Here is a 121154-nt window from a genome sequence, read left to right on the forward strand (position 1 = left end):
ACATGAGTCAGAAATCTGATTGAAAAAAGTTACCGTCCCAAGGATGAATCAGTCTCTAAGGCTGCTCTGAAGAAGTGCAACTATCTCACATGTTCACCTCAGCCATGACATGAAATAAATGTTTCTTATTTCCAGAGAGGCAGCTTGATAAGCAGGCCAGATTTGTTACACAAATGCTTTATAAAAACACAATTTCATGATTAAAAAAGGGAGCACTCTCACAAAGATCCAGTCGGAGCAAACAGAAGAAGCTCCAGTATTTTTTTTTTGTTACAAGGAGGAGCTACTTGCTGAGGACAAACCTTACGCATGCTTAACATGCTTATAGATACCGGTAGGAGAAACAGCTACTGCAGAGTGAAACACACTGATGATCAACCCAGTCAGATGTGGAGTGAAATCATTCATCACTGAAAATTGAAAGGCATTTCATCCCCTGTTTTGGTAAAGGATGTGATTCACTTAAGGAAGCATCAGTGATAAACCACGACCTGACCTATAATTCATTCTGGTGCGATGCCACATACAGAGACTCAGATTCACACAAGTGAAAGGGAAAAGTGAAAAGGTGAAAGGGAGATTTGAACTCTTTGATCATAATAGAGAAATGTGGCTTATGTGCAAATGCAGTGGTACAAAGAAAGGTGAAGAACGTGGAACTGAAACAAATATCTTTGTAAACGTGTGTCTGAGTCATCAGGGCAGTGACAAGAAAAAAAAAAAAAGAACATCCAAAATGCAACATTATCTCTGAACACCCGAGTTTCTCTGGAACCATTTAGAAACTATTAATCCTTCAAGGGAGACCCACTTTAAAACAGAAAGGGTAGAGTGTCTTCACAAGCATTCATGGTATAAAGATATAAGGGGCTTTAAAATACAGTTAATGATACTTGGCAAGTAGCAGAGAGCATTCTGTCTATTTGGAGGCACTGTCCCTTCTCTCGGGCAGGCAGTGTGGAGGAGAGACTGGAAACGAGGGCAGTAAGCCAAGACGTGGCTGAAATAACTCATCCACTTACACCCTATGTGTCAGTGTTTGTGTTTTATATGTATATAAAGCACTGCATGCGAGTGTTTTGTGTACAACATAAAGAAAAGAAAATCCACTTCATACAACTGGGTCGATGTTCTTTCAATGAGAACATGAATCCCATTAAAGCAAAAAGATTGTAAATTTATGCAGTGCATGTGTGCAGTGTTGGTCTCTCTCCAGAGCGGAGACGTGTGTGTTGACATCCTGGCTCCGTCAGAAGCTATGACTCCCCTGTTATATAACTCTACATGTGGCTTCGCCTCTGGAAAAGGAAGGGATGTGGTGGGGTTGGGGGGGGAGGGTGGGTGGGGTGGGGAATCTTCCCCGAAGCCAGAGCCTCCTCTGAACTGCATCATGTGAACACAGTGACTAAAACCGGCAAGAGTGAACACATGCACTTGTAACTTAGTGAGTGAGAGATGCTTTCAGGCGGTGGAGAGTGGCTGTTTGCGTTTGCCCATGTGAGAGGATGCTCTACGTGCTGAACATGAGTGTGAAGGTCTCTCTCAGAGGTACAATGTGACAAACTTAACTGTGCACGACGTACGTGTGTGTGTGTGTGTGTGTGTGTGTGTGTGTGTGTGTGTGTGTGTGTGTGTGTGTGTGCGTGTGTGTGTGTGGACCCAGCGCTATAGTGTTTAAAAAGCTAGTGTCTGTCTTTGTGGTCACAGGGCGATGCTGTTGGTCCTGTGTTCGGGAAAGCAGAACAGTGAGTTTGAAGGGTCATCACAGTCGTCGGGCAGCCCTGTGTCTGCTGCCGCCAGTGGATTCCTGCTAATGACCAAGTCCAGGCTGTCTCCAGCCTCCATAATTAGGGGCACAGTTAGACAACAGTCCAAGTCCCTGGTCCTCACACGGTTCACCTGGAGGATTTGAAGCAATGAAAACACATCATAGTTGCTTATTGCTCTATTGGCAAGAGTTTCATTTTATTTTTTAGCAGGAATAACAGCAGAGCAATGAATGTGCCAGATTATTTCTTGGCCATCTGCTGTTTGCCTGACATCACCACAATAATCTCACAATAATTCTTTATGTTGAGATAGCATACATGCTACTTCTTAGCCGTTTCTAAGGCTGTAGCCTTGTATTTACAATATAGACATGATTAGCTAATTGGTGAGCTTTAGAAGTGCACAGAGCCAGGCTAGCCATTTCAGTCTTTATGCTAAACTGAGATAACCATGATGTCATGATGTGAGTGGTATTGATCTTTGGAATGAAAGCAAATAAAAGTATTTCCCAAAATATTCCTATAAAGGAACTATTCCTTTGAAGATGGGAGTTATAAACATAAACAGTACCTGAAGAATGCGGTCGAAAGGCTTTAAACCCGCCAGGTCGGCAGGTCCATCCGGACGGATCATGTTGACATAAACCCCTTTCTCCAGGAGCCCATCAGACACACTGAAACCAAAGTCATGGCTCTCAAGGTCTTTCCTCATTGTCACCTACAAACACAGGGCACAGATCAGAGATTGTAGAACACAGCACATTATCATAAATATCTTCTACACAGATTAGAGACATTGTGACCTTTAGTCCATATAAGTAAAAGAAAAACAATTGGATCTTACTGAAACATGTAACAATGAAAATCAATGGTGTCTTTCATTAGTTCCTGCTACCTCCTAAATGGCTGCAACTTTCAAACTGCATCTAATTTCTAAATAAGCTTTATAGTAAAAATGTTAAGTTCTGTTGTATTGCATGTATTTTAAAGAACAGTTTGGGGAAATATGCTGACATGCTTTCTTGCTGAAAGCTAAATGTCTGTACATTAAATACAAAGATACAGACATGATATGGATAGCTTAGCATAAAAGGCAGGTCAGCTAGCCCAGCTCCATCCAAAAGAAACAAAATTTAACTACTGGTACCTCTAAAGCTCAATAACAAGTTGTAGTTTGTTGTCTTTCTTGTGTGCAGTGACTTCCTACAGCGGATTGAGCTACAGTGGACAGAGCCAGGTCGGCCATTTCAACCCTGTTTCCAGTCTTTATGCTAAGATAAGCCAACCAGCTACTGGCCACAGCTTCATATTGAACAAACAGATATAATAATGGTATCGATCTTCTCATCTTACCTTTTGCAAGAGAGTGTATTTCCCAAAATGTTTAAAATTTGAAAACACAAGGTGCACATAAAATAAAATGTATGGCATATCAGGTTTTTTATATGAGCCCACAAACATTCACATACAAGTTTTTACTTCAGTTGTAGTAATTGTCACACAGATGTTGTATTTCCTTGCAATGTACAGGTTCCTTTATTGTCCACCTCCTGTATATACTAAATAGTTACAGTATCCACAGCCACATGCCTTGTATTATTTGTTTCAGTTTGGATTTGGAGCTCCACATTAACAAGGTCAGCAGTTTAACCATAACCAAACAAGAAACAGCTTTGACGACACTGCACGTCAAGCTCCGATGACTTTCCATGATGATATAAAAGATGTGTCAACTGAAAATATTTCTAATTTCCACACTGCAGGACTGTGAGCTGCTCTGTTATTACTGGCCCAGTGTCAGCCCAGTCAGTCAGTCACCACCAAACAGTACACTGACGCAGTCTGGGTTCACAGCATGTGCACCTGGCTCAGGTAATGTTGTATAATGAGTGTTGTTGTGTTTTTGTCATCACACGGTGCAAGTCCTGACTGGCCAGGTATCCACTGGGTCCAGTTATACTGTACTGACAGGTGCGGTGAGTTAAGTGGAGGATGCACGCAGGTATAAACTTCATAATGGGGAAGTTCCCTCATGACACTATTGTTTGTACCTTGTTCACCAAGCAGTGAGTGCAGCTGACTGATCAGTCAATAATAATATAGATGATTCAGTAACGCTTCGGATTACAGCTTGCTAATTACAGTGGAATATATAATACATATGAGGTATGTATAAAATACTTATTGGGTAGCTTCAAGGTAAGTAGAATAGTGGTTAGATTTTGAAAAGAGTAAAAACTTTGTGTTGAAGAGGGACTTAATACATTACACTGTTTGCAAGTATTTTTTTAGATTACTGCGTACCAACTCAATTACAGGTTACAGTAATATTGTTACCAGGTGAAACAGGGAGGGAAAATGGGAAAAGGGTATAAATCATAAACCAGGTAAAAAAAATTTTAAATATGGAATGCTTTTATAGTTTTAATTTACACTATCATCGTCCTGGGGATCAAAACATTAGAATAAATCTGGGAAGACGGGTGCACCCTTTATATAGTGGAGAATACAAATGTAGTTTTGGGATTCAATGTAATGTAATCTACTTTTGCTATGTTGTGCATTTGTAGCAGTTTTTTTACCAAGTGAAACCAGATACAAACAAACAGTATATGGATCCTATGAAATTAGCTGAATTGATTATATTAGTGTTAACACTGGATTTTATTTTTGATGTAACAGCCATCAGCTTATTTACATGTGTGTTGGTCTTGGGGGAGACATTGTTGGCGTCTGACTAACGATTCCAAGTTGGAGGCTGATGTCAACGTTTTCTTCCCACTGGGTTGCTTGTAATTACAGTTTAAAATCATTTGATATGAATGTGGCATAAACCTGTTGGTCCCCTGTCTGTACCCTGTAATTCCCAACAATTTTTGTTGTATATTTTTAAACTCATTATTCTGACGAGAAATGTCCACTCCCTAACTGTACTACCTTGTGCAGTGCCAGAGTTGTAGGGGACAAAATATCGCAGGGGTCGTCTTTGCCCCTGGCTGATATGTCTCTGGCTCCAGTCGACATGTTGAGGTTGCTTTTGTTCTCAGACTCGGGATGGATTCCCTCCCTCTTAATGGGACTAATTTCAGACTGAAACATCACATCTTCATCAGTCTTGGTCTCCTCTAGGTACAGACTAAGTGCACTACCTGTCATGGATGCCTGAAAGAGCACAAAATGAAAAGGGATTATTAGAGCGTCATGTATTAAAAAGAAAAAAAAAAAAAGAAGACATTATTTGGACAAGCAAAAGCACACACATATACATGTATAATCTCTCCTGCAGAAAAAACTGCCTGATTAGGGACAGAGGCATTGTGCAAATGCCTTCCTCGGTCAGTATGGCAGCAGGTGCCCAGCCTGTCTTGTCAGATTTAATAACAGATTACACACTCTAACGATTATCATAATGCTTCATCTGGCATGATCATTTAGGCAGACACTGGTCTATGAATACATGAGTAGGACAAAGCAGATGGAGGAGGAGAGGAAACCGGAAAAGGAGGGGTCGCCCTACCTCCAGCTCCCTGAGAATCTCTGACTGGCCACAGGTCTTGAGGTCCTGCAGAGCCTGGGACCAGAAGCTGTCGTCCTGGTTCAGGGTGCCATGGCAACGAGGGGGGCTGATGAATCTATGACAATGCAGGAACCAGAACATGAGAGCAGCCCTGCAGTCTGGAGGCCGGTACTGCGTACAAAGGCAGCATGGGAAATGCAGTTTTTGGGCTGCACGCTGGAGAGTCCCTTTGAAAATCTCTCAGGACCTCAGTGAGGTTTTATTGTAAATTCTCTCACTTGTGGCAGCTCAAACGCTGAGGAGTCCGCTAGATTAGATAAAGCCTTTAAAAGAGTTCAAGTTTACAAAAGTAACGTCACCCCCACAAAAAAAAGCAGAAAATTGAAAGCATGTGACACAAAAGTTCAGGGGAAAAAAAGTCAAGTGTGAAGAGACAGATAAGGCTGATGTATCCTTGGGCGCTTTAGTTGCTTTTTCTGAGGAAACGTTTTTGGTGTGGACAAGGGGCGACAGAAAAAGATGTATCTATGTGAAACACCAAAGAGCTCGTGGGCAGTTAGTAAAGCAGATGAGAGAGAGAATACCTGAGAAAGAAGAGAAAAGGACAGTTTGGAAAAGCACAAAATGTGAAAGCATACAACACAAAATGAAGAGAAAATAACTCAGAGACAACAGTTTGACTTTGTCAATGAATTCAAAAAGGGCCAAAGAAAGAAGCTTTTACTTCTACACAGTGGTGGAAAAAGTACTCAGATCCTTTACTGCAGTAAAAGTTTCAATTAAAAGTAAAAGTCATGTATTCAAACAACTTAATTAAAGGCTCAGAGGTTTTATGAGCTATATACATTTGAATTTTCAAAAGTAGAAGTACTCATTCTGCAGAAAAATGTCCCCCGACATTATTAGATTTTTAATACTGATGCAACAATATATAAGCAGCCTTTTACTGTTGATGCTGTTTGAGGTCGAGTTAGCATCCCCCCCCCCCTAATCTCTTTGGGCCTCAAACCAGTATTTAAATGAAACTATCTGAGATATTTAGACAATAAGTTTTTTGTGAGAGATCACAAGCCAAAAAAGTTGGATTTAATCTTAAACATTATGTTGTATCTTATAAAATTATTACATTTTAATGTAAAATCTTAATCTGAAAAATAACTACTAAGTATGGCTATCAGATAAATAGAGTAGAGTAAATAGAGTATAGTACAATATTTCCCACTGAAACATAGTGGAGTAGAAGTATAAAGTAGCATAAAATGGACAAACTTAAGGAAAATCTTAGAAAAGTACATAAGTCCTTGAGTTAATAACTTTCCACCAATGTGATATGATATAAATTAAATTAAATTAAATATGTTCTCTGCTGTGAAATCAAAAACACTTAAAGCTGCACTGACATAAAACAAGATGTTGACACATGGGAAAACTGCACTTACCCTGGTATCTTGTCCCACTCATCCTCAGTGAATCTCCCATCATACAGCACTGTGTGGTGGACTAAACCTGCCGAGCTCGAACTGGTTTGGCTCCTGTGCTTTGAGCGCCTCCACTCATTTGGATTGAGCAATATATCAGATGCCTTGTGAAGATATGTCCCTGGAAAATAAAAAAACAAAACAAAACAAGAAAAGCCACTGATTTCATTAGATGCGAGAAAGGAAATGGGTCATTTTTATGCAGCAAGCATCCAGTGGGCTTCACCTTGGCTACTGTAGCCTGCGTCGAACCCTGAGCTATCCCAGGAGCTCATGGCAGAGTCTATACTGGGAACAGTGGCAGAGTAGACCTCTGAGTGTTTACTGGTCTTCTGGGAGCCTGTCAGTTCGTCCTCCGTGTCACTTAGAAACCCGGCTTCTCTGTCTGGATGATGGCGGCCATCAGACTCTGGGAACGAACACTGACTCAAGTGAGTATTAAACTAGGAAGAAATACACTTTCTGACATTTCTAAAACAATAAAAACACTTCCACTGCCTATACGTGTATTAGACGCTAAATCAAAGCACTGTTTTAAAAAACAAAACTTTTCTTTTTCTATTTTACAACCTAATTTTTTCCAATTTGCATTTGTTTCTTTATATTTCGTCTATTTTTCTCCCTCCTTCTCTTTTCCTCCTCCTTTGTAAGTGAAAGTGTAAGGTAAAGGAAGATTACTTTTGTGCTATGAGATCAAGAGGAGAACAATGTATGGTAAAAGATTGGCAAAGAATAAAGGGAATATATAACTGTACACTGTTCAGTGGGGATGTTCTGTCTTCAGGAGAATTAATTAAATTAAATTAAAATTAATGAAAAATGGCAGAATAGTGAATGTTAGTGTTGCGTCACAATGTAACTTATGAATCCATCTGCCCTTATCTACTCTGTCTCTTATTTAAATGAAATTCTCCTTTTTGCTTTCTTTGTCTTTTTCTTGTTTTTATTTTAACTCATTGCTGGAACTACATTTGCAAGATCATTTTTTTCACACTGCTATGAGAAATTAAAAATAAATAGATAAGTTAAAAAACCCAAAACCATACGGTCGGCTTGTTTCTTGATCTTAAGGGTGACGGACTCCCCGGCCATCTGCAGGAGGTGGATGGCCTCGCTCAGCGGTTTTCCTTTTAAACTGACACCATTGATGGCCAGGACTCTGTCCCCTATATGGATGGCCCCGGTCCTGCAGGGTGAGGAGAGCAGAGGAGACAGAGATACCAGAGTATACCAGACAGTACCGACAGGCGGGCCAGGAAACCTGTCAGGCTGCCAGTGTGCTGACTGAGACAGAGACAAAGAGGCTTCTTGTTATAGGAAAAGACGAGACAGCCATTGTTTACTGTCTTGTTTATTTCAAAAATACCGTATTCAAAAGGGGGCCACTACAGATTTGACTTGCCAAAGTGTCACCATGTCAAATGTCACCATCTTCTCAAATAACGACCTTGACCCCCAGCCTGTCATTCCTCCACCCATCCTCCTCTCACCTCTCCCCCCGCCCTTCCCTCACCTCTCTGCCAGGCCTTTCTTGGTGAGGCCAGAAATGACGATGGGATCAAAGGGCTCCTCTGTGCCAGAAATCGTGATGCCCAGTGGGCCGTTGTATCTCTTCAGCTCAACTGTGTAGATTATGGAGCCTGACATCTCCAACTCATCTACAGCACATGGAAATAACAGTAGATACCATCCATAAGATTCAAGATTACATAAGATGTAATGAACCCTGTGAAGACAAAGCAATTCAGGAGAAAATTATTCGTGCAAATGAACAAGTGCAGAAGCTATTTAAGTCCAGGGAGATTTGTTTCGTTTTATATAGAACGGTGGAGGAAGTATTTAGATCCTTTACTTAAGTAAAAGCACCAATACAACAATTTAAAAAAGTACAGATTATGCATCAATATATAAACAGCATTTTACTGTTATTAGTCAAGGTGTAGCTAGTTATAACTACTTTATGTATAGTTCCGTTATTTAGTCCAGTGTAAAACGGAAACCTTTAATCAATTAATTCATTAGTGAAATGACAGAATAATAGCCCGTTTTATAATACTGATAATTGTATTATACTGACAATCGATTCATTGTTTAAATAATTTTTTAAGCAAAAATGTCAGAATTTCACTGGCTCCAGCTTCTGGGATGTGAATATTTGTTTCTTAATTTTATATGATAATGATCTTGGGCTCTGGGAGCTTGTGATAAACATTTGTCACCATTTTCTGATATTTAAATGGACCTAACAAATCAATGAGGATTATTTGAGAAACTAATCATCAGATTATTAACGTCAGACAGTATCTGGATAACTTTACCTCTTTGGGCTGTGAACAGTTATTTGAACTGAACCATCTGACAAGTTTAAACTTATAAACTATTAAATTACGCTACAGTACTTGAATACATGCGCTTGATCACTTTGCACCTCTGCTCATGTACTGGATTGATGTTATGTGAATAATTAAAGTGATTAATGTACCAATGTTGTCCTCATCCTTCTGGATTCGCAGTTTGACCATGTCCTCGGCCTGCTGCAGGACGTGCATGGCGTCCTCCATGGTGCAGTTCTCCAGACGCACACTGTCGATGGCCAGCAGCCTGTCTCCAGGCTCCAGAGTGCCTGTTCTACCGGACACAAGAGCAAGAGGATCACAGCTATTAATTGGGACCAGAGAGCTGCTGCTCCTGACTCACTATCAGAATCCTATTAGCCCGGTGTTCTCAGTGGGATCCTTGGGGGTGACCGTAACCTCACCCTCAACCTAATCAACACTGAGCCCTTCTGAAATGCAGCTGCTCTGCCCTACTGATCCAGTTTTGATAGCTCAATCCAATTAGGCTTGTATTACACAGTGGATTCACAAAACAATTTTATTTTGTTCATGAATAATCCCACATGAGCCTGGAAAGACTGAGTTCACCCTGAGCTGTGAAATGTTCAGAAATATTGTCATTGTGTCATTGCCACAGGTCCTTTTTTGTATTTACAAGAAAATGTATATGACTTAGTGCTGTGAGAGCTGGAGCAACGAAACATTCAGCAGTAACATTATTAACTCTGTGTGATGACAGGACATACCTGTGTGCTATGCTTCCTTTTCGGATGTCAGAGATGATGAGGGGCTTGCCAGGTTTTTTACTTGCTGATGAAACAGAAGAGAAATTGACAAAAAGAAGAGTTTTTATGTCAGGATAAAAAACCATGTTAGCTGTGACTCTAAATATTTCAAATTAGTCAAGCTTCTGTTCTTTTTGTTGCACTTGTCACAGTTGGCTTCCTGTTTGCATTTTTTTTCTCAGCTAGTTAGAGCAGAAAGGGTAATGATGAATGCCAGTACAGGCCAGCATTATTCAGAGGTAATGAGGTATGTGCCCTCATGCTTTTGCAAGCCCGGGTTTTATGGATCAGAGAACATTGATTCAAAAGGAGACTAACAGTAAGCAGGTCTGTGGGGTATTATTGAGCAACACTGCCCCCTGCTGTATGTTTGGTTGCCAAAAAAAACTCACCACTGATGGTGATGCCCAGCTCCACGCCTCTCCTCTTGGGCAGTTTAACATGGAAGGTGCCACTGCTGGGAACCACTGACTCTGAGTGAGATTTAAAGGAAAGGTTTGAGTAGAAACACCATCTCAAAGCAAGAAATATTTTATATTTGCAATTTTAAGTGCGGTACATGTGCTATATGGTACCTGCGACATCAAACTCAATCTCTACTGTGACCTTATTGGACAGAGCGGAGTCTCTGAGCAGCTGATGGGCTTCCTCCAAAGTGCCCTCTTCAGTCGGGATCCCATTAATGGACAACAGTCTGTCTCCAACCTGCAGCAGCCCACACCTTTACACAGAAAAATACAGCCCAGTCTGAAAAATGTCAAAGAGCCCGAGGTCCGAATGAGTAAATTAGTTTAGCTTTATATGTTTATGTTTATCCATTATCTGTATTTATTCAGGAGCTCAAGAGACATGAAAACAAAACATATGGCCAGCTGTCAGTTTATCAGGTACATTTAGCTGAAACTAATGCAGTTTAATTAGAAATTCTGCCATAAATCCCAACACGATGAAGGTTATAATGTGCCGTTTTTATTTAAACTACGTTAGAGAGGTGTCAAGTCAACTTTATGATCATTTTGGAGGCTGTAGTTTGTGGGGCTATTCAATTGTATTGTGTTAAGCAGAGAGGTATTTCTCTTATTTGGCCTACCCTCACTGACATAAATGGGTTGGGTGAATAAAATAAAACACATCTTGGTATAAAAAAGGTTGTCACACAAAGCAGAGATCACGCACACTCATGCACCAGTTAAAACAGTTACAAATATAATCTAAAATATCAGCAAGTAGAACTTCAGTAGAACTTCCTCTCTGAGGAAAAAGTATGTCACTTGTTTTTTATCCCTGTTTTGTTTCATTAAAAACCCAAAGATAGTGAATTAAAAATTCTATAATACCACAACACATCAACCACCCATATTCAAGAGGGTGGAAGCAGCAAACATTGTAAAATTTGATCCATAAAAGGACTACAAAAATAGTAGGAGATTAATCTTATGTCAGTTAATTAACTTATTGATGGAGTAGTGGTTTCGGTGTGCTAGCCTCAGCAAGGTTTTGAATGTAGACTTCTAGTGAAATGGTTCAGCGTCATTAACTTTAACAACATGTCACATAAGCTGAATGTTTAAAATGTCATATATAAATAAAAACATATGTATACATAGCCTCTGGGCTTGACATGAACACATTAAAAACTGACCTTATTTGAACCTGAACATTACCTCAGCAAGCAAATTCACACATAGGAGAAAAATAAAAAAAAAAGAAAATCACACACATCACACATTTTTTCAGACGCCTAATTGCGAGGGCATACACTGAAGCACTGTCAACTGCTGTTAATTCACTAACGGCCGCTGCTCATTAACCTTGTGTAGAGGCTGAGACACCAACATCACAGTTGGATGCTGTACTTGAGTCACTCCTGTCCAACTGCTCCTGGACTAATCGTGTTACAAGACCCAGGGGAGATGGCCCTGCGCTGTCGGCACAGACACCGTCATTAATCTTGCGAGACAAGGACAGATACTGCGCACTGGCCTGATCAGAGCTGTGTGTTAATTGGACTGTAACATGTAGCCTTAATCAATATGATACATAGGAATATTGGGGAACAGGTTTAATCATTATAAAAAAAACATCAATGGACCATGAATAATGTGTGATAAATCTACTACTGGTAGTAGAGTGGTGCTTGAGTAAAGTCACCAAAGTCAGTATAGGTTCCTTCCTCTGGGGACCATGAATGTCTTGTATAAACTTTCATGGCAATATATACACTAGTTGTTGAGATATTTAATTCTGGACAAAAGTGGTGTACCCACGGACCGACCGACTGACAGACCCACAGTGCTCTCCCTAGGGCTGGCATGGCTAAAAAAACAAAAAAACAAAAACAAAGTTTAGATGAAAAAAATAAAAATAACTTTGCATAACAGCATGTTTTTCAGCTTTTAATCATCTTGTGACTCCTCAAATATGATTCGTGACCCACTCTGTGAGTTCAGACCCCCTGTTTGGGAACCACTGCTGCATTAGACAAATGCAGCTCTCCCGCCCCGAGATGAAATACTCATTGAGACACCAGGCTAAAATTAGCCTTTTTTCACATGTGGCGTTTCATTGCCAGGCTGAATGATTAGCGCTAAGGCCGTCTAAGTTCAAGGTGACTTTCTATATGACATTTGTTTACTCGTTAGGTGTCTCAGCCCGTTACCTTTCAGCTGGGCTGTCGGGCTCAATAAAGCGGATGACTGGGGGAGCGGACAGGGTTTCTGTGGCAAAGACACCCCCCTGCAGCTGGATCCCAAAACCTGTGAGCGGATCTCCCCTCAGGACGACCTCGCTTGTTTCCACATGAAAAATCTGCCCCCCTGGGCCAACAGAGCTGGACGCCAGAGATACTGTGGGTGAGAGGGGAGGGGACACATCAAAGAGAGATATTAGTGGAGAAGTGGCAGATAAATGGAGCAAGAGAGGGATTATGGGGGACAAAAAAAGCAGGAGGGTAAGGGGAAGAGACATGCACCCACAGAGACAACATGGGAATGGAAAGGGAATGAGTCACTTATCAGAGTTTACGTCAGTCACGTTTACGTCAGTGATCAGTCAAATCTGTTCACACAGTGAGGGGGCGAAAAGGGAGGGAAAGGTGTTCTAACACTCTGCAGCGACATTTTAAAGGGTCAGCTCGCTCAAAATTAAAGCAAAAACCATTTTCTCAAAAAAAAAAAAAGCTTTAAAATATCTAAAACACAGCAGGTGGTTAGCTGTGATGTTACGTGCACGCTATTTAAAGTAAATGGGCTAAAATACCACTGTTATGCTCTTTCAAATTGCTGTGAATAAAAGAAAGAATTGAGCAGCTTAAATCTCTGTGATGTGAGGTCATTAAATTTAAACCTAAAATAAAGGCTCAAATACCAGGCTTTACAATAGTGCTTTAAGCTAGATGCTAACACCAGCATGCTAACATATGTTAATCAACTCTAAACACAAACTAGTTATTAGATTTAGTTTTCATTAGAGATTAGTTTTGAACCCAACATACTGAACAAATTAAAACTTAAGCCCACTAATGATGCTGGACGACTTGTGTTTTCAATAAAACGTCTCTCTACTGAGCAGCCTCTGTTAAGTCTGACAGTGAAGGTGGATTATCTCACTTTAACAGTTACATTCATCATCATATTTCATTTTTCATTAATTTGTCTACTGATATACAGTACATATATATATATATATATATATATATATATATATATGCAACATATATATACACACACACATATATCTACATACACACACACACACACATACATATATATGTGTATATATACACACCTGAGAGTCTCTACGTTTCTATGTTTAAATAAATGTACTGTATCAAAATGCCAAAAAGTAATTAAAAAGTGTTTGTTTGGTTTCCAGAGATATATACAAAGACATGTTCAGTACTCACAAACAAATCCCTTTCATCTCCATTGTATTAAATTGGGGGCAGAAATCCTGTTAACATACGCACATTTGACAATTTATTACGAACACCTAGCTAAAACTAATTCAACAGTCCTGCAGAAAATGCTCCGTTTCTGTTGAAAGAGAGGATTGATTCAACTTTATCATCATTTTAGAGATTTTGGTGTGTGGTGTAAACAGTATTGTGTTATACAGAGAGACATTTCTGATATTACGATACACTGATTGATATAAAACAGGTGGGCAAAATAACAGAAGCACCATCAAAGAAATTCATTGAACAAAACAACTTAATGGAACCAAAAACACTAGTTTTGGTTGGGTGTACCCTTATAAACTGGCAACTGAGTAAATATGTCCAAAACCAAAACTATGTGCACCGCATACTAATGAGGAATATGCTTGAACTGACCCTTTAATGTGGGTGGAAAAAAAAGAAGAAGAAGAAGAAGTATAAGGTTTATCATACACGAGCTTTTGTGGTCCTTCTTCCTGTTCCTCCTCTTGCCGGTGGAGCTGCGGGGGCTGGTGGGAGCGATCGGAGGGATGGGGCAGGGCAGCGTGTTGCTACCCTGGCTGCTGAAGCCTGAGGTGGCTGTGGAGGAAGGGGAGAAGCCACCACTCACCAGAGCTGAAAAGAGACATAGCACCACATGTATCAAAAGGTTGGTACAATAAGAGTAACATCACCGTGACTGTTTATTCACATCCATCCATCCACAGCAGCAGCAGCAGCATACACTCATGGGAACAAAAGAAAGAAATGTGGAAACAGTGTTGGAGTAAACCTCTTGGAAAAAGATTTAACAAACGTGCAGAAGAAAAGGCTCCTGCTATGGTGTCTTGCCAGCAGCAGTGCTGTCACTAGTGATAACTTACATTTGCAGTGGTCCTGCTGGTTGTGTGGGTGGCTTGGGCTGCTCCATGTCTTGCTGTGGCTGGCATGTGGGGGATGGCAGTAGTTGCTGCTTTGGTCCCAGTGATGATGGTTGCTCTTCTGCACTTTTACTGCATCAGCAAGGAGGCAAACACATCCATTAAGTCAAGCAGATCCACTCCTCTAGATCTGTTGTCAGTTTTCTAAATTCTACCCATGAAATCACGCTTTCACTCCCGTATCTAAATCTGTACCACACCACACAGTGCCTGGAGGATAATTCAGAGCATAGTAATTGATATTTAATGTTTTTGTCATGGTACACCAGATTAAATCCTGTGGTTTAATGTATTTTGATGAGCATCTGAGACTCAGTTAGACACAGGGAGCTGAATGGGAAGTGGTGCAGGGTCTAAAAAAAAAAAAAAAAAAAAAAAAAATCTTACTTTTACTAGCAAGCTTCCAAAAAGCTGAGTGCAAATTTGAGATCATTTTTATAATTTCACTTTCAAAAGGGCCCAAATGTGCAAAACCAGTCTGAGTAAGTTGACCGCTGGGCATCATGAGGAAAAGATACTGGCTGTTTGGAGGCATGTGGCTTAACCTTGATTGGGCACAGCTGAGTGCTTGATTGTTGATGATGCAGGATGTCTGTCTCTGCATCTGATTGGACAACAGTTTGGCCTAAATGTGCTTTAATTTGATTTAATTTATTTCATATTCTTTTGTTTTTTTTTTTTTTTTGCGATTCTGTTGACTTTTCCTGCTTTGAACCAAAAGGAGAGCAGCGATTGTTGTTAATTCTGAAAGGCGTTTTATCCCTCTTCTCAAAGCCTGTGTAACAAAGTACATTCAGTCAAACCGTATTTATGAAGCACGCAAAGGGAAACAGCTGACCTTCTGCATGACACACACCTCAATAATTAACTTTCCTTTACAGATTCATGCAGCTAAATTTGTCACTGAATGTTACATGTGACAGTAATCCTTGCTGCTTCATTTGCAGGGGTCTAATCTTTGACAACTTGCTCACATGGATGGAGGATTTGCTGGAAACATGGACGACTACAGTGGTGCATGGGGTGTTTGCCGCACATTCAGGGGACCTGGTTAAATCCAACTGCACATAATCAAAATACATGCAGGAGAACCTACGGCCCTTTTCATAGAACCAGTTTCTTTCTGACTCAATCAAACCTGTAAAGCTCTCTGCCGGCTTACGTTAAGCCCACCTAGGGGAAGCTCTCCAAGAAATGGTGTTTTCAATCTATGCCGGTAGAAGGAAACATTAACTCCTAATCTCTTAGTGGCCATATCAGTCTTATTAAATCCCCAGAGGAGATTAGACAAATTGCATCTTATAATTGTACCTTATCCTGGGGGGAAAGAAGCCGTGAAAATATCGTCTTATCATAACGTCACAACGCCTTTTTCAAGAACTGAATCATTATTGAATTGAGGTTTTAGAAGATACATGCCTGTAATTTTATAGACAAGTGATGCCTGTGCTGCACTTTTGAGACATTATTGAGACAGTTCAATAGTGAACTAATAATGAACCAAGGCAGTTCAAAAATTTTGCTGAGCAGCTTTGGAGAGTATTTCTATATGTGAGGAATGTAACTAATCAAGAACTGTACTTAAGCACAAATTTGAGATACTTGTCTTTTCTTTTTCTTTATACTACTACTCCACTTACAGTTCAGAGGGACATGTTGTACGTCTTACTGAAGTTCAGTCATTTGACAGTTTTAGTTACTTCATGAATAAAACATACGAAAAGCTTATAAAAAATGATGCTTTGTGATAAACAATGTGAATGAAATTCTAAATACATCCACAATCACAGCGTTGTCTTTAACTCATGTGTTTGGTGATTTTATCAGACGCCGTTATAAAATCAGGATTTTAGCAGCAGCTTGGAAGTGACTGCTGGTTAACATGTAGTCTTAATGGGCCGTGTTTCAGTCACTATTGCATTGCCTCTGTCTGACAACAGAAAGAGAAAAAGATGCAGATGAGAACAGCTTTATTGAAAATTTCGGCTGGATTAAAATACTGTATATGTGAGCACAGAGAGTGGGAGAAAGGGAACAGATAAGGAGCTGAAACCAGCCGACACTCGGCAGAACGTATATACAGTGCAGTCCCGTATGGCCTCGTATACGACCCTATATAAAAGGTTTTATGGTTCCAGCTTCCCAGATGTGAGGATTTGCTGCCTTTCCTTTTAATTATTGAAATAATTTTAATATATTTATTTCAGAATTTTGAGCTTTTGACTGTATGGCTTAGACAAAACAAACATTGTTAAGATGTCACTTTGGGCTCTGGGTAATGTTACCAGCATTTACTGTATTACTACTGTCTGAATTTTCACAACTCAAACAATCAATTGATTAATTGAGAAATAATAAATAATCAGCAGAGTAATGCCTGATGAACATAATCATTAGTTGCAGGCCTATACAAAAATATTACTATTACTAAATACTACTATTTAAATACTCCAATACTGGTCTCTAAAGGATTTAACTAGACAGGTGGCAGTTTGGCAAATGAAAGTTTAGCTTGCAGACTGGAACAGGCAAATTAATGAACAAAGGGCAAATAAAAAAAAAAAAAAAAAAAAAAAAATAGAAGAATGGATTCAGTGATCCCAGAAAACACTGAACTCCGGCTTTGTCATGTTGTATGATGCTTCCCGTGCTCACATGTTATGTCGTCCCTGCAGCTGCTGACCCAGAAATAAGTCTGCAGATCATGGCACGAACATGATCTCTGACAGAGAAAGTGTGTGTGTGCGTGTGTGTATCTGTATCTATTTGTGTGTAGCTCGTTGGTATGCATAAGAGGCCAAGTGTGAAGGCAGAGGGATTTCGGCCGGCAGCGTGCACACACATACACTCATACAAGCACAAACACGTCACACACAGAGGCTGATTCACAGCACATGGAAGAGGGCAGCTGGGAGGCAGACAAGCTCTTTACAGCTGTAGGTAAAATAGCTAAGAGCAGAACAGTCACAATACATATGGTGAGGACATCATGCTGGAGCTCTTCTGTATATTCTCTACACACAGAACCACTTCAAAAGATTTATATGATGTAGTGTTAAAACAATGAGTCACTTAGTCAACATTTTCCCCCGTAAATCCTTTGCTTTGTCCTGCACATTTGCATATTTACACCCAAGCGTGTACAAAATTTCAATGTATAGTTTGCCTTGTAATTGTCATATTGTTCCATTTTTTTTATATGAAAAACTTCAGCGGACCTATATACACATATTTTGATATTACAGTGGGAGAGGTACACAGATCCCTTACTTGAGTAAAAATACTCCATTACAAGTAAAAGTCCTGCATTCAAAAATCCTGCTGACAGCAAGTAAAAGAACAGATACATGATCATCAAAATGAACTTAAATGCTCGTTCTGCAGTAAAATGTTCCCTGTGATTGATATATGACTTTTTTTTATTTCTAATACTGATGCAATGTGTAAGCAGAATTATACTGTTGTAGCTGCTCAACATAAAGCTAGTTTTAACTATTTCATGTACAGCTTGGAAGTTTAGACCAGTGTTTTCCAACCTGGGGATTGAGCCCCTCCCAAAGAATCTCAATATAAATCGGGGGTTCATGAGAACAAATTATCTTTTTTTTTTTTTCTTTATTCTTTAATTGTCTCTTTTTGTGAAATGTTGGGTAATTCAGGCTGTTTTAGCTTTAAACTGGAAACTGGAAACTTGTGATGGACAATTTTATACAACAAAAGATCAACTGAATGGTCAAAACAATAAATAACAAATGAATCAATAATAAAAAATAAATAGTTGTACACATTTTTATCCATTCATTCATTTTCTACCGCTTATCCTCTAGTAGGGTCGCGGGGGGGCTGGAGCCTATCCCAGCATCCTTTCGGGCGAGAGGCGGGGTACACCCTGGACAGGTCGCCAGTCCATCGCAGGGCACACAGAGACAAACAACCATTCACTCTCACATTCATACCTATGGTCAATTTGGAGTAACCAATCAGCCTAGTCCCCATTTGCATGTCTTTGGACTGTGGGAGGAAGCCGGAGTACCCGGAGAGAACCCACACAAGCACGGGGAGAACATGCAAACTCCACACAGAAAGACCCCGTGTCCGAGCCGGGACTCGAACCCGGCACCTTCTTGCTGTGAGGTGACAGCGCTAACCACTACACCACCGTGCCGCCCCCCATTTTTATCCAATATATCAATTATGCTTCGTCTCAAATGATGTCCCCATTCACTGCAGAGTCTTATATCTCTGTCTCACATAGACTTGCTGTGTTTTTTGTGTCACCTGCAGGACATACCTGTGTCTTGTGGCCTGGCAGGAAGTCTGCTCTGACTGGCTGGAAGTATCTCTAGTTTGACAACATCTGAGGTGCTGGCTAGTAGCTGCGTGGCCTCCATCAGGGAGCAGTGCTCGGTGCTGGTCCCATCTATGGACAGGAGGATGTCACCTGCGTGCAGCGCTCCACACCTGAGAGAGTGAGATATAGTCAGACTGTGCCAGGAAAAGTTTCTCTTAGGAAACTATCTGAGGAGCAGTGAAATATAAGAGGTTGGTTTCACCTCTCCACCACGCTAGCTGCCTTTATCTTGTCAATAATAATGACTTGTTTGCTTCTGTATATTGTTGTGGTGAGGCTGATCCCCAGGCTGGCAGAGGGACTCTTCACTATCTCCACCAGCAGAGGGCCCGAGGCTTGCTGCACTGCCTCTGAAACAGATAATACACACAGAGATGATAGAGGCCAACAAGTTCACTGGATGCATCTATAGCCAGGAACACAATATAATCTTTACAATTGTTACAATCTTAACCAACAATGGAAAAAAAACCCACAACACAGGTGAGCACACTGTGTTCAGATTTACATTGTTACAGTTTTTCTCTGTTGCTGTGGCACAATTTTCAAATGAAAGTAATTCAATACAATTCTCAAATCCACAGTTAATTCTCTCACTATATGCATTTGTTGTTGCTTGATCCAGTGATGTGCTGACTTTGCCTCGATGACCGAGGTGGACTACATTGCTTTTCAAATGATTTGTATCACTCAAGCATATTTTTCAACATGCTCATTGTGTAAATTCTCACATTCGGAGAGGTGTAAATCAACTACTAAGAGCTGCAAGACAACCAGAACAAGATGCAAAGCAGCCAAAAGTAAATGCAAAACTACTAAATATGGATTAAAAAAAAAAAAAAAAAAACAACAGGAAGAAACACAAACTAACTGCAAACATCTGAGTGTTTGTTCCTCTTTCAGTCTGGGTGTCTTGCTCCTATGTAGGAGGGTTGGGGGGGCATTAACGTCAGTGCCCAGGAGCCTGTTTTACTCATAATCCATCCCTCTAACAAGTGAGCCTTCAGATTCAATCAGTAACATGTTCATCCTCAGTGTTTAGTGCAACTTATCACATGCTGTAAAATGTAGTTTCCATGTGCAACATCTAGACTGTCATGTCTCAGAGACATTTACACCAATTGTTTTTACTTCCTGCAGGTGTCACAATTACTCAGTACGGACCAGACAGACAGACAGACAGACAGACAGACGGACAACAGGATGCTCATACAGAAGAGAAGATGCAAAATGTGTTGGTTTGGTCAGAGGAGGACGTGGACACAGAGGAAGGGACAGTGAGGACATGTAGGGGAAAGTCACACCATGCCTAATTATTTCAGTGTACTATTATTTCTCCAGATTTCAGTTCTAAAGTACATTTTTCTTATAACTGTGAACCCTCTGACTGGTTCAGGCTGAAGGCAGGAGGTCTGAATCCTAAATTCCCACATACAGAGAGATAATGTGTGTCAACTGTCCTCGGTGACCTGCCCTACTTCGCACAGACCAGTGTGCAATCCTGAGAATTACTCACTATGACCAAATGGAGGTAATAATCATTTAGTGAGCTCCTGCGTTTAGTGGCATATTTTACTCCTTTTGGACCAAAGGTTGAGGATATTGTGATTTGATTCACTCTGTATTTCCACAGTCAGATTGGCTCTGCATTGTTTTTTTTTAATTTGATTACAGTTATTAAAAAGTTTAGAGCGTTGTCTTTTCTCTATCTATCACCCAGTTGGCTTCAGAATGCTTTATTGTTGATGCAGGAAGTGGAGATTGGACTTTCAATTATTGAAATAAATTTGTCTTTGAAACAAATTGTTTTAGTTTGTATGACTGCACATTCTTTCTTAGGCTATAATTATGATTATCAAAATAGCTTCTCCTTTCCACTGCAGCTGCTTGTTAATTAATTGCCTTTGTGGGTGTTCTCTCTCTGTAAGGGTCTATTCGGGTCAGGTCTGGCTGTGACCGGGTCTCCCTTGGATCAGGTCTTTCTTTTTTGAAAATTAATTTACGTACAACAAAAAGGTTTGGGGAGATTTTCCACAGACCTGTTTGGATTGAGTGAAGACCTCTAATGACTACTAAAGGCTGTGAAAACAGTTGTATAATGTCTTTTCATGTTTGAGAAAGTGACCCTGATGATGTCATAGTGATGTCATCAGGGTTATCCTGGGCTGGACATGAGGACTACACATTTAAAACAGAAAGCCTATGTTACATACTGGGGATGTGGAAGGATGTGGGAGTTTACCTTGTTAATGTAAAACATGCCATCAAACTGCATTATGGGAACTGTAGGATCCAGTATTTTTGTAGCTTTACTCAACCTAGAAACTAAAAATAAGGATATCTCAGCCTGTGCTGCTTAGATTATAATCATTGTTTTATGAATCTGTATCTTGTTGAATCCCCCAACTTTACAGGAGTGCAATACAATAATATAAAATGTCTGTTGCTCATTTCCAACCTTGTTTTATTGAGGTTATGTTAAAAAAAATCCTTAACGTTGACTGTTCCTGAAAGTTGTCCTGCGTGACATACTCTGCCTGAAAGATAAAGTCAAGTACTACAAGGACTCTGGCATACAAAAAAACAACTGAAATTAAACTTGCTTTGATTTAGGAGAGGAGAGAGAGCCACACGTTATGACAAAACACTGAATATCATCTACCCTTTCCCTGTTGAAGTGTGCTCTCGGGCCCGAGTGACTCCCCTGGTGGCGTCTCTAGCACCGACACTCATTCACATCCAGCCAAACGGCCACATTATTTACCCTCAGAGCAACGCTGCCCTACCATGCCTCCACATATTCCCTGTGTGTGTGTGCTCACCCATGACAGAGACGTCATACTCAATCAGGAACAGAGCTTCCTGGCCGCTCTGCATCAGCATGGTCAAAGCGTCAGCGTGCTTCTCTCTGTTTAAAGGCATCCCGTCTATGCTCAATACTCGGTCTCCGGCCTTCAAAGTGCCCTCTCTGGAGACACACAGAAGGAGGAAGAGAAAAAAAATGAAACATGGGCGACCAGAACAAGATGCTCATACAAGCGTCTAAGCACCAGTCACAGTAAATCATTAAACAGTTCCACATGAGTGTTCCCTCCCAGGTGAGATGAAGGATAAACGAGATAAACGGCCGTAAAAGTCTTTGATGGTGAATTATGTTTGCTCCAGTGTTTTGGTACTCGCAGTTTTCATGGGGAAGAGTGCAGTGCTGCATTAGCCTCAGGATGAGCAGTGCCCTTTCAGCTTTGAAGATAACATACTCTATATGTGTCGAAGCCACAGTTTCATGCACGGCCCTCAACATACACTAATGCAAAAGACATAATAGTGTGCACATACAAATATTGCAGATTTGAAATCCTTTTGATGCATTATTCTTTATATATTATATTTATCTATATTTTCATTGCGGACTAAGATAAGGCAATTAGTAAAACACATACCCATTAGTCTAGCCATCCAAATACACACGCATGCATGCACACTTACAATAATCTGAATAGGCTCATTCGTGCATGATCAAATCATAAAATGTATACAAGCCATTGACTTAAATGGGAAAGTGGTCTCAGACCTTTGGACTGTACTGTATATATGCAAACACTGAGTCATCTGTCCATGTCCTCACCTGTCAGCAGGACCCCCGGGTCTGACGTAAGTAACCACCAGAGGACGAGACCTGCGCCAGTCTTCATGGAAGCCGCCTAAAAAACAATCCACAGAGATAAAAAAAGTGCAAAGAGCTAGAACTTTTAATTTTTATTTTTACAGAATGGTTTAGAAAGAAATATCCCCATCAACTCCATCCACCTACCTCTCATGACAAACCCAAAGCTGTTTCCCTCCTTGTGTAAACACACCTCTATGGTTTTTGTTATGACTCCTGAGGGGGTCTGGACTAAGAGTAAGGAGAAAATGGCAAATTGTTATATATTATATATATGAAGTATTAGAAATGTAAAAAGTTATCTTTGTCTTGTAAGCGTTGAATCATGACAGTGAACACAACACTGTGAAATGTGTAATTAACCTCAGTGGAGAAATTTATTCTCCGTATTTAACCCATGTTAACCATTTAAGATTTGGTGATTAAAAGTGAGCTAAATATAGTTTACAATTTTAAAGATGTCTAGTTTTAACTGTGGTTTTAACGCAACTGAAATGAATTTTTTTCAGTGTGGAGCAGATGTGCTTCACAAATATATAAATGACAATGAAATAACTGTTTGATGTAACAGCAATGTCTAAAAAAAATTCTCAATCAAATTTAAACATGTAGAAATAAAGACATTTTGTGTTTTGATCTGGAAATGACAGGAGTAATTCTTACACCTTAATACAACAGTCACCATGAAGCCATGACTGCTCACATCTTGTTTTCATTATTTCTTTGTTCTCTGTGCAATTATTGTATTTATTTTTTTATTAATCAAAAATCATTGATTCTTACACTTTTATTAATTTACTTAATGATGTTAAAAAGTATGTCTGTATTTCTAATGAACTGTAATTTTCATGTCTGTAATGCACTTTGGTCAACATTTGTTGTTTTTAAATGTGCTCTATAAATAAATTGCCTTTTTGACTTTTTGGTGTGGGAAGATATTAAAGCAGCTGAAAAACACATTAACACACAGAGAAAAATGCAAACATGTAGAAAAGTCACAGTAGTTGAGTGTAAATCTGAGATGAGATGAGCTGTCAGACTTTAGAGTCTTTCTGAGCTGCAGTGGCTTCAACATGACTTGCATCATATGGATGTCCAGGTCTGAAGCCACAGTGCGTTTTGTTTACAGTCTGGAGCCTCAGCTAATAATCTTGTTGATTACAAACCAATTTCTTGTTTTCCTGTATTTGGAAATACAAAGCATTTGTTTCAGAAGCAGTGTAAATTTGTCTAAATATCTGCAAATTTTCTTCACAGGGCTTTCTCAATCTGCAGAGACTTTCAGGCCGTGTATTCATCTCGCACACTTCACCTACCGAATGGAGGCAGCTCGTACTCCACCTCCAGCACCACCCGCTCCCCGATGTTCTTCAGCAGGCTGATAATCTCATCATGGCGAAGCTTTGACAGGTTGATGCCATTCACTGACTTGATGTAGTCTCCTACATTCAGCTGGTCGCTCCTGTGGAAAGTGACGGACACTCTCACAGATTCACTGCGTGTCAACTGGTTTTTGGAATTGCAATGCTGTTAGTAATGTTGCAAATTTGCGTTATTAAAGTGCAATATCAACTATCAGCTCATTTCTGAATTATTACCTGAGTTTGTGGTCATTTCTTACTGTGGGGGCAGGTTTCAACACCTTAAAACTGCAAACATCTGTAATCTGACAGATGTGGCTTGTAATGATGAACCCACTGATAATTATCAACAACTTTTAGCTGTTCAGTTAGGAACACAGGTGAAGCAATTGACCATTTATAACAAACAGTTATACAGTTGAATTTATCAGAAAAGGCTCTGTAGTTTGAGGGGGCTCTCAATGAATCTGAGCAGCAAGGAGGATTGTGCTGAGAGAGCTAATCGGCCTGAATATTAATAAACACCTACATGAACATGAATCTTAGTTAAATCAACAATACAAAATACCACATAAGGAGGAGGTTGGGGTGGTGGAGGAAGCATGAGCATAGTTATCTGAGTAACAGTGATAAGTGTCAGGTCGCACACCTGCATGATTTTAATTGGATGTGACTTCCCACAGAGCTGTGAATGAGCCAGTCATCGTGAAGCATAGAGACTGCCAGTCGTCCTATACAGACACGACTTCAGTGTTCTGCCTCAATTTATCAATTCTCAGCTCAATGTTTTGGTTTTAGGAGCCACGACTTTCGCTCGCATCGTTTTGAAGTAGCTATTTGTGAGGTTCGTTATCACTAGGATTAATAACGAGTGAAGCATCAAACTTCATTCTTTTCTGCGCCAAGAGCTGTCTCCATTGGCCTTTATATTTCTACCACTTCTTTTCTTCTACTGACGTTAGCATGCTAACCAGCTAGCTCTGGCGTGGTCAGTTCGTCTCCTCACTGCAGTGTCCAGTCTGCCCTGAGGAAGTAGCACCTCTCAGACTGTGTATTATAACCTCTTGTCCTGTAAGTGTAACGATGACTGAATCTCTTGGCAAGACTGGTAAGTAAACAGCTGTTGATGCTAACTAGGGGTTGCACAATTAAACGAAATATAATGGAAACTGCAATATGTCCAAGTGCAATATCCAAATCACATGAGCTGCAAGGAGTCGCAGGAGCTGCAGTGTTTTTGATAAAGGGTAAAATGTGTCACAACATTGTTGTTCATTGTTGCGTTGTGGCGCTACAGAGACGTCCCGGCCTACAAATCATATTCTCCAGACTTAAAGGAACATGTTTGTTTGGTATGAGACCCAACAAAAATCACATTATCATCATTTAAAAAAGATTTCAGTGAAAGTGAAATGAAAAAAGACCATTTCAACTGAAATGGCATATCACAATCGCAATATCTGCCAAAATAATCGCAATATGATTATTTTTTTTGCATATTGTGCAGCCCTAATGCTAACGTTGTCTATGTCGCAGAAGCTACAAAGGCCTTTTAAACTCTGTAAGCCAACTGTTTGTTACAGTTAGGCCCAACAACAGGGGCCCAACAGCATATTTTGGCCTGAAGCCCCCTCAAACAAGTTGATCTGATCATGATCAAAATGAGATGCAACCATCTAATGTGAATAAATGTTGCAGCTGATTTTTTTACTGCATGATCGTGTGGTGTAAAAGAGGCAGAACTGATGCAGTGATAGAACCATGCATTGGATATTTACAAAGGTTTTCATGACTGGCTTTTAGTCATTTGTGTTCAGACGTTGTGGTAGTGTAATTATAACTCCCTTTGCTGTATGCAGACTAACATACAGAGGCAGCTGTGTAGATCAGTGCGAGTGTACGTCGGAGGGGGATGGCTGAAAGCCTCTCCTCCTCAGACACTGACAGAGATGACTGGACACGGTGCCTCACATATGACATTCTGAGTCAACACGCTGCTCATTGGATAACTAATTAATTAAATAGATGTTTTGCCCTGATCGTCCCTCTCACCTTTGGGCTACTGCCATTCAGCACTGACAGCAGACAGACAGACAGACGTCTTAACCAGCAGAGCTGACCGGCCTGTCATCTGGTCCAGTCTCATCACAGTGTCTCTGCCCATCTCTCCTGTCTGCCTGTGTGTCTCTCCACCCAGTAAATTAGCTAGCACTTCCACACAAGCATGAAGTCAGCTGTGGGAAGACAAGCTGCTTGGAAGAATTAGCACAGTGTCTGTCTTTAAACCTCCTTGGACTTGACAAGTGATGGCATATTGGGCCAAGACATTTTCAGAGGGGCTGTGTCATTCTTACAAAACTGTGTGTGTGTGTGTGTGTGTGTGTGTGTGTGTGTGTGTGTGTGTGTGTGTGTGTGTGTGTTAGTCTTCAGTCACACGCTGCTTAATCATCATGAAACGTGAGTCTTCTGCTGCATTTTTTCATGAGGTTGGTGTTGAGGAAAATTTTAATGCCGTTAACTTTGGGGAAAATCAGTTTAATTGAGTTGTAATTAAGCCATCTTTGAATGTAAAAAAAACAACCTCACAAATGAGTTATATTGAATAATTACCACCATGCAGTGAATTAAGCATGAAGTGACAAAAAACATCTAAAATTTAATTTATGGACAAATCCTCTATGGTTTCTTGGGGATTTTAATTTAACACAAGCCCTGTAAGGGTATTAGTCTGTGGGATGGAATCAAGCTGATATAACACAACGCCTACAGTCCTGCCGTTAAGGTGAGCTGGTGTAACTTTGCAACACGTGCACATTTGTGGGGGCAGAATAACATGTCCGGACAGCTCGGTGTGGTTGCCAAGTTTTAACCGCATCACAGAGCAGAGATCTCACCTGGCAGCTAGCCCACCTGGCCGTAGGTTTGACACTCTGGGCTTGCCGTCCTTGTCAGACCCTCCGGAGATGGTGAGGCCAAGGCTGCTGCCTTCCCTTTTCATCAGGTCCACTGTGGTCACTCCTCGGTACTCTTCTGCTGACAGATGCAGAGAAAGGCACAGATCCACAGTCAGCATTAGCGACTGCTTGACAGAATCACCCTGTCTGAGAGGCAACGAAAGACCCTTCTTCATTTTTCTTTCCTGAATCTCTCACTGAAATGCTCTCTGACACGCAACCACATACTTTATTTTCTCACTTTCGTGTCTTTTCCTTGTTCCTTCAAATCTCTCGGTCTGAGTGAATCTTTGTGACGGCTTCAGAAGAACGAGGAGGAGGATGAGTCTTAGTGTGGTGTTTTATTTAAACCATTATCTGGTAATGGAAAGGAAGGCAATGCATTATTACAAGAAACACACTAATTGAAAATTACAGCAGACTCATCAGGCCATAAATTGAAATCAAGTTGTATTCTTACGTGAATGAAAATTAGTTTGACATTAACTCTGATGGATATGTGGTTATATAGTGTCATCAGAGGACTCATTCTGTCTTGTGGTCCCCATTGTGCTGCGCTGTTAAATCCCGCTAAGTGAAGTCTACCGTGGGTGGTTTACTACCAATGACAGGTATGCCACACAAGCGTTTTTTTTCACCTTATCTAAGCATTCAAAACAGTGCAACATCCAGCAAAATACAGCAGACACGTGACTCTACATGCACACGGACAAAAATCTCAGTCAAATACGACATGACTCCCTCTTCTTCTTTTTGAGGACACAGGTGAATTAGGTGCAGTAGCATGAATCAGACAACAGAAACAGAAAACTAAATGATGTAAAGTCAGGTTTGACTGTATTGTACCTGAAAGGCTGCGCCTCCTGGATGAATGTGATTGGTCAGCTCCCCCGGACTCCTTGCTCCCCTTTGAGTATGGTCCTTCATCTGAGGAGACAGCAGGGAGGTATGAAACACTGTAGTTACATGTAGGGAAACTCTGCAGCAGAAGGCTAAATGAACGCGGCCATCCATCGCACATCGTGACAGCTGCCCACACTTTAATGCCTTGAACTGCACCCTGGGTAACATGGGGGCTCTGGGAGGGACACATCACTACGCCAACAGTCACATCCATCCATCAGGCATTAGCTGAAACAAAGTGATCAGCCTGGACTCAGGAACCTGGAAGGTCACTCCACTTTGTTTCCACGACAATCCTATAAAAGGGTCAGGGGTTTAAAATAGCTCCTCTCTGTCTGCAGCAAAGACCCTTGAAAACCATTAATTTAACACAAGAATACATTTGCGGCGAGCTTGATGTATGCGACCACTAAAGCATGGGAATTTTCCTGAAGGAACAGCATGCGGTTAATGGACTGTTCGGGCACGGAGAGAAAATCATCATTTTCATGTCATTTACAGCAGCTGCTACAGAAAACTGGGAAATGTTCAATCTGCACTGCAGGGCAAATGTGTTTTTAAATTTTTTTTTTTTTTTACCCACTCTGGGACCCATTTCTGACACAGCACTGGGCTGGCCTCAGATTAGCAGAGCCACTGCCCGGCCATCTGAACCTGAATGCAGCCATACAAGCATGTCAGCAGTCACGGCGATGAGGAAACTGACTTGGCACTTCTCTAATCCTGTCCACTGTGGATTACCTTTTCAGCCGTCCAGCACAGCGATTGAACATCATATTATAAACTTAAAGAAGAGCTGTGCCAAGTCCTCTTTTTCAGAGTGGAGGGGGCATGTTTGTGCCTATAGCACCACAGGCATCAAACTTAAGTCATCACAAACTAAAATCTCCAATGACTGAGGTTAATACGGCACAGTACAGACACTGATTAAAATCTTATTTTTCTAACACCCGTTAGTCAAAAACTGTATAACTTATAAACCAGAGGTTTTGAAACTTGTAGTTGGCCAATTGATTTGGTCTGTTCAACACAGGCAGTGCTTACAGGCAGCAGCAGTGGCTGTGACACACAACTCCTAGAGGCAACTGAGGTACTTCAAAACCCTTAGCGCCCAATTACTGCAGTTTGCATCAAATATCCTACTCCTTCTAAGAGTCATAACTCTGTCAAATTTGAACACACAGAGATGATACACATATTATTAGACTCAGTGTTACTTACTCTTTCCAAGGATATCATTAACTCCTGCTCCTCCCAGAGAATCATTGCATTTTTACGTTTCTTCCATGTCAAAGTAATCCAATACAACAGTTGTTTGTACATCCATGGAAACATTGCGAACATGAATTGCTAATAGTGATAGTAATCGTATTGCTCTATACCTATAGACCTATGGGAGGTCTGTCATTTAAAAGGTAACATCTTGACATGAAAGGTGACATTTCAGTTACTCTGACATGTCTTTCTGTTTTAGCTGTGCTGATTTGTAGAGACGTAACTGGGGGAGGCAAGTGCTGGGAGGGCATCCAACCTACTGCCTTCTCTCTGGCCACATCAAGTCTCCACATGTGCCAAACTGAAGCTGAAGCCTTCAAACAGCTGAGAGGCATGGATCCTTTGTCAAAACGTCTCTGACCTGAAACCTTTGGGCAAGCCCAGGATACGAGGAGTCCAAGAAGAAGATTCATCCTTCTTGAGCATGCACGGCTGCATGAGTCAGACCTGAGCTACAGAAATATCTCTCATGGACTTTGTGATGTATAGAACATACAGTGCATACGTATAATATGGTATTTCACACTAATTTACACACATCCCTGCACAAACATCCTGTCCAGTTGCTGTGAGGCACAAACACACATACACAAAGTGAGTGACACATCACAAACACATTAGGCTTGGCAAAAGCCTCGTAACCACGCCGGCTCCTGAGGGCCCCTGACAGTCCAGCAGCTGTCATTGCAGTCAAAAGGCAACATTAGCTCTGGGTTACACAGACCCAACTGCACTGCACGTGACTGAACGCTACTGTACCGTCAAACCATCCCCCAGTCATCCTCCACAAGCTTACAATAACCATCACTCACCCTAACGGCCAGAATTAGGATCAGGACGGAGCTGATTAATTAAACAGCCCCAACAATGAACCAACTACTGATTAAAAAAAAAGGGTTATCTCATCTCTGATGTCTTTGTAGAGTAAGAAGTTAGTTACTGTCTCAAGGATATGATTTACCATAGACACTGAATCTAAAGGAGCTTGGAGCATTGCACTGACTAAAATAAAATTCTGCATATAAATATGTGTTGAGTTAATTAACTCCTGATGTAATTCAGGGCACTGTACGCCATCCTTCCCATATCCAATCAGGATGTAGGTTAAATATGGGGGCAGCACTGACAATGACAATGAAATCATAATGCTATTTTAAGAAGTAAAACTTTATTTATACACTGGGCCCTGCCAGACCCAGTTTACGTTGCTATATCTGCCCCAAATACACATGGCAGGATGGTATGAAGAGCTGGTGGTCGAGTCCAATGACATTTAAATCTCTTGCAGTCTATCACTGCCATAATGCATGCACTGTAATAACTCCACAGTGTAATGCACTGCACGCAAAAATGCTCTACTTCAAAATATACTGAATAAGAATGAATCAACATATTTGCATTTAGATTAAATGGGTTATAAACTTGTTGAAGCTGCCCCTCAGATGAATACATTTAAGACATAAGCAGCTCTTTACATGTTAGTAAATAATCCAAGGGCTCACTCACCCCCCTCCTGCCCTAAAATCCTCTACTACAACACACAAGCAGACCCCCCCCACACACACACACACACAAACACACACAATATCAGTGTGGTGCTCTTACCAACGCTGTTCTTGGCGTCTCTCCTCAGACCACACAGCATGGCTGTAGTTTAGTCAGCGCAGCCACCCTCAGGAAGTCACCCTGCTGATCTTTAGTTGCGGGCAGAGAACTGAGGTTCCCCCTGAGGGTAAGAGCAGGCGACCCGAGAGACAGAGTCTCAGCCGCTCAGATAAAACAGAAACACCATCTTCGTTTCGTCATTCCTTTTCTCTCCAGTCAAACATTTGCTTAACCCGTGTCCCTGTTTTTAAAACCCAGTGAAGTCTGGAGCTCCAGAGGGCAAATTCTGATCCTCAGATGATCTCTAGTTTCCTCCTCTATTTAAACTTGGTGACAAAAAGATGTCAGCGTTAAATTATTCTCCTTAATCCTCAAAAATATGCATCTGCTAAACTCTGTCTTTCTATAAAATCCAAAGCAGGGAGAGAAATGGTCCACGTCCTTTCCTTGTCATCTTGCTGTGGTTCTGCTTTTCAGCTACTCTTACTAATCGTTCGTCCTTTTTCCAGAGGATTTATCATCCCTTGTTCATACACTCACATGAGCTCACACATAACATTTCTCTCTCTCATACAGAGCTAGAGTGAGTGTGTTTGCTCGCTCTCTCTCTCTCTCTCTCCCTCCACCAGAGGGGTTCAGTGAGGCAGGCACACACGATAGTCACTCCCTCCCCCAGCTCTCTCTCTCACACACACACACACACACACACACACACACACACACACACACACACACACACTCACACACTCACACACACACACACACACACTTTATCCATTTCCCACCTAGTCAAACACATCCTCAAACCCACCCACACACGCACACACACACAGTGAGATTAGACATGACAAAACTGCACACTCCCCACACATTCAACTCTAGGCACAATTAACACCACCTGCACATTCATTGTCAGACTGAGCCTTGCACAGTGTCACGTTTTCCTCTCTTTCACACACACGCACATGGGCACACACACACACACACACACACACACACACACACACACACACACACACACACACACACACACACACACACAGCAAAAGAAAATTCCTGTGCAGCTGCCTATATGAGAACATGTCTAACAGCTGAAGTTCATTCAAAATATTGTGCAGTTGTTGAGCATAGGACAAGTTCAGATTGTGAACATGTGAAAATAAATGAATGATCTGCAACTAGAAGAAAAAAAAAGGGACACTTAAAATCTGGGCACTTGTGTGAAAATGACATGCATGCACAGAGGGACTAACGTGTCTGCTGGCTGACCTGTCGCCACACCTGTCCGACCATTTGTCAAGCACACAAGCCTCGGCGCCTGCCACTTCCTGACCCCCACTGCAACCAATACCACCAACATCAAAATGCCTTCCTCCTACCTCACTGGCAACCCGTCTGATCCCTGTCTGCATTGTTTGTATTGGTCACTGCGAATCCTAGTTGTCATCACTGAGACTTTGGAAGCAGTAGATTAAAAAAAAACAACTTACAAAACAAACAAAAAAAAAAAAACAAAAAAAAAAAAAACTTACAAAACAAACAAAAAAAAAACAAAAACAAAACAAGGGCAAAAGCACACGGCACACTAAAATACCACAAAATTCTCAATGTGAAACCGCTCTCTATTCTACAACAGCCAATTTTACAGGTGTGTAAAGTGATTACAAACAAACATTTCCATTTTTCAGCCCGCTGTTGCATGAAGCCTAATTAGTCAGCTGTACCAGTGGACACAATACTCTTCAGTGTAGATAATTTCCTCTGAGAATTTTGTCCTTAATACCCCATTTACAATGTGAGCAAGCGTAGTCTTTCAGAGCGAGACTAATTAATTTCCAGCAGAATAAAGAGAATCAGGAGACGGAGCAGTGTGCTGGACTGATAAAAACCTCTGGGAACAGGGTGGCAAACGTTGGGTTATAATAAAAATTGACTCTCCTGCACTTCCTCTAGACTAGAAATCAACATTATTGATGCAGAAGGAGGGATAATGTAATGATTAGATTAGGGAAGAAGAAGGAAACAAAGAGTAGCAGAATTTGAAAAGGTTATAAAGGTGTAGGACTCAAGAAAAGATAGGTGTGTGGCTTTTTTCAGTATTTGGTGGTGCTTTTGTAAATTATTCATCTACATCATTTAAAAAAATCTTCTTGAATACATCCTGTTTTTCACCACATAGACAGAGTGGGTGTTCTGAAACGCGACCTCCTCATCGATCAAACTGACCACACTGCCATCTTATGGTGATCGGCTCCAGTTGCATGTGAAAATCTGAAAAGAAAAAATTACTAATTCACTTGACACCCAGCACGGATCAGTGTGCGACATGAACAAGAGCCCGTGGATAAGAATGTGTCAGACATACTCATGTTTTAGTATTCACCTTAAAGCACGTTCACAAGTCCAAGGGAACGCTCTGTTTAACAGGCCTGCTGCAAACTGCACACTTTTTTACTCTCTTTTTAAATTGACTGCAGATGATGAATGTCATTTGGTGACTCTTTGGGGATTCATTTACAGACAAACTTGTTAGAGTCATGTAATTTTGTATGGGCAACAAAACTCTCCTTGGTAACACTTTAATATTCCCCCTTTTTAGCATTTATAAGCTGTATACAAACATTTAATAAATTGCTCATAACATAGTATAATGCAGTTGTACACAGGTGTTTAGACATTTTACAGTATTCGTCAACAATTACAAACTTTGCATATGAAGACAAATTTCATATTATTATAACTGTGTTTTTACTGTATTGCCATTCATGAGATGTTTATACAGCAGCCTCCACTTATGGGGGTCCACAGGAGGAGGTGCTGTTGACAAATGCATTAATAAACACTTATATTTGCTTGTAACTACATTGAAGTGTGTTATAAACATTTTAAACATGTTTATATACTGCTTATGAATGTTTAATAAGGGGAGTAAAGTAAAGTGTTGCCCTCTTGTTTTCTAAATTTACATAAATTACATCACATGATAACAAAATATTTCACATTTTACATATCTGGCTTTACAATATTAAAGGCATGAATGTATTTCCATTTACCAAAACATGAGATTTCCAGTGGGTTTTACCTTTGGTTCTCCCTCTGATGATGCCCAGGCGACATCGGAGCGAAAAAGAGAACATCCTCCTCTTTCCCCCTGATGACCGGCCACCTTTCCTCAGAGAATCTGTCTGAGGGAAGGCGAAGGAGAGCTGCTGGGGAGTGAGGCGCCCCTTTCCAAACACTACCCTCGCCGACATGTTCATTTTCTGACCAGTGACAAGGTAAAAATGGATTCTGTCCTCTCCCTGACACTCTCACCGTCGCTCAGACATTGCAGTCTCTGCCTGTCCTGCTGTTCTCATGTTCTCCTCCCTCTCTGGAGAACGTCCAGTCCTCTCAGGTGAGTCTTCCGAGCCCTCTCCAGAAACAGGTGCAGGTTTTAAAAAAGAGGAAAGACTCAGGTCCAACACTGTGCCTCTTTTTTTTCCAACCACCATTGGTAACTTCCACATCCATACAGCCCACAAGCTGACTGGCTAAATAAATGTTATGTTTTAGCATCTCTGGCAATGTCAGTTTTACAGGAACAGATGGCGGAGGGCTCAGGGCTGTGGGGCACAGCGTGCCTGCCAGAATGCAATGGAAACTTTCTCTGCAGGGATCCGGCTCTGAACATCACAACACAATGTATATTCAGGGCAGGCCATTTCAAAGCAATCACTTTTGATAATATTCTATTTAATTTATTGATTAAGCAATTAGATTAAGCAATTGATTAAGCAAATAGACATGGATTTGTTGGAGCATGCTCATACAAGGTGCCAAACTGACTCCTTGCCATGAGTCTAAAACCTTAGGAGACTGTGAGCTGGCGTCTTCACAGTTGCCAAGGACTCCCAGTACGAATCCATTCTTGGCTTACTCCATTTTAACCTTATACATGTAGTGTATGTAGACTCTTACGATCCAGGAGATCCAGTGGGTTAGTAGTGGAACCCAGGTGAGGTATAGTCTCATGGAGACGCAGGGAAATTTGGTTCAACACCCATTTCTTCAATGTTTCAGTGTCTAATAAATTTGTAGTAGTTTTGTAAAGTCTCATGTCAATCTCTTAAAATGTTATTTGGCGCGTTTCAGTGTTTTCTTAACTGTGGGTATTTTAGGAGAAGCTGAGAAAAATAACCTTAATAACCAGAATAAATTAAATTGCCTAAACTGAACAGACGATCTGAGAATCACAGGGCTGAAAGTGTTTTCCGTTGAGGTATGTCATGAAATGCTGGTATCGTTAGTGACTTGTAAGCCTGGAGCTGTTCCTGGAGGACACACACACCTATGGCTGCCTGGGCTGTGTGGACCTACTTAGGCTAGTGTTTTTTTTTTTTTTGGATTAATTAAATGTGACGAAATTAAAGCCAGAAGAAATTATATAATGTAGTAATTCACAGTTTGCATGTTGAAACTGGCCCCTTGAGTTTGAAGAACACTGACATCTACTAGTCAGGGATGTCATGAAGCTGCATTGTGGGGAATGTAGGATCCAGAGTTTTTGGTGCTTGATTCATACTATGGGCTAGAGGTCAGCATACTGTATATATCCACTTCAACTTCATTAGTTTTGACCATTCACTTTCTGTTTGTTGCAACATAATGGAGGAGAAATACCAAATCTCCAGAGTGTCCCTTTAAAACTGCTTCACTTGCAGGATATGCTCCTGGCTAAACTTTCCATTACACTATAATACTATTTGTTCTTTAAATGAATCACATTTGAATATTTATACTGTATCAAGATATTTCAATTTTTAACTTGTTTTTCAATCCTTTTTATTTTTCTGAGAGACTTGGAGTAAATTCAGTTTAAGTTAAATAAAAAAATAAAACTGAATTGAGTCCAGAACGTTCTTTGACAGCAAAAAGCTTTACAAACTGTAAAAGCATGTACTCTTTCATAAGCTACCCTGGATCACATCTTGGAGGCAAAACTGTTTACACAAAGTTATGAAGGCTCTTCCATTTATAATATGGGTCAACACTGTTCTTCGGGCATCTTACCCCTTTTGTTCTGTTCCAGCATCCAGTCATCTGGAAGGAGGTGAGGAATAACCCCGTCTACCCCAGGGGGAAAACAACCAGCTCTGTAGCCAGCCAACTCGTGTGAACATTTCCTTACCATTTTGACGCCTGTGTAACGTACGAAAATAGCTCATCTGTTAAGTATCATACCACAAATGAACTACCTTTTTATAACTCCCTGGTGACTCCAACACCTGTTGATAAGACATTTTGCTTTTTGAAATTTGTTTTCAGCCCACCAATGACACCAGTTTATATCAGAAGAAACTTGTTTTGATGTTGTAAAAAACTGAACTGGAACACCACTATTACTTAACAGTAACTTGGGGCAATAGAACATTGCTTTAATGTGGAGATAAACCTCATCCATTAAATTATCAATTATGAAATGTAATTTTCATACTTGGGAATTTAGTCGAGTTTCATACATTTTCCAGACCTGTGCAACAACCCTGCCATCAAAAACAATCAACAGGCCAGTTTCAATTTTTAAGCGTTTATTGTTATTAACCAGTTTATTCGTTCTCCTCGCTCCTGAGCCTGGCGTTGGGGTTGGTGATCTTGATGGCCAGCTGAGCTGCCCTCTCCACGATCAGCTTCCTGTTCTTGGAGGAGACGTTGTGGGCGATCTCAGCACAGTGAGTCCTACAGGAGGTGAAGACAAGGGGCTATTAGGTCCTGACAAGACATTAAAAGTAACACTGTCAAAGTGACAGTTTAGGCTGTGATTGTGCTGAGGGGGTCAGGTCCACATTGTTAAAACAATCTTATGTCAATTAAAAATACAGGACAAGAATACCAGAACCAAAAATAAAATCACTTCTAATACAATAAAGCTAAATTAAATGACTGTGTGGCTTTGAATGATTTAACAAAAAGTCACCTTGAAAAAACAGGTTTGGTCTTAAGTTGCCCAATATTTGATCATTTCTTGCAGCAGTGGGGGGCCATGTTTTATTCTAAGACAAATCACTCCCGTGTTGCAGAAAAAATTCAGGAATGTTTTTGTGCTACATTTACATATTAAGATAAATGAAAAAAATGCCATAATTGCAGTTTTCCTCTAAAGGATAAACACAGCCACTTAAATGTTCAGTGTTTCTAAAACATGTTTAGCCAAAGGTCATGACAGCATCACTAAAGTCAAGACTGACATGACTGTCACTAAAGCTAACCCAAGTAATGAAAGCATTGGTAAATAATGATAATGATGAATTACAGTGGCCACTAAATGCAACTGAAACTACAGAAAGATGGGAAATGTTCCAGAGCTGATCCATGTGTTTTTGGCTTTATGCTTTTAGGGTAACTAATGTCACAATTGAAATAATGCTGTTTTTACCACTAACAATCTGTTGAACTTTCCTAAAGGATCAATATCTCCCAATAAAGGGAGAAAAACAGACAACCACCAACGCTTAACATGCTCTCTGAACTATTGATTCAACAGTTATCATTTTTGAAAATAAGATGTACTTGTCTCAAGAAAAATCAATGTCACCAAATCTGGATTCATAGATCATGTTCATAAAACAGCTTAGTGAGCTAAATTTCAGCTTAGCCGTGGCTTTTCTTTAACTGGGGCTGAATAGATTGTACTTGTTATGAAACATATCCTCATTGACAAAACCAGCATTTCCATTTTGTCAAATTGTGAAACAGACGAGCAAATTTGTCTCAGGAGACTACAGAGCAACAGTTCATTTCACTTTGAAAGTTTGTCTTTGTGATTTCACAAATTGTTTGCGATATAGAAGACAGTGTCAGCATTTTGCTAGTCAGTCAAACTGGACTATTTCCAAGATTATTAAAGTGGGATCAATGATCAATATACGATCACAATTTTGTACCTTCTTTGCTGAATTTACCATGATGTGACAGTGGCATTACACAGAGCTATGCTTTGAACTGTGGTCAAGGTAGCTACTACCTGCTCGCCCAACATCAGCTCCATTGCTATTTATGTTTTAATTGGTTTTAAAAAACAAATCCAGACTCTAAGCTTTCAACCCTTCAAGTACCGAAGTGGTGTGGGTAACACTACATTTATGGTTTTCTGTAGTGTACAGTGCACAAAAGACAGCAAGACAGGCTATTCTATTTCTTCCAGAGCAGAAGATTAATCCAATACATTTGTGCACCAGATTGTGTGTCTGTCACTGAAGCCCTTAGTAAAATGAGGCAGAGTTTGACAACAGCTCCAATGTAATGCTGCATAAGTTTAAAAAATATATATATATATCCCATGTGTTTATGGGACAGTCAGTCATTTTGATCCAAGTGCTTGGCTATTACAAAACTCCCTCTTTAATGCTTTGACCTGGACATGGGAACTCTGTTTCACAAAATTAGGTTGACCTTCCTCTTTTAATTCCTTTTTAAGAAGTCCAAATATTTGTCAAATGAAGCACAGTACGCATTCCAGTTGTGATTATTTCAGCAGATGCCAAATTCTGAACAGTAACAGTCAAGCCATATGGCTTGTTGTTGTTGTGGATGTTTCTGTGTGCTTACTGCTCACAGCCTGCAGTATTAATTATGTGACTCAGTCTCTAAAATCTAAGTTGACTTTGTCACATAGTTATATCAAAGAATGTACCAGTTCAAACCTTGCTGTCATTCAGTGGTCAGCTCGCACACTTTGCCCTTGGGGTGTCTAAACATGTTGTCTTATTTGCTTTGGTTTTAAAGATTTGTCACACAGACTTCTGCTGCCACCCCAACAGAAACACTGGGGTAAAAGGATTTTTTTCATAATGCTCAAGAGACTGAAAACTCAATATCAAGCAACAATATTAAAAATGTCCCAATTAGACAAAGGTTGAATATGTCCAAGACATTCTTGTATAAACAAAACAGTGAGTCTGTTCGCTGAATGTTGTCAAATCTTGGTTGATACAAGACTGCAAAATCAGTTTTGGAAAGAATATTGGAGGAGAGGAAACCATGTGCAACTCTGGTACCGATAGGCTGATGTGTAACCTACATTATTTTTAAAAGTATGTTCATGTACAACTTACTTGTTACTCATCATCAGAACCTCGAGTTCCTTGACATTATGTACCAGGAACTTCTTGAAGCCAGTTGGCAGCATGTACTTGGTCTTCTTGTTGCTACCATAACCGATGTTGGGCATCAACATCTGACCCTTGAACCGCCTGCGGACCCTGTTGTCAATACCTCTGGGCTTACGCCAGTTTTTCTGTAGATGAAAGAAAAAAAAGATGTGGGGGATTAATTGCTTGCAGGTCCTTCCTAGAAAATAAAAGGAGTGGTCCAACCCTGATGAGCATCTTGTTTATGGGTGAGGACTTACCGCAATCTTAACATATCTGTCAGACTGATGGCGTATGAACTTCTTGGTGCGCTTTTTGACAATCTTGGGTTTTGTGAGGGGCCTGAGGGCTGCCATGGTGACTGAGGACAGAAAACATTGAAAAATTAGGATTACAACCAATGTAGTGCATTATTCAGCTTCAGCGTTGCAGCATTTACACCACAACGTGCTCCTTACAGCAATGACTAAATTGGTAGTTTTCTAAATGAGCAAACGCAGGAATTATTGGCAGCTACAAACGTTTAAACAAGGTGTGGAGAATGTTGCCGATAACTCATTGCCACATTCATAAACTTCAGATCTCGGTGTGTGCGAGTAACAGCAATAAACCAAGAGTCCGTCCACTTTTCTGTAGTAAGCCTCAAGATAAACGTGTTGACTAGCTATCGACCTCCGTGCACTCAGTGTTTAGCTAGCTTGCTAACTAGCCATGCTACTTCAAGAAGCAAACGCTTCAACGCTATAGTTAATCAACGGTACAACAGTTTGGCCTAAACAAAAATTAAAAATATCATGTGCCAATGTTGTTAACTGCTAGCTGTTATTTCACAGTGCTTGTCTGGCAGCGTTTACTGAATACGAGAACCCGAGAGCAGCAGGAGCCTCTTCGGCTCGGTGGACCAGGACGAGCTTAAGATTATATAAAACGATAAAATGGTCAATATTATCCAACATATGTAGATTTAATGTTTAAGATTGACAACCCACACATTGATGGTCAAATAGTGCCCTAAATCGCGTGGATTATCATAGATTGCATTGACTCACCCGCCGATGTAAATCCAAAAGGGACTTCTACGACGGCGGAAGGAAAGAAAAAGGACTTCCGTGAGTATTGCAAGGGCTTATGGGTAGTGTAGTTTATCAGACCTACATGCGTCTTACGGCGCTTGCGCTCTACTGCAATTTACACTGTTCTCCTCAAAACGTATTAAATGAAACAATATGAATCTCGTTGTACTTATTGGTATTAACCAAATGTTATATTATAATGTCCGGAACACATGTCTCTACGCCCACCTTTCATATTTGTTTACTTCATATTTGCTCATGAAACGACTGGTGCGCACTTCCTGAACAGATGAGGCTTTTTTGTGGGGGCAGCAGAGTGGACTTGTATAAACTTAGAGAACGGATGATGATACGAAAGACTGGTTAAGCACATGCTGAAATCAAGACCACAAAAAGTGAAGTTTTGTTCCTCATTAACTTTCAGAATAGAGGAAGAGTCAGCTGACTGACAGTTGGAGGAAACGGGGGTGGGGTGTGATAAAAGGTAAATGATCAGTTTTTTTTTTTGTCACATGATACTTAGTGATACACTGCATGTGTGTGATTAGTGCATGTATGAAGATTTAGTTCTGTTTTATTTTGTCGTTTAGTTTTTTTCCGTCGCGTTGGGATGGAACATCAGCCTATTATGAAGTGAGTCTGACCTATTGTTCAGTGTTTTATTGCAAACTAAACGTAGCTCGCAGTATTTTCCACCTCACTAGCTTAACTTTCGTTTTCCCGTTACTTTCAGCAATCAAGGCAGAAACTACGGGATAGCCAATCCCGGTTATATCCCAGCAGCACAGGGGGGACCCGGTAAGATCCGTGGACGTGTATTATGCTTTTGTACTGAATGTAAAGCCATTAATTATGACATGGATATAAAGTCATTTAATAGTGTTATAATTAGGCTACACAATTCAGTGGTGCCGAACGGTGCACACCTAGGCATGACGTCATTCTCGACCTGCAGGTTTATTTAAGGTTGGTAGCACCCTAGTAGCTGAAGGACTCACACGTTCTGCGGTTGGGAGGTTTTAGGGACCATATAACAGGAGTTACAGGGTTTGTGAAGGGGCCAAACCATGTGTGTGAGTGTTTAGTGTAGCTGCATAACCTCTCAGAATGGAAACTACCACGGGTAAGTCGCGTACTCACGTCTTTGTCTTATGGTGTTGTCACACAGAAACATGTTACAGCTTGGAAGCTAAAGAATTTAGCTGGAATTTCTGAAAAGTCTTGAGTGAAGTCTCACAAGGATTTACATGTTTATGTGATGCATAACTCTACTAGAATCAAAAATGTACTTTATAACATTTGAAAGCCGACATTATTGGAAATGATTGAACTGGTTCTTCTGGTTTGTTTCAGCAATGTTTGCCCCACCCGCAGCTGACGGGCCCAGCGCTCCTCCGGCCAGCATGTTTGACAGCATGCCTGGCTATGAAGGAACAGTGGCAGGCGGAGGAGGTACAGAATGCTGCATGTGCTTCTTTGTTGTCCCCTTTTTTCCCTATTGACTGTGATGAAACATTACAGTCAGACACACCCCGGCCACTTTATTAGTTACACATGCAATATTGTGCATAAGTGTACTAAAGGTAAAGTTAGGATATGCAGTTTTTCAAGGTAGGTTGTTCTAAGCATCTTGGAGAAATTGCCACAGTTTTTTTTGCTGTATGTTTGGGATTGCTCTGATGCTGCAGAATGAATTCGTTTGTGCTACATAAGTAAGCGCAACATTAGAAACACCTCTCAATATAATTCAGTCCAGTTCAACACCACTGCAAACTGCAACTTAAGTAATAAACATGAAGTTAAATGAATACGGTGGGCTGTTGCGTTTGATTTTACAGGTATCCCTTGTAAAGTAGTCAGTAAGTGTATACTGTATATACAAAAGCACTTTGAATTATTGCTGCTAGTTTAAAGCAATGAAACAACACAAAATTTTTTTTCAATATCTGCTGTAGGTGGATATCTGCCCCCTCCTATGCCTGCTTACCCAGTTCCTCAGCCTGAGCCTGGACCTGAACAACCACATTGGAAGTAAGGCTCAAACTATTCCCTTTCTTTCAACATGACAGCTAAGGGGATTTGAAAACATTATGGCATTATTATGTGGTTTAAGAATTAAAGGAGGGAAGTCTCACTTCCTCTTAAAATATTATACTTCATGACATACTGTATGTCATTCTTTCACTGCTGGCAGTATCCCATCTATAACTGAAGACACTGCTCGGGAGGCGTTGGTCCTGTTTGCCTCCAGCAAGTGCTGCTACAGTTCAGCGCCAGCAAAGGATGGTGTGATCACCAACATGGAGGCATTCAATACATATAGGGTAAGAGGAGGTCTGTTCGTGTGTGTGTGTGTGTGTGTGTGTGTGTGTGTGTGCGTGTGCACGCGTGTTTGGAAAAACCCAATAGAATGATAATCAATAAGTGATAGTTCATATGGTTGTTTTGGCTGTTCAATGCATGACTAAGCAAAGAAATACCAGTAGACAGTTTAATCAAGTTTAATGATTGTTTTCTCCACCCCTGCTTTGTTTTAGTACCGCCTGGAAACCTTTACTGAAACAAGATCTACAGAGTGGAGTCATGAGCCATATAATGGTACAGTGCTTTTACTTTGTGCATCTTTTGCCCAGGATCTGTCCCCAAAGGATCATTTTTTATTTTAGAGTAACCTGCCAATTTTCTTTTTGATTACTTGCTGAGATGATGAAATGTCTCAAAAAATTGAAAAATGCTCATCTGAGTTTCCCTGAGCCCACGGTGACATATTCAAATTGCATTTTTGGCCAGACCAACAGTTGAAAACACAAAGATAATCAATTTGCAATTATACAAAATAGAGAAAAGTGTCCAAATCCTCACATTTGAGAAGCTGGAACCACAGAATATTGTAAAAAAATAAAAACAATACATAATCAAAATTGTTGGTGATTAATTTTCTGTTGATCGAATTATCAATGAAATGTTTCAGTACTACTTCAGCTGTCAGTCAGCTATTCAGTGTGACCCCTCAGTGACAGTCTAATATGTTGTTTTATTTGGATCAGGCCAGCCAGTGGATGCCTTTTCCCAACCACCTCCAGGGCCTTGGGATATTCCGGCTAAAACCCCCAGTTTTTTTCTGGATTCCAAACAGACTATCAAGGTTCCTTACACGTCATCTGTGAAGGTAAATTTTAAGAATGTTGAAAAAGATCCCGTTATTGCCTTTCGAGATTTTTCCTGATGAGAAACATTTCATCTGCAGAGCTGCCACGTTTGTTTGGGAATGGGACGAAAACCTTGCAAAGACTGTGCCGGTGCTGGTAATGTAAGTCACTTCCACAGACCTCACTGAAAATATTACTTGAAGACATTTAGTGAGATAAAATGATCATCTGATTTCCTTTCTTGCTCCTGTCAGAAAGTTTGTTGGGTGTGCAATGGATCTGGTTACCGCCATGGAAATGATCGATGCCACCACTGCAATGGAAGAGGAAGGGACAAGTAAGTGCTACCTATAGATTTCTAATTAAGTGACAGCCTCAGTAAGTGCAGTTACAAACAGTACAGTTTGTATTTTTCTTCTAAAACATACTGTTATTACGCATTATTCTGTTACAGCTGCAGCCACTGTCATGGGCAAGGATCAAGGCAATGTGACACATGTCATGGCAAACAACAGCTTCTGGTCTACATCAACCTCACTGTGAAATGGTGCTGTCTACTTATTGCGGTTTATCTGCCAAGAAGGCCATACTTAACTAGGTCATCCACATTTATGGTTACTTTATACTGTTTAATATTTCTAAAATTAAACTGGATATCTTTTTTTTATGTTTACGCTTTCAGGACCAACAACTCTGACAGCTATGTGGTAGAACAGTTGAGTGGACTGCAGGTGGACAACCTTAGCAAAGTGTCTGGCAAGGAGCTTTTCAGAGATTCTCAGTACATGGTAAAAGATTGCTTCATACTTTCTCAGGAGGTACAAAATATAAGTGGGAGACCACATGCACAAAGAACAAACCCTGACTTACTGAACTCTGGGATAACCATGCATGCTTATTAGTGGAACGGTGGTCACCCATTTACCTACACAGGACCACAAAAAAGTACCGTGGCTGAACACATCCTGTGTGACACTGATGAGGACTGAAGCTGCTGCTTCTTACATGCTTCATTCCCTATGCAGCCTGTGTACTCTACTGGTGTTAGGCTTATTACTGATCCTTTATTCAAAGGGTCATATCTGTATGTCATGGCACTCCTCACAGTAAATTAAACACTAAAACATTTGTTACCAGGCTTGATCCATCAGCCAATGAATGAATGTAATTTTAACAGTGATGGTGATTCAGCACATGTCCATATTTTTCTGATTACCCTGTACAGGTATACCCAGTGATGGGCTTCCCAGACCCTGCAGTGGTGAGTGCTGCACAGCGCTTTGTTAATGAACACCAGGGCAAATTCTCCCAGACGTCACGTATTCTACAGCAGGTATTTATAATATTCTAATATAATAAAAATATTTTATTTGGACTGGATCTTGTGTTTGTGTAACATGCTGATATTTGCTTTCTCTGTCTGCAGCGTCAAACCATTGAGCTGATCCCTGTCACAAAGGTGACCTACTTGTGGAAAACCAAATCACACATTTACTTTGTTTACGGGAATGAGTTCAAGGTTAATGCAGATAACTATCCTGCTACCTGTTGTTGCTGTACTGTAATGTGATTGCAGTGATTCTGTATGAAGGTGTTTACTTTACAAACCAGTGGATATCTAATTATGTCAGTTTTACTTACGAGTCACTTCTACTGATTAACGGAGCATTCCCTGACATGTGGGCAGTTATGACTTGTTAAAGGTTGCCATTCAACAGAGTTTAAACAGAGACATTTAACTTCTGAGCTCCCACAACTCATCTAGTCTCTTGAATACGCAGTCTTCAAGGCTACACAAAAAGTTAATTTATCTTTGACTAAATATTTTCTACAACATAATTAATGTAAAGAAAGTGCTATTTGTATGCTTGCACCACAGAAAAAAAAATGGTTAATGACACAATATAAGCCATAATCATACTAGATTCTCTGAATTATGAACACTATTGCTTTAATCTGTCAGCAGTTATTTTCATAACCAGTAAAGCAGCTGTTTCGTACACAATATTATTTTTTAATAGCAGTACAATTTTTTTATGTTACTAAAATGCATGTCATTTGTTTGCTGTCATGGTAACAATCTCTGTTGTTTTATATGAATGTTTATCTTTTATTGAATTTGTATCATTTTGCAAGACAAAACATCTGTAATACTTGCTCTGCAATAATTCTGCCATTTGAATAAATGTCATCTCGCAATGTTTTGCTCTTGAATCATTTCGTCATTAAAAGTCGACTGTCGCTCCTGAAATGACGTGGAGAACGTGTTCGCCATAATGATAATAAACCGTGAATACAAAGCTACAATAAAGCAAATTAATCTTTGGCTGTGAAACGGGGATAGATACGTAGGCACCCAGGAGCTTGGACTAATATCTGTGGACGCAAGCCTCGGCAAATTTGGTGAAACCGAAGAAGAGCTGAGCGGAGCAAAGAGGTGAAGTTAGCATGCTAGCTAAATGTAGCCAGGTTTACTTGTAATGCTGCTAGCTAACACTTTAGTGCCAGGTACCATGTACAGGGAGGTTTCATTTGGTTCAACTATGTTTTGAATCTCACACAATAAACTGTGCATGTCCGGGCAGTTTAGGCTTAGTGTAAACTATAGCAGTGAAATCCAAAATCGGGTACTTTGAGAGTGTCGCTGGCGAGCTAAGTATATTAGCTTCCTTATTTAGCTACAGTCTGGCTAGCCAAACATCGCAACAGGCAGTGTGTGAGTTGTCTGCTGCCTGGGGCAGTAAGTATCGGCTGTAAGTGAATGTAGAGAAACATGCCAAGTGTTGGAGCTGAGATTGTAGTTCCAGACATATTACAAAAGGCGACAAAGAATTTTAATCAACGTGCTGATTTGTAGAGTGACAGTGTTGGTTTGACAGTTGCAGTCCCTGGAGGGCTGCTGCACCTGCACACTGTGATGTTTGTGAAGCAATGGAGCAAATCCGCCTCTTCGCTCTTTGTTCTCTGGATCTCAGTGAAATATATCCTCTGACTGTGTCATCCGGCTGAAATTCAGTCGTACTTCCCTGTGTTTGATGTCTAGGTTGTGTTTGTGTTGACTTGTTTACGACTATGAGTCACGTGTACATGTACAGTGTAATTAAAATAGTTTCATTATCATAAAACCACAATACGCTACAGATATGCAAGTAGAATAAAATACTATACTGATATGCATTGAGTTAAATATTGCACATTTTACCCCACTATAAATTATTAACAGTTAAGTTGCTAGTTACTTTACAAATTAAGATTTTAACATACAAAACATATGAAGAGCTTTTAAAAGATGATGATTTTTTATAACTTATACTACTCAACAGTACATACAAGTACAGCTGAATGATGATGAGTGAATTAATCGATTAGCTGAAAATTAAATGGTAATGGTCATTTAAAAATGCCACACATGTCATGGTTCCTGCTTCTCCGATGTGATGATGTGCTTCTTTTCCTTTTAATCATTTGTATAATTTTGATTTGTTTTTAATAAGTGTGATGTTTGAACTGTTAGTTGGACAAAATGAACATTGTAAAGTTATCACTTTGTCCATGTATTACAAACAAAGAATACATTGAACAATCAATCATATATTAAGTGGATTCTATCCTGACAGGCAACGCTATGGCGTCGGCGTCTGCCAGTGTGGACTCCAAGGCAGAGCTGACTGCTCTACTGGAACAGTGGGAGAGAGATCAACAAGGCAGCACGCAGGAGCTGGTTAACATCCTCACAAAGTAAGTAGTTCTGCTTCTTGTTAATGTGGTGTCATTAGGATGAGTTGAGGGTGACTTGAAGAGAGTTAAATATATTGATGTGCCGTAACTTTCAGAATCTCTGAGCTTGTTGAGAAGGAGACAGAGGAGTATCACAAAGCAGATCCAGACCCTTTTGATGATCGACATCCTGGTATGAAAAAGAAAACGAAACACATAATAGCAAGATTACTGGAGATTTAAGTTGTGCATGTTTTTAACATTTCCCTCTTGGCCACTAGGGAGAGCTGATCCAGAATGCGTGTTAGGGCACCTGCTCAAGATCCTGTTCAAGAATGATGACTTCATGAACGCAGTAAGAATATAATGAGACTTGTTGTACAAAATAAAGGGCCATTTTAAGCATCTGAGTCAGAAGGTAACTTTTAAGTGGTTTTGATTTCATCCCTTTGTAGCTGGTGAATAGCTATGTGATGACCAGCAGAGAATTTTCCCTCAATGCAGCAGCTTGTCGGCTGCTTCAGAACATCATGCCTGGATTGGAGACAGCGGTGGTCTTTCAAGAAAAGGTACCTTAATCCTGACTTGATTATGCGAGAAGAGCATTTATTTTTTTCCCAAACATTGTGTTTTCTTAATTTCAGCTGTTATAGTAGCCTGTAATATTCTTGTAGTTTTGCAGATTCATATCCAAATTGCCATGTTCAGTGTTTAAGGGTATAGTAAGTAATACATGTAATTACATGCCCTCTACTGAAGACATTAGACATTCATGTTTAGCAAGCTGATATAAATGATAACATCAAATATCACCACAACAACAAAGAGGAAGCTGCGAAAAAGAGAAGTGGTCTCATTTTGATTTCTGCTGTCCTAGATATTAAAGCAGTTTAACATAGCGTAGGGGGAGATGGTAAAGGCAGAGATGCTCAGGTAGTTATTACTGAAAAACAGTCGTGAGACGAAGTAAACATCTGAACAGAGTCATTGGAACTGACCAGCAAACCCATCAAATTTAGTTTAGATAACCAGAGACAGGGACAGATGGTCACAGTCCAGCCTGCAAACCCTTGTTCTGTCAGTGGATCCTTTTATTTTGAACCATGCTTGTGAAATTGTAATAAAAGCCATCATACTGGGGAAAATACAGTACTCAAAAAATTTCTGTGTTTTATCTTAGTAGGAATCTGTTCACATTCCGTTCACATTCTTGTTTTATATGTATTTCACCTTGCTTCTGTGTTTGTGTTTCTCAGGAGGGTATAGTTGAAAGGCTGTTTAAGTGGGCTCAGGAGGCCGAGCAGCCCCTCAGAATCTATGCTACAGGCTTGTTGGCTGGTGCCATGGAGAACCAGGACATTGCAGCCAACTACAGAGAGGAGAACTCTGTTTTGGTCAGTATGGGATGTTGCTGTATCAAATGTCAGTTTTATCTTAATGAATAATGTGTACATAGAAATGGACAAGGTGTTACAACAGCTGATAAAGCTGTGTTATCCTGCCAAGCATCAGGACAATCTGCTCATCATCACTAGCTGGTATAAAGTAGCAACTGTCCATTAACCTTTTTTTTCTTGCTTTACTTTGACAGGTGCCTTTGATGCTGCATCGGTTACGTGAGCTTCAGGATAAGGATGCTGAGAACAAAAGGGAAATCAAACGACCCAGCCCCAGGAAGACTTTGAGTGAGCCCTTGTTACCTTTGGATGAGGAGACTGTTGATGGAGGCTTTGAAGAGAAGTCCTTCACACCGGGCAGAAATGGAGCTGAAAGGGAGGGGACGGGGCCAGAGGGGGATGGCGAAATTCCCTTTTCAACCATTGAGCCCGAAAACGAGGTTTCGTTCCGTCTCAACTCTCCTCATAAGACCAGCAGCCGTGCCAACTCTGCTGTTAAAACCATGATGAAGCCCATGTCTGCCCCGAGTTCACTGATACACCAAGGCATGTCTGATGGCAGCAGTTACCTAAAAAGGAAGCTAGAGAGAGAGAGTGGCAGGACCTCAAAACAGAAGCTAAATTTCTCTTTGCCAGAGCCAGAGAGGAACTTCAACGAGCTTTCCAACAGCAGCTGGTCTGAGATGAGCCCCTGGGTGATTGGCAACAACTATCATCTGTACCCTCTAACCCCAGAGATCGAGCAGAGGCTCATCCTGCAGTATCTCACTCCTCTGGGGGAGTATCAGGAGGTTGGTCCATTACCATCAGCCTCTGCAGTGTATAGTAGAATGTAGAGCTGCAATAATTAGTCAATTTATCAATTAATTAACATTGATCTGCGACTATTTTGATAAGCAATTAATCAATTTTGTAAATTTTTTCAAGCTACATTTTAAGCTAAAAGTATACCACTATTTTTTTATATTTCATATAAAAACATGATGAATCAAGAAGATAATTAGCAGATTGATTAATAATGAAAATAATCTTTCGCTGCAGTCCTTGTAAAATGGCATTTTGCAGCATATGTTATCATTTTAGGCTGTGTATGTGTTTCCCTTGTCTTGTCACAGACTTACCAGTAGATGTCAGTCTTCCTCAAGTATCATGAAAGAAAATATTCTGTTGAGACATTATAAAAAGTATGGTTCTAAGGGTAACCTCATGCTCATTTTTATACAGGAAATATTAGTAGCAGGCTTTTCGTTGAACCATATATTCTGGTAACTAGCTATTTAGGTGGTTTCATATTAAAGCAAATTGACATATGTTCTCTTGATGCCCATTCCTCCTCCTTCTACCTGTAGCTGCTGGCAGTGTTCATGCAGATGGGAGCTCGTGAGCTACTCATGCATTATATGGATCTAAAGCAGACCAATGATGTGCAGCTAACCTTTGAAGCTCTCAAGGTAAACGCTCTCTCATGTGGTTGACCCTCCACGGTGCCAAAACACAAGGTCAAGCTCTTTAGACTTATGTCTCAACCTATTTTCCCCTATCTCAGTACCTGGCATCTCTGCTGCTGCACAAGAAGTTTGCTGCAGAGTTTGTGGCTCATGGAGGAGTTCAGAAGTTGCTGGAAATCCCCAGGCCATCTATGGCTGCCACTGGAGTGTCTCTGTGCCTCTACTATCTTGCCTATAACCAAGATGCCATGGAGAGGGTACAACAGACACACACCACACAAATACACTGTGAAATATTGGTAAAGTTGGCATAAATGTGCCAACCAAGTTTTTATGTGAATGTGCCAAAGACAAGATGACAGAGTATTAAGTGTTTGTAGCAGTTAAAGCTTGGCAATATATACTTTTATATATTTGTGTTGTAATGAGATGTCATCTGAAATACTGATTATGGGAATATTGTTGTAATTCATGGAACGTAAAGGCTGCTTTACTATTTAGTGATTAAAAAATATGAATTTAACAGCAGTTGTACAGAACAAAATAACATAATATATTCATTCACAAAATCCTCTAGGCATTAATCCTGAGGTATTTGATGAAAAACGATACTTGATTTTATCACTGCCACCTAGGTCTACCAGCAGTTCACATTTGTATTCATTGCCATGTCTTCTCCTCTGAAGGTGTGCATGTTGCCCCACTCCATCCTGTCAGATGTGGTTGGTTACACGCTGTGGCTGCTCGAATGCTCACATGCGTCCGGCTGCTGCCACGCCACCATGTTCTTTTCCATCTCCTTTTCTTTCCGTGCCGTCCTGGAGCTTTTTGACAAGCAGGACGGTCTCCGGCGCCTTGTCAATCTGGTAGGACAAAACCAGCAGCCCGCTGCATGTGATCCTCACTGTAACCATGTAAAGCTAACCATCTGTAAAATTCATAGAAAATACTGTATAGTTCAAGAACTGATACACTGAGCAGTCAGTGTGATATCAAAACATGTAACATATCAGATGCTGATTGTGTACTAATGCGTAATATGAACTGACTGCTTCCAGATTAGCACACTGGAGATTCTGAACCCTGAGGACCAGGGAGCGCTGCTGAGTGATGATGAGATTTTCTCCAGCAGGCAGACTGCCAAGCACACCTGCATGGCCCTGCGCAGGTACTTTGAGGCCCATCTGGCAATCAAGGTGGAGCAGGTGAAGCAATCCCTGCAGCGCACAGAGGGGGGTGCCCCCATTCACTCTCAGCCGTACTACAAGGTACACAGAGGACAAAGGATAACTGTGATTAACATTAGTGGACACTTGATTTATTGATGTAAACATAATACATTAATGGATTATACCGTTTTTATGTGAAGTTGGTCTGTTTATGTTTTAATTGTCATAAAAGAAATGCAGGAGTTTGTGTTCCTGTAGTGATCATTTGTGCTCTTGTCTTGTTTCCCAGGCAGTCAGCTATAGCCGTGAGCAGGTGGTGGAAATGATGGAGTTTCTGATAGAATATGGACCACTCCGGCTTTATTGGGAGCCAGCAGAGGTCTTCCACAAGCTGTCTTGTGTCCAGCTTCTCCTGCAACTTATTTCCATTGCCTGTGACTGGAGGACCTACTATGGCAGGTATTGACAAGGCTGTTTTTTATTCTATTATTTGTTATTACCTTTTTTCCTTTTCACATGTTTTAACAGTGTCCACTTCCAAGCTGAGATTTAGTGATTTATGATATTGTGCAACAGTGACCATAATTTTTCTTTCCATGTAGAAGTGATACAGTGCGTTACGCCCTCGACATCCTGAGTATCCTCACAGTTGTTCCAAAGACCCAGCTTTTGTTGTCTGAGGCTGTTGTTGTGCTTGATGAGGGAGGATCCACTGTTTCCACTGTTGGTAGGTGTTGTCAGCTAACATCCATCTGTGAAAACTTTCTAACTAAAAGTTAAGTTGTTATCAGGCACTCTTAAAAGGCTCAGCTTAGAACATGAAGTGTTTTCCATTTTATCTGAAGAAGTGTTAAACTGCTTGTATACAGCCATTAACACATTCAAGCAGCATGATGTATTTTACCAGCAGTTTTTGTAAATGTGTCTGTAGTGCATTGGTTCATTATGCTATTAGAAGATTTTTGGCATGGTGTGAACATAAAGTTGAGTATTTGTCAGCTTTTTGGGAATGTAGCACAATAAAATTAAAATTCTTATTACCATCGTCAGAATGTAATAAAATGCAGTAGCCTTGCACTTTCATTTTTGTTTATTTCATAAAACCTGTGCCCAGTTCTGCCGAGAGGTGGCACGACTCCAGGTTTTATTTTCTCTGCAAGGTTTTTCATTTAATCTTTTGGGTTTTCTCTCAGGAATGAGTATAGTCCTGGCAGTGGCAGAGGGAGAGGTATTTGTGAATGATGCTGAGATTCAGAAGTCGGCTCTGCAGGTTGTCATCAACTGCGTCTGCGCTCCAGACAAACGCATGTCAAGCATTGGCAAGTTCATTGCAGGCACCCCCCGTCGCCGCCTGCCCCAGCAGACCAAAGCCAGCGAGAGTGTGCTCACTAAGATGTGGAATGTGGTGCAGTCCAACAATGGCATCAAGGTAGAATATATATTATATCAGTCGCAAATGTGTTTGTGATTTTTTTTTTTTTTTTTTAAGGCTGTACTTGATATTTTTTGACAGCATTGACAAAAGGCAACCTCAAAGTTTTTCTGGTCATTCTGTAAAACAGGGCGTCTAAAGTTATGCTTCTTGACAGGTGCTGGTAAATGCTGCAGTGTTAAATGGATTGGATTTATATTGTGTCTTTACCTTGGGAACAGTGCAAAGCACGTTTTAAAGACTCACATTCATCCACAAACACACACTGAATGCAGTGGAGATGCCATGCAAGGTGCTGACCTGCTCATCAGTTCAGTGTAAGAACAAGCAGTTAGAACATTGAAACCGGGGAGACATTATGCTGATTTACAGGGAGTAAGAACAATATGCTGCTTACCAATTGCATGACAGAAGGACATCTTCAAAGTGATTTATACCTTCAGTTGGCAGTTTATTAGGTACACTCACCTAAAACTATTGCAATCTAATTCAACAGCCCTGCTATAAATAACACCTGCATGAAGGTTATAATGTTTAGTTTGTATTGAAACTGTTCTGGAGAGGCGCTGATTCACCTGTATGATCGTTTTTGAGGATGTGGTTTGTGGTGCTGTTGAACTGTATTGTGTCATACAGAGAAGTGTTTATGTGATTTAGTTTATCCTCAATGATATGAACATGGAAGAGAAATAAAAACTGTCAGTATAATGTAATACAGTCACTGTGTTAGACTGCACTAGTCTTAGCTAGGGATACTTGATAGTTAAGTGCCTCCAGCTGCACTTGGACTAGGTTATGTAAATGTAGAACTTGAGACAAACAAAGGGAAACATGCCATTAAGTGTTATGTTGGTTGTTGGTAAAATCATTTTTGCACAAACAAGTTTCATTATCAAAGTTGCATCTTTAGACAGATGACATCCACTACCTCATTGGCAGGGTGAGTTGTGTTTTGCTTGAGCAAATAATTGTAGGACAGCAATATCGCATTTGCTCTCTCTCAGGATATAAGAGACAGCAAAAGAAGCACATTTCCTTATCATTTAGAGAATTTGTCCACCTTTCATGCTACACCACTCGGTCAATTACCTGAGTTGGGAGCCTTCATAATTAAAAAATACTTCTCAAACATACCCTCAGTTTTGTCAGCCATTGTTTTTAACTTACATTCTGTGTCTGTGATGCAGGTGCTGCTGTCCCTGCTGACGGTGAAGATGCCCATTACAGATGCAGACCAGATCCGAGCTCTGGCCTGTAAGGCCCTAGTTGGTCTGTCTCGCTCCAGCTCTGTCAGACAGATCATCAGCAAGCTGCCTTTGTTCAGCAGCGGACACATCCAGCAGCTCATGAAGGAGCCTGTGCTCCAGGACAAACGCAGCGAACATGTCAAGTTCTGTAAGTTTGCAGCTGAGCTGATAGAAAGGATCTCTGGAAAACCGCTGCTGATTGGTACGGACGTGTCTCTGGCGTGGCTACAGAGGGCCAGTGTGGTCGCTCAGTCCAGGATCACCTTCCCTGAGAAAGAGCTGCTGTTGCTTATTAGGAACCACCTTGTGGCCAAAGGCCTTCATGACACGGCCACCACACTCACCAAGGAGGCCGATCTCCCGATGGCATGTCTCTCTCATTCTTCACATTCAACTTCGGCTTTCCCCCCTGTTGCTCCTCCTCCACCTGCCTCTCCCGTTGCTACTCTCCCCCGCACACCTCGGCTGGCCAACGGTGTCGGGTCAAGACTCGGAAACCATCCTTCTCATTCATCCACCCCTGGGTCCAGCCATCCACAAACACGTCCCTCTACATCACAACCCACTGGAGCTTCTTCTTCTGCTTTCCCCTCAATGTCTGTCCCCCACTGTAGCAATGGCTCCCCGCTGATCGGCCGAATCGTTTTCTCTCGTGAACGGCAAACAGGGTGCACTACAGTGAGCTGCAAGAAACCTCGGGTGCTGAGGCAGAAGTCTGACCATGGGGCCTTCAGCCAGAGTCCAGCCATGAAGAAGCAGTTTGACAGGCACCTGCCCTCCCCACCTGCGTTAGACAGCATTATCACAGAGTACCTGAGGGAACAGCACGCACGCTGTAAAAACCCAGTCGCAACATGTCCGCCTTTCTCTCTCTTCACACCCCATCAATGCCCCGAGCCCAAACAGAGACGCCAAGCACCCATCAACTTCACATCTCGACACACACGGAGAGTTATTTATCCTAAATACGGAGGAGTAGATGGAGGATGCTTTGACCGACATCTCATCTTCAGCAGGTAGGTTTCCAACTCACTCTGGGCTTTGCTAGATTCATGTCTCCTTCTTTGAGCACAAATTGAGATTATTCGACCGTCCTCCACAATTATTTCTCTTCTCTGTTTTTTATTTGCTTCTTGTCCAGGTTCCGTCCCATTTCCGTGTTCAGGGAGGCTGACGAGGATGAGAGCGGTTTCATGTGTTGTGCCTTCTCAGCTCGCGAGCGGTTCCTGATGCTCGGGACGTGCACAGGACAGCTCAAACTCTACAATGTGTTTACTGGCCAGGAGGAAGCAAGCTACAGCTGTCACAGCTCAGCCATCACTCACCTGGAGCCCTCAAGGGTCAGTAGAGAAAGCTACCAATACATCAACAGTTTCAGATCATGTCTACTTGTTGTAGCTGCTGCATGTAATCTTATTTGTCCTCTAACATGTAGGATATACATCCACTTGAAAATATGTTTTGCTTATTGCTACTCTACTTGGATATTTGACCGTCACTGTGCAGGATCACGTCACCTACAGTTTACAACTAGTTTGAAGCCAGTCCAGGTCCATGCAACATACACACACGTGCTGAGGAAACATACACTGAGAATGGACTTTTCAGTGAAGCAGAAACCATCTTACATCCAGTAGTTTTGAAATTAAGAAATATTTGCACAATCATTGATACAGGATTTATTATGTTTTTCAATGAGGCTGAAGGAGTAGATGTGATTTTAAGAATTTCTAATGAGGCAATGGAATATTTTTGTGGAAAAACCATATCTGACTCATTATTATTCCAAGCAGAGTACTTAAAACATGTCTGGATGGGATCTTTAACCACCCAACACATTTTGTATTTTTAGGATGGTTCTCTGCTGTTAACGTCAGCCTCTTGGAGTTACCCTCTGTCTGCACTGTGGGGCATGAAATCAGTGTTCATCATGAAGTAAGTGATGTTTGCACAGGAGACTGAACTCATATTTTCACCAGCTACATGCAAGATGCATTCTTTTAAACACAAATCTCAGATATTGAAACATTTGGAGTGCAAAATTGCCAGAAAGTACATACCACATGACGGCTGTCTGACCAAAGGCTATTGATCAACAGTTCAATTAGGGACTCATGCCTGTCTGTGATTCCTCTGCCTCCATGTATGTGGTCTTCCAATGGTACAGCAGCTTCATGCTGTCAAAAGAGGGAGCTGCCGAAAGGAGATGACATGCTGTTTAATTATGCACGCTAACAGCCTGAGGGCTGCAGTCTTCAGTTCATGGAACACAAGCACTTGGCTTCATTCATCCGCACAGTTTAACCAAGGCAACACTGAGACTCAGCCGATTCATTCAGAGTTGTTCTACAGTGTCTTTAAGCAATTATAAAGTTTAAACTATTCAGTTTTTATAATCATAGTGGCTGCATGTTTTCGATGAAATGTTGAAAGGTTGCTCTCGTTGTCTCCAGGCATTCCTTTCTGGGTGACCATTATGTGGAGTTCAGTAAGCTTTCACAAGATCGTGTCATTGGAACTAAGGAACATATAGCACGTGTAAGTATGTCAGCATTTTTTGAATGTTACAATATGAAATATTAAATACGGAACAACTTGAAGTAAAATGGTGAACGCTCACTTTCAAGCTGTTCTCTTTGCCAGATTTATGACATCCAGACGGGACAGGTAACTCTGACTCTCAACAACCCAGACCTGGCTAACAACTACAAGAGGAACTGTGCCACCTTCAACCCCACAGATGACCTGGTACTGAACGACGGCGTGCTGTGGGATGTGCGCACGGCTCAGGCCATCCACAAGTTTGACAAGTTCAACATGAACATCAGCGGTGTGTTCCATCCCAACGGCCTGGAAGTCATCATAAACACCGAAATTGTATCCTTGAGACGTAAATACTTGGGTTGGTAGGAGTACAGTACAGTAGGAGCTTTTAAGCAAATTTATGAGGATTTTTCTGTTGAGGGCAGGACATCTATTAACAAGGGAGTAAATTGAATCTCTTATCTCTTCATAAAATGTAATTGTCCCTTTTTCATGTATGAGCCTTTACAATGAGTACTGTAGAATAGGTGTTAAAAAATATGTATATTATTGTATTCGTCTTCTATATATTTTTCTACAATTCTTTTCTACAATTATTCTACAATTTTTGGCAGTTGCAGTTATCGTTTGATAGTTTCATTTATTGCTAAATTAATTGCTAAACTTAACAGCTAAGAGTGATTGCATTCAGGAGGTTCTTGTTTAACAGTGGACTTCAGTAATGAGTATATAGTGAAACATCTCATAAATCTGATTAGGATACAAAAACACATGGATCAGTGATAGAATTTGTTGTCGCTGCCATGATGGGATCGCTATTGAGCATTTATTTCACTGTTAGACATTAAATATGTATTGCACTAAAAATTGATTGTACTACCCTGGGGATGGCTTTAATTGCTGTGTAATTAAATTTGCAGCAGATTAAGTTGATACAAATGAAAAAGAATGTCATGGTCCTTAGCTGGAGTTTCAGTGGGATCTGCGGACCTTCCACCTCCTCCACACAGTTCCTGCTCTGGACCAGTGCAGGATTGTCTTCAACAACAACGGCACTGTCATCTATGGCGGTAAATACAGAAATTGCTGCTTGATGGGAAGTGTAGAGTATTTGGCATCAAGCCTACAACTCACTTGACAGTCAGTGCAAGTGTGTGAAAGGTGTGTTTGAGTGGAAGGCTGGTAATTATGAAGCAAAATGAGCATGTGTGCATTTGGAGAGAGGTGTGAACAGAGCCTGTAGAGGTGTGTGTGTGTGTGTGTGTGTGTGTGTGTGTGTGCGCGCCTGACACCACAGTCACTCAGAGCCATATGGGCAGAAGGATCAGTGTCGGATTGGCAACAGACAGAACCAGCTGGTTCACGCCACCTCACAGGAAGAGAAATGGGTGTGCCATAATGGCTCTGCTCATTCAACGACCACTTGAAGCTTTCAGGAGCCAGAACCCTGGCTAACCAGCTTGCTGTGCACAGTTTTTATTTTCTCTCTTTTTGATTTTGCAGCAATGTTGCAAGCTGATGATGAAGACGACATGATGGAGATGCAGATGAAAAGTCCATTTGGTTCATCGTTCAGGACCTTTAATGCCACAGACTACAAACCAATTGGTAAGGCTTTCTGCCCTCGCCTCACTTTATTTGATTTTTCCCCAAAGTCTTTCATGATAATTAAGTGTTGTGCTTGGATACATTTTATATTATACCCTGTAGTAGTTGGTAATCATTTTTAATTACTGTAATACTTTATCTGTACTGACTGGTGTTCTTTGCTCTCATCTCAGCCACTATTGATGTCAAGAGGAATATATTTGACCTTTGCACAGACACAAAAGACTGCTACCTAGCTGTGATTGAGGTATATTCATGTGGCTGTAAAGCGCAATTATTTTTGCTAGTGATTGTGATAATTTCTGTATTTATAAATGTATGAAAGAATTAAAATGTCTTTTCCTGCTGCATCTGTTTCATAGAACCAAGACTCGGTTAACACCGACACGGTGTGCAGACTGTATGAAGTTGGTCGGCAGAGACTTGCAGAGGAAGAGGAGGAGGACGAGGAGGATCAGGTCCGTACTTTGTTCTTTTATCTTTGATGTAGTAGGGTCTCTTTGGTTCCTTCAGACAGATGTAGAAATGAATTGTAATTGTTGTCCTCTGTGCACCAGGAGGATGATGATCAGGAGGAAGACGATGACGATGACGAGGACTCGGATGATGATGTAGATACAGATCCTCTTATTGCGGAGCTAGAGAATGAGAACGGTGGAGAGGATGAGGATGACGAAGAGGAGGATGATGGGAATGATGAATTCTCTCCCTCTGATGAGGAGGTCGCCCGTCTTCTCGAAGAGGATGTTGACATCGGGGATGACGATGATGAGGATGACAATGACGAAGACGACTCTGATAATGACGATGTTGATCTTGAAGGCGACAATGGTGAGCTGCACTTCAATTGAACTATATGTAGGGCTCCCGTAGGTTTTTATAAAGTCTTATAAAGTGTTGATTATTATTATATTGGTCCAGGCTTTAAAATGTAATGAACACATCATTTTTGTTTTTGTTTTTTTTTAATTGTCCTGGGCCCTGTGCTTTGTTTGTGTGTGCAAAAATGCAGGTTCATTCACAGTTATCCGGTTTTAGAGTTTTTAGGATTAACCCTCACATAAAGTAATTTTCACATACAAATTACTTCTTTCTTAGTGGGATGATGATTTTAGATGAAAACCTTTAGGTTCTTGAGAAATCCTTAGAATCTATTGGTATCATTATCACTATTTCATTTACATAATAAAGAGTTAAATAGATACTGTACTGTATGCATGATAAAATACATAGCAAAATAATATTGGTACTCTTAAAAAGAATCAAACTACAAAAGACAGACATGAACAAGTTAAAGCCTTCTGACTGTTAAAAGACAACACAACATCTAACTTTGGCATTATGACTGGGATTAGTCATTTAAACCCTAAAATGTATAAGTTGCACTTAAATGATAAATACAGATTTTATTTACATGGATTTCAACAATCAATTGATTTTAAACTGGAATACGTTTCTCAACTAAGGGTAAATTATTCTGTGTAGCAAACACTATTAACTGAAACTATTAAGTCTGCTTAGTCTTGAACACGACATCACTTGTGGAAGAACTGAATTCACTCATAATAACTAATTGTATAGCAATAGTTATAACAGTGTGGGAACTGAAAAAAGGCGCAATATAGAACAAAACACCAGCACTAGCACTTAGCTGGATGAGAATCAACAGGATCACTTTAGCGTTAGCCTGGTTTACTTAAGAAACATTTAAAGAACAGAGTCCTGATCTGCAGTCTCAAGTAAATGATGCATCAAGGCTGAATTTTAGTCCAGTTTCTGTGTTTTCATGCTTGTCTGGTCACTGTGAGGAAATGTGTTCTTTCCCAGTGGAATTTAAAAACTGCTGTCTTTGTGTAATGCAGATGTTGGGCGAGTGAATGACAGAGAAAGCATGAATTTGTAAAGAAAAAAATTGATGTAGTGCTCTTTCACATTCTGCCTTTTTGGCAGTTTTCCTCCTTACCCACTGACCTCTGCAGCACCACATCTCTGTATCCCTACATTTCTAAATCTGTATTCTATTGCACAAACAGACAGCTCCGACAACTCTGACCTTGAGGATGACATCATCTTATCCCTGAATGAGTGAAGAGCCTTCGGCACCTGGGACCGAGGAACCGGACAACATGTCAAGACTTCTGCCTCACAGACATTTGAGCTGCAGAGCAGGAGGCGAGAAAAGAGGAGAATATCAGCAGATGAGGTGGGAGATAATTTGGAGCACTGCCAGTTTGAAATAGTAGGTATCTGCACACTTTGGGAGTGACAGGACGACAAAATTTACTTACTGGTGGGCAAAAATGATTGTATATGATATAGTTTTATAAAACAAAGGTGGGCTTGACGATGATTGAAAAAGTGTGTAGATGCAGTGAAGAAAAATTTTATATTTTATCAATCACATTAGCGGCTCTTTAAGTGGGATCTTCATTTGATATTGATTCACTCACTTTGTAAGCCTCTGTTTGGCCACAGATTAGTCTTTGTAGGGGAAACATTGCAGGGCTGTGGTTCTGCATTTGTATGCAGAGGATACAATGCCCTCTCAAGCTTGTACTTCACCAGACCACCTGGAATAATCACAAACACATACTAAAGTATTGAATTAGGCAGCTAATGCAATGCACAAACATGTTACCGATGGTTCATCAAGCGTCAAATCCACTTTCAGGTTTTACTTTCACCATAAACTGATGACCAAAATGCCACATGCAGCAGTGCCATTTGTGAACGTCACCTCCTCATTTCATTATGTAAATAGAGAAAGTAAATCAGCTTGGTGCTCTTGAATTGCTGAAGAACCCATAACTAGTGTTGACACAACAACAAAACAACTGCTCACTGTCAGCACACGAAAGATATACAGTGTAGAGGTTTCTACAGCGCTCTAGCATTGTGTTATTTCACACCCCTTTATTGAGCCTCGCATGGATTTGGATTGAATGAGGAGTGAGGAGCATTTATCAGAGTGACTTTGGTTGAAGACTGATAACATAGTAAACTTCCATTTTATCTTGCTCAATCTCGAAAGAGAGCTTAAAACATTGGAAATAGGAGCCGACAGCAAAATTCAGCGAAACAGTAATTTACAAAGTGTGATTCCTTTGATAGACAGACAGAAAGCTTCATAATCTCAACATTGTGAAAACTGATGCCTAGCACTTGCACACTTTTTGAAAGCAGTGCAAACATTTCATGACTTTTTTCTCATGTTTTTGCCTTGTATCTATTCATTTTACCTGTTTTATTTTCCAGAAGGAGACATTTATGTTGAGTTTCTTGAGACAATTTATGTACAGCTTGTATGTATCTAAAGTATTTTTACTATAAATAAAGCTTCAAAATTTGTTTGGTGTGCTTCTTTAATGAAGCGTGAATGGTGCTTGCAGCCATTAGACAGTGAATAAGCAGTTTCAGCCGGGGTGTCTTTACATTTGTGGTTTTAAAAGAGAGGAAGCAAAAGCACATAACGAAACCGATGCCAGTATCAAGATTGTTATATCAGGTCTCCTGCAAGCAAGGAATTTACTTGTGATTTGATAGAACATAGGTGATCTGCACTGATGGTCCCATAGAGAGCTGCAATTATCAGTCGATTAATCAATAAGTCGATTAACAGAAAATTATTCTGCAACTACTAAGATAACTGAATAATCGTTAAGGCTCCTTAAATGTGACGATTTGATGCATTTCTTACTTGCACATGATTTCATGGTTTCAGACAAAAGACATTAATCATTAATGAAAATAACAGCCCTACTTAATAACCAAGGGGGTACCACAACGTTCTATGCTTTGTCCGCTAATTTTTAAAGTTTTTTTAACATAAACAATAGTGTTACTCTAACACAGATTTATTTCCCCTTTTACACAGATAGAATAATCGTGTATGCATGTCTCTTCTCCAAATCAAGCCATGTTGAGATTCCTTTTGACGTCTTTTAGACATCTCTGCATAACCTCAGACTTGTACAGAAATTGATGATATTCAATCTTATAAGTATCTGGGAATTTGGTTTGATAGCAGTCTTTTTATCCTCATGTGGATCAACTGGCACAGAGTTTGAAGATAAAAATTGGTTTCTTATATCAGAATAAAATGTGTCTTTCTCTTGAGGACAGAAATACTATTGTGCAATCGACCATCATGTCTGTGCCTGACTGTGGCGATATCCTGTATTCTCATGTGGCTCCTTCCACCCTGTTAGCAACAAGATGAGAACTACACACTGCTACTATTGTTTGTAAATGTATCCTACTAAAGCCACCTCATTATATCACATTTTTTTCCCAAATTTTAAACTACAATTCATCAGACCGGACCCCAGAACTGGACAACTCTTGAGATGAATACTGAACTGGAGCTGTACTTGGCACCATGTAAATTGGATGAAAAACACAGGACTGTAAAGTTGAAAGTCTCATCCCGCTGGGTGATTTTAAACCTTGTGTGAACATTTTTATAGATGTGTGTCTCTGTATCTGTTTCTGTGTGACTGGCTGCGTTTTAATTGTGTGCCTTTGCTTTGCTTTATTTCTATTACTTCTGCAGAGCTAAAGTCTTTATTGCAAAATAGATCTTGATCTCAATGAGATTACCTGATTATTATGAAAGTAATAATGATATGTCATTAGTTGTTTTAAATATATTTATTTGGAAGAGGCAATATCAAAGAATAAAGAAACACTTTGAATACTTTTACAAAAGCTCTTCCAGTTTTTAAAACATACAGTATATACTGTATATGCATATGCACAGAAAGAGGCAATAAGAAACAGCAGTAATAACTTCTACTAACAGGCTTCTAGTCGTCCATCCTCACCTCCAGAAGGAATGTACACATCCATATATACACCCATGTATATACTGTGTTTTTTATATCTGCTCACCTACACATCTGTACTCACTTATGTACCCACGCACGTACATATGTGCTCTTAACTTTCTTACATATGCTCATCTAACACTATTAGAAATGGAACTGTATAGATGAGAACTGAGGGAGTTTGCTTTTTTGCTGTTCCCATGATGAAGAGCATGGAAGAAGCATGAAACATTTAGTGGAATCATATAAGTCTGCTCACACTGGCGTTATAAATTCAATCCATTTATTCCAAATTTGATAGAATTTGTGTTTTTGGGTCCTCCATAAGTCAGCTTTTCCATTTTAAGTATTTAAAGAATGATTTCATACCAGTCTTCTAATGTAGTTGACACTGAATTAAGCCACTTTCTAGTGACTGATTTGTTTTACTAGCCTGCAGCTGCTTTACATCCCTCCTGTTTCCAAAACAATATCTGACCCAGATAAAGAGTCTCCAAATTCAGAGGCATTTCAGTCTGTGTAATACTGTATTTTAATATGTAAAATCTATCAACGGTGAGGCAAAAATCATACCTATATACTTATCAGTTAAAGTTAGTTTTGGTAAATTATTGTGATGTCCAGTGAGACGACATTACAGTTTCCCACGCTGCTTTTCAGAAATTATGCAGGAAACGGAGCTGAGAGACAACCTGCAAGGGGAAAGTCTGCATTTGCATTATGAGAAGCAGCTGAGGTTAAATAGGTATGCTGGTGATGCCATACATTTGTACATGTGAATAATCACATCTTCAAGTCTGTAATAACCCTTAAAGTGTTTCTCTGCCTTACTGTTCCATAAAAAGTGACATTACTCAGGTCTCTTGATTGCTGAATTGTGCATGCAGGGATTTGCCACTAAATTTTCCTGTGGCCTCCCCCACAGTTAATAATAGAATACATTAAAATAGTCAGCAGAACCACATTAACTGAGATCAAATAAGTGCTTAATTGTGTGTGTGCCTGTGGAGGCACGTGTGTGTCCATGTGTACGAGGGGCACTGAGTGCATGAAACGTATGATTCTGAGGAGTGTAAAGAGATAAGAATGTGTGTGTTTGTCTGAAGGCAGGTGATGGATGAGATGGTAGGACATGCTTCTTATTGCCTCTCTGGCTGGCTTCTATTGTCTGCTGGCTTTGGGAGTGTTGAAACAGATAGCAGCTCTCACTGTATTAGGCAATCCCTGTTTGCAGTGGACCTGCGTCTCATCTTCACATTGCTGCTGCATCAGAGCAGTAGCTAAGTGTAGCCACAGCACTTATAGAGTAAATCACTGTAGGAAAAGTGATAAATGCATGAGGCATTTTCAAGTCTTTTATCATTTAAAATATCGTTTTTGCCACATTTTGACCATTTGCATGCAGTAGTGTCACTTGAGTACATTCTCTGCAAGTATGACAGGAGCTTATAATTTTTTATATATATATTTTTTTCTCAAATGTTTATAAGCTGGGATGCACATTTAGCTTACAAAACGCCCCACACGCCTCTAGCTTTATGTATGTGATTGGAACACCGCCCACAGTGTTCCACTTGAAGTAATAGACAGATGGGAGTCAGTCACAGCGTCGCTATGATGGAGAGAAATTACCCTACTGAATACTGCCCTCCCTCCCACACTACATCAAACTCACTGGACGCTCAATATTCACCAAATCACTCTATTTTTCTAGTCATGATTGCCTTGTCTATAGGACAAGACAGCTTAATGCACTGAAATGACCAGACCTGGATTGAGATATGGGTGAGATTCTGTATGACTAAGGTTTTCGGGATGATTATTGTGTATTCATCTGCTTTAACACACCAGTCTTTTAAACATGTGTTGTCTTCCCACGACGTGGTGAGGTTAAAATGCTCATATCAAGGTCTGGGCAAGACAGCTTGGCAGAGGAACGCTTTCAAGGTGAAACATTGATAGTGGTCCTGAAATGTTCACAAGTGTTAGGCTGTGTTTTGCGGAGTATGTTTTGTGCCATACTGTGGCCTAAAGTCTTGTGCCATTCAGCTATACTGAAGTAATTAGAAAGTCATATTGGTGGATTTGTGTAGACTGTCACTCCACAAGCTTCACAGCTGAGTAATGTGTAGTGTTCATCATTACCCCATAGACTTATTTTAGCAGCAGTGACTCACTTTATAATAAACCAGTGAGCCATATATCCACACGTTGGTAAATTGTGCACAAGTCTCATCTATATTCATTGCATCATATATACATCATTGCAACACAAACCGATCAGCTCACAACTGTTTCCACTAGTTAGTGAAATCTGTGAGGTTCCAGTGTTGATTTCAGGGCTGCAGTTACCACTGAAAACACTGAAGTCATGTCCTTTATTTTTCTCACAATTATGCTTTTAGCATCCTGGAAGAAATGTATTGTCTACAATAAAAAAAAAAAAACACATAGTGGGTATTTTTAAATGCCGATTACAGTATTTTTTGTTACTCAATATATTTAAATGTGACTTTTTTAGGCCATCAGAAGATTAATAAGTAAGTAGTTCCTTACTTCTACCCACACCAGAATATTGTTGCCAGCAGGGTGGTGGCTTTGAAACTGCATTTAAACCTTCATGCATGGAAATAAAATTTAAGAAACATATAATTGAACAGTTAACACAATAAGTAATATATCAAAAACAAACAAACAAAACACTTTTTTTCTCAGTTTTCCCAGTCTGAGGGACTGAACTCACCACTTCATATGAAGTCAGCTACATAAAGTAAAATGCTGTTGATCGAGGTCTATTGGGAAATCCACAGTTTGCCAAACCTATCAGTCAAATTCAAAGGGGAAATTAAGTTGCATCTCATCTGTGTGGGAGCATGGCTGCACTATGACAAAGCAGCGCCGGCAGTAGGTCTGTTTCTTTGAAATGACTCAACCAGGAGGTGCTTCCCCACATGGTCTGGCCTGATCTCTAACACCGGGAGCCACTTTATGGCCAACAGCAACCTTGAGCAACACGTTCAGTCAGAGAAAGGCAGACTGCCGGGGCCAGCATCCAGCATCCAGCATCCTAGCAGGAGAAAAATCAGTTTGTGTTTGTGATGGATGCAACTGCCATGCAGAGAGAGAGAGAGAGAGAGAGAGAGAGAGAGAGAGAGAGAGAGAGAGAGAGCGAGAGGGAGGGAGAGAGAGTGAGAGGGAGGGAGGGAGAGAGAGAGAGAGAGAGAGAGAGAGAGAGAGGGCGCGTATATTTGCAAATGTTTGACACATCAGTGTTGACAAAACGAGTCATGTGACGACCATGAAGATGGCGCAGCTTATGGTATATTGCAGTTTTCTTAGTATTTCCTCGCACCAGCTCGACAGCTTGGACCGGTGACACTATCGCGACCTATTAGCGACTAATTACCGACCGATTCAGCCCGTTCACGCTGGCTGAGCAGCCTATTGTGGATCAGCTGGACTTGAGCGCGATTGGCTGAGGAGGGGGGGTAAAAAAAAAGGAGGGGGCAAAGAGCGAAAAACAAAGAAATTAAATAAATAAGCTTCGAGGAAAAGAAATCTCTCCGTTCCGCTTGAAATGCGGCTGCAATAACACCTTTGTTTTTTTTTGGTTTTTTTTTTAGTTGACAGCAGAAAACCGCTCACCGCGTGCGTGCGTGCGAGCGTGAGAGCGTGCGTGCCCGTGTGATTGCGCGTGTGCATGCGTTACATTAGGTGGACACGGAGACTGCATCAGACTGGAGACACACGCCGGGACATAACAGAGCGGAGATATTGAGGCTTTGATGGTCCTTCCTTCCTCCTCCCCCCCTACCTCCCCTCCTCCTGCACACACACACAAACACACACACACACACACACACACACACACACACACACACACACACACACACACACACACACACACACACACACACAAACGTCAGGATACTGATTCCGGTCGAGACATGTAGTCCTCATGTATGAGCAGCCAGGATAATTTGTAGCCTTCAGCTCTCTTTTTTTAGCAGCATCATCTCACGATATCGACATAATGTGGCTTGTTCTACCGGAGGAAAAATAACCAAATATGTGGATACCTACAGAAGAGGAGAAAATCGGAGTTGGTGAGTCCATTGCTTCCTTTTATTGTTAATTTACCACGTTTGGTTTCTAGCTTTTTAATTGACTTGAATCATTCAGCGTTAGGATGGCAGTTTGTGCTTAAGGAACACCCAATTTTGCCCATCGACATTTCTATCCAGCCCATTTCTCCCCCCTCCTGTTATTATGGCCATTACACCCAATGAAAAACACATACACTTATAATGGCTGATATACACGGCCAGTGACTGCATAGAAAGGGAAATTGCGTGGGATGATACAGCCTACAACCCACCACCTTACAGATGCTATCGCAGTCTATGCACAGCCGCAGGCGGTGCTTTAAATCAGGGTCCTGCTCTTAGTTTTGTGGTTTAGTTAAAAAAAAATGCGTCAGTGTAGCATTTTAGCCTTTTCTTTTCATAAGCATATCTGGAGGGGGGGGGGGGCGCGATTCGTGTTAAAACCACGAGGGGGCATCGTGACTGCGTACCTCCAACAGGTGTAGGCTGGAGTGAAACTGGAGTCTACCTGTAGACAGAAAACTGAGAAGCCCACTGCTGCTGCTTCTGCAGCTGCTGCTGCTGCATTGACAGGGACTGCACTCTACCACACTGCACATGTATTCCTCCCTGCTTGTGAGCACTTTGACCTTTGACAAAGAGGTGAAAGTGTTGGTTGCAAGATCAGCACTTCTCCAATCAGATTAGCATTTTATGAAAGAAAAAGGGAAAAAAAGCAAATGTTAAAAAGAGCTGTAGCCTATAGGGTCTAATAACTAGCATAAGGTCGTTATAAACTGACTGCTAAGCCCCATAGCCACGGCTAAAGTGTCTATACCCTACGATTATACTATAGAGGGTTTTCATTTGGGGAGTGAGTCATGTCCAGATGCTCTACAGCTGGTTACTTGCAGGGCTACTCATGCTGGCTTGCACATGATACTCCCCCCTACATACACCCGCCCACACATAGGCCTATACACTTTGTTTGGAGGCATTACATTTGTCATGATGGTTTCATAAAGACTGCAGGATGAGAGCGCTGTATAATCGCTTGTAATCTCGCCACTTCTGGTGGCTGTATAGTAATCTTATCGCATTTAATCGTTTGTACGTTCATCCCATGCAGCCGTCATAGAGTCACTGCAGTTTTTTCAAGCGCAAAATAACAGTAGGCTTATTTTGGGAGGGAAGGAGGGAGGGAGGGAGGGAGGGGGTGCAGAGAAAAGAGGTAGTTTTGTGTGATGGAGCAACAGTTCGGCGCAGCCTCCGCATCAGTCGGTGTGGACTGACCTGGCGCTGTCCGTGGTGCTGAAATGCGGGGAAAGCAGAGCCGCTGTGTACCTACACAGTACATACTGTACCTTGTAAAGGCAGCCCAAATGACTCTAGTCAGTTCCCCCCTTCCCTCAAACAACGTGTTGACATGCTGGATCTAATATTTCTCCAACATCATTGTAAGATGAAGCCCACCCTGCTAAGTTAACTCGCAATGCAGCCCCATATTCTCTTATCATTTCTTCTCCTGCTTCCTCTGTATCATTATTGGCATCATTTCTGCACATTTACTTATCTTCTTGGCTAATTTTGTCATTGCCTGTAAATGGTCTCTCACCAATATTACCATAATACACCGATATGAAACAGAGCTGTGGTCTGTCAGCAGCCAGCCAGGCCTTTCTGTTTTTTCTTTCTCCTGGGTTATCTTAATGAGCTCTGTCTAAACAGGAAACAGTTGGAGACCACCTCATGAAACGTTAATGCCTTCCTTAGAATCGCTGCCTATTCATTATTTTGTTCTTGGGTGTGTTTATACAGGACATAATATTAGTTTGTAAATCACTTGTAGAGTGGCAGTGAAGGCCAGCATTGCATAGTGTTGTGCTGCCCAGCTCTTTCCATGCTGGAACTGCAACTGATGATTATTTTAATTACTAATTAAACTATAATTATGTTTTGTTCCTCAATTAATAATTAGCCTGTAAAATGTCAAAATTGCCCAAAAGAAAATGCTTATTATGCAATAAAAAATAAATATAAGATAATCTTGAGGTTGTAAATTGTAAATATCTGGAATTTCAATTGATAAATGACTAATAGATTATCAAATTTATTTTCTAACCACTAATTCATTAATCAATCCTCATTCCACTGTTCTTTAAATCTTTCTGTGAGTTCAACTTTTTTATTCTCTTATTTTTAAATGAGTCACTGATGGATTTCTCTCATATAAGAAGCAATATTGAGAGAATTTCTTCTCCAGTTTTACTGGAAAGAGCTCTGACTGTAAGTCAGTACCTGCCCACATGAGAGAGTGAAATGAATCAGCTGGCTTCATCTGTGGCCACATGGACATGAGTCAGACACAAACTACTGTAGCAGTACATGAAATAATCAAGCCAACGAGGCCACCATTATCTGAAATGGACAACTCTGGGATCAAACGTGTTCATAACAGAACAAAAGATAGAGCTAATGTTCAGCTGAGAGTGGGATTAGAGAGATGAATTTAGCCCAAAGTAGCATTTCTCCACCATTTAAACCCTTTATCAAATCTCCAAATGAAAGTTGCTCAGCCTCAATTGGGTGAACACCTCTTGATTCATCACAGGCACTGGATCACAAAGCTCATTAGTTCTGTAGTTTTCTGTGACTTAACTTACATGCACACCAGCACAATAAATAAATACATGTATTATTGCATGTGTGATAGTCATGCTCAGGGTCATTTAAAAGTGTTTCATGATGAGTTCATTATCTCACAGCTGCACCACTGCAGTTGGGTAGTGTACCTAGATTTCTGTGACTTGAGATCAGATTTGGTAAAATGCCGCTCTGCCTGTGTGGTAGAAATCCCTACGCTAGCAGGACTTCAGTGCAGTAATGTGTCTGAGTAAGTGAGCGTGCATTCAAGTCGTGCTGAACAACATGACTCAGTGGGCGAAGCCCAAAGACCGTTGTGTAATTTTTTAACTTTGCTAGATCTGGGACAGGACTACTCAAGCCAGGAAAGCAGGACCTTCATGGTATGCATGCTCACATTGCATTACTGGAATGGTTTAAGAATGCACTCAGTAAGCAGCTCAGCTTCAGTTGTACCAGTTATGATTGAGACTGGAACTAAAAGGACTAAGGAAACCAAAGAAAATAAGTTAATTCCAGTGCCGCGGTTTAGATGAGCACAGTGTCCTCTTTAATAAGATGTTCCTCAGTACAGTGGTGCCATTAGCACTCACACACAAAAAACAGTAGACAATTCATAAGCCATAATAGTGTTTACTGTTGTTCTGGCAGGTTTTTGATGATGTCTTCCCTTTCTCTGCAGAATATTTCTACCCTGTGGGTCACTGTACAGTTAGGTACTGTATGTGTGTTGTACTGATTCAAAAGCAAGGTCATTGGGCCATGCATGATCTGTCTTAAAATTCACTATATTACATATAGCAGTGAAAACATTTTTCAAGGCATGACAGTGTGTAATAGTCACTGAAAGGTGATACCAGCCTCACTTCCTCTGTTGTATAAAAGAACAATATTACAGATAAAACACGTCTGTCTCGACATTTCTCAGGAAACAGGAAAGTGAAAGGTAGATATGGGAAACAGGTCAAAGGTCAGACTCAAACAAAAGTACCTTACACTGACATGTGTATAGTGAAATTATTTTTCTTGGATTAAATATGTTATCAATGGATATTGTTGTAAGTGCAAGTTAAAGCTATAGCTAGCAGATACATAGTAAACCAGACTTGAACATATTCAGAACTTTGAATGGTGTTACAGTTTGCTGATGTAATGCAAGTGTGTGCTTGTGATATAAGACAAACCTCTCAACATAGATACAATGTTCATGGTGCTACAACTCTCTCTCAGTGTGGAGAGCTTTGAATTGTCACATTTACCTGCAATCATCACTTAAAAGTGCCTTTTAGACTGCAACACTGCAGGATTCCTTCCAACAAGGGAAGGTGGGGGTTTTTAGTATTCGCTCATAGGTTTCCTATTTAAGAAAAAAAAAAACACTGAGTCTGTTCCCACATGACATGACCATTCTGGTTATATTAGGCTTTTTCCTACGCACCATGGGTGGCAGCACTGCTGGTGAAGAAAAGCTAGGTAGAAAATGAAGGCACAACAGAGAAAAAGCAATATTAATTCTCACGCAGACTGTCTAAATGATTTTAAAACTTCTTTTACAATTGAGCAGCAGTTTATCGCTGGTTCGCTGAGTCTCATGCTTATTTTAAACTATGATGCTTGATACTCATTAAGTGATTTCTAAGTAATAGGTGATCAGTGTGATGCTATAGGTAGGGTCAACTAAATAACTCTTTGCATAAAATAACCAAGGAACATTGCTGCTGTTGTCTTGTAAGAGCTGGTGGTGGTGGTTACCAAGTGCTGTGATGAAAAATCAACTCCAGCTTGTGTTCTCACTTCACGCCAACACAGAACATTGGATTCTTTAAAGACTGTTTTCAGGCTGTAAAAACTTTTGGTAGATATCTGAAGAAGGGAGTAGAGAATGTTGTGAGCTTTGAGTTTATGATACATAGTAAATATCCCTTGAGTCTGTTTAGTTTATTAAATCTAAGCATATAAAATCACCAAATGTTTTACTTTTTGTTCTCCTTGGTTATATATCTACTTAAACTCTATTATTTTTGGAATATTGTTGCATTTGTAGTTTTTTAGTAGAGACATTGAGTTCCCATCATGCTGTTGTAAGGTTGCCACTTTGGAAAACTAACCTTTGCTGAATTCAAGTGTTGGTAAGATAAGTTCTAACAACTTAGGGCCCCAGGCTGAGCTCTCAGTAAATTACTCCCTTTTAAATGCTGGCTACACCCAGCACCCAAATTTTCAATCACAGATGTGTCTGATAGTTGATGAGTAAATTAATCTAGGTAGTGTTTGAGTTGTGTTATGGATGGATAGACATGCTGCATATGTATATACCGGAGGTATGGTGAGGTAAGAGGAAAGCGGAGGACAGCAGGATTCGCTCAGAATCTCCTCCTGTGCCCAAGCCCCATAATTCCTACCAGTGGGTTACTGGTTACACAATAATTGCCATGTGGACTATGAATTCAACTGAATGGAGGGACAGTCTGGACTGGTATACTGTTGCTAAGTAGAAATGTTTGCTTTTGCCAAGCATTACCACGGCCTGTCCTGTCAGTCCTTCCAACATCCTACGTTCAACATGCTGAAGTCTAAAGGTGAATTCTGTTGGTTTTGTTTTGAGGATATGCTAATGCTCTGCAGCTTTTAGGCACAGTGAAAGAGTGTTTACACAGCTTGGAGGTTTTGTGAGGGAGGACTATGAAAATATGAGCCTGTGTGATGCGCCCATCTCTCTTCAACATGACAATCTCATCTTGTTCTGACGTGGCATCCACTGAAGAGTTTTCAAATAGTATGAGTGCAGGTTTTGCAATTCAAATGAAATAGAGGCCATTAAAGAATAGGACTCTCAAATAGGAAATACTTAGTCCTGGCTGGAAAAGGGCCCAAGGCAGACTGAAAAAGGTGACAAGGAGGCTCTTTAAGTCTATCCATCTCTCTCCCTCTAATACATGCCCAATACGCTTGACTTGAACTCTAGTGCCATGCAGCATCCATAAGCTTGCCATTTAAAAATGCCCAGATCCCTGCAGCAGTTACAGTGAAGAAAGCCCTCCAGTTTGTAGATGATCTGTTGCCATAGTTACCCGAGCACAGGAACTGAGCGCTCGTTACCCTCAAACAGGCGAGGGAGCCGAGCCCAAGCCCCTCCTTCTCTTCCTCCCCCTCACTGGGTCCCCTGGCTAGTTCATTAGCATAATGATTCACACCAAACTCTCCTTGAAGGGCCACCATTTGTAGGTTTTTAAAATTGTCAGTGGAGCCCTGTCATTATTAAACAAGTTTGTCTTTACTGAGGCTTGTGCACTACATGTTACAGTGAACTGCAGTGCTACATAGATAAACACAGGCTCCAGAAGCGATCCTATTGTGAAGGCCTTTATTGTGGCATCTGTCCCCTCAGGAATGATCATGTTCTTAATCAGGGTTTGAGTCACAAGATGTTTCTGTGTATGGTCAAAAACTGCATGATGCTGCAAAAGCGGGTGGCATGGAAGTTCTATGCTAATACCGACTTATAATAAAGCAGTATTTAGCCATACTACTTAGCAGCCTGTGTGGGCTCTATTTTGGGAGACAGTTCAATTAACTTAACATTGCACAAAAATCAGGCCGCTTAAGAATTAATTGCCTATTAAAATGACTACCCACTTCAGGGTGGGAGCTTGTTTACAGTTCGCTAAGCAGTGGTTCCTGTGTGACACTGTGTTTAGATGTTTGCATTAAACAGCTTATTAAAAAGCTGCAGCAACTGCCCTGCTACAACCCCAGAATACATGCTGTGAGGAGACACAACAGTGTAGGGGATGCACCTTGCTTAATCAGGGATCACATGGGTGAAACCAAGTTTAGCTCTTGATCTGTAATGTGATTTCTGTTGACAGTCAGCACTATAAGGTCAAATATTTCTTCATCTCTGTTGTCTCCTGATTTTTTTTCTTTCTCTTTTCTCTTTCTCTGCACAGTGATCTGCAACTTCCGGTCACCAATATGTCAGGCCCTGGTCCTGGAGATTGGGGAAACTGTACAGATTCTGGAGAAGAGTGAAGGTAAAAGCCGTCAGATTTCCTATGACAATGCATGCTTATCATAAACATAGGCATAATGCACAGTCTGCATTCTTCACTTAAACATAAACGTGGTGGTTATTTTTAGGCTGACTCCAGTCTTGGTAGACTCAGTATTTAAATTATACCTTTAGGCCAAATAGATAAATAGAGGATTTGGTATTTTTTCACCAGAATTTTATTCCTGGATGGAGAGGGCTTTGAAATAGCATTTCAATCTTTATGTTGAGAAATAAAAAGTTAACACTGTATTTTACTGGTTCGTAATTTGCTAATAATTCCCCAATTTACTGTTAACTATGTAATCTGGCACTAATTATAGGAAAAACAGAGACACATTTTACTGTTTATTAGTTAGTTCGGTTTTTAAGTTGTTAAATACTAAAGGAAAATACAACTGAAGTGAACGTATGAAAAATACAAATAATTTAGATATGTTAGGGAGTTTCTTTTTTGTGTTTGGGTTGGGGTTGTGTAGGAGAATGATGACCTCAGCATTTCTAAAATCCTGGCTACAGCCCTGTTGTCAATCATCTTGGCTTGATGGCACGATTTGAATGCAAACCAATGGTGCCATCTGGAAACTGCCAGAAAACAAACTGTAAACTTTGATTAAAAAAACAGCACCAATACCAGCTTCACACTTTGAGTTTTAAAATTTATTATAATGTAAAGGACATCATTTTTTCTATATATATATATGTATAGCTGTCCAGAGAGCCACTACAGTTATTTTTACTCATCAGACTTGTTTCTTGGTGTAGCCTAGCTAACTGCTTGCTAATAAAACCCTTGTTATTGGTTAGGCTACTAGACTTAAATGGCCAGTAAATAAAGAGACTAAGATGAGTAGTAAGCTATACACGGTACATGAAAACATGACATTTTTTACTGTTATAGTCAGGTAACAGGTAAACATTACACATACCTCACCTTCAAACTGTTTGCACCACAAGTTGTTTCATTGTAAGGTAGCAAGGTTTTCTGATGTGCATTCTTATTTTCCTTTAGGTTGGTACAGAGGCTTTTCAACCAAGAAGCCGTCTATCAAGGTAATTATAACAACATACACAAATTACTGGTTTGACATTGTGCTGATTCCTACAGGCTGTGTTCAGTATTTTGTATTCAAATGAATACAAAAATGAATTCTGAGTGAATGAAATGCATTGCAAGACACACATATGAACCACAAGGCATAAAGACAAAAAAGATTTGTAAATCAAACCTCTAATTATATTCATGACATTATACATTAATAATGTTGGCCACCCAGTGTTTAACAGAAGGTTAACTATTTGTCAGGCAAATGAAGTGACACCAACACATCTGTAGAACCGGTTGCCAAAGGTCTGCATCAAAGACCAGTGCATTTTTGTGAATGATAATGTGATGTGAGAGATGTGCATCCCAGAAATAACTGCGTCTAGACAACAAAGACCTTAATGACTGATTAACTTATTGAACAGAGCTTTGATTTAACAAAAATAGAAATCTCCTGACCTGTATTTCCAGAGGTGCGCTAAAACAAGCTGTTCTGACTTCCTAGCACAGACGCACAAAATGTAATGCCATCTTCAAAAAGATATACATATGATGAAAAAAATATAAATTATACTGCACATATCATGATGAGAAAATATCAGTTGTACACATTGTAAGTGCATCAAATGTGCATAATGCACACTGTGGTATGAGGCCCTATCATTTTCTTATAAATTGTAGTATGGCACTTTACAGATCACCGCAGCATCATGGACCCACCCACTGAGAGTATGCAGTATTACTACTGCACTGTTTTCCCTCCTGTGCAGAATTTGCAAAAAGTCCAAAATTTGTTTTCATTCCTGCCAGCAGATGGTGCAATTAGTAATCTGAAAACCAGTCATTATACCAAAACAAGCGTTTAAAAATAAAATAAAATGGCAGTTCAGTTCTAATCCATAACACTAAAGAAATTGTTTTTGTCAGTCACTGCTGCCGGACAGATGCAGCAACACTTGTTGTGGTCTTATATCTTTGATCGAAGCATGAAGAAGGTTCAGATGGAAGGCAGGATGGAGGGAGTGAATGTAAACCTCTCAGTCTTGAGTTCAGAGTTTGTTCATGCAGCATCGTTGTGATAAATCCTCTGCACAATGCTCAGTAAGAGGAGATCATAGGTGCAGAACTCCGAACAATACAACACCGTCACTCCTAACAAAAATCAATACTCTGCACTGCAGTAAATGGTTATTAAATATGACTGACACATCTTCTTCCCATTGGATTGATTGTTCAGTAAAGAATGTTTATGACAAGCTTCATTCTTGATAACCTGTAGCAGAGTAGTCACTGTTCAAAGTTGGAGAACAAAGATGTAAAGTCTACATAGCTGGAGAACAAACGGTAGTATAACCAGTGACACATATGATCAGAAACAGGAGAGCAGCAGGTAATTTTTGCTATTTTGTATGTCTACTCTGTTTGAAACTGACATGTCAGAAGCTGGAGTGTTATGTGATGCTGCTGAAATGTTTTAAAGAAAGCACAAAAGCTGTCCAGTCCTGGTAAATGTAGGTGTTAGTGGCTACATGCTGTCCTTCTCTACTCTCATCAGCTATTTACAGTTCTTACTAACACCCCTCCATTTTGTTATGTGCTGCGCTGCCCACATTCAGTCGCCCCCATACTCTCTCTGTGCTGAGGAGAATTTGTTGTGTTCACTGTGGCCAATTCTTCACATCTGGCAGATTAGACTATGAAAGATGAACTGCAAAGGTGGCAGTTGGCACCACTCAGTCTCTCATGCCCTTCCCCTACTAAGCCAAGCCACAATAGGGCTCCTGCACATTGCTCTGCGTCTCGTCTCTTTAGTGTATGCAAACAGTATGGACTCGCATCTTTTTTTTCTTTTCTTTTCATGGAAGAGAATGTTTGCACACAGCAAAGCACACACTGCCAAAATATATATAAAGGAAGTGTTGTCTTGCACTTCCTTCAGCGTATAATGTGCCGCCAGCAGAATTTTTGAATCTCCTGTTTTTTTATCCAATTGTATCACTCAACATTGTTTGGTTTAGACTACCTAATAACACAAACATGATACATCATATGTGTATTGTAAGAATAATACAAACTATACATTGCAAGAGAATTAAAAATGTAATCCGTGTCACACTCACTAACATCTCTGCTCCTTCCTCTGACCACAGGGTATTTTCCCAGTCAGCTATGTCCACTTGAAGAAATCCACAGTGACCAACAGAGGGTGAGTTGTATGATAAAGTGTTTTCTATTTGAGCTTGTGCAACATCAGAATTAGGGATGCACCGATCCAACTCTTTTTTAAAAACTTATCATTAAAGATGTACCCCACCTTGATACACCCACAAACATACAATACAAACAAAAAGAAAAGCAGAAAAAGGTCGCAGGAGTAGCAAATAATTGTCTGTGCAAGCTCAGATATGCTGTATCTCCAGTGTCCATATTAGCTTGAATTGTCTGTGTGTTTTGACAGCCTGGGGATGGACAATTAGTATGACTTAAAAGGAAGTTCAAATAAACAAATTTACAGTATGAGTCAGATGAGGAAGAAGAGAGAGTAACCGCTTTAGCTGTGACCATACAAACACTGAAGCCTGCTGGGACTCACATCTGACCCAACATTTTTTCTCTTGACACTGACTACGATAAATCTTCCTAGGGTATATCAGGGTGATACCGGTGACCTCTTTTCCCCACATTTAAAATTTGTATAGCTGTGGAGCTCCTTGGAAACATAGGGCTTGACATTTCTCTGGTTTCTCTCTGGTTGAATGAATGAATGTGACAGAAATATTGAACTTTACATTGACACTGACAAAGAAACTGTATTTCAAAGCCCTAGAAACCTATTTTCTCAATCAGCTTCTTACTATGAGGAGTGATGGGCTCCCACATGAACTCACTATCATTTCACAAAGGAGATTCCCACATATATGTTTTCATCCTTGTCTTTCTCACCTTGAAGTGGGCGGAGCTCAGTGGAAGAGGGTGATGCCATGTATTTCTGAGCACCAATCAGAGTTTAGCAACATTTGAGAGAGGCAGTTGTGGGGTGATATAATGTTACTTAAGATTTGAGGCTTTAATGTGGATTGGTTATGCCATGGATGATACCCACTTTGTTAAATAAAGTCAGAGTTGGCACTGAGATCCAGTGTATTGCATTGGTGCATCCCTAATTATAATTACAGCATGGCTTTAAAAAGGCACTGCAGAGGGTCTGCAAATATTTGGAGACTTTACAGGATACAGGAATTCATGCTAACCTCTGTAATGGTAATGCTGGGAAGATTTATATTCATCTCAGGTTACCAATACTCATTGGTCAGTGTCAGGGCAGCTTTAAAATTTCCTGGATTTATAGCTGTTGGAGAAGAAAGCATGTGTCAGTGACACAGTGGGAATATAAATACATGCAAAAACAGACTTGAGACTGGTTTGTTTAAACAGCTTGGGCTGGGCAATATGAGGATGTATTGGTATTTGTAATATGACTGAATGTATTACGCCACTATCGGCAGTGAGCTGGACGTCCTTACGGCTAAATTGGATTTACAGGACTTTTGCATCAGTGTGAACAAGAACTTATATCAGGTATTTAATTCTGCAATTAACAGTAGTTTCCATCTGTTTTTTCCTATAAACACTTTTTCAACTGAATTTCTCGAAAAGTCACGATATATATCGAAATCATAAAGTAAAATATATACATAATAGATATATTAGATTTTGTCCATGTTGCTCACCCTTAGGACAAGCGACAGATTAGACAGAGGGAATCATTTCTGCATATATACGAAACATTACATTATGTGTGTCATGGACTCTAAAGGTGTTTATTATTAAGCAGACACGTATAGTAAAAGCAGCCAGTTAAATTTATTGCTATGCAAAGTATTTTATGTAGGAAGGAAGTGCAGTTCAAAATACAGAAGAGCTGTTGTATACAACATCAGCAGATCCATCGCTACCAGAACTTTACTGAAGACATACTGGAGGCTGATATGAACTATGACAATAAAAAACAGTTCAGTTTATTCTATACTGGTTAGGAAATCTCTTTCACTCATTACACGAGAGAGTGTGATACAGATTCATCAACTGATCAATGTCAGGGCATGTGTATCCCTCCCTCCATTGTCATCTAATTTCACCTCACCACTGATTTGTGACGATCTAATCTTCAAGAGAATTACCACCTGACAGCTGCTGACATGCACACACGCACACGCGCGCGCGCACACACACACACACAGCGATCATCTACAGTTTCTGCCCCAACAGCCGTCCATGGCGGTAGAGGCCAGAATAGAAATAGAGACAGCAGAAGCAGAGCTCTTTATCAGCCTGAACTCACAGTTGTGAAATGTGCAGGCTGGGATCCGTGGCTCAGTGTGGACTGGGATTTTGCTGTTATATCACCAGCCTCCAGTTGAGTTACCACATAGCAGGAGGACTCTCGTTTGCACTCAAACAATTAAAAGTGCAGACTTGGAAATTGACATTATTATACTTCCTCGCTCCGGGAGTTGCACTTTGGGAAATCTGTTTTGCTGTCTCATGGAGTTAATGAGGTGACACACCTACTGCATCTCTGTAGTTCTCCCATAGCATCCTCACCACAGACAATCACCCTGATTCATTGTGCAATGTAATGTTTCCCTTGTTGCAAAAACTATGATACAGTTTCAAAGTTCATTCTTTGCAGCACAGATCAGAGCTTAGTGAGCAAAGTGCAGTGTCACAGGAGATCTAACCTCTGGTTTAGTGTTTCCCAATAAATGTGGTCATAGGGAAATGTGATGTGTGTTGTGTTTTTTACTGGAGAGCTTCATCCCCTTTCTAACTGCAGGCAGAGATACTACCTCTTTGTCATTTCATAGATGTTAAACCCTTTAAAAGATGTCTCGATGCAGTGACATGCATGTGGCTTTGCATGTTTGCGTACTTGTCAGTGATGGACAAGTTAAGTGAAAAATGTAATGATTAACACATTACAAATTACTGAATAAAAAAGTAATTACGTCACTAACTAGAATGACACTCTGTAGCACATAACTCTGCTGTCATGGTTTGCCGTGTTTCACTTTTTATGTTCGAACACTTTTTGGACTCTTATGTTCGGACATTTGTTTCCTTTTGTTTTATTTTGTATTACGTCCCTTGTGTGCCTTGTGGTTACTTTACTTCCTGTCTTTGTCCTGTTTCCCTCCTTGTTGATTGTCTGCCCCGCCCTAATGTGTTTCACCTGTGTTCAATTAGCCTTGCCTCCCTTGTGTCTATATAGTCTCTGTGCTCCCCTTTGTCTGTCAGTTTGTCCTGTATTCTGTGGTTCTGCTGCTCCCTCTGTTTTGGTTTTTTGAAGTTGTTCCTAGAGTTTTTGGCTCTTCATTTTTTGCTTTTGTTTTCCCTGTGGTTTTGGATTTTGAGTTCTCAGCATTTTCACCGTTTTTGTAAGTTTTTGTTTCTTATTCATTTAATAAATCACCACTTACTTAAGATAGTCTGCATTTGGGTCCCTTATACTACAAAACCTGACATCTGCCAAGGCCAAACAATCTTACACATGTCTGTCAGACCTGGATTATTAACTGCATCTGCACCAAATTGAACAGAGTCATAGATCTGAAAACCATATATATGTCGAATTTCTACACAAAGATCCATACATTATTTCCTGAGAAATTGACAAATGGTTAAAAATGCCCTATTTCACAATGTTAAGGAATGTGATTTTATAAAAAAAAAAGAGAATTCCCTTTACCCGAATCCACACCAAAATTTAAATAGGTTCTTCCTTGGCCAATACCCAATCCCTCCACCAAGTCTGGTGCTAATTGTGCTGACGAACAACTTTTTAGAGGTAATTATTCAATGGCAAAAGTAATTTTTTTTTTTTTTTTTTTTTTTTTTTTTACATCACCACACCCACACGTTACCTCTTCTGTGTTAAACATGTCAAAATGGAAAACGAGACATTGTAGTTGACCAAGCAGGCTACAGGTACTTACTGACCCTCATTAGCAAACTTAAGAACCATCCGTCACCCTGCAACTGCAAACTAAACCAGGTGGTTCCTGAATGTAGCACTACAAGAAGGTAACATTAGCAAAGAAGACGCAACATGTCAATAAGACAACTTTGGAGTTACCAGTTGGTGCATTTCTCCTCTTTGTCTGGTGGCTAACCGTTTTCCCACGGCATAAACCCTGAGCTACTGCCATAAAGCATGACCACAGGAGGCGCGGGGGACTGGTTGAATGTTGAGTTTACTGTGGTTGTTGCTTTTAGTGTTGTTCAAGTCTTTAAAATGGGTGAAAGTATGTGACAGTATTTAAGTGATGCACATCTTTGTTTAGCTTCCAGACACAGTATGGTCACTGTTTCAAAGGTGGTCGAAAGAGATACTTTAGAACAAAGGTCACAATTTCTGACACTGTTCTGTGCTTGAACAAAAAATATACAGCATTTAAATATTGTCAGGTACTTGCCCTTCTTTTACCCATTTTAAAGACTGAATAATGTGAATCATAACTGTACGGTCACACTTTATGGCGGTCTCAGAATGTGGTGTAACATGCACATAAACCAAACTGAACCGTCAAACTACCAGTAAGATGGCAAACTTGACGTAACGGAGTGCAACAGGGATGAGTAACTGTACTGTTATGACTGAATTTCACATGGTAATCCCTTACATTACTCATGATAACATGTTATCAGATAATACATTTCTGCCCAACACTGACACTTGTGTACGTGTATCCTTGTGTGTTCTCCCATTCATGTGTTTTTTGTTCCTTTTTTTTTTTTTCTCTTTTTGCTGCAGGCTGTGCGAGACGGTGGTGCCCCTTGAAGACCCTATTATCACAGAGACCACCTCCACATTGCAGGAATGGGGTGTCTTGTGGAAGCAGCTCTATGTGGTCAGTACATCTCGCTTATATCGAAACAAAACACTGAGCAATAAAATTGAGATTTCCAAGGGAATTGTAGGAAAAACAGTTTTTGCAAAAAGAAATTGCATCCGTTGTTTCATTTGCATCCTCCTAAGGGGATTTGATGGACTAAGCTTTTCTAGTACGTATTTTCTCGCTGATCCAAATTCAGCACCTGGTATAACCAGCAAAAGTGGTAGCCTGAGCTATATCCCAAACATACAGTGACAGCTCCTTTAGATATTTCCCCATAGCATGTCGTTCTGACTGTCACCCTACATTTTCATATACTATCTATATAGGAACAGAAATGGTGGTTGGACACAGATAATAGCCTACAGACCTGTCATATGCAATTTCATGCTGTGTCATTCGGCCATTGATTGAGCTTGGCCTGCCTCTCATAGTTTCTGCATCATCTTAAGATCCACCACCTTCAGTCAGCCTTTACTTGCCGGGCAAAAGTGATTACTGGAAACCTAAAGCGTCCTTAATCCTGCTAAGTGTCGAGGGGGCAGGCAGAAGTGGTTGGTAGGGCTTTGAGTTTGGAGCGGGAGTGGATACGTTGCAGAGCTGGCAGCAAGTTTTTACATAACCTCTCACTGAGGACTGCTCATGCTCTGAGCAACTAAGGAGCCCGAGGCATTGGTGTGGTGATGTAACTTCCTCTGAAGCTCGACTAATGTGAAGGGCTGATTTAACAGTGGCTTGTTTTGGTGCTCACCCCCTGTGTGATATGGGCCATGTTGCCACAGTTGCGTCCATAATAATAGGATGTAGCATTGGCTAGATGTTGATACATTTCACCTTATTGTTGCCAATTAGAATTCATGGTACTACTTCAGGGAGCAATGGCCTAAGCATAACTGTATCTGTTATAATGTACATAATTAGCCCTGCAGAATAGTCGTCCGAAAGGGCTCATCAACCCTGACAAAAATCTTTGTTTTTCAGCAGCAAGCAGCCTTTGAGAACATGTAGTGTTTATCCTCATTAAATTTACATGGGCATTGTGGCGCTTAATCTTTTCATTTATGTAAACAAACCTGGGTGGTAATGTGGGCTTGTCCTACCATTAGGCAGAACAGAGTGTGCCTGAATTAAGTGTTGTCCTTGGCCCATGAGAAATGGTGATGAAATTCATTACCATGAGGAGGTCAAAGCAGACTTGTAAAGAGATTTTTTTTTTTTTTTTGTTTCATTTACAAATCCAGCGGGCTTAAGTCTCTGTGGCAATGTGGTTAGAGTGAGTGTTGTCTTGATCACACTGTAACTTACTGTAAAATCTTGATGTTCGATATAGCCACTTTTCAGATTTGTTTTTTCTGTTTTACCTTTGTAGTTGTATTTACAAACAATATCACAGATAGCATGAGCTAAATTCTAGGATGAGTTTTATAAATAGTCTTTACTTAAATTCTGCAGTAGAAGGAGATCATATATACCAACTAAGTCTTTTTTTTTTTTTTTTTTGGCTACATCAACAGAAACACAAGGTGGATCTGTTCCATAAGCTCCGGCATGTGATGAACGAGCTCATCGACCTGCGTCGGCAGCTGATCCAGGGTCATCTCGCCCAGGACCAGACTCGTGAGATCAAGCGGCACATCACCGTACGGCTTGACTGGGGAAACGAGTGAGTAACTCTTACACTGAACGCACTGTATCAAGAGTCAGAAGGCTTGCTTTAAAAACATTTGTTTTTAACTGTTGGCCACCAAAGAATACAATATTTCCTTGGCACTGGAGAGATCTACAGTACTGGGTGAGTGGGTACGTAATAGCATCCTCTATGATGTAATTTTATGGTCATTTAGCAGATGAGTGAATTTCAAGCGGCTTAAAGTCAATGCACATCCCCCTGGAGGAACTGTAAAGCCATATTCTTACTGTTGCCAGTTTCAAACTCGATCCAACCGAGCAGTGACAGGCATCCATAACAGAGATAAAGATGAGAGGGCTCCAGCTCGGCCGAAGAAGAGCTTTATGAGGAGAGCCCATCTGTCAGTTTAGTATGAGATTCACTGCACAATTACACATTTAAACGTACACACTTAATCACTTTGAACTACATCACTGTATTGGTCAACATTAGTGTGTTGTGCTTGAACAATATGTTTTAATTTTAAAAACAAAAAAAAAAAAAAAAAAAATCACTCAGAAGTGGAGCCTGAGATACTGAGTAGTGCGTTCACCATGCATGTCAGTGCTCTGTGCCGCACACTGACCTGAAAGCTGTAGTGATTTGATTTCATGGTCACTGCAGCACTGATAGTACTCCATGATTCGAGGCTGCACAGTTTATGGTTACAGTATGGTATACAACAGCACGACATGAGTCAATGGCAAAAGTAAGCGAAGTATATTTACTCCGGTACTGTACTTAACCTCTTTATTCCCACAGACTCTGTTGTGGGTTTGTCAGTATAAACTCATGTTGAGTGGTCAAGCACTGTTCAAATCCATAAGTCCTCATTCCACTGTACTGTTGCAGCGTTTCCAAAGATGCCAAATACAGTGTGTCTTACAAAGGAGTTGGAACAAAACGATGCAGAGGACAAATCTAAAATTGTCCACTGGATGTGATGATGTCACCATTGAAAAATGGAGTTTTGTTGAGTATTTCATTTAGTGTCACTGATAGATCAAACTGTAGCTTGCAACAAACTGATACAGAGTACAGTTTATACAGTTTAGATAGGAGTTAGACTGATTTAAGTCCAGGCACTTTCCTTATGTATTTCAAGTTTTGTTACATTGTATTTTTACCCCTCCACATTTCTGAGGGGAAATATTGTACCTGTTATATTTTTCTACAAGCTAATTGTTTTGCAGTATATATGTGTATTTGTACATATACTGTAAATTCCAAACAGTGATATATACATTACATCATTGATTATTGAAAAGATACATGAATGCATAAGCCGCATTTTAATGTTGTGGCTGGTCACGGAGGAGCTGTGTTTAACTACTTTAAATACTGTTGGCTAGTTACTAAATCTATAAGTATTCATAACATTTGATAAAGTGATCATGTCTTAAAGTAGCAATCTCGAAGATCTCCGTTTCGTTATCTTTGACAACACCTATGGCCATACATGGTAACAGCAGGTTTGTTTTTAGAACAGGAGTCACTAACTTTGTGTTAGTGACTCCTGTTCCCTGTGATTTTGTGGGTGAGTCATACCAGACACCCAGTTCATAAAACTGTAGAATGCAAAGACTTTAATATAATTTCACCAGCGGGTCATCGGCTCAATCACTATCACATTACCTTATTCGCTGATAGATAGTAACCTAAAAGACACTTATTTAAATGAAAATCTTTGAGATTGTCACTTTAAAACAAAAGTTTGATATTTTAGGAAATGTACAATTTTCCACTACCACTATATATATCTTGGCCTTGAGCAGTTGCCATGCAACCAGAACAGACTTACCATAACTGTAACCCCCCCCGCCAGTAAAACAGCCAATTGTTGTTTTTGTGTGTGTGTGTGTGTGTTAGTTTATATAACAATATAACAATATGTATTTCCCAAAATGGCAAATTATTCCCTTGATATGCAAACTAATAACCACAGAAGTCAAATAGCTCCAGTGGGGTAAAAAGTACAGTGTTTTCCTCTGAAATGTACCTGTATAAAGCAACATGTAAAAGAGATACTCAGGTAAAGTGTAACTACATCAGAATCATACCAAGTACAGTACTTGAGTAAATGTACTAAAGCATGTTTATTAAGGATGGTATGAAAATTTTATGTCAGATTCCATAATTGAATAAGACTAAAAATAAAACCTGGAATTTACTGAGTAGTGTAACCTATGTATAGAGCTCAACTTTTGATAAACCTTCACTGAAGGTTATGTGACATTGTTTTGACTCAGAACCTCTATTTTCAACAGTTTTTTTGTGTTCTCCCTTATACCTCCTTGATCCCTCTTTCACCAGGCACCTTGGTTTAGATCTTGTTCCCAGAAAAGAGTTTGAAATGGTGGATCCAGATCAGATCAGCGTATCGGAGCTATACAAACTGGTATGTAGGCTGTACAAATTCATTCCCTGAATCATTAAATGGATTAAATTAATGAAGTGACTGTGTATTGTTTGGATGATAAAAATGCAATTGCATATACATCCCTGCAGCATGCATACCCTATATCTGTAGCCATGACTCAATGATGCTTTCTTTACACACTATGAGCTCTTGTGTCTGCTGTGTACTTTTTTTTTCTTTCTTTTTTTTTTTCCATTGCACAGCCTGGTTTTGCATATAAGAACGTGTTGTTGGATGTGTAGGGATGTGTGAATGTACCGATTATCAAATCATCCATAAGAAGGTGACTCACAAGAGAGAGCACGAGTCAGCTGTTGGAACTGCCTCATGTGACCTGTTCTTTATGCTTATCTTACCGCCATATTGAGTGTGTCCCCTCTCTCGCATCCACGTGACTCTCACAAGCGTGATTGCTAGCTAGCAATGCAGACATAATGCAAAGTGACAGGGCCAGGTGAGGCAATGGGGAAAATACATACAAATGAATTTTTTATTATTTCTTTTTCAAATAAATTACATATTTTAGTCTTAGTTGCTCTAAACCACCAAACAGACTAGAGATGTATTTCCATAAATAAATAATGTCTCAGATGTATTTTGGCTGTAGCGATGTGGGACTTCCAAACCTGTACAGAGAGGAAGAGAGAGAGAGAGAGAGAGAGGAGAAGCAGATCTAATTTTAGCAATATGCGATTACAGCACAGATGTTATGAAATCTAATGTAATACTGCTGGAGACAGTTATCTAGGAGGGGGATCCTTTCTGGTTAGTTGTTGTAGCTCCATATGCTGATCAAAACACTTTCCAACTGCCCCGCAGCCTCCCATTATCCCATTGCCATGTTTCTCAGCTTTGCACGCAGAATGTTTGTGCACTAAATGCTCTGTCCAGAAACAACAGCGTGGCTCTTCCTTGCCAAAAAGCCTCCTGACTCTGTCGATGAAAGTGAGCTTGTTTTTGGCAGGGCATAAGGCCTTGGCACCTCTTCAGGTAGGGGAGTAGAGGAGTTCTTTCAGGCTGCTGAGCAGAGAGGTGTGTGTGGGCGATACTGGCTTTGTCCTCTCCTCTCCCACATGCTCACGTTTTGCCTCATGTGGGCTTCTTTTAGCGCTGCAGGAACGGTAGTATAGCCACTCTGCAACGAACGTAGGTGAATTTTTGTTAGATTTGTATCTTCAGCCGAAGCATTGTTCAGGTAGCGTGTGTCTGAAGCTGCTATAAGGTAAATAAGTTCAGTGCTGCGTGGGAAGAGTAAAGAATGGGCCGACTGATCTGACATCTTTCCTTTTGAACTTCACTCTTTTTTAGCACGTATCCAGCAGACACTGTGGTCAGCAAAGCACAAATCAGGTACAGTCTTTACAAACCCATTTTGTTTATGAATTCATCAGAAGCTTTTCATACTGTCTGTCTCTCCAACTCTCATTTTATATTTCTTTTCCAAACTCTCCAAATCATCCTGAGGTCAGGGTATCCTGCCTATCACCTTCACACTCTTTATTATTAAATCCTGGTGATCGAGGGATTTTTCCATTTGCACTGAGGATAAGAACTTGTAGGGTTAAAATCCCTAGATGATATATTTAATTACAAGGTGTTGTTGTCCATGCTACATAAGAACCTCACACCAATACTGCCAGGGTGTGAGGGTTGGTTCCCACTGGGACCACATATGCCCAAATGTATGCACAAATGGTACAGTAGGGCACTTTTAATAACACTATCCACTGAATTTCATTTGTTTTTGGGAACATTATTTTAAAGACCTGTTGCACTGAGGCTCTGTTAAGCGGTGTAATATTTTTAATGTGAAATTTCTGGCATAGTTTTGCATCTAGATCCTAGATCTCCCACAAAGGCTAAATTAAGCTGAGATAAGGCTGTCGAGCAGCGGTAGGCAAATAGCGACCTATAGGCCAAATCTGGCCGTCCTACAAAAATATTTGGCCCTTTGATGAAAGCTAAAGTTTTAAATTTAATAATCAAAATTGTCAATCAGAATAATTTTTCATTAATCTACAGTAGATATGTTTACAGATAAACTTCACTTATATATCTTGTTTGTTATATATTCATGAGTCTTTTTCTGATAAATCAATAACATAACAGAATATTCTGGAAAAAAAACTGGCCCACTGTTTAATCTAATTGATGTCGCCTGACTTAAAGGAGTAGTTGGACATTTAGAAAAAAAAAAAGCTTGTTTACTTTCTTCTGAGAGTGAGATAAGATCATGTGTGTACAGTAAATATGAAGCTGACAGAAGCAGCCGTTTAGCTTAGCTTAGCATAAACACTGGAAACGAGGGACAACAGTCAGCATGGCATGGAACTTTAGAGGTGCTGGTGGGAAGATTTTGTTGCCTTCAGACGGAGCTGGGCTAACTCTTTTCCCATGCTTCCAGTCTCTTTGCTACATTTAGCTAACCGGCTGCGAGCAGTATCTTCATATAGACATTAAAGTGGTATCAATTTTTTCATCTAACTCCCAGCAAGAGAACAAACAAGGCTAAGGTGAACCCAGTATATATGGATCTGACAGAAATGGCAAATTGTAAGTCACTGCAGCTGAAAACAATTAAGTTTATTTGCCAGAATGTCAAAATATCCCTTTAAAAGGACTTTGCAAAAATGTATTAGATGGACATGAGCACTCTCCCTGCAGCCCCTTACAACAAATACAGAACCACCAGCGCTGCAGTTTTTCATCATTAATTCATAATTTCTTTATTTTGATGACACCCTGTATGTCTGCTCAGTCTACTGTAAATAGCATGTACTTGTGACAGGATGAAATACACTACAGAGCATACATCAGTGAATTATTCACCTCTTGCATTGCCGCCAATGATTTGTTAAATAAGCTTATCTGTATACAGAATGGCAGGTACTTGGCCTCGGTTGCAGTAAGGACCTGTCTTGTTAGTGGTCACTTTCTTCTTCGTTCCCAGGGTGACAGCATGAGACAGCGCCATGGTGACGGTTGCCGTGTCCCCGTGTCGCACCATCTCTTCATCAATCTGAAGAGCTTTACTTACAACAGCATCAGCGAGGATGCAGACGTCTTCTTCTCTCTGTACGACACTCGCGAGGCCAAACAGATCAGGTACGCAGAGGAATCTCAGTGAACAGATAACAGGCCTGCTGAGCTGTATGCACGCAAGGGCAAACACACACATATGTCTACACACTATCTCTGTTGATGGAGGCATTCTGTGGCTGAGAGACTCAAACTGTGAACTGGCTTCCTTTTTGCAGTGAGAAGTTCATGGTGAAACTGAACAAAAATGGAGGACCAAAGAATCCCGAGAAGATTGATCGTCTGTGTGCTCTCTTCACGGTAACATCTTCCCCCTTCTACCCATAAAATACAAATATTCTGTATTTCAGCTGTGCTGACATTTCTCTCGGTATCCCATTTCTCCTCAGGACCTGAGCAGTAAAGACTTGAAGAGAGACCTCTACATTGTTGCACATGTCATAAGAACTGGTAAATAAATCAGCACAGTGTCCAAAAGAACCATATTCTTCATGTTTAATGACGGAGATTTTTGATATAATCAGTGCTCCTTCTTTGCGTCTCCTTCTTGCGTCCAGGTCGTATGCTGCTGAACGACTCGAAGAAAGGCCCCCCTCATGTGCAGTACAGACGACCTTATGGCTGCGCTGTTCTTGCCATGAGTGATGTTTTCCACACCATCACAGACCTCAAAGAGGAGAAGGACTTTGTGCTCAAAGTTTATACGTGAGTACAGATGTAAAGCTCTTCCTCCTCTTCTTCTTCTTTTGCTTTATAAATTCCTCTGAAAGTTTAAAGTGAAACAGTCTGTGTACACTTCATTTTTTCTGTATATGTCCGTGTAATAGCTCGGTTGGTAGTCGCATTGCTTCTGTACTTTGGGAAACTAAAGTGTCTATGTAGTGGGGCGGGAATGTGTGTAAATGTTCTGCAAATGTCATGCATGATAACCTAGTGCTTCAGCGTTGATGCCTGGTGTGTTTTGACCAGAATGATAATGAAGTGTCCTCTGGAAAATCAATGGTTGCTCACCCCGGGCCTTGTGATGGGGCACTTGGCGTGTTGTGAATCTGGCTGCTGCTGTTAGGCTTCGCCACAGAGAGCCACTCCTGTGCACCAGCCGACCCAGCGAAGGAAGGAGACACAGAGGAGGAGAGAGGAAGAGACCGAGAGAGATGACACATAGATAATTGAGCAAAGTTAGAGGACGAAGGATAATAACACAAAGCTCAGCGTTTCCTCCTGTCGGTCAACAGCTAGGATGTCTCCTTGAGTCTACAATGTCCTCCTCAGCAATCCCCTCTGGGTCAGAGGTCATTCATACGCTTTGCCGTCCAGTTATATGACATTTTTCTTGCGTGGTATTTTCAGGATAACTTTACAGCTCTGTGTGAAATAAAGATTTCCAGAATAGAGGGCTGTCATTTTTATTGGATTTCTGTGCTGAGGCGCAGAGCTCTTCCCTTTTTTAAAAAGCAAGCAGTGATTCAGTGCTGAGCTGCCTCCAAACTGTCGGCTCCTATAACGCTCCAGTCTGTGCAGTTCCCCATGCTTTTCCCAGGGGCCTACGGGCCCACAGTAATGAAAAAGGCTGGTAGAGAGCTGGCTGTCAGGTCTGCTTAGTGTGCTGTGCATTTGGGCTAATGTGCTGCTTGATAGCACCTCCCCCTGCTGCTACCTTTTCTCCAGGAGGAAATCGGCTCTGGGACACATGCTGTTCATATAGTCCCCATGCACACACTCCCGATCCCTCCATCTGGACCCGCTAATGGGTGCGCTGTTAACAGCTCTACCCGCTTGTCTTTTCTCTCCAGATGTAACAATGAGAACGAGTGGTACCAGGTACATGAGAACATCATCCGCAAGTCCAACACCAAGTACTCAGCTCCCAGCACCAACTACGGTAAATATCTTGTCTCTACACATCTCTTGCGTGTTTGGTCTCCTGGTATTGGATTTTTTTTTTTTTCCTTTTTAGTGAGAATTTAGAGACAAAAAAGTCAGAGTCAAAGTTAGTATTTGATGCTTTTATCCAGAGCAGCTCACAGCAAGGAGGCAAGTAGGAGGTCAAGGACACATAGTCTTGAGTAAATATATATATTCATCAGCATCTAAGATATGCAATTATCATACAAAATGAAGCCTTACTTGTATTTTGCCTGGATTTTCAGAAACCCAATTTTGAGATTGGTGGATGAATCCAGTGCTGTCTGTGTTGCTCAAAACATTACATTTAAAATTCTGCATCAGCATCTCTTTCTAGAAACAGTGCCCCAGTTACTCTGGATAATCCGCAGCACACACTGTCACCAGTTATTATAGGAACTATTTCCTCGGTAGGAAGTAGTTCCAAGAAAAACAGTGTGTGATCGGATGATTCAGAGAAACCATTTACCCCTAAGGGTGAAGTGAGAAAATATGTTTTGTGTAAGGATGGTTCACACACATGAACCATCCTTTCAATAACTCATAAAGGGAAATTAGACATCCTTCATCATGATAGTGTTGATGACTGTGACTGGGGTTGGGCGAGATATACCATTAGATGATTTTGAAATACTGTGTATGCTGAATGTGGAGACTATTCCTTGGTTGGGTGCAGTAACTTCTGCTCTTCATACTTAAAGGAGGCCAGGTATGAGACACAGGTATGTTCTCATCTCCCTCTCAGCAAGAAAGGGAATAGGGCCACCAAATGTTTTCTTGATGAATCGATTTTGTCTCTGTTTTCTATCCTAGACTTCTGTGAAAGTCTACAAATACCTAATATTCACATGTGAGAGGCTGAAACCAGAAAGCTTCATGCATTTTTGTTTAGAAAATGACTTGATTGATAAATTGTTGCCAATTATTTTTCTGTGTATTGACTGTTTGACTAATGATTTCTGCCCTTAAAGTTTATTCCCCAGAATGTAGAGCATTTTTTTTTTATTCACTGGATTAGCCAAAAACAGAAATTCATATCTAATTATTTTATCTGTAAATGGTTCTACAGTTAAAATTGTGGTCAATTAAAATCACTTTACATTAGATGATTGTATCCATATTGCTCACCTCTGTCAGCATGATAATAATCGCCTGAAGGAGGAAACGTAGCTGATCAGCTCAGCCATTGGGTTTTATAAACCAAAGATATTGGTTATATCTTTGGTAGTAAGCAAATTGAGTGGAGGTTCAAAAATTGGACTTGCTGTGAGGCTGAACTCTTTCAATTCCCTATTACTTCTCCTCTTATGAGCAAGTCACACTTTAAATTATGACTCATGCCTCCCAAAAATCTGTCACTAGATTTGTGCGGTACCCATATTTTTCTTTGCGTAATTCCACAACACCATTTCTCCTCCCTCCCTCTGTTCTCCTTGGCTCTGATCACGTCTCTCCATCCACTCTCCTGTCTGTCTTCTCCTCCCCCACATTCTGACTAACGTCCCTTAAATACCCCTCTGTCCCTCCCTTCCCCTATCTCCTTTCCGTCCCTCTGCTTTCTTTCCTTCAACTCCGCATTCCTCCCACAACACCTCTTCATTTACTACCCCCCCCCCACACACACACACACACACACACACATATGCACACCCACCACCCCTTGCCCCCAGGCCTCATCATTTCCCTGCAGCTGCTGCGAGGTGAGCTGGAGCAGATCAGACGAGAGAACCAGGCTGTGTTCAACAGGGCCCTGGCACTCACACGCAAACTGGGTTTCCCAGATGTCATCCTGCCAGGTAAGGAGGCAAGGAGCAGTGGGCGGTAATGGGGACATAGAGGGTCAGAGAGGAGGTGGAGAGCAGAGGCCAGATGGCTTGGAGGAATGAAAAGCACTGGAACGAGTAGATCAGGGTTCAGAGGATGCAGATGAAGGAGGGGAGAGAGATGGGGGTAAAAAGGATGAGGATGGTGGTTAAAGACCGAATACAAGAAAACAGCTGGAAATAGAATTAACGTAGGAGAGCAGAGAGGGCTGTGCTGAGGAGGAAATATAAGTTGGTTTTGCAATATATGATGGAAAGTAACTAAGTACATTTACTCAAATACTGTACTTAAGTACAGTTTTGAGGTACTTGTACTTTACTTGAATTTGAGTTTCAGATCAGGATTTAACATTAAAAGTGCTGGATAACAATTTTTGTAAGATTAAACTGATTCCCAAACATTTGGCATGTGACAAAAAAGTAGTGTCTATATTTCTTAATGCGTGTGTCTTACGTAAAGCCCTCTGAATTACCTTGTCGAAACGGGCTACACAAATAAACTTACCTTCCCTCTTGAGCTCTTATCACATTTCAGATGTTTGTGTGTTATTAGCAGTTCTATCAAAGAGACACTTCCTCTCTAAATGACTCATGGTGTCATTTAAACATGTTTCAGGCCCCAAAGAGAAACATTTTCAAGTATTTCACAAAACCAGCAAAGATTAGAAGAATGAAGTAGAACTTTGGTTTTTCTTCTTTCCTATCTCATTAGTCATCTCATATCAAAATATTTTATGACATATCAAGTCTTCTCTTTTCTGGTGACCCTTTGAAGGCGCCCGGCTCCTAGGATGGGAACCACTGGACCAAACTGCATTAAGTAGTTAAAATGAGAAACATCTCAACCGGCTACAACAGTAAAATGCAACATGTACATTGATGCGTCAGTATTACATATCCAATAATCTCATATTTAATAATGCCACACGCGGGGGCAGTTTCTCTGCAGAGTTAGTATTTTTGCTTTGATACTTTAAATACATGTAGCCTCTAATACTTTGAATGCAGGACTTTAACCTGTAATGGAGTTCTCTTATTTCTGCTCAAGTAAAGGATCTGAATACTTCTTCTGCAGCCAGTATTTTGAAACTCTTAAGTTCTGAGATCAACATTTAGGTCAGGTGCTGTACAAAATATAAAGAGTAGAGGTCTTCAATGATAGTTCAAAGAGAGAAAGGGACAGGTGTGTGTTTATTTCGGTATATTTCATCAGCTAACATTGCTCTGCTTTGTGTCTGTTGAGATGTGTGATCCTCTCCTCTCCTCTTAGCCTGAAATACCGCCCAATATCACTCCTTGTGACTCATCTGTCCCCAAGGAAATGACTTGGATATAAATAACTGTAATCTGATTTTATAAATAACTGCAATATATTCCTCCACTGTTGCCTCTGATATTTATTCCATTAAACACTGACCTCACAAAAGGTGCTGGGGCAGTCATGAGCTACGGTGTATTACAGCTCAGCGGGGTCATTTCTCATTGACAAGAACAACGACGTGTGGTGCACATCTTAGTCCACACAGCGGCTTAATTTATGTTGACCACTCGCAGTTCATCTGTAGAGCAGAGGCTGTCATGTACTTATTAACATCGCCAGGGAGGAGACGCGTTTGTAATCATAGTCTGGGAATTTCTGAGATGCCTTGCTGTTGTTGGTAAAATTGAAGCTCAAGCTGTGTTGGGGGAGGGCTGTGATGAAGCTGTAGGGCAATGAATTTACTCATGACATAATGTGTCAAGCTTAAAAAAGAGCTTCCCACCAATTTAGCAAACATTGTCGGACTCACAGTGGACAGTTGTTTGCCAGAGGTTTGACTTTTTAATGTGTAAAATCAGTGGATTTCTCCTTTTTTAACCAAAGTTTCCTCTGTGTAATTGTCCTAGGTGACACGCGCAATGACCTGTATCTGACCCTTGAGCGGGGGGAGTTTGAGAGGGGCGGCAAGAGCGTCCAGAAGAACATCGAAGTCACTCTCTATGTGCTCTATGCTGACGGGGACACGCTCAAAGTACGACACATATTTACATGAGATATTATGCACCATATGATCAATGCATGAGTCACGATGAATATAATGTTCCTTGCATCCATCCACACATTCATTTGATCAACTGCTTATGTCACTAGCATTAATCTTGTTTTTTTTTTTTTTTTGCCCCCCCCCTCCTCAGGACTGCATCAGTTTGGGCAGCGGGGAGCCCAACACCAGCGAATATCGCTCATTTGTCCTTTACCACAACAACAGCCCTCGCTGGAGTGAGATGGTCAAGTTGCCCATTCCCATAGATCGTTTCAGAGGGTCCCACCTACGCTTCGAGTTCAGACACTGCTCCAGTGAGTCAGTAATGCAGCCCAGTGGCAGTCATCCCTCAGTACATGAGTTTATGAGGACATACTGGATCTCCCTCAGAGCTACACAAGCATGGTTTGTGCAGGGGAGATATACAGCATGATGTTATGGTGTGCCTTCTTTCAGCTAAAGACAAAGGAGAGAAAAAACTGTTTGGCTTTGCCTTCACTCCTCTGATGAGAGAAGATGGGACCACGCTGTCAGATGAGAGCCATGAGCTGTATGTGTACAAGGTATGAGCAGATTTGACACACACTTGAGATACATGGTGCCCAGTAGCAAGTGCAGAAAGTCGATGCATAAAGACATTAATATTTTCCTTCACTGATAGTGTGACTGTGTGCATAAAAATGCTCAAAGATAAAGAAACATTATGGTGAGCCTTTTTAGATGATGTACAGCTGTGGTGTAGTGTTTGTGTTGGTGGAATGAGCCGTTCTGAGAGTGAGCTTCATCACATGTTGGCAGAATAGCAGAAGACTGTGACATGTGATGAAATGTGCCATCCTTTTTTTTTTTTTTTTTTTTTTTTTTTTTTTTCTCTTCTCTGCTCTCCATCATCCAAAAAATGTGCAGCCCTGGATGACTGATCCAACAATGTCATACCAGGTGTTTTGTCCATAGGCTACTGTCAGCCTTTACTAGCTTCACCTTGCTTTCAGGCCTTGAATTTCTCAAATGACCACGACTAGCAGTGGTCACATAAATAAACCAGTGTAAGTTTGACATATTTCATACCATTCTTTTCTAGAGTGTTCATGGGTTCGGGTTAATTTTAATACTGTTACGGTTATTTAACCTGTATCAGTATATCAATGAGTGCGTTTACGTGTGCACTACTATCTTAGTTTTGGGCTTTATGTTGGTTTTGTGTGCAGTTCAGAAACCTGGATAAGACGTTTACAAATGCAGCACATACAGTAACTGGGAAACAAACAAACAAACATCCAATCATGACCAGGATACTAATGCCCAAGTAAATGCACTATTAGACTGACCAATGGTTAAATCTGCACATGAAGCGGCTCCACATGGGCTGTCAGACCCAGGGTTGGGAAATTCTTTGCTATACACAATATTATATCATATTATGTCAGTCTAACATGCTAACATTTTTAGTATGCTAGCATTATGTATTAACAACATGATGTGATATTGGCCTGTTAGATTATAATTACTACTCTGTAGCCTGTTAGAGTAATATTTTACAAATACGATGTGATAAAATATGTAATTATATCACATTTTGTAATATGATGTTATAAAATGTTTTTATGATAATATATACATACTGCATGGTCATGGAGTGAAATCCAGGTTGTTTATTGGTCAGTAACAGCACAGAAACGCTTCCCTGCAGTTGGCTGATTACTTTACTCCTGCAAGAGCGAAGAGCCATTGAAAGGTTTCTGTGCTCCCAGGCCAGGGGCCAACATGAAAACACCCTGCTGCAGCTGTAACCAAGCCCCCATGATGCTGGTGCAGCGGCACCAACTGTTAACAGTCTCCGAGCCTTAATGAATCCTCTCTGACCCTCCTGTGTCCACCCTCTAGTGTGATGAAAATGCCACCTTCAGTAACCAGGGTCTGTACCTGAGCCTGCCCTGCTGTAAAGAGGACTTCAACAGCTGCCCCAACCTGCCGGCCAACCTGCCCTTCCAGAGAAGCCCTAAAGAGACCTTCTGGGTCTCCACAATACTCTGCTCCACCAAACTCACACAAAATGGTAATCTTAACACCTTACATGCTGCTGCTGCTGCTGCTCCTCATATATTTTCACCTCCTGTTCAGTTTGATTAAACCCGGTTTGATTTCCTTCTCTTTTCAGTCGACCTTTTGGCTCTTCTGAACTGGAAGGCTCATCCAGACAGGGTGTTGGACATCCTCGGTCGACTGCGTCAGATCAGCGGAGAGGAGATTGTCAAGGTGACTGAGTTCAGATAATTTATCTGACAATGTGAAGGATGTAAAAATATTTACCCTCCTGTATAGCTGTGTGGTGTAGTGGGCTTCCTTGACTACACACTACATAAAATATTTAAATTTGCCTCTCTTGCAGTATTTAGGCTGAGAAAGCAAAGACATTTTCAGTTTTCTAGGATAAAATCCAAGCGTGACTTCATTGATTACAGGTGATGTTATGATATCATTACATATTGATCAGATTAGGTATAAAGCATTTACAGCTTTTAATTCACTGGATTTTCACAATGCATTTTCACAAATAATTTAAGTAAAACATCTGTTACTGTGTAAAACGGTTTATAAGTCACATTATTCACATTAGTGCCATGTTTTCCAGATGAAGGGGCGACCCTTTGTTTCCATTTTAGTCAACAGCAAGGCCCTTAATGTGATGGTTGTGCTGAGTGTTGTTTCTTTTTTCCCCTCAGTTCTTGCGAGATGTCCTGGATACGCTCTTCTGTCTTTTAGATGACAACACTGATAAATACGGACCGCTGGTTTTCCAGTCACTGGTAGGAAATTTAAAGAGGCACAACTGTACTCGTAAATTAAATTATGCATTGTGACTTGAAGCAGAGGAAACGGGCATAACATCTTTATATACATGTTTGTTCAGGTGTTCATCATCAACCTACTCAGGGATAGCCGTTTCTACCACTTCAGACCTGTCATGGACTCTTACATCCAAAACCACTTTGCTGGGGCTTTGGCATACAAGTACAACAAACATTTACTCCATTCTTTTCAGTGAACATGAAATTTATAATCTACGTACCAACATAGTCAAATGTGATATTGACTGTTATCATTTCTGCAGAGAGCTGATTCGATGTCTGAAGTGGTACATGGATCGCTCGGCCGAGGTCGTCCGACAGGACCACATCCAGGAAGCCATGAGGGTAAAGTATCACACACGCCTCTGTCTGGTTTAGTTTCAGAGTGGCAGAATAAATCGAGTCCGTCCTGGCTCTTTCTACAGGGATTAATTAGTAGGACATGCGGAAATGGTCAAACAGAAGGGCTGATAAGGAGTAATATGAGGCCTCAGGAAGTGTATTGCCTGCTGATGAAAGGAAGCTAATGAAAGGAAGTTATCAAAAAAACCTCTGCACATATTGACGTGTGCCGAGTGCAACATTTCCACATGGTTTTTCAATTCCCTCTGATGAGATTATGTGAAGAGATATTCTGTAATGAGACCCGAAAATTGAAAACATTTCCTTTTTACGTATAGATTTTTAACCGCAAAGCCATTCAGTGCTTAGTTTTCATTTCATGTTAGGGAACTGATAATACAATATGACATGTACCTTAGCTGACTGCATGTCTCCATCTGCATGCTGCCAACAACCCTGCCAGGCTCTGGAGTACCTGTTCAAGTTCATCGTCCAGTCTCGTATCCTGTACTCGAGAGCCACCTGTGGGATGGAGGAGGAGCAGTTCAGAGCGAGCATCCAAGAGCTCTTCCAGTCCATTCGCTTCGTCCTGAGCCTGGACAGCCGCAGCTCGGAGAACCTGGTGTTCACGCAGGTCAGACACTTCACACCTCATGACCAGAAATTTTCACTGTCTGCTGCTCCGACGATGTATGTCACCTGCTCAGCAGTCTTACTTTATCTTTGTTTCTAAATGTTTTTATTTTTCCATTTATTCATCTTCTGAGTCTGATTTCATGTTTCATTGATTAATTTTAATTTGTTTCTCGTCTCATTCTCGTCACTTGTTCCACCTTTCGTTCTGTGCGTTCTGTGATTGATGCTTCTATCCCTCGCCCCCCACTGTTGCCTCATCCCTGTCTTGCTCTTGGACAGTTTAGGGGTGTGACCAGCTGCATGCCTCTCTGTGGTCACGCTCGGGGCTCTCGACCATCTCAGTAAGTCACAGCGCCCCCCTGTGTTGGTTCGGCAATGCAGCAGAGGCAGTGCCTACACCAGGCTGCTCAAACAGGATGATATATATTCTTAAGAAACTGAGAAGCAAAGAGTTTAGATTTGGCTTTTTTTTTTTTTTTTTTTTTTTTTTACTTTTTTTTAAACTGGATATTTGTGACTGAATATTGACAAACTGAGATTATGGCTGTACAAAGAGATGAACTGTGTTCCTACATTAAGATATTGGTCATGTTCCTTTTGGAATATTAATAGCAGGCTTAATTTGGGGTTACTGTGTGTTGGTGTCACCAAGAAAAGGGCAATGGTTATAATGTTATAATGTATTTGAGTGTAGCTTCTTTGAAAGAGCTTATATATTCCATATGTACACTACACAATCCCCCTCTGTGCTCTTTGTTCCCTCAGGCAGCACTGTTGAACAGTTTCCCTGATATCTTTGATGAGCTGCTGCAGATGTTCACTGTTCAGGAGGTCGCCGAATATGTCAGGGGCACCCTAGGGAGCATGCCCAGCACAGTGGACATTGGCCAGTCTATGGATGTGGTTAAACTGCAGTCCATTGCCCGTACAGTTGAGAGCCGCCTCTTCTTCTTCCCTGGTAAGACAAATGTGAAGGTTTTACAAGGTGTTTTCATCCTCTGAAGATACTGAAACAACCATGTACGTGAGAATAGTGTGCATACAGTACTTTTCAGTTTCATCCTAACTCTCTCTCTCTTCTCTTTTTCTTTCTCTCTGCCCTCAGAGTCTCGTAGTATTTTGCTGCCGGTGGTTCTACATCATATCCATCTGCATCTGCGCCAGCAGAGGGAGCTGCTCATCTGCTCTGGGATCCTTGGCAGCATCTTTTCCATAATCAAGACAAGCTCCATGGTACTAGCATCTTGTACCACATGTGTACTCAACATATATGACCGAAAATCCCATTTGATCTCAGAAAAAGTTCAATTGAATTAATAAATGCAACATAAAATCCCCATTTTCTTTTGAAATGTATTGGATCGTGGTAAAGCAGCTGTAAACACTGAAGTGTTCCCACTAGGCAGCGTATTTGCATCTCTGTTGTTGACTCAGTGTTTCTCTGCCTCCTTCTACTTGCTCTCGGCGCCTCAGGAGTCTTCAGTTCAAGAGGAGGTGGAGATGATGGTGGAGAGCCTTCTGGACGTGCTGCTGCAGACCCTGCTGTCCATCATGAGCAAGTCTCACTCTGTGGAGACGTCCAGGGGACAACGCTGTCCCCAGTGCACTGCCGAGATAACGGTAAGCTTCCGATCATTGGCCTCTAAAATATACACAATCCAAACAAATGGAAATTTAGTGAATATTTGATGATTAACCTTTCTAAATATGTATGTCCATATCTGTCATTTTCTCTTGCGCAGGGGGAGTATGTTTCCTGTCTCCTCTCTCTGCTCCGACAGATGACAGAGATCCATTTTCACCATCTACTGAACAACTTCCATAGCAAGGAGGAGCTGAAGGTGGGAAACTCTTTGAATCACAGAGCTGAGCAAGATTACAGCATTTTTGCTGTGGCCTGATTAGTACATACCCAGACTATACATTTTGTTAATATATTCATGCAGGAGTTCCTGTTGAAGATCTTCTGTGTGTTTCGCAACCTGATGAAGCTGACTATCTTCCCCCGAGACTGGAGTGTCATGAGGCTTCTAACTAGTCAGTGAGTCTGCTTTTCCTGTTCTGTCGTGCAGTCTTTGTCCCAGAGATGGTAAGGGTACACAGCCAACCATTAGATCAGACTCTCCTCAGATAATCCTGCCCTGAAGGTGACGCTTGTGTTGCAATTTTTTTTTTTTTTCATCTATTTTTGGCTGCTCCTCGTTTTGTAAGCTGACTGTGTAATGTTTGCTTTCTGCAGCATCATCGTAGTGACAACACAGTTTCTGTCCCCGGCGCTGCACAAGAACTTCTCAGAGGCAGATTTTGATTTCAAGGTGCGTGTGTCCCAACAGCGTGGGTTGGCATTTAGGAAACCCACCACACCATAACGCAACAAAATACGCTATGCTTTTTCATGATTCAGTTTGTGAAACTAGTATTATTCATTCAAAGTAGCATTAACTTTTGTTTGTCTCGTGTGTGTGTGTCAGGTGTGGAACTCCTTTTTCAGTCTCACTGTACTGTACATCAACCAGCCCAGTCTGCAGCTGGAGGCACTCGGCCCCGCCAAGAGGAAGAAAGTCCTCGACAAGTGAGAAACCACCGTATATTCATTGTGTGCATTCTTTCCGACACCGGCTCACGTGTTTGTTTTAACTCTCTAAACTTGAATACCCACTCTTTTCTTTCTAGGTGTGGAGACATGAGAGTGATGATGGCGTATGAGCTCTTCAGCATGTGGCAAAAATTAGGTGCGTCATCATCATCAATGTATATGCATACACATACATACACCATCCTCCCACACACTCGCACACGTGTCACACCTGCATTTACATCCTTATGAAATCAATGAGAACACTGCCTTCTGACCCAATCCAGGTGACAACAAGCCCCACTTCATCCCAGGAATGATGGGACCCTTCCTGGGAGTCACCCTCGTCCCCCAAACTGAGGTTCGAAATATTATGATCCCAATTTTCCACGACATGATGGATTGGGAGCAGAGGAAAAACGGCAACTTCAAACAGGTCATTATGACATCATTATGTTATGAGATGCAGATTGTGCGCTGCGGTGGTTAAAAACGGACAGCTTTTTGTCACATACTGTAACATACCCCATCTTTTGGCTGAATGTGTTTGCGTATGTGTGTAGGTGGAGGCAGAGCTGATGGATAAGCTGGACAGCATGGTGTCAGACGGAAAAGGCGATGATAATCACAGAGAGCTCTTCAGCCTTTTGTAAGCATCAAACCTGTGTTTAGAAAACCTGTGGGTGATCCTCAGGATAATGCTGCTCTCATACTATTTCCTTCTAACATACTTCTCTGTGTTTGGCTGTCACACCCCAGGACCCAGCTGTTTGGTCCTTATCCAAGGTGAGGTGTGATGCCTTCATGGCCAAGGCCAAAAGGCATTTTGATTAATGTCCATTTCCTCCTTTTGCTGATTATCTTTAATAAGAGCATCTTACTGTATTCTCTGTGCAGCCTGCTTGAGAAGATCGAGCAGGAGACCTGGAGAGAGACGGGGATCTCATTTGTCACATCAGTCACGAGACTTGTTGAGCGACTACTGGATTACAGGTATACTGAGATTACGGTGCACATAATAACACTATTTATGCAATGAAAAGCAGTGAGGAAAAACAACTTTTTATTTTTTTATTATGTTTAGGGACTGCATGAAAGGTGATGAGGTGGAGAACAAGAAAATCGGTGGTTCCGTCAATCTCATGGTGAGACATTCATGAGCGTGTCTGGATTTTAGAAACACTTCTCAGAATATTTCCACATATGGGATAAAAATTTTAACCAGTCTTTTTAATCTTTTTTAATTCAACCCCAGAACTTCTACAAATCAGAGGTGAACAAGGAGGACATGTACATCCGTTACATCCACAAGCTGTGTGACCTGCACCTTCAAGCAGAGGACTTCACAGGTAGCAGAGATACTGAGTTCATTTCTTTGTGGCGTAACGTGGATTATGGTGGGGACTTTTTGCTGTCAAAGTGGTATTTTTCTTGGGTGAACACAGGTTTTGAAGTCTGACAAAGCTAGACCGTAAGTAGCTAAAGTTTAGGCTGGCACTGCTTTCTTCTATTTTAGCTGATTGGATGTCTTCTTGAGGTGTGGTCGGACTATATTTCTCTGTGAAACGACCTGCCTGTTTTGCTTGGCGCAGACTTCAGTTTGATCAAACTTTAGAACGGAAAATCGTGAGGCTCCAGTCAATTTGAGAGAGGTGTAAGGTGTAGGATTGATAATACGGAGTAGGAATGATAATTGATTGACGATAATTGCATTTTTACTCGCAAAGGTTGTGATGACACTCAGAGCTATGACTGTAGTTGTTGTCAGCGCCAGTAAAAAGTTCACTCCTCATTGGTCACCGCCGCCTCTATGCTGTCTGCTGTGTGTGTATGTTGTGAGGCTGCGGTCTGACACCAAAATGCGGCAGTTTTTTTTTTTTTAATTTTTTTTTTTTTTTAAATTCCGTTTCATTTGGCTCCGGTGCTGCGACCTGAAAACCCTGCATGCACGGCGTGCGTAAATAAAATAATTTTTTCGAAGTCATGCATCAGTCTTTTCCGATGTGTTTATTGCACATGTTCATATCGCGATGACAATGAAAATAAACTTAATCAGTCAGCACTAGTATTAACATGCGCCTTCAGTGATCGGATCACAAGTGGACAGCTCTAACGTCAGTTCACACCTGACTTTAAAATGCTTCTCCACATGCGTCTCGATTGACCACTTGTGATCAGATTGCTTTATAACCAAATAACCCCTCCCGTGCCCAACTCGCTCGCTCTCTCGCTCGCTCTCACACACACCACAAATTGTAAATAAAGATGGATGTAGCCTGCGTGACGTCACCCATAGGTTTCTGACCAGCGATTTTGAAGTGGGCTGCTCTGCTGTCGCCAGATTGTCTGACTCCGCCCCTAACTCCAGACTAATCCAAAAATGGGCAAAGAGGGAGGGGCAAGTGTAGAGCCGAGACTTCAGTGCATGTCGACTTGTGGCAATCTGTCAATTGGCTAAAAACAAGTATACTTGTTTATTTGCGTGTAAAAGGGGGAAATGAGATCCAATCACAACAGATCAATCGAGACGCATGTGGAGAAGCCAGGTGTGAACTGACGACTTGTGATTGGATCACCCAAAAAGGATGTTAATACCAGGTCTGATATCTTGACGAATGTCAAGAGGATATTTGACTTGTTTTCCTAATTAATGTAGTTACTTATTTGTAGTAATAGATTAATACTAAATTGTGTTTGCCTGCCACAGTTTAACGTATATAACCAACGCTTGCAACACGCGAGCGCACACACACTCCGGAGAGACCGACCAACAGACAGAACACATCGTTTAGTTCAGTTTCTGATCCTGCTGCTCTAAATGTTGGTAAATTGAACTTCCAGAGACACACACTCATTTTTTTGGTCACTCCTCTCTCTCACTCATAGGGTAACGTAACATTGACGTAACGCACAGGTGTAGCACTGCCGGAGCCACCGGAGTAATGCTCAACAATAAAATCTCCCCAGTTCACATAATCCAGTTGATATTTACATACATTTTAAGCACTTGAAGATCTGATCATCACTCATGCGTGTGTCATGTAGAGAGCCAATAAAAAAACAAATTAAATAGACAAAGTTGTCATATTGACGTTTAACGTGTATTGGTTGAGTATCAGGCTTGCTCGAAATCAAACAAGATAGAAGAGAAGAAGAGAGTCTGAGGGCAACAGACGTGCAGGCTAATATTTGGAGGGGGGGTTATAGTAAATTTTACTTAAGTCTGGTAATGCCACTTTAAATCATGTAAACAGGAAATGTCAGTTTATGTAATCGTGTAAATAGTGTAAGTGTTCTTGCTTTACTCACGTCGTTGGCAGTGGGGGCTTTATTGCTGGCATGTAAATGTGACAAATACGACTAATTGAATGCAACCTTATCTATCACTTATGTACAACAAACAGGCTGGCAAGATAATTACATTGCATTTTAGTGTTTACTCTATACTCTGAATGTAATGGATTCATGTTGTCCTACGGTTTATTTTAGGGCTGCAGCTCATGATTGTATTCATTTTTTATCAATCAGCCTTTTTGTCAATTAATTGATCAATCATTTGTCTTTAAAACTTATTTATTTTTTTTAAAAGTACTATCAAAATTTCTGAAACCCAAGATGATGTCTTCATGTTGCTCATTTTGTCTGATTAGCTCCACAAAACCCAAAGATATTTAATTATTTATCTCTGAAGCAAAAGAACAGCAAAACCTCACAACTGAGAGAATTTTTTTTTCTGTCGATTGGCTGATCAATTAATCATTTCCTCAAAGGCGCAATCCCCTGTCTTCAACCTACACACCTAGTGAGGGCTGAAGATACAGTATACTTTTACATGCTTTGTCTTCTGTATGAGCAGCCTCCTCTCCCTCTCCGTCTGTCCACACCGTCCCTGTGATGCCCTGAATATTCACACCTGAATACTTTTGAGTTCTGTGTGAAAGTTGTGACAAAATGCATTTTCATTTGAAGATTAGAGAAAAGCTGGAACAGGAAATGAGAGTAGATGGTATATTTCAACTGTGCAGGTGCTCTTTGCACCTCTGGCCACCGATACACCAAAACATACTCGCTTTGCTTTGGGCAACTTATGCTTTGTACCACTGACTGCGCTCTGTGCCGCTCGCCATCTGTTCACAAAAACTGGACCCAAAATGTCTGGAAGGTTATCACTTCATCACTGTGGCCAGACTGTGCAAACTGCTTTACTAGATAGCAGATAATCACGATGACACGCTTTCATCGTGTCGACCTCTTCTGACCTCTGCTACAGAGGCAGCGTTCACCCTGCTGTTGTACTGGGAGTTGCTGCAGTGGGAGGACCGGCCCCTGAGGGATTTCCTCCACTATCCCTGTCAGAGCGAGTGGCAACGCAAGGAGAACCTGAGTCGTAAAATCCTCCACTACTTTAACAAGGGCAAGGCAAGTGAATGTTTTATAGCTTTATCCCCTGCTCCTGTTTTCACTGATTTCAAGCCAGTGTTTCAGGGAAACGTTAAAGGCCTATCATTTCTGACACTCAACAGCCTTTGGCCTCACTACAGCTGAACCTCACTTAGTAAAATGTGATCATTATAATGTTAGCATTATAATGATGGGACAATATTAGTATTTTTGTGCTGGACCATACACACCAAGAACTAAATCATCTTAGATAAATGAAAGTTACATAAGTTTTATACATTTTTTTTCAACAATGTTCCAGTAGCTGTTTGTTCACATCCCGAGCATAATTCAATTTTACCCTCATTAACACTGGGAGAGAGACACAATCTGATTTATTTATAACCTTTCTCAAAGTTTTTTTCTCCTTACACATTTTCTACCAGTCTCCAGTGGCTGATCGCTTTATGATGCTTCATTTACTATTGAACTAGATTAACACAGTGGTGGAGGAAGTTCTCAAATCCTTTAATAACAATACCAGTGTAAAAATACTCATACAAGTAAAGAAGAAAAAATCCATGTCTTTTGAGTAAAAGTACAACAGTATTGGTAGTAAGGTACTGTAAAATGTAAGTTGTACAAGTCTTATGTAAAAAGCCAAGGAGAATGTTTTACTATATATATTCTGTTATTTGATGGTTATTAATGATAAAGGCTATAGATTCATGTTTTTGTAGCACTTGAATGTAATTTTAATTACTTTATATACCGTTGTAACCGAGTAGTTAAATCAGTGCATCATACTTTACAATACTTCACGTTTTATATGTAAGGTCAATGTAACTATAGCCGGATAAATGTAATCAAGTAGACGTATGAAGCAGCATAAAATAAAACTCAAGTAAAGTACAGCAGCATCCTTTCCACAAGGTTGAGAGCACAACCACGACTGCAGTTTATCAAAACTTACATTTTATTGTCATCGCTCTGGTATATATCCTACGTCAAGAGCTTCCTGTTCTGAGGCAAACATTAAATATCATCATATGAATACCAACATGTAGCAATTTGTGTTAGTGTTACTGCTCAGTAAGGATCAGGTGGCTCAAATGTGATTTGCTTCCCCGAGTCACTGCTCCCTTTCTGGTGCTCATTCACAAAATTAAATTAGTTGACTGGTGTCTGTACTTTAGAGAGGACAATGCCCTGTGGCCTCTGGGAGCAGCTGAGGAGGAAATAAAAGTGACCTCCTTCATTAACTGTTTATCATCTCTTGTTTTTATGACTTTTTTTTTTTTTTTAAAAACAACAAAGGCAGTCTGTCTGGATGTGTGGAATCCCTCGCTAATACAAATGTCAAAGCTCATCCAGGACAAATACAAATCTAAATGCTCTTAAAGACAAACTTGCAGGTTTCTGATCTGAATTAATGGGTGATTGAAAAATTATTATTATTTTTTTTTTCTTCAAAATAAACAAAACAATCTTAATAAACTTCAAAGACATCTGGATTCCTTCTTGTAAGGCAGAATTCACGTCCATCTCAAAGAACACGAGGGACAATGGCTTCAATTTGAGTTTCTGCCGTATCATGTCATACATGAACCTTTTGAATCATTTCCAAGTCAAATAGAGTAAGATTCTACCTGCAAGTTGTTTTTGAAGTTAGTTGGTGTTTTTTTTTTTTTTTTTTTTTTTTTTTTTTAAATTGCACTATTATAATATACAGTAAATATAGATGCATGTTACTGCACATACAACCATTTTGCTGTGACACATATTGAAGGTGTCTTGAATTCTAAATGTGATATTCCTGCTCAGTGCTCACCTTTGGAATATAAAATTTTTTTTTTTTTTTTTTTTTTTTTTTTTCTCTCTCTCTACTTTCAAATGACAGTGACTCGAGTCAAATATTTTCTTTTCATGGTTACTATGCTGCTGTATGATTTGCTAACCCTCTGTTATTCTTTCTACAGTAAATGTGTATATAGAAATCTAAATTTGCTCAGTCCTAAAATGACGATTTAATGCCGGTTTCCCAAGTTTCCAGACGTTGTCATTTTTATCTCTTGTTTGTAAAGGATAAACGAGGCTGTAATGTTTTCTCCCATTCATCCTTCATCTCAATTATATTTTGCAGTGCTGGGAATATGGAATCTCTCTCTGCCGGGAGCTCGCTTTCCAGTATGAGACTTTATATGATTATCAGAGCCTCAGCTGGATACGGGTGAGTGAAGTCATGCATGCCTCCTCTCTCTGCTGTTATTATCAAACAAGCATTCTCTGTGATGCTGGAAGGTTACATTTTTGGCTCCCTCCGTCATTGTCATCCTCTGTTATGTGGTGCGAAGTCTGCAGAACGCCAAACACAATGTCCTAATTACCTGTGGGCACCCACGCTCATCAGGAAATGCAGAGGATTCAGTAATGTGTGTGATTAAATCATTACTCGTCATGACTCCTCTGTATGTGTGTGTGTGTCATTGTGGCAGAAAATGGAGGCGGCGTACTACGACAACATCATTGAACAGCAGAGGATTGAACCCGAGTTTTTCCGAATGGGTTTCTATGGCAGGAAGTTTCCTTTCTTCCTCAGGGTAAGACTTACTAAATCTGGTTTCCTCTTGTCTGTTCTGACACAGTTATGATTCTGCTGATGCAGCCAGCTCGCTGCTCCTTCATGCTTCAGCAGGAGACGATGTCGGCTACAGTAGCTTGTGCAGGACAGAAAGCCTGGATGGGAAATTGATGTTAAAGATAAAGAAGAGACTAAATATGTAACAGTAAATCCAAATCAATTCCTAGCAGCATAGTGCAGTTCTGAATCACCTCTGTTTATATACATGGTAATAAGCCGAACAAGTTTAGCTTGTTTCTAAAGGGTCCACTGGTATGTACTGGCATAAAGATTAACCGAGCTACTGCTGTCTCTCTGCCAGCCATCCTGGCATCATCATGAATATGTATCATGAATCTCATCACAGCATAACAGAACTTTATCTGTAAAATTTAACCACTGAGATCCATCAGCCCCTGCATAAATATTCACCCACAGCTCCTGAGACCTGAGGAGAAACACTTCATCATCTTAGGATATAAGGAAATGTGTCCACTACACTGTCACAATATCTCATTTAATTTAGGAAAAAAATGGGCCTAAATGTGAAACTGGTGATTTATTCTGCCTTATTATTTCAATAAAGCAGCAGGAGATTTGTCATATTATTCAGCAGGACTGAATAGAAAACAAAAGAATCATGCAGTTGGGGATCCAGTTGTAGTGCTGTTACTAGTAAAACAGCCAGTGTGACTTGTACTTAAGCAATAATAAAAGAATCCAGAGCAGAAGAGTGAGAGAAGAATCTCCTTGGACTCCTCACACACACACACACACACATCAGCTTTCCTCCACCTCTGTTTCTAACATACATTCATCTCATCTGGACGGTACCACAGGTTTTTACACTCTGTAGCATTAGAAAATTCTAACTGGTCCAAAATACAACTGCTAAAATTTTTACTAGAAGCCAAAGATTTGAACACACAAAACCAAATCTGTCCTCTCTTCATTGGCTTCCTGTTTCTTCCAGGTCAGACTACAAACTGCTATTTATTACCCACAGAACTCTCCAGATATTAGCACCTTCCTGTTTGGCAGAACTCCTCAGACCTTTACGCTCCTGACTGAAAGCTCAGCACACTGCAGCTTAAGAAAACACTAGCAAATGGAGAAAACATCTTCCCCCAATGTGACAGCACATGCACAGCATTTAGATAAAAAAAGAAAAAAGTGCTGCAAAATGAGAAAACCGCCAAATACAGCAACACGGTTTAAAAACAGTAAACACGACAAATGCTGCAAGTCGTACAGAACACAGTAGAAAACAGGTTTCCAGGGGACAGTTATACATGAACACACCGGGACACATCTGTGTTATTTGTTGCCATGGTTTGTTTTTGTCATAAAGTTAGTGAATTTGATTATCAGTGTCAGTGGGGTTGTTAAATCAGCAAATTTAACATTCTGATTGCCTGAGTAATCTGTTATTTCAGATATTTGCTGTCAACCTAGCGTGAGCCTTTTACTGACTACAAGCCAACAGTACAGAATATCTGAATCATACAATCAGTGTTTGAAATACATCCCTTTTTCTATTAAGTGAATTTAATTGTATTGTATTTATGTTCTGTATTTTGGTTGTATTTTATTTATTTGTAGTTTATTAGTTTTATTTATTTATTTGATTTTGTTTTCCATATACATTTTTTTTAAAACATGCCCTGAATGTGTTGTCAAATTGTTTTCTTCATTTGAAGATTTTTTTTTTTTTTTTTTTTTTTCCCCTGTTGCAGTGTATTGAGCCCTCAGGGCCACCTGAGACCTTACATTCCCCCACGTATACTCACATCACAGCATGCAGGTCATTTCATTGTTCAAATAAGTAATCTATTGGCAGAATATTTTCTTACTGTGCTCTACTGCGGTGGAATACTTTCTTTCCCGTTCAGAGGCAAACACTATCGAGACTGAAAACAGTCATCAGCATGATCTGCTCCAAGATGTCAGCTGCCAGTTTTGCCTGTCAGTGTCAGCCATGTGTACATCCACCTGTTATCTTCCCTTCTGCGCAGAATAAGGAGTTTGTCTGTCGTGGTTATGACTATGAACGGCTCGAGGACTTCCAGCAAAGGATGCTGGGGGAGTTCCCACAAGCAATCGCCATGCAGCATCCCAACCAACCTGACGACACCATCCTGCAGAGCGACGCTCAGTGTATCCTATTAGTTTTACTTTGGCTATTGTTTTTGTTTTAATTTATTATAAATGAATGTGTAGTTTATTCATTTTGTCTATGCTGTTAAGACTGTTGGTCTGTTTGAACAATAGTCAGCAGCAGAAAAGAGCTAACCCTCATTCGAGAGCCAGCAAATATTTTATTTGAATGATTATTTGATTTTCTGTTATTAATTGCCTTTCAATTGATTATTCAACTAATAGTTTCAGCGTTGCAGTAAACACCAATAATGGTTGCGTATGTATTAGAGGTGATCACGGATCAGATGAGCTGTCTGAACATAATGTTGAGGTTGACATCCAAAATCATACAGTGGGACTGTAAGTGTTTCCTCTGAATATCCCTCCTGCTCTTCCTCCTCTGTGAGCGGGCATGTCTCTGTCACCTCCTTGACACTTGGTCTCTAGATCTGCAGATCTATGCGGTGACTCCAGTGTCAGACATCTCTGATGTGCCTCAGCTGGAGCGTGTGCCTGAGAGGATCAAGAGCTTCTACCGCATAAACAATGTCAGCCGTTTCCACTATGACAGGCCTTTCCACAAGGGGCCAAAGGACCGCGAGAATGAGTTCAGGGTACGGTGAGCCAGCAGTGCCGCTCTGTCCATCTCCGCCTCACAGCTGAATTCAGATGTAACACTAGTAAAAGACACGACATAGATCAAACTCCGTGGAAACTGCAGATGATTCATACAGTTTTATTATTTTTTTTAAATTTTCTCTACATTTATCTGACCGTTAAGGTGATGTAAGTGCATGTAACACCCCCTGGTGGCCAATGTGGATGAACTAAAGCTTTTGAGCAGTGATGCCTTTAAACTTGCATTCAATAAATCTGAAGTATTTCTCTAACTTTTAAAACTGATGACTAATAACATCCTTAGGCATTACTTAAGAGTTTAACACAAAAAACTGCTTCATCGGGACTGTGCGGGTGTGGTTTGATCAGATTTGATTGACATTTGCCTAGCAACATAAATAATGTGATGTCAATCACATACGCTGCAATGAATTTTGGGACATTTTACCTTGGTCTGTTAAATCCTCTGTAGCTACTAAGTTGTATTAAACTGAAAAATGTGATTGTGATATTAGAGTCATCCAAGTATGACTCACTTGTTTAGCAGCCTTTGTAACTTGCAGTGCTCCTGTCTGAGTGAACTGCAGGTGCATTAGTCATAAACACTGCAAAATGATGTAATCCAAGGAAACTGTTAATTTAATCTTAAAAAATCTAAACATTAGTTTAAAAAAAAATGCCATTCACAATTTTCAAAACAACCTGTTTTGTCCGACCAACGTCCTCAAACCCAGTGATTCACTTTACATTGTAAAACTGAAAAGCTGAAAACTGTATTTTTTTCTTTTTAAAATGACTTTAATGATAAAACAATTATCAGAATTGTTGATGATTCTTATCGTGTTGATTAACTGACTGAAATGGTTCAGTTGTACTCACCCTCCCATATCTAGTGTGAATACAGCTGACAGTGCTAAAAACAAAACAAAAAAAACACTGCAACCAGCGGGACTTTAGAGACTTGGACCAGACATGATACAGTAGTTTCCTCTGACACACTAACCTGAATGTGGACTTTTACTCTTCACTGAACTGACCTACATGCTCCACTCAAAGACAGTTGTGAGGTATTTCCTCCTCCAGCCAGCTTATTTGTCTATTATTACAGTCAGTTCTTCACTAGACCTTCATGATGTTGCCAGATGTGATTGACAATAGGCAGCGTAACCTCTGTTCTCTGGATGTTCTTTACAGAGTCTGTGGATTGAGAGGACAACCCTGATCCTCTCCCGTCCTCTCCCTGGGATCTCCCGCTGGGCGGAGGTGGAAAGGAGAGAAGTGGTGAGCAGCTCAAACATTCATTCTGCTGTCTTAAATTGCACAAACTTCCTCTTGAGGAATGCCAGACAGTTTTCTCAAGCTCTCTTACAACCGATGTGAGGTTACCATGGTAGCCATGCTTCTGAGGCAGTATTTCAGACTTAATGTGAACTTGTTTATAGGCGATGTGAACTTGTTTATACTCGTTTCCTGATAGCTTAGGGTGAATGTGTGTGTTTGTTTCCAGGTGGAGGTGAGCCCTCTGGAGAATGCCATTTATGTGGTGGAGAATAAGACCCAGGAGCTGCGGACTCTGATCAGCCAGTACCAACACAGGCAGCATCATGGCAACATCAACCCACTCAGCATGTGCCTCAATGGGGTCATAGACGCTGCTGTGAACGGAGGCATTGCCAGATATCAGGAGGTACTGTTGTAGGGAGGAGGGAGGGAAAAATGATGAATCTGTGTGTGTGTGTGTGTGTTGATCTTCATCCTTTCACTCATCCTCTTCTACACCAGGCCTTCTTTGATAAGGACTATATCAGCAGTCACCCAGAAGATACAGAGAGGATCACACATCTGAAGGATCTGATGCAGGAGCAGGTCAGACTCGGCTTTGAAGTTCATCATGTTGGTTTATTTTCTAAGCTGAGGCATTTTTCTACCACTTGAAGCAGTTAAAACCTTATATGGATCCTTATTTGAGCCTCATATAAATTACTGTAACATTATACTGTATGATGTAATACTTATCCTAATTATCTTGAGAAACTACAGATTCTACAGAAAAGTCATATGTATAATATCATGGTCTGCAGTAAATGCTCCCACTGACCCTCTTTTCCACTTAGTTTTTTGAAGCTCACTGAAGGTGATATTTTTCTCAATGCTTGTACTATGTATAATGTTGTATTGAAGCTAAATGACTCTCTGTGACCTTATTCCTGCTTACGTTCCCTTGCACACATACAAAGCCAGAAAAAAGCATCTTATCCACGAAAAGAAACGTAAACTTTAATGCACAAGTTTTAGTGTGGTGTGCAGAGATCTACAGGTGTGGAATGAGCTTGATGAAACTGTAAAAATGTCACTATCCCTATGTGCTTTTTAATAAGAAGTTAAAACAGCAGTTGCTACTAAAATATGTTTAAATTTGTTTTCCCTGAAAGGCTGGAGTCTTAAGAACTGGTTACTCTACTGAGCTACTGTTATTTTTTGCTGTTCTACCATTTATTGCTGATTGTGTATCTTGCCTAAATTGATATTTGGACTGGGATAGATGTTTGGGACCATTTAGTTATTCCTTTTGGGGTTTTAGGTATTAGGATGTAGGTATTTTATGGATGAAATTATATTTTGTACATGCAGTGACTGGGCCGCTACACACAAGCTTTAGAAGCTTATTGGGGTGTCCCATTTTCACCCATTACTACTATTATGCTTGTATATTTGTTTTTTTATTCTTTATTTCTGATTTGTTTGTGAAATAAAGGAAATATTCATATGGGGAACTGCTAGTTTAACAGACTCATATGATGATGGAGTAAATATCCTTTTCAGCACTTGTTCGTTCTTCTTATTTTAGGTGCATATTCTTGGAGTGGGACTGGCTGTTCACGAGAAGCTGGTGCATCCAGAGATGCGCCCCCTGCACAAAAAGCTTGTAGACCAGTTCCACATGATGAGGACAGGTTTACACCATGTGAGTATTCTCACTTGTGGCTCAGGATTTTATGTTTGTGTTTGAGCTGTGCTAAAATTATTCTTGCTGACGTGTACATGAACGTTGCCCTGTTTGCAGACCATAATTTGAGACGTGATAATAGGTTGCAGTATGTTCATGTACCAGTGCGTCAATGCATGTGTGAGCAGTCTAATTATTCAGAGCAGTATATGGTTGGGTCCCAGCAGGGTGTGCAAAGCGTGGATCGGTTCGGCCCCGCAGGCTGTCCAGGGGTCAACTCTCCTAGAGGCATCCTGTCCTCCCACAGCCACATGAGCCCCGAGAGTGTGCGTCTCATACACAGACACAGGTCAGTCGTTCACACGGACACATCTGTAATCCCAGCCCAAACCCTAACATATCTAATTTTGACCCATAACTGGCATTGAAAAGTATTTTAAAGCTTGAAAGAATGATCACATGTTAAATCTTTTACTAGGGCTGAAACTTGTACTTGCATGCATATCTCAGCTTGCATTAGGCAAGAGGCAGGACAGGCGAATGGGACAGGTTGCATTTATCACATATGGGCAAATATCAAGAACAAGGCATATACCATTCAGAGTTATAGCCACACCTGGTGATACAGGCTTATAAAACAGTTGTATTTTATATTAAAAATCTTGACTAGAGCAGTTTTACTACAATGTAAAAGTAGTGTTCATGTAAAGTGCAACTTAACCTTCTCTTGAACCTAACCACTTACTGTAAACTGGAATGTACAGTAGCTGCGTAAGTTCTATAGATAAATTCCTTTTTTTTTTTTTTTTTTTACAATGTCCAACATTGTCTCCGTCCTACAGCCCTCTGAACCTTCAGGGCTCCATCCGTCACTCGTCCTCCTCCCTGTCCTCTCACACATCCAGTGAGGCAGGAAACCTTGTCATAATGACTGACGGCCTGATGGGAGAGCACCCCGAGGAGGCATTACACATGCAGGTGAGGCTTGAAGTGAAAACACACACTGGCCTAGACGTAGTGGAAATGGTATGAATTTGTTTTGCATGGTATCAAACTGTGTACCTAATGCTGGCAACTGAGGGTTTAATTTTTGTATGATTTCCTTTGTGATTATCAATATTGATACTGTAACTATAAGTGCTTTTGGTAACACTTTATTCTGGTCCTGTATTTTCCATCAAAATTTCTGGAAACTTTCCTCTTAATTTCCTTAAAATGAGCTATTATTTAGCTATGAATTACTAGGACATTTGGTACTTATAAAGGAAAGTATTACAAGCGGCTCATTAGGGGAAAGGGAAGTAAGGTGCTACACGCAGGGTATCGTGGGGGGCATCGGCTGCGGCTCGATCATGCAGAAAGTTGTAATTCCACAGTTATGAAATAACCACTTATAAGTTTTTCAGACAAAAAGTAGGAAATTATGGAGCAGTTAAGTGGAAAATGTTCATATACTGTATATAGTGCTGTGAAAATGTGTAGGCTATTTGTGGAAATTATAAGAGGGTTTCCAGGAAATTAGCTGGAAAATACTGGACCTGTAAAATAAAGCGTTACCCTGCTTTTTTATTGCTGCTGTTGTAATGCACATAAACTTTTATCATTAGTTTTCTGTCTGCTAGATAAAATATAAGAGATAGACAAAGGGGGTTTCTATTCCAGATCAGTGCTTTAATAGTTTTTGTTATATTTACAATGTATTGTGTTTTGCAGCCGAGCCCCTCCTCCTCCAGCCTGAGCTCAATCCGCTCCAACTCTTCTCAGATTATTAACTCTGCTCCCTCGAGTGCCAGAGGTAAGTAACGCAGCTACAGAAAGCCACACTGGAGATGGATACAGAGACTGAAATCATCATTATCCTCACCAACCTTGATATTTCTCTCTGATCTGTCTATACTTGTGTCTTCATGGGCATTTTACCAATCACTGGGTAATGTGGTTGTTGTAAGTAGAAATACAACATTTTCCATGTCTCTCCTCTGACCAGGCTCTCCATCCTTGCCTGATAAGGCCAAACACAACCGGGAAGTAATGATACTGTTGCCATCTCATCGTGAGAGGGCAAACAACTCCATGTACTACAACGTGGCAGAGAATGGACAGGTGGGATGGGACTGGGATATGTCGAGCATGTCATTTTTGTAAGACCAAAACTGCTAATAATTTACTGAACATTTTTATTTTTCTCAGAACAACCACATGCAGCGTGCCTTACTTCAGCAAGTTAGCCCCTGTAAGCCGTGTGCTGATCCTCACATGAATCTGCCAGAGAAAGGTAACGCACGGACAGGTTGAAATGCAGGGTGTTACTCACATGACGTGTATCACAGTGTGTGTGTTGACGTATTAATATATTCTCCCTCCAGTCTTTCCCAATGCTCCCAGCAGCTGGAGTCTGGATGGAGAGAACAGGGAGCAGGTGTCCTACATGCCAGCTTCTACTGGAGGCGTGATCATGCCCCCTGTCCCACCCAGGTCCTTCCCACCAGGTACTTTCTCTTTTCCCTTCACCGTGATGTTTTTACTTGGTGTTGAGATCACTTTTGACCTCAGCTGATTCTCAGTGATGTTCTCCACCTGGCAGCAGAAACTGAGCCTGTCAAGTTTAGACAGGATTTGGAAATGAGGCCTCACTTGTATGAATTTGACTTCTGTTTGCAGGACACTTCCTGATGCACTGTGATGCGTTTCATCACCAGAACAACGACCCTCCCCCCGCCCTGCCTGTCCGGTCTCTTCGAAAGGTACATCCATCAGAGAAACATCGTTCTGTGTAGAGTTCATGACGTACAAGATAAAATGTCAGACTCAAACAGCTTTCTAGCAACTTCTTGGTTTCCATATATATTATGCATATTTGTTGCTCAGTCAGTTTTGTGCAGGGAGTAGTTTGAAATTTCACTTGCGGAACATGTTTTTTCAGCCACCTTAGGAATGTAAAAATGATGTGCTATGGTTTTTGCTCTCTTCATGTTCAATTGGTTGAACTGAAGTATGGAGACTGTTACAAGCCAAGTCTCTCCTCCCAGTTTTCTCTACTCCTCCTACTCCCCCTGCTCTCTCTCCTTCTTTGTTCTTGTTCCTCTTTATTTAAATTTACACGAATGCATCATGTCGATACGACGCTGTTTTGGACAGCACGTTTTGAATGTCTGAAATGAAATTTTCAGTTGCTGTAACCCTGCCGTCCAACAAGCTCCTCTTTCCTATATTGTCGCTCCCACACATTGTATTCACTTGCAGTCATTTTATTAATTATACACCATTGCAAGTCAAATGACTCATCGCAAAACGCCTGTGATTGAGTGTAGACTAGTCAAGTCATAATTACAAAGCCATTGTAAGTGTCTCAATGTTTGAAAGATGAAGTAGCTGCTGACTGTCTACCTTCTTTCATGTGAGACTTGTATTTCCAATATTTCTGTCAGCATGTGAAGGCAGCATGAGTAGTATTGAAATTCAGATTGTTGTGACAACACTCGACTCTGTCCTTGACAAGAGAAACACACCCATGACGCCCACTGTCTCTCTGTCTTGCTCCAGTCTCCTCTCCACCCGATTCCTGGCTCCCCCACCAGTCCTCAGTCAGCTTTGGGGGGCAGTAACTCCACTCTGTCAGGCAGCGCCAGCAGCGGTGTTTCCTCCCTGAGTGAGAGTAACTACGGAGGTCAGTATCCAGACCCTGGCCCGATCAGGAACGATGCCTTGGAGCCTCTTCCCAGTCACCTGTGGTCCCCTCCTGACGAGTACCTGGCCTCTCCCTACATGCACCTCCACTACGGCGGACCAGAAATCGACTCCGTGGACCCAGTCCGCCCCTTCCATTACCGCAGCCCTGCCTCACACCCGCACACCCACCCACACCCGCACCCTCACGCCCACGCCCACCCGGGTATGGACAGCCATTCCCACGGGCCACCGCCTCACCACCACGCTCCCACTCACGGCCCTCACCACATCCCTTACCGCAGGCCTCAGCCTCCAGCCGTGCCGCCCAAACCCTACCTGAGAGAGGGCTGCATCCCCGAGGAGGAGCTGCCGCCTCAGCCCATCCCACTGCCCCGCAGGATCTTCCACTCCCCTCACGGCCACAGGGAGGACCAGGGGAAACACGCCTGGGAGCAGTGCATCAGCGAGGAGCACGAGGAGACACAGTGATGAGGAGGCTCCAGTTATATTTCAGTTAGAGCTTTCTACTCCTCATCTTTTTCCCTCCATGTGCACCGAGTTAAAGGAGCAGTGATGGAAAGAGTCCGACGAAGCAGTGGAGTGTGTTCAGCTGACCCCTCTCTCTCTGTGTTTTAATTTCAGTGCACATGAAGGGAAGAAACGAAGGACTGAACCTCGATGAATCTACAGTATGAGGCACAACTGCCGTCACTGCTCCGCGTGGCCTCTTAGATATTATTAAAAGAAAATTATCTGTTGAACAATGAGACGGATAAACTTTGTTCAGAAATTGATATTGATTGTACACGACTGTACAACTCGTCTGTGAGCATGTTTTTTCATTTGAGAATAATAAGACAACAGTTTTGTGAAATATGACAACCATGGTCATAACCAACATGATCCCAGGTGCAGTATAAGCTCTGAACTCCCTTAATTTTGCTTTTCATGTCATTTTCACAACACGAGGCAACTACAGAAGGTTATTACTCACAGGGATGTGACTTCTCTGCTTTAAAGGCTTCATATATATGAATTCTTATTTTGATAAATTTGCTACATTATAGTGTTTTCAAAGGCTTATGTCCATTATGTTTTTCAAAACACTGTTAAGTGCTCCTTAATAGTGAATCATATCAAATGGCGCACTGTAATACGTGTTGCTGACGGGCTGTCATAAATCCGTAGGTCTCTAAGGTTGGACTTGCAGCTCTCCTCTTGGACCGGCATCTCAAGGGACATGAACTTCAGTCAATGACAGACTGACGATTTCCCATCCGCACCGTGCGTATGGAAACCTACGTGAATGTATTCAGATGAGATGTTCTATTTGTATTGCACAAGATGCAATCCTGTTTTTTGTTTTTTTTTTTTTTTTTTTTTTGTTTTTTTTTTTTTCAAGTGCTTTAAGTTCAGTCCATGTTGCAGAAGTCTCTATTTGTCTCTCTTGTGTGACAAAGATATCTTGAGAGGAGTGAGAGCGTTCTGCGGACTGAGGGGGAAGCGGAGGACAATGACAGGCAGCACCCACACCTGTCACGTTTCATGTTCATGGTGAACGAAGAGCGAGGATTTATCCACTTCACACCTCAACCGCCTGCTGGCCACTGAGAAGTAACACCAGTACCATCCTCTCTCTTTTTCTCGCTCTTTTTCTCCCCTCCATCTTTTTCCTTCTCTGTATGGTTGTCAGACCATGTTAAGCAGTGAGGGCTGAGCATGGACAGCTGCAGTGGCATCGGTGTCAGATCTGATGCTGATGACACTGCCTTGAACCCGCCCGCTGAGTGGCCAGTCGAGGAGCCCACTCAGACAGCGTTGGATTTGCCTACCTGCCTTAAGTGCACTCAAATGCAGTTTGACCCCTTCATCCAGACTGTGAGAAGCTCATTTAGCGGAGGCCGCTCTCCTTTTCATTCTGTTCACTATACGCTTCCTGGAGGAAAAAAAAAAAAGAAAAAGATATCTACCTACAGTAGTGATGTTTTTGTATGGTTTCGTCCCGCTTTGGTTTCAAATTGTTGTTTGGTTTGTAGCGCTAATATTTCTTATCCTGCCTGCGGCTCTTTTTCAATCACCTTCTGTTGTGTGAAAACTGATGTTTCAGGAGAACGCTGAAGCCCAGACTGAGAGGGAGGTTTACTTTTTTGCGGAGCAGACGAACACCGCTGTTTATTGCGACGTAGTGGGTTGGAAGGATATAGCTAATATTTTAACAATTAACTTGTTTTCCTGGTCGTTTTTTTGCAGGTGGATGCTTTGTGTTACTGTACATCAAGTTGTCAGCTGACTAGACAACATCTATTTTTGTATGTGAGATCATCAGTTGTGTGAACATATTTCAGAAACCGTACCAAGTCAGAAGGTACTGCATAGGCTGCTGTACTTTGTATGGAGATGATCCTGAGGTTAGATATATACAGTATGTGAGTATCTCTTGTGAGCTCGATGGCACTGAGGATAACTGGTGACTGAAGTGATACTCAAAATATAGGTACAATAGAATTTTTCAATGTAAATTCTGTTATTGTACATACAGCAGTATTGTGAAATATTTTTGAGAATTATTGCAGACGCCCCAAAAAGGTTTATCGTTGTTTTGTGTATATACATGTACTCCAGAGATCAATGTAATTGATAAATATCTATAATCAGTGTTTGAAAAAGGACAAATCCATTAGACTGTGGCTGTCTCCACCGTTCTTGACTTTGAGTCTTCTCATATAAATACTTTATACACTTTTCAATGTGCTTTCCTGTACATATGGTGTTAGCATGATCGAACAGTGTTTGGTTGTAAAAGTGGTTTTCCTACTCCCATAACTGCTGTGGTATGGAATTCATTAACGATGCCAAACATTAAAGACAATCTTTTATCAGCTCTAACTCCCTCCTCCTTACCTGTGCTGTGCTGTTCTGTGCTGTGCTTGACGAAGCAGTATGTAGAGACAGACAGCAGAGGGCGCTGTCTGTCATGGAAATACAAGACTGTGACACCAAAGTGGTGAGAATGCAGAGTTATGTTAATTTTCATGTGTGTGTGTCCCTTGCTCCACCACAGATGAAGGAAGATGACAAACTCTTCAGCTGCAGTGACAGCTGAGGTCCCTGCTCTCACCAACTCGAGCTTCACACTGTCACTAGCGTCCCACTTTGATATTCAAATGCAACACATCTTATTTGATATACAGTAGTATAGCTGCGGTTTGAGTTTAAAGTTTTATTTGTTCATATGATGGAGAAAAAAAAAAAAAAAAAAAAAACTTGGCGTGTTATAAATAAATGTAGGCGGGTGCTATTAACAAATCTTTCTGCTAACATCCGGAACATGGATGTGCTTCAAGGTCGATTCACACCATCTCACTGAGTATTGATGTGTGGCCCGCAGATGGCACAAGTGACCCAATGAGACCCTGAGTATCACTGTTAAAACTCATGCCTTCAAGGACAATTGGAAATATCAATCTATTTTGTTTGGAAAATATTGCATCATTGAAAATCATAAAATTAGAACTGGCTGTTGGTTGACCTATAGATAGATCTCAAGGCTTCTCTGTCCTTATTTTTAATATTTTTGCTTTGCCACTCATTGGACTTCGGCTGAATAACAGTGAAGTTGCAGGCGTGGGCTGTGAGTCTGTTTGCCTCAGAGAATGAATGTCTTTGGCAACAATGAGGATTGTGCACTCAGTGTCTTGCATACCCATGATGCAGTCACAGAAAAAAAAAAATGGGGGGGGGGGGGGTTAGGATGAAAGGATCCTAGCTGTCTCTCCAGAGGATGATGATGCTGTGGTGCATGCTGATGCAGATACTGAATTTTATTTTTGCAGCATCACTGAGGCGCCTCATTTTTCTACTTCTCTCCCTCTGTTCGTGTCCTTTTCTTTCTTCCTGGCAAAGCCTGTATTTTGTCTTGAGGGATGTTCAGTGATTGATTTTCAGTATATCAGTCTCTATACACACACACACACACACACACACACACACACACACACACACACACTCTAACAAAAAACAGCGTGTGATTCTGGATCTGCTTTTGTCTGTGCACACTTGCATGCATGTCAGTGTATTGCTTGGCATGTGGGCAGAGCTCTCGTCTCTTCTGGGGTTGCACGGTCTCATTCTGCTGTTATTGTTTGGGGCACATGAGCACGATGATGTGAAAAGCACCTCTCATAAA

The 121154-nt window shown here is 40.8% G+C and overlaps 5 protein-coding genes across 8 annotated transcripts; 3 read left to right on the plus strand and 2 right to left on the minus strand.

Annotated features, from left to right (window-relative positions):
* Window positions 1-1701: 1701 nt before the first annotated feature.
* On the minus strand, window positions 1702-34335 carry LOC111217282 (glutamate receptor-interacting protein 2-like). Its single transcript, XM_022739065.1, has 24 exons — window positions 33938-34335; window positions 27919-27999; window positions 27013-27148; window positions 24074-24219; window positions 22905-22988; window positions 22719-22794; window positions 21916-22061; window positions 19296-19443; window positions 19034-19203; window positions 14686-14814; window positions 14276-14437; window positions 12545-12731; window positions 10461-10606; window positions 10278-10358; window positions 9847-9910; window positions 9247-9392; window positions 8278-8422; window positions 7811-7950; window positions 6991-7173; window positions 6726-6885; window positions 5287-5401; window positions 4707-4931; window positions 2341-2487; window positions 1702-1899 (listed from the first exon to the last, which is right to left on the minus strand). The coding sequence occupies exons 1-24, from the start codon at window positions 34113-34115 to the stop codon at window positions 1702-1704; spliced, it is 3393 nt and encodes a 1130-aa protein (XP_022594786.1). The 5' UTR covers window positions 34116-34335.
* A 2073-nt stretch (window positions 34336-36408) lies between these two features.
* rpl32 (ribosomal protein L32) lies at window positions 36409-40134 on the minus strand. Its single transcript, XM_022739263.1, has 4 exons — window positions 40034-40134; window positions 39245-39345; window positions 38949-39130; window positions 36409-36573 (listed from the first exon to the last, which is right to left on the minus strand). The coding sequence occupies exons 2-4, from the start codon at window positions 39338-39340 to the stop codon at window positions 36444-36446; spliced, it is 408 nt and encodes a 135-aa protein (XP_022594984.1). The 5' UTR covers window positions 39341-39345; window positions 40034-40134; the 3' UTR covers window positions 36409-36443.
* A 191-nt stretch (window positions 40135-40325) lies between these two features.
* On the plus strand, window positions 40326-45420 carry LOC111217405 (protein SSUH2 homolog). Of its 3 annotated transcripts, XM_022739261.1 has the most exons (14): window positions 40326-40541; window positions 40648-40690; window positions 40791-40855; window positions 41411-41509; window positions 42013-42088; window positions 42252-42381; window positions 42595-42655; window positions 43105-43226; window positions 43305-43367; window positions 43461-43543; window positions 43661-43753; window positions 43889-43994; window positions 44432-44539; window positions 44633-45420. In XM_022739261.1, exons 2-14 carry the CDS (start codon window positions 40668-40670, stop codon window positions 44774-44776), a joined length of 1173 nt encoding a protein of 390 aa, XP_022594982.1. In that variant the 5' UTR covers window positions 40326-40541; window positions 40648-40667; the 3' UTR covers window positions 44777-45420. The 3 variants fall into 3 exon arrangements, with proteins under 3 accessions (XP_022594982.1, XP_022594981.1, XP_022594983.1); XM_022739260.1 differs by lacking the exon at window positions 40326-40541 and having other exon boundaries at window positions 40558-40690; XM_022739262.1 differs by lacking the exons at window positions 40326-40541; window positions 40648-40690; window positions 40791-40855 and adding an exon at window positions 40915-41180.
* A 47-nt stretch (window positions 45421-45467) lies between these two features.
* dcaf1 (DDB1 and CUL4 associated factor 1) lies at window positions 45468-61098 on the plus strand. 2 transcript variants are annotated; one of them, XM_022739258.1, is made up of 25 exons: window positions 45468-45643; window positions 46824-46944; window positions 47040-47116; window positions 47205-47278; window positions 47379-47492; window positions 48180-48317; window positions 48515-49111; window positions 49670-49771; window positions 49867-50025; window positions 50455-50634; window positions 50827-51036; window positions 51227-51396; window positions 51540-51664; window positions 52131-52366; window positions 53557-54632; window positions 54758-54956; window positions 55469-55551; window positions 56070-56154; window positions 56260-56493; window positions 57137-57230; window positions 57664-57768; window positions 57942-58015; window positions 58131-58226; window positions 58326-58599; window positions 59802-61098. In XM_022739258.1, the coding sequence occupies exons 2-25, from the start codon at window positions 46832-46834 to the stop codon at window positions 59855-59857; spliced, it is 4671 nt and encodes a 1556-aa protein (XP_022594979.1). In that variant the 5' UTR covers window positions 45468-45643; window positions 46824-46831; the 3' UTR covers window positions 59858-61098. The 2 variants fall into 2 exon arrangements, with proteins under 2 accessions (XP_022594979.1, XP_022594980.1); XM_022739259.1 differs by having other exon boundaries at window positions 59806-61098.
* A 10721-nt stretch (window positions 61099-71819) lies between these two features.
* On the plus strand, window positions 71820-118283 carry LOC111217283 (dedicator of cytokinesis protein 3-like). Its single transcript, XM_022739066.1, has 54 exons — window positions 71820-71901; window positions 73273-73356; window positions 74386-74426; window positions 76569-76624; window positions 81233-81329; window positions 82829-82977; window positions 85297-85381; window positions 86711-86752; window positions 88353-88507; window positions 88660-88741; window positions 88831-88891; window positions 88999-89146; window positions 90235-90323; window positions 92017-92142; window positions 94057-94181; window positions 94345-94507; window positions 94650-94756; window positions 96078-96249; window positions 96352-96449; window positions 96917-97000; window positions 97105-97205; window positions 97306-97387; window positions 97848-98018; window positions 98786-98978; window positions 99126-99253; window positions 99494-99640; window positions 99763-99861; window positions 99967-100061; window positions 100260-100335; window positions 100492-100592; window positions 100694-100752; window positions 100883-101031; window positions 101159-101244; window positions 101355-101381; window positions 101493-101588; window positions 101680-101740; window positions 101851-101944; window positions 104866-105014; window positions 107119-107205; window positions 107471-107575; window positions 109611-109752; window positions 110182-110348; window positions 111547-111633; window positions 111860-112039; window positions 112135-112218; window positions 113201-113317; window positions 113506-113648; window positions 114142-114277; window positions 115013-115094; window positions 115287-115402; window positions 115490-115574; window positions 115666-115788; window positions 115961-116043; window positions 116843-118283. The coding sequence occupies exons 1-54, from the start codon at window positions 71820-71822 to the stop codon at window positions 117455-117457; spliced, it is 6312 nt and encodes a 2103-aa protein (XP_022594787.1). The 3' UTR covers window positions 117458-118283.
* The last annotated feature ends 2871 nt before the right edge of the window (window positions 118284-121154 follow it).

This window comes from Seriola dumerili, unplaced genomic scaffold (genome assembly GCF_002260705.1).
Source record: "Seriola dumerili isolate Sdu_G_001 unplaced genomic scaffold, Sdu_1.0 BDQW01000043.1, whole genome shotgun sequence".
NCBI lineage: Eukaryota > Metazoa > Chordata > Actinopteri > Carangiformes > Carangidae > Seriola > Seriola dumerili.

Bases quoted from the DNA above. Each gene is read 5' to 3' on its own strand.
- LOC111217282 (XM_022739065.1), bottom strand. From the start codon at position 34,115: ATGAACATGTCGGCGAGGGTAGTGTTTGGAAAGGGGCGCCTCACTCCC. The intron at 22,062-22,718 runs GTGAGGACATGG...GTGTGTCTCCAG, and splicing joins CCCGGGGGTCCTGCTGACAG to AGAGGGCACTTTGAAGGCCG. The intron at 5,402-6,725 runs GTAAGTGCAGTT...GCATTGTCATAG, and splicing joins GAGTGGGACAAGATACCAGG to ATTCATCAGCCCCCCTCGTT.
- rpl32 (XM_022739263.1), bottom strand. From the start codon at position 39,340: ATGGCAGCCCTCAGGCCCCTCACAAAACCCAAGATTGTCAAAAAGCGC. The intron at 39,131-39,244 runs GTAAGTCCTCAC...TTTCATCTACAG, and splicing joins ACAGATATGTTAAGATTGCG to AAAAACTGGCGTAAGCCCAG. The intron at 36,574-38,948 runs GTAAGTTGTACA...CACCTCCTGTAG, and splicing joins GTTCTGATGATGAGTAACAA to GACTCACTGTGCTGAGATCG.
- LOC111217405 (XM_022739261.1), top strand. From the start codon at position 40,668: ATGGAACATCAGCCTATTATGAA. The intron at 43,368-43,460 runs GTAAGTCACTTC...TGCTCCTGTCAG, and splicing joins ACTGTGCCGGTGCTGGTAAT to AAAGTTTGTTGGGTGTGCAA. The intron at 43,995-44,431 runs GTAAAAGATTGC...TACCCTGTACAG, and splicing joins TCAGAGATTCTCAGTACATG to GTATACCCAGTGATGGGCTT.
- dcaf1 (XM_022739258.1), top strand. From the start codon at position 46,832: ATGGCGTCGGCGTCTGCCAGTGTGGACTCCAAGGCAGAGCTGACTGCT. The intron at 57,231-57,663 runs GTAAATACAGAA...TTGATTTTGCAG, and splicing joins CGGCACTGTCATCTATGGCG to CAATGTTGCAAGCTGATGAT. The intron at 58,600-59,801 runs GTGAGCTGCACT...TTGCACAAACAG, and splicing joins TGATCTTGAAGGCGACAATG to ACAGCTCCGACAACTCTGAC.
- LOC111217283 (XM_022739066.1), top strand. From the start codon at position 71,820: ATGTTTGCTTTTGCCAAGCATTACCACGGCCTGTCCTGTCAGTCCTTC. The intron at 96,250-96,351 runs GTAATCTTAACA...TTCTCTTTTCAG, and splicing joins CACCAAACTCACACAAAATG to TCGACCTTTTGGCTCTTCTG. The intron at 99,641-99,762 runs GTAAGCTTCCGA...TCTCTTGCGCAG, and splicing joins AGTGCACTGCCGAGATAACG to GGGGAGTATGTTTCCTGTCT.